This window comes from Rhamphochromis longiceps, linkage group LG12 (genome assembly GCF_057381845.1).
Source record: "Rhamphochromis longiceps isolate RC_006_pf linkage group LG12, R_longiceps_female_GT1.1, whole genome shotgun sequence".
NCBI classification, from domain to species: domain Eukaryota; kingdom Metazoa; phylum Chordata; class Actinopteri; order Cichliformes; family Cichlidae; genus Rhamphochromis; species Rhamphochromis longiceps.
Genome location: NC_140568.1, coordinates 26,319,700 through 26,423,004, shown reverse-complemented (window position 1 = coordinate 26,423,004; position 103,305 = coordinate 26,319,700). Strand labels below are relative to the sequence as shown.

Here is a 103,305-nt window from a genome sequence, read left to right as displayed (position 1 = left end):
CTTTCAAAATGAACGCGGATGAGGGACGTGCGGAATCAAGGAAAGAGGTGAGTCATACATGGGTTTGGAACCAATGAGGGCTGTTAGAAAGAAAAAAAAAAGAATAAAGAAATAAATAAAATAAATTATTTTAGAATATTTGCAGGGTTTTTTGTTTCTTTTTGTTTTTCTTGTTTTTTGTTCGTTTTGGGGTTTTTTTTAAAAAATAATTCCTTGGTTCAGACGTCTTTCCTCAAATGACTAAAGAGAGCCAGTCACGAGACAAAGTCGTGAAGAAAAACGTTAAATTCACATGAAATAAAACGTAGCTAGTGTCTGTGGAGGATGCGAGCTGTAATCCGTAGTTTAATAATTTTAATCCTAAATAAATGTCATTTATATTTTAAATCCTAAAATAAATCCTAAATAAATATTTAAATTCTAAAAGCGCGTGGTTTTGGGTTGCCAGATTGACAAAAATCCGTTTAAAGTACTTGGTATTGATATGTATTATAACTGCAGTTCGGATTGTTGTATACAGAATGTCTTAAATTATGAATATTTATTATCAACTTTATTAAACTGCTAATGAATTGCCCTTTATAAACATTTCCGGGCATCCCTCCTCTGACGGAGACTGGAGTCCTTATGATGGAAAAGACAGCAGCCACAAAAACCTTGCACCATGGCCGGCCCAGATTGCTCTCCACAGTTAATCCATCCAGCGGCTGCAGTTATTCAAAAAACTTCACCAACTGCTTTTCTATACTTGAACTATAGGGGGAGTCCGCACATAGCATCTTTACTGCTGAGCGTATAGCCTAGGACATATGTTACGGCATAACTATGGATTTTTTTTCTCAGCCTTTTAAAATGTGAATGTGGTACTGCATACTGCCTGTAGGCATGCATCACACTTCCATGGCATCAAACCTGTGAGCTATGCAAGTCTTTAAAAACAAAAAAAAGAAAAGAAACCAAAATATATTAAAATAGGTGCACATTGTGCTACTCTTTGTGAAACATGTTTTCGGTAGACCAAAATCATAATGCTATGTAACTCCCCTATGTGTGGATCCCGAAATACTTTTCTTCTTTTATGTGAAAGTAATTAAACTACACTGCATGCTGTGTTTGGATTCAGTTAGTGCGCCATGAACTTTGAATAAACATGGAATAATTTAGCCAATTCCCCACACCCTAAGGACACTTTCTGACAACAGATCAATTGTATTATCCCCGGCATAAACTCATCCCCCCATCCGCTTTAAGTTTCCTGTTGGATGCAAGCTCCTGCGAGAAGGATACTCTGATATTCTGCTCTCCCTCAAAGAATCCAGGACTTTAAGAAAAATATAAAACATGCCAAAAGAATACAAGAATGAATATCAGCCTCTTCTAGCTAAAGCAACCAAAGATAGAAGGCGGCCAAAGGTAAGTGGATTGTAATGGATTAAGGGTTTTGAAAAATAAAAGTACGTTTGGCAGCATGGTGGGACGCAGCTTTCTGTCCAAGATGATATTGAAACACTTTTGTTTGTGGGTCTGTTTTTCTGTTTGCAGCTTCCAAACAAATCACTTCTGCTGGCTGTGTGTGCTGCTGGCATCGGGGGGACCTTTCAGTATGGATATAATATATCTGTCATCAATGCGCCCACAGCGGTAATAATTCTGCTGCCTCTCACTGGACTTTTTCCATAACTATTGATCTAAATGATCAAAACACGGTCTGAGGGCAAACTTAGTAACACGTGGACTACAGTCACTGTTTTTGTTATTCTGATATTAGAGAACACGCACACACAAACACACAACACATAATTTGTTCTAACAAGCACAGGCGGTCTAATGATCGCCAAGTACAGTGATGTTATTCAGTGACAAAAAAGTAGACTGATAATAAGAGTAGTGGCAGTATTTAGACATTGCTTTGCACTCGTGTTGATAAAAAACAGTGTTTGTGTTCAATTTTCTTCTTTTCTCTCCAGTATGTGCAAGATTTCATCAACCAAACCTGGAACGAGCGTTACCAAACTCAAATATCAGATGATGGTCTCACCCTCCTCTGGTCCACTATCGTGTCCATATTCACTTTAGGAGGACTTATAGGGGCACTGATTGGTGGAACATTGTCTGTGAGGGTCGGAAGGTATGGACATGTTTTTTTTTTGTTTTTTTTTAATGAAAAATTGTCTTCTCTTTTATAAATAATGGGATTCATTTTTTTCTTTCCAGAAAAGGGACACTGCTGACCAATAACATATTTGCACTCCTGGCTGCTTTGCTGATGGGTCTGAGTTATCCTACAGGGTTATTTGAATTACTCATCATCGGACGTTTCATCTCTGGATTAAATGCAGGTGAGTACATCAGGAACACTTAAATGTTTTGTTTCTAAATCTTGGAGAAACACAGATACATGAATTAGATGTCCAGTTAATAATGGCTAATAATGATGCTGCATGAAAACCTTCTGAAATGTCTTTTAAATATTTTTATAGGCATTGCCATTTGTGTTCAACCTCTATATTTGGGAGAAATAGCTCCGACTTCACTGCGTGGTGCTATGGGAATGGGAACCTCAATTTTCATTACTGGGGGGATCTTTACCGGACAAGTGATTGGCCTCAGGTGATGAATAAACACATTAAGAAGAAGAACTTTTCACACAGTTCCAATGCTACATCCCTTCAAAGAAAATATCAAGCTGAAGTCCTTGTACAATTATACAGAGAGCTCCTGGGGAAAGAGGAGTACTGGCCCATCCTGCTCTCCACCACCTGTATCCCAGCTTTTCTGCAGCTCCTGATCCTGCCCTGGTTCCCTGAGAGCCCACGCTATCTGCTCATCGACAAAGGGGATGAAGAGGGTTGTAAGAAAGGTAAAACAGCTGCACCGTTCCTTCCATTTCAGATCGCTGGGAATTGTGTTCTTCCAGGAAAGATGACTTAGTGCATGTGACAGCGTAAATAATAAAATGTATAAAGACTACCCTTTGGCAGAAATAACCAGAGGCAGAGACATTTATCTTTTCATTTCAAGCATGTGATGAATTTCTGGAAACCTTCTGACAGGACACCCCCCCAAACAGCAAACAGCCACCGCAGATTAGTCAGATATGAAGGAAGTGCAATAACTTGAAGTCCTGTGTGTCTTATGTGTCTGCAGCCCTGAAGCAGCTGCACGGTATAGCTGATTGTGACAGTGAAAAAGAGGATATTGAGAAGGAGAGGAATAGCTTATCAGGTTTACAGGCCAAGAAACCCTGGGAGCTCTTTGCTGATCGCTCTTTACGCTGGCAAGTTCTAACCATCATGGTGCTCAACGCTGCACAACAGCTGAACGGCATCAATGCTGTACGTACGACCACTTTAAAAAGTTCACACAAAGATAAAAAAAGGAGTTTCCAAAGAACTGAAAGTTATGGTTTTGTGTTTGTTTCTTTATTTGTTTTCTACACTCCCTGTAGATTTACTTCTACGCAGGTTACGTGTTCAAACAGTCTGGTATTCCCAGTGATAAGATACCATACGCCACTGTCGGCACTGGTGCCTGTGAATGCATCACCGCTTTAACATGTGTAAGTATGAGTTTCTCGTCATGTATTTTCAAGTATTGTTTTTAGTATTTGGATGAAAATCCACTGCAACTGCTTGAAGTTTAGAACCCACAGACATCACCAGATCTCCTCCCTTGAGATGTTCCCCTGGCTTTTACAGCATCCATCTTCAGTCGCTGCTAGTTTGTGGGTCTTCATTCAGTTTTTTATTTAAGAACTAAAAAATCATGCTCTGGTGGATTGAAATCAGGTGACTGGCTTGGTCATTGAAGGATATCCCATTTATTTGCCTCAGACAAACTCTTTGCAGTATGCTTTGGATCATTATCCATTTTAATAGAAATTATAGCTGTGCAAACTTCTGATGTCTTTGTGCTACTTCTATCAGCAGTCACATAATCAGTAAACATTATAATGCTGTTCAGCCATGCATGCCTATGCATTAGGCCTCCACCATGTCTGACAGATAGCATTTCATGCTTCAGATCACGAGCAGATTTTCTCCTTCGCCATGCTTTTCTCTTCCAATCAGTTGGGCTTCTGTGTTTCATCTACCCAAAGAATCTATTTCAGTACTGTACATGTCGAATCTTCTTCTTGTTCTTGAGTGTAACCAGTGGTTTGAGCCTCGTTGTCAGCCTTCTGTCACGGTATGACATGGCACACCGTGGAAGGAGTGGGGAAGGGAGGACCCAGGCGCGGAGCTCAAAGTTCAAGCAGTGCGTTTATTTACAGAGTGGAACAAAAACAACAATAAATCCCCGTGTTCTCCCAGACTCCCGTGTCGTGTCTCTGCGTGAATAGTTCGTGTCTCTGTGCTCTCCGCTCCCGTGTCAGCACCCCCCGGTGCTCGCTGCTCTTCGTGCCTTCCACGCTCCTCCTGCGGGAAACAATAGACGCAGCCGTCAGGACACAAATAACCGCGGGCATACACTTACACACATTAACTCAATTCAATGGGACGACTAACGTGGAGTCTCAAGGAAATGATCCCCCGTCGGTGGGAGCTCCAACTCTCTCCTAAGTAGCTCCCCCGACGAGGCCTGATCAGCAGCAGGTGTGTGACTTCGGGTGTGGCCAGTCCTTCCGCAGGGCCACACCCCTCAGGCCTGCAGGTGGCTGAGCTCCATCCTCCAAGCATACCCGCAGACACACACACACACACACACACACACACACACACACACACACACACACACACACACACACACACTCACATCTACAAGCATGGAGAAGAGCAGCAGCAACACCAAAATACATATAATAATAATCATATAATTCATAACTGCTCAGGGATCCTGGGTTGCTCAGACCCAGGACCCTGACACCTTCTGTATTTCCATTCATAAAGACATCTCTTTATTGTAGACCTTCACTAGTTTTTTTATATTTACACAGATATGTTCTAAAAACCCAATAAACTCAATAGATTTAAGTGTAGATGAATGTATTTTGGGATCATTTTTTACCTAACTCTGACTTCAAAAAAAATTCCAGTCCCTTTACACTGAGGGTGCCAAACATAAGGCCTGGGGGCCAGAATTGGCCCAATAGATAAACAATTAAATAACAAGAAAGTTCCTGTTTTTTCACTACCTACTATAGAAATGCCCGCAAAAATGAAAACTAGATATGTTTTAATTACATGACATGAACCACCAGAGCTTTTTTTTGTAATTTTACACATTTATTGTGTAGTTTTACTGCTCTGACCCATTTAAGATCAAAGTGAGCTGTATGCATCATCCCTGCCCTACACAGTTATTGTGTGTTAATCTGAGTGTATTCACCTTATAAGTATGACTCAAAGCATAAGCTGACTTGTAGTCCTTTTTATGAGATCTCTGCTTCCAGTTTAACTCAGGATATACAAATATCATAAAACTCTAATGTGACATTTTTTTTCTACGAATTTCTTTGTCATTGCTATTGCTTGGGGTGCTTGTGGTGGTCTGTGAAGTGAAATTTACTCTTATAAAACTTCTTCTTGTTTACAGACAAGTTTTCTTTATAGACTAAATGTATGCCTCACTTATTCATAATGCATGATGACGTCAGAGGTTAGAAGATACAGATCTTACACTTTTTAAGCCCAAAGCCTTTAAAAGTAACATTTGCTTTTCCTGGGGTGAAGGACTGCTTACCCATTACTGGACTAATATGTGACAAAGAATCCAACTGGTAAACCCAAAACAATGTGTGTAATGGTCCGAATATTAATATACTTTTACAATTATTTTTACTGAGTCAGATTATGAATACAAGGGAGTTTTAGACTATAAGATTTCATGCAAGCCCACTCAGGACTATCATTTGTTAAAAAATAAGTCACAATAGACCTCAGCTTTGCAGTGCAATAACTTCGGCTTACTCTACCGAGGAGGCAGGATCTCCTGAAGCAAGCTGAGTTTTGCCAGGTGAGACAGCACATCTGAAGTGAACTATCTTCTCCCGGGTGTCATGTGTCTCATGTGACCAAGTCCAGCTCCTGACACTGTTCAGAGTTTATGTGTGAAATGGCTTTAGTTGTGCATACTTGTATTTATAATCTATCTTAACTGGAAAATACATTGAACTTTAGTTTCAAATTTTTCTTTTTGTTTCAGCAAACACAGAAATAATGATCCTCTATGACACTTACAGCAATCTTAAAATCACAAGATGAGACCTTTCAAATATCGCTTCCAAGCGATGAACTGTCAGAGGCGGTCAGATTATAAAAAAGAAACCATCAGGAAGAAAAATAGAAAAGAATTTCAAGACGTTTGTGTAAGATGGCTGGAAATAGAACATGAAATGGATCAGAGTAATCCTCAAAAGAGATGTTTGCCTGGAGTCTTTCTGGTCTTGTGACATGCTGTGTGTCTCACAGGGTATGCTCATTGACCGTCTGGGAAGGAAAGTACTCATCATGGGAGGATACACACTGATGGCTATCTGCTGCGTTTTATTCACGCTGACCCTAACTTTTCAGGTAATTATCGTCAGGCCAAGAAATCTTTTTAAAAAGAGATATTTAAGGGTTTAAGCCCTGTGTGGTGTTCATGCTTTCGTTACCCTGGTTGCATCACATATGGAGGTGTTTCAGTCCTTGGACAAGTAAACTATGCAATTTAACCATTTTTGGCATCCATATTTCTCCCTGTGTTGGCCGCTGGTAAGCTTATTTTGGAGATGACTAAAGGTCAGCCTCGTGCTTACTGTCAGACTCTGTCAGGTGAGCACTGTCAGAGTGCTCACCTGACAGCGAGTGACCTGCGTGCTAAAGGCTAGAGTTATCACTGCAGAGTTTGAGTCTGTCCCGTCGTTCCTTCCTGTCTGCACCATCACATCTGATAAAACTCAACTGTTTCTCTGCATCATCTTCCAAAACTGACTCATCTAAAAGTGCTAAGCAGAGAATGAGTTCATGACCAATACGCAGCCACACAGGTCAAGCTATTTGTATTTGTTGTGCCCCACCCTCGATATGCAGCCTGGGATGGAGCGTGAGAAACTACATTGTGGTTCCCACAACCCAGAGGTTAAAATGTGCAGGAAAAGCAGGAGCACAAACGCATACACACTAAAAACACACCTGAACACACATGCTTAATATGAATGTGCAGGGTTGCTCTATGAAGTTTTATTGTATGCATTCTTTGCAGAAAATGAGCCAAAGGCAAAAAGTCTGAAGAAACAATCAAAATTACATATTTTTTCTTTTGGTAAATACTGAAAACGGGTCCAACAGACCTGAACGCCACACAGAGGTTAAGGCATGTCCCTACCTGTGTTATAACGTTTCTTTTGCACAACTTCCTTGTTTTCAGGAGGCGAGCCCAGTTGTTCCATACCTCAGCATGGTCTGTGTTTTTGCTTTCATCTTAAGTTTTGGCTTAGGACCAGGTAAAAATGTTCTTTCTTTCACCGAAGCATGTGCATCATCAGCTGCGTCTGCACATCAGCTGTAACAGGGATTTCTTCTGTGTCTTCCCCCATGAAGGTGGCGTGACTAACATCTTAACAACTGAGCTGTTCACGCAAAACTCGCGCCCTGCAGCGTACATGCTTGCAGGGTCAGTGAACTGGTCCAGTTTCTTCTTCATTGGCCTGGTCTTCCCCTTCATTGTGGTAGGTGTTCAAATGGTTGAGGATCTATGATCATTTTGGAATATTTTCTCACCATTTCTTGCATTTAAAATGAACATTTAAACCTCGATGTTGTACTTGGATATGTTTCACTCACTTGTTTTATTTTTTACAGCTCGGACTGAAGCAGTACTGTTTCCTGGTGTTCTTGGTTATCTGCTGCTTGGTGATAATATATATCTTCCTTGTTGTCCCTGAAACCAAGAACAAAACCTTTCTGGAAATCCAGAACGAGTTCCAGTCTTCCAAAAAGAGGCAGATCGGCTGTTCGGACGGAGCAGGGACAATACTGTTGTCAACTTCAATATGAAATGTGCCTCGTTAAACAGGGTTATTTAATCAGTGATTCTTTATGTCACACAATATTTATCACACAAATCTGAAATATTTATAGCGAACACATGAGATAACTTCCTGAGACCCAGGTTCATGTTTGGGATGCAATTTGTAATTTTGCCTTGTTATTTTTGATTAGTTGGACATAAACTAAGTTTTCTCTTTGAGCAGGGAGTTGTTACTTTATTACAAAGCTGTTACATACTTTTTTTTTATCAAGTCCTAATATTGGAATAATCAGGTCATTTTACAGCACAATACAATAAAGTCAACACAGCTTAACAACGTATAAAACACAGCTGAGCAGAATGAAGAATAAGGTGCAGAACAGCAAAATGAAATACGCAAATTGATGATGCAGGGTCTCAGGTTAACATTCTCACCAGCCACTTTGTTAGCTACACCCACTACCTCTAATCAGCCAATCATGTAACAGCAACTCATTTAAACGTGCAGACATGATCAAGATGACCTGCTGAAGTTCAATCTGAGCATCAGAATGAACATTTAAGTGACTTTGAAAGTGGCAAAAAATTGGTGCTAGACAAGCTGGTCAGAATATTTTACAAACTGCTGATCTACTGGGATTGTCTCAAACAACCATCTCTTCACAGAGAATGGTCTGAAAAAACTTCTGATGCCAGAGGTCAAAAGAGAATGGGCAGACTGCTTTGAGCCGATAGGAAGGAAACAGTAACTTAAATAACCAGTCGTTACAACAAGGCACAGAAAAGGATGACATGTTGAACGATTACACCCAGAAAACCACACCAGGTACCACTACTGTCAGCTGACAACGGGAACCTGATGCCACAAATTCATATGGCTCACCAAAATTGGACAACAGAAGAATGGAAAAATGTTCTCTGGTCTGAAGAGTCTGAGTTTCTGTGGCAATATTCAGACGGTAGGATTAGAATTTTAAGGGTTATATTAAGGCTGGTGGCGATGTGGGGATATTTTCTTGGCACACATTGTTTAAACCGCACAGCCTACCTGACAGCTGTTGCTGACCATTTCCTTCCTTTCGTGACCACAGTGTATCCATCTGCTAAAGGTGGTTCTGCCCAGTGGAATCAAAGTGTACCTAAAAGTTTCTGGTGGGTGTATGTTGCTTAATAATGAATTGTGCTGTAAACTATAGTTCCTTTTTAGATCTTCTAGGCAGTTGTGATTGTGTCTCTTTAGCCCAACTAATACTGAAGAAGTAATCTTTATATATAATATGTTGGTATAATAAAGGCTGGTTTGTGTAACTTTTAAGGCCAGGTCTCCCTTGTAAAAGAGACCTTTAATTTCAATGGGAATAACCTGGTTAAATAAAGATTAAAATAAAAAATAAAAGGTGCTCCTCTGAGAATTTTCAATAAAGACCAGTTTAAATAAAAACGTTTCATCATTTGTGAACTTTGCTTGGCATTTCAGCTGCTTAATATTTCAGTTTCCAATCTTTCAGCATGACATTTGATCAGGAGAACAAAGAGTTCACTCTACAGTTTGTCATGCATCACATGAATAAAAAAAGTATTAGAGTGAAAAAGAGTGAAAAAGTATTAGAAGTATTAATATTTGTTTATAGTATTACTCAGAGAGAAAATATATTGAATATATAAAAAAAGAAATATGTATAAGAAGAGATTCCGTCATTGATTAGTGAGTTACATGGTTGTTAGTTACAGCAAGTTACATGGTTGCTTAGTAATGGTACCTACCACATAAACCAATGACACTGCTTAAAGTGGTATAATTCTGTATCATTGAGGAGAAGGATAATTAAATTCAAATGTGGTCAGATGTACAGGGAAATGGCAATGGCTTGCTTTTTAACCACAGTTATGTCACTGAGTACTCATGTTAGTTCTGATTCCCATTCCTACAGATACCTTAAACCCAGAACCAAGAACAACAGCTCCTTTTCCTTTTTCTTTGTTCCAGCTGTCATAACATCTTCATTAAAAGTGTAAAATTAAAATATAATCAAAGCTTATAATGTAAAAAAAAACACCTGAAAAAACCACTGAGTTTCTTGAAGTTGAAGGAAATATAATGTGTGTGAAGAGCATGAAAATTCAGCCCCAAAGATCCAACCAGCTCCAGCTGCTTAGCAATCCAACTAACTCCTGATTTAGATGATACGCTTCGCTTAGCAGAAAAATGTAGGCAGCCAAGTTTTTTTTCTTTTGTTTTAAACAATAAGCTACTGATTTTAAACAGCAAGTCGTCATCTCAGCAGGAAGCAAAGACCATACACAGCCAGATTAACCTGCAAGGCATGTGTAAGCTGCAGGCCCTGGTTGAACCTCCCTTCTTTCTGTTCTCCACACACTCTCCACCCTGCCGCCTTTAAGCCAGCTTCAAATACAGTTAATAGACTGTGTTTGGAGCTTAAGGTAGTTTTTCTAGCTGCAGGTGTTAGGTATTTTAGTACCATGGTAGCATTTACTGGATATTGTTTTATAGTGACATTATGCAGGAAAACTCTGTCATTCAATAAGGCCCCTTTGTTTTAGTTATTTTTCTCTTTGACCCAAGAATTGATGTGTGAGAATCACAGGCTGGTACAAGGTTGAAATACCACAGAGATCACTCCCTCAGCTACATTAGTTTCTTAATCTTTTAGACGCCTGTTGAAGGCCAAATGGTTTGTTTCAGATTTCACTAATGAAAGAACTCTTCGTTTTGTGCCTTGAAAATATGTCGCTGAGATAATCACAATTGTAGCTGAACTAATAAACTACACAAAGGATGCTTCTTCACCCAAGGGCAGGAAGACGCTCCCTTATCTTGGTCTGTACTGGTTTAAACTGATAATCTGCTGTCTCATGAATTTTACCCTCTATATAAACTGTTGTACTTGTGAATAAAGTTGAGTCAATTTGGGAAGACAACCTGAAGCAGTCTCTGTTTTCTTGTTCTCCCAAGCTGCTCCCGAGCTCGTACTAACACGCTGAATGGCATGCTTGAATATTGCTTGAGAATATATTTGACTGTGTTACAGACTAAGGGACATTCTCTGCTGATAGGTGAAGGGACATTCTCTGCTGATAGGTGAAGGTACATTCTCTGCTGATAGACGTCCACGCCTCGAAGGAAGTCGATCCACGGATTAGGCCTTGGAAACCGTTTCCTTCAGCAGGAACACCACAGTTGGGCTGCAGTATGCATGACTGCAACTCACAGTACAATGTAAGAAAAAGCAACATACAACATAAAGAAATGGTTTGCAAGCTTCATAACATCAAGAAACACAACGAAGACTTGCAAGTAAGGCTTGATGAAGCTCTGGAAAAAAATAAAGAGATCCTCCAAGAGAGAGAACAGCAGGACATCGAGCCAAGAGACATGCAGTGCAAACTCCAAGGCATGGAAGAAAAATACAGAGCGCTGCATGTAAAGCATAATAAAAAAAAAACTGCACAAAAATCAACAGTTGCTCCAAGAGAAGAAGCAACTGGACATAAAACAGAAAGAAATGGACTCCAAGCTTGAAGACATGGAAGAAAAATGCAGAGTGCTGCAAATAAGGCTCGATAAAACACTGCAGATAAGTAAAGCGTTTGTTCAAGAGAAAGAACAGCAGGACATAAAAGAGGAAGAAATGCAATGCAAACTTGAAGACATGGAGGAAAAATACAAAATGCTCCAAATAACTCTGAATGAAACACTGCTCCAAAATCAAGAGTTGCTTCAAGAGAAGGAGCAACAGGACATACAAGAGAAAGAAGAAAAACTTATTCTCCAGAGGAAAAATCAAAAACTCCAAGAATTTTATAATGAAATAAAGTACCAAATAACTGAACTGGAAGCCGAAAAGAAAAAAATGGAAAAACAATGCTCAGCGATGCATAGTAGTATCAATGAAAGGTTTTGCAAAAGCAACAACAACAGAAAACACATGAAGACCTGCAGTGTACACTTCAAGAAAGCCAGCGCCACACCTTTCAGTCACAATTAATTCGTTTTCCAGATGTTAACTTGTCATATTTTAGTAATACTTGAACAGCTGTTATAGTTACATGTTTTCATATCATATATAACATCAGTTTTTTTAATGTGTTTTTGATATGATTATTAGAACACCCAGTTAAATATTGTTTGATTATATACGCAGTAACCATTCCCGACCACAGGGTGGCGTTTATTCACTGATACGGTTACTATCGGCCGAAGAAGAAGAAGCCCCTCCCACTCAAGATGGCGAGCTAGAGGTTCTTGTCCACGCTGTTTTTGTTGACAAGTTATATAAAGCCGTTTTACGCGTTAACAGTGGAATTACACCTTCTGTCGTGATGTCGAGACTCATCGTTAAAAACCTCCCTAATGGGGTAAGTAAACAGCCCGCTCGCATGTGAACACAAAGCGAGAGCAGCCTTTAATTTGAGCCCAGCTAAATTTCACTGTTCTCTGTGCAGATGAAGGAGGACAGATTCAGGTCGATGTTTGCTGCCTTTGGCACTTTGACAGACTGCTCGCTGAAATTTACCAAAGACGGCAAGTTCCGTAAGTTCGGCTTTGTGGGTTTTAAATCCGAAGAGGATGCAAACAAGGCCCTGAAGCATTTCAATAAGAGCTTCGTGGACACATCCAGAGTGACGGTATGGCCTCAGCCGCACACAGTCTGTGCCTCGAGAGGGAACACGCGCATGCTTGATGGTTTACCTGTCCTTTATTCTAGGTGGAGATGTGTAAAGCGTTTGGAGACCCCAGTAAGGCAAGAGCCTGGAGTAAACACACTCAGAGCTCAGGGCAGGGCAAACCCTCTGCTCCGGCCGACACTGATGGCAAAAAGGTAGGAAACACCTGTGGACGGGAAATAACAGTATTTGTAAACTGACACTCTGTAATTACAGAGGTCGTACTTGTATATAAAACTTACCATATATCTTTATAATTCATTCTTCCCTCTGTATATCATAATTTTTTGCTGCCTTACCAGAGAATAATATAAGTATGATTTCATAGAATTTGTGTTTTTAATACAATTGTGTGTGTGTGTGTGTGTGTGTGTGTGTGTGTGTGTGTGTGTGTGTTTGAATTTTAGAAGAAGAAGCAGAAAAAGGAATCCAGCAGTATTCTGGGAGATGTAAGTAAATTATAAACTTTAAAATTTATCTGCTCTTAAATTGAGATGTTGGTCGGGAGATGGGTGCAAGCTTTGGGAAAAATGCTCAGACCTGCCCATCTGGCACCAACAGCCATGTCATGTTCAAAATCACTTAAATCACCGTTCCTCTTTATTAAGATGCTCAGTCTGACGTTCAGCAGGTTATGGTTAAGATTACCAGTACACTGACCAGTGCCTCACTGATTTGCTGATTAGATATGTGGGTAAATTAGCAGTTGAACAGGTGTACCCAATGAAGTGGCCTGTGAGAGTACAATTTTTAAAAAAATTTTTTTTGCCTAACTCATCAGTTTTTGTATGATGTAACACTTAATATTTGGACATCGGCTCATATCTCATTTCAGCTGGAAGAGGAAGCAGAATTTAAGGAGTTTCTGTCAGTGCATCAGAATCGAAGCCAAGCTCCGACCTGGGCAAACGACACTGCACAGGAAGCACCCGATCCCGACAAGAAGAAGAAGACGACTCAAAGCAAGAAGAAACCTGCTTCAGATGATTACCTCAACTTTGACTCAGACCAGTCAGAAGAAGACAAAGAGGATGAGGAAGAAGAAAATGATGAGAGTGAGGATGAAGGTTGGTAGTGGTTGTGTTTTAATTTTGGGGTTACATCAACATCAAATACTGAAATTTATATCAGATAAATATTGTTCTAAAGTACACACAGAAAATCAGATTAAACTATATTAGAAAATATTCATCCAGGTTCAGTGAATTATTGTTAATTGTTTGCTATGCTGTTGATTCCAGATGCCACTAAAGAAGCACTGAAGTCTGGCTTATCAGATATGGACTACCTGCGGTCAAAGGTGGCACAAACAGCAGACACGGAGGAGGAGGAAGAAGAGGATGATGATGGTCCTTTACAGCACACAGACAGTGACTACGAGAGTGGAGACAGGGAAAACATCTCAAAGGTCAAGTCTTCAGTGACCTCTGAGGAAAAGGACCAGAGTAAAGTGAAGAAACCTGCCAAGCAGGAGGTGACTCCTCTGTCAGAAGCTGTTTTAAATTTTTACATTCTGTCATTGTTACTAGTTTGTAGTGATTCACACCAACCCCTGTGTATTTACTACAGACGGAGGCAACAACAGAGTTCACAGTGAAGCTGAGAGGAGTCCCGTTCAATGTTAAAGAGGTGAGCGAACAAGAAACTTCTCAGTGTCGGCACTGAAATGTTCACTGTATCACTCTGAATCTGTGACGCTAACATTGTTTCCTGTAACACCACTAGAAACAAATTAGAGAATTTATGACTCCACTGAAGCCTGCAGCAGTCCGGATTGGGAAGAACGAAAGCGGAAATAGAACAGGTGTGATAGTAAAAGTATTTAAAGTTTCTCATTTTGCAGCAGTCACCCACATATGCTGTATTCAGTGGCTTGAGAAAATATAATTGCCCACTTCATGATTTCTTTTTTTTTTTTTTTTTTTTGTATATTTGTCACATTTGCATGTTTCAAATCATCAAATTCATTTTAATATTAGCTAAAGAGAATCCAAATAAATACAAAATGCCGTTTTTAAATAATGATTTAATTTTTTTTAAGGGAAAGAGCCCATACAAACCTTCCTGGTCCTAAGTGAAATTTTTATTCTCCCCTTCTTAAACCATGAATTATTCACCTTTTTTTAAAAAGCTGATAGCAGTCACACACAGACCTGATTACTGAATCTAAAGAAAGAGATTAAAAAACACAGACATCAATCAGTCTGCAAGTTACCAAGCCATTTCTAATACTGTGGGACTCCAGTGAAACCCAGTGAGAGCCATTATCCTCAAATGGAGAAAACATGCAACAGTGAGAAACTTCCTGGGAGTGGCCAGCCTTCCTAAATGACTTCCAAGAGCACATTGATTGGTCATCCAGGAGGTCACAAAAGAGCCTAGAACAACATCTACAGAACTGCAGGCCTGACTTGTCTCAGTTAAGGTCAAAGTTCATGATTCAACACTAAGAAAATGGCATACATAGTAGAGTCCAAGGAGAAAACCACTGCTGACCAAAAAGAACCCAAAGGCTCGTCTGACATCTGCCAAAATATTTCTTGATGATCCCCAAGACCTTTGGGAACATATTCTGTGACAACACAAAAGCTGAACTTTGTGGAAGGTTTGAGTCTCGTTACATCTAACATAAAACTAACACAGCATTCTATAAAGAGAACATCATACCAATGATCAAACACGGTGGTGGTAGTGTGATGGTCTAGAGCGTCTTTGCTGCTTCAGGACAACCTGCTGTAGTTGATAGAGCCATGAATTCTCCACTCTGAAAATCCTAAGGGAGAACTTCTGGCCAACAGTTCATGCCCTGAAGCTCCAGTGGACTTGGGTTATGCAGCAGGACAATGATCCAAAACACACTGGTCTACCTCTAAATGGCTCAAAAAAAAAGTGTGACTGAGTTTGAGTGATATGAGAGACTTGTGTCAGATATCACAAATGGCTAATTGCAGTTCTTGCTGCCAATGGTGGCACAAACGGTTATTGGGTTTGGGGGACATTCAGGTAGGTTTGAATAACCTTTTCCCACTTTTGTGTGTTTGCTTGTCTTTCTGCAAAATTTTACATATTTTGATGATCTCGAGTGTGACAAATATGCAAAAACAATAATTCAGGATGAGGGCAATTACTTTTTCACAGCACTACAGGTCTGTATGAACTGTATACAGGCAGATGCATCTTAACAGTGTGCTGTTGTTTTTTAGGTTACGTATACGTGGACTTGCACTCTGAGGAAGAGGTGGAAAAGGCCTTGAAGAAAAACAAGGATTATATAGGTGAAATTATTAGGACTTATTTCTGTTCATAGTATTTGGCTGTGTTACTATGAATGAGATGTTACAGGGTGTAAAAACTCTGCACAAAATATGAGCGAAAACATTTGAAGCCACCATTCAGTTGGGGAAACAAAGACATTTATAGATGTATTTCTCATTCTCTACTAGCTGATGAAGCCTAGACTTTGTCCTTGTGTTTTCAGGAGGGCGTTACATTGAAGTGTTTCGCGTGGATGCTTTAGCGGGAAAGAACATAAGAGATGGAAAAGAGAAAGAAACTGACAGAAACTTTAGCAGGAAGCTCAAGGAGGACGAGGAGGAGGAAGATGTTTCAGAGTCGGGCCGACTCTTCATCAGAAACCTTCCTTACACCTGCACAGAGGAGGACATCAAAGATCTGTTTAGCAAACACGGTGAGTTACATTGATTACACGTCTGTAGAAAGAAATGCGCTCTTGTCCCAAGTGTTTCATGGTTATAAAATCTCTGCAGGTCCTTTATCTGATGTGCTGTTCCCAATTGACACGCTAACCAAGAGACCTAAAGGGTTTGCCTTTGTAACCTACATGATACCAGAGAACGCCGTGACAGCGCTCGCTCAGCTGGACGGACACATTTTTCAGGTGTTTTTGTCAGAACTTCTTCATCACTCTACACCTCATGGCTGGATTCAAAGTGCAGTTCATTAAATTCAGCTGTTTGAAAACTTTCTTACACCTCTAGGGCAGGATGCTTCACCTGCTTCCCTCCACTGTGAAGAAAGAAAAGAGTGACTCTGATGCTGGCGGTCCTGGCTCCTCATCTTACAAACGGCAAAAAGATGCTAAAACTAAAGCTTTAAGTTCCAGGTAATCGGGATCAAAGTGACCGTCTGTTTCTCTGTTTTTCATGCTGATATTTTTTTAAGCTTACACTTGAATTCTCGGTTTCTTTCTAGTTCACACAACTGGAACACCTTGTTTCTGGGTACAAGTGCAGTGGCAGATGCTATTGCTGAAAAATACAACACCACCAAAAGCCAAGTCCTGGACCACGTGAGTGACTTTACATCTAGTTCACCTGCATTTACGCTCCTGTCTGCCTCTTTTCCTCCTCCTTTTTTTTTTTTTTTTACTTGAACAATTTATTACAATTTTTAACAAATTATAAAAATATAATACAAGAGAAGAAATAATAATAATATATAAGGGAAAAGGGAGTTCAGCACAACTAATTATTAAATGCCTCTTTCAACCTTATATTACATTAACTTGGTAAAAGTTATTTAAACTGCAGACGGCCACCTAATAAATGGGTCCCATTTAAGAATGTGTTCATGAATTTTTATTAGTCTCACAGGCAGCCAGCTGTGTCATCATTGTTATCCATTCTCTATAAGGAGGTAGCAAGAGTCAGAAAATCCATCTTTCTTTAAAGGAACAGAAGCCAGAGTCTTGAAATTCAGTTGCTGAACCTAAGATAAACAGTTTTACAGAGATTTGAAATATTTTCTCTTAGAGAAAAGGTTAACCTCTTGAATATTATTCCATCAAACTTTGAGTCCTGCAGAAGTTCAATGTACATGGAGAATTAAAGACCCTTGTAACCCCACCCCTGCAGGAAAAGCTAGCTGGCAGTAGATTTCACAGACAAGACACAGACAAGACCACTCGGTTGAGCAAAGGGTCTCACTTTTTTTTAGTAGCTGTTAGATTGAACTACCTGTTGGGTAGGTAAGAGTACATCCAAACCATTTAGACAGACCACTTTTTACCTCCAGAATTGACTGTATGGTTATTTATAAATATCTGTTAATTGACTAAAACTTTGAAAAATGTTTGACTGGATACCAAATACGTGAAAAACAGAAGTAATTCCAGCTCTCTGACATATACCTGGTTAACTGATTTGTTTATGATTAGTTTATTATTCCATAGAGATTTCATAAGGATTTGAAAAAGTCCCAACAACCTGCTCTGTGTAATGTATAGCATACTGACCTAGTGTTGGTGATAATAGGATCTTCTTTTTGATATTATGGATTTGTCCCACACAGTCTATACCGCAGCAATAGCCCACTGCTCAGGTCAGTTTCTCGCTGAAACCAATTTGGTTTATTATGACTGTTATAGTTTGGTAACCACATTTTCAAATGCTTTAGGCTAATGGCACAGTAATAACATCATCTCAATCCAAAAAAAAAATCCTCTTTTTACAGACTTGTGTTTTTCATTTCCTCTTTATTTATTTATTGCATGTATCTATGGTCCTTGCTCTCCCCTGCAGGAGTCAAAGGGAAGTGTTGCAGTGAGGATGGCTTTGGGGGAAACACAAATTGTCCAGGAGACGCGGCAGTTTCTGCTGGATAACAGTGTCAGCCTGGATTCCTTCAGTCAGGTATGCTTGATGTACTTCTCAGTGCTCTTGATCCAAATGCGTGAATGAAAATTTGAATGAAAAGTCCACGGCTTGCGTCCCTTCGTCTACAGGCGGCAGCAGCAAGGAGCAACACAGTGATCCTGGTGAAGAACCTTCCAGCTGGAGTGCAGGCGTCAGAGCTTGAGGAGCTCTTCTCACCTTATGGTTCTTTGGGCCGTGTGCTGCTGCCACCTTCAGGACTCACTGCAATCGTTGAGTTTCTGGAGTCGACTGAAGCGAAACGAGCCTTCACAAGAATGGCTTACAGTAAGGTGTGTGCAACCTTTCACCTGCATATAGTATGTTTTGACTGCTGGATACTGAAGACTTCTTATTGGATCAAATTCATTCCTAATCCAGTTCCATCATGTCCCGCTGTATTTGGAGTGGGCGCCTGTCGGGGTGTTTGTAGCCAAACCAGAACCAGGTAAACTCTCTCAAAACACAGCCGGGCAGTCTCTTTAAGAGAGAGCAGTATTTTCCAGACTTGAAGGGTATGATATGTATAATCAGAATCCACCATTGCTCTGTTTAACTAAGTATTAGAGAAGAAGGCAGCCGAGAAAGAGGAGAAGAAGATAGAAAATGAGGAAGAAGATGATGAAGAGGAGGAGGAGGAAGCTCTTCCAGGTTCTACGCTTTTCATTAAGAATCTTAATTTCAACACGACAGAGGAGAAACTATTGGAGGTGGGTACATTAATAAATACTATTATTATTAACTGTTTAATCACTGGCTGATGGTCATGGTTTTTATTTGTTCATTTCAGACATTCTGCAAATGTGGCAAAGTCAAATCCTGCACGATATCCAAGAAAAAAGATAAAACAGGTACCGAGAAGGGTTTCAAATATTTCCTTTCAGAACAAGTGCCGGCATGTGCTTATTAACTGATAATACAAATGGAGTGCTCACTATTCAACCACAAATTATGTTTTGGTTAAGAAAAGTATTTTTGTAGACTCAGTGGTAAGTTATGCTGCTGTAAGATTGTTCAGCATAACCACTTTGTTGATGGGTCAGTGATGGTCTGGTGAGGCAGATCCATGGAGGGAGGCACAGATCACTGCCATAGGTAACATTATGAAATGCTTGGACCTGCTGTCAGACCCTACACCGGTGCAGGGGGTCCTGGGTTCCTCCTGGTGCACGATAATGACCAACCTCATGTGGCAATAGTATGCAGGCAGTTCCTAGAGAATGAAGGAATTGATATCATTGATGGCCCCCATGCTTGCCTGAATTAAATCCAATAGAAAACCTCTGGGACACTTTTCAGTCCATCTGAAGATGACAGGTTGCACCTTGGACTTTCCAGGAGCTCAGTGATGCCCTGGTCCAGATCTGGGAGGACGAGACTTCAGAACCATCTGAAGTTTAATCACAGACAAGCACGCTGTTAATATTGTGCTAAACATCTGCTTTTCTCTGCGTAATCACTGTTCTCATGCTTATTGTTCTGTCTTCTAGGCAAACTGTTGTCAATGGGTTACGGTTTTGTCCAGTATCAGACGGCAGAAGCAGCTCAGAAGGCCCTGAGGCAGCTACAGGTACCATCCACACCTCCTCAGCAACACTCTCGCAGCTTTTCTCCACAAGCAGGTTTTTGGCTAATGTCTTCTCTCTCCTTAAACCCTCCTTCAGCACTGTAAGGTGGATGATCACCAGTTAGAGCTGAAGGTTTCAGAGAGAGCCACAAGGTCAGATGTGAATCAGAAAGGTTTTCTTTTTCCCCACTTATGTCTATTTACTTACAAGAATATGCTCCTAAACATTTCAGCTGACATGTTTATGGTTAGAATTTGTGGTAGCATGAAGACATCGCTCGTCTTGTCACCACTCATTCATTTTTTTCCCATGTGCAGGACAGCTGTGGTGACACGGAAGAAGAAACAAGCTGACAAGAAGCAGACGGGATCCAAGATCCTTGTGCGCAATGTTCCTTTCCAAGCATCTGTCAGGGAAATCAGGGAGCTTTTCTGGTAACACGTACACAGCTATCGTTTTTTATTATTATTTACGCTGTTGGAAGAGCTAAATTAATACTCACATTTCCTCCTTGTATTTCATCTTCTCAGTACATTTGGGGAGCTAAAGACTGTCCGTCTTCCAAAGAAAGCGGCTGGTTCAGGAAGTCATCGAGGTTTTGGCTTTGTTGATTTCCTCACCAAACAAGATGCTAAGGTTTGTGAGTGATTCATGAAACGAAGAAAATATACATTTCATCAGCTACTCAGAATATTATAGCATGTAGATTTGTAGGCCTCATCATTTGGCTACATGTCGGTCTGTGGGTGTCTCCATCGCCAAATGTATTTTATTATTTAACATTGAAGGGCAACAATAGAGGAAATGATCCAAGGTCTGTGACATACAGTACTTTCAACAGCATATAAAGAACTTTTTTTAAAATACTCAAGGTGGGATATTTTAATGTGCTTTAAAAATATTAAAATAGATTTTTGTGTTACAGATTTTCTGCTAATAGGAAGTTTAGAAACAATTTCAAGCCGGAAGCTGACATATCCAAGAGAGATAATATAATTTCAATTTCAAAAATCTAATTTGATGATCACAGTTTGAACAAATTTAATCAAAAGAAGTAATCGAACGAGTGTTTTGAGAAGAGCAGCCATCTGAATATTAGCACATACCGTGCTTTCAACCATTTTCACCAACATTCAGGGATAAGCATGTATTTAACTAATTTCTGGTTTTCATTACCAATTATTGGCCTTAAAACTGATCTTGTAGCATATTGTTAAAAAGGAGATCCAGCCAACATTTTTAAGCATCAGTCTTAGCTCAAGTGACTCAAATTAGTAAAGTGTGGCAATATTTATTTTAGAGGGATTTTGGCTGTCACACTGATTAGCAGTTGTGTTCCTCTCTTTCTATGTAGAAAGCGTTTGCGGCGCTATGCCACAGCACCCATCTGTACGGGAGACGTCTTGTGCTGGAGTGGGCTGACGCAGAGGAAACTGTGGAGGCATTGAGGCGAAAAACAGCTGAACATTTTCATGGTAAATCCACCAAATCCTTGTTAACAGGACACAATTAAATAAAAAGTAGGTTTGCCATTTATTCTTTTTTTTTTTTTTTTTTTTTTTTTTTATTCCTCCTCAGTCACTGCCAAAAAGCAGCGAAAAGCGGAAGTTATGGAAGGAATTTTGGAGACAATGGAAACTGAAGGTGGTGTGGAAGACTGACATCTGCAGCCTCCACACAAATCCTGACCCCAACGCTCTGTGTAAAATGGACTGAATAAAACATGGACCCGAATATCTGCAGAAGTTTATAATGAATTTAAAAGCAGGTCCAGTTTTCTATGGATTAACTAGTATTTTGTACAGAATGAAATGTCCAAGAGATCTGATGTACCTGACGACTGGTTTTTATATATGTATAAAAGCTGCGTACATGTTACTTTTTGTCTCATGTCTCGTTTGTGACAGTGACTGAACTACTGATGAACTTACGATGCGGGATGTCGGGCGGCGTCTTTTATTTTGAAAGTCCCGGCGGTAGTCAGGTGACTTGGCCCATCGAAGTCACATGATTTGTTCATGTAAACATGGCGTGCAGGCGGAACGGAGCTGACCGTGTTAGAAGTTTTACAGAGGTTTTAGATCTTTTAAAGATGTTTTTGCTTTTGTTTTGTATGTTTACGGCCGTTCGAGCAGAAATACGAACGGCTGTGATCGACAAGCAAACCGGACAGCTGTCTGTCATAGAGGGATATCAGGAGGATTTTGTGGCTTGGGCGAATTTCACTGATGATATTGAAACGTCAGGGTGAGTGTTTAGAGGCTGTTCTTGGTCTAAAATGTAAACTATTTGCCTCTAAAGGCTCGGTTTGTCTGTGCGGTTTGTGCTTGAAATAGGTCGTTGGTGAATGGTCAAGCTGGGTCAGTGCTGCAGTTTCTTACAGAAAGTAAGAAAAGCGTGTTGCAGCGTTGACTCCTGATATTGTTTCAATTATTAGGTTAATCGTTTAATGCAAGGGTGAAGAGCTCAAGGTCCGGTGTCCTGCATGTTTTAGATATCACCTTGGGTCAGCACGCCTGAAGTAAATGATTAGTGCATTACCAGGCCTCTGGAGAACCTCAAGACATGTTGAGTAGGTCATTTAGCCATTTAAATCATCGGTGTTGGCTAAAGGACACGTCTAAAACCTGCAGGACACGGCCCTTGAGGCCTGGAGTTCCCCACCACTTGTTTAGTGTATAATTTGCAGTTCCACACACAGTGTTTTACTAGTTTTACAGCCAAACCGATCCAGATTCTCTCAGACTAGTTCAAGAATTTAAGAAAAAATGAGAAATTATACATATTAAAATATCTGAGTTCATAAAGAACGTAAACAATCATCCCCTATGAAGCTGTAACAGAATGGTGTTCGGCAGTGTCAATGGTCTAAATTGTTTTCCTTGTTTTTTCGTAAATGTTGACTTGTTGAGCAACATTTAATCCTTGTGGTTTTGTTTTGAGGAACCCAAATTAGCAGAAGTGGCACACATGACACACTGAGAAATCTTCTGGAGGTCTTTAAAAGTTTTTCTTTGGACATTGGCTGGGTTTTTGTTTGTTCTGTTTGGGAGGGGAGATAATATTTTGTATCTTTAGGCACTTTGTTACTAGCAGCCTGTTACAAGAACACATCCTTTGCACCCATTTCTTTAGTTGCAAAAACAAAAAAAATAGAAAAGATAATACAGCATCCATAGTGTGTGGCCTGTGGAAACTATGAAAAGTGAGGAAACTGGCAGGTCATAAAGAAATCTGTCTTCTCTGTAAAGAAAAGGGTGAGCCACTGAGGTCCCCAGATTACACAAGAAGTGGACTGAAGATCAGTGACAACAGGTCTGATGGAGTGATAAATTTAATTTTGAAACTTCTGGTTCAAATAGCACCATGTATGGAGGAGGTCAGGCAAGAGGTAGAACCAGTATCTACATCCTTCTGTAAAACATGGTGGACGCCCTGTTGTTTTGTTTTTTTTTGGAGCTGCGTTTTAGCCAGTGGTGCTGGAGATCTTGTTAAAATTGATCAATCGGAATCAGAATATTTTATTAATCCCAGAGTGGTCACAGTTGCTCCAAGACAGTAAGAACAGTAATCAACTAAATGAAATAATATAATAGATTAAATAACAATAACATGAATAATAATGATAATAGTAATAATACATATAAATGCAATCTCTTACAAAGTTGCAAAATATAACAAAATAGCTCTGTATGTAGAACAGTGCATTCACATTTTAATCCACCGTATAATAGTATCTGAAAAGCATGTGATTGACAGCTGCTTCATTTTTCAGCTTGACAATGATCCCAAACACACTGCCAATGCCATAAAGTCATACCTGGATAGAAAAACACTCAGTATTGAAGTATTAATAGTATTAAGCCTGGAGAACTATTCCTGAACCTACTTAAAGAAATTACACGAAAGTTAGTTTAAGAAAGTTCAGACTGTGCTGGCAAATTAAGATGGTCATACCAAAACTTGACTTTCAGTCTGATTAGATTTACACAGACTTTGCTTTTGACTTGTATTCATAACCTTGCTTGCACATAATTCAGTAGAGCACTGCACCACCTATTTTCCTAGCAAAATGTAAACAAATGGGGGGTGGCTCAAGGTTTTTGCACAGTGCTGTAAACTTCATAAATCTATTTTTTTTTCTTCTGGAGATCGTTTTACATTTTTATGCTCCCTCTTTCAGCTGGTCTTTCTTGGAGGTGACTAGCAGCAGTCGGTACAACGACAGCATCCAGGCTTACGCTGCAGGTGCAGTTGAGGCTGCAGCAACGTCTCCGGTCAGTCTAACCCTCATTTGGTCAGACGTTAAAATATTTTTGGTTTAATTATTATAATGACTAGGTATGCTGGTGTTTTTTAGCTGATCTATAAACACTGGATGAACACTCTAATGGGTTACTGCGAACCCTTGATGTATGAATCTGCCTACTGCGAGCGCCTTAAGTCTTTCATCATAACCAACATGCAGTGGATTCAGGACCAAATAGAGAATAATCCAAACTCACCCTACTGGTACCAGGTACAATGAGCAGGACTGAAAAAAATCCCTTACATGACAAGCTTTTTTAAAGGCCAGAAATCAGACTTTGTGCTATCTGTTTCTTCATCAGGTGCGTCTGACATTGCTGCAGCTCAAAGGTTTGGAGGACAGCTACAATGATCAGCTGTCTTTGCCAATAGGGTCATTCTCTCTCAACCCATTTGGCTTCCTGTAAGTAGTTATCTCCTTTTCTGAATCATTCAAACATGTTTTACCCTCTTTTGCTGAGATTTTAAACTTTCACTTGCTGTTGCCCAAACAGACTTTTCCAAATGGGCGGAGACCTTGAGGACCTGGAATCGGCTCTGAATAAATCCAGTCAAACCCGACCCATTGGCTCTGGCTCCTGCTCTGCACTGATTAAGCTTCTGCCTAACAATAAGGAACTGCTGGTGTCACATGACACCTGGAACACCTACCAGGCCATGCTGCGCATAATGAAGAAATACATTTTTGCCTTTAAAGTTTCTCCTCTAGGTAATTAATTGACGCAAGTGTGCCTCCTGATTGGTGATGAGATTCATTGGGATTGATCAGGAGAGACGAGATTAGAAATGAGCACATCAGAGGGACAGATCAGGTTGAGTGACAACAAAGTTAGAGAGGCAAAGGTTAGATGATTTGGACATTGATTTTTCCAGTTTAGCTGTTGCTGTTTCTAGATACCTGCTCACTCTACTTTTCAGATTTACAATACAAAAACAATGGTCCCAATTTTTTTATATAATGGCAAAACAATTAGATATGTCCTTAAATGCTTGACTTTTGAATTCTTTAATGCACGTTTAAAACCCCAAAAGTACCCTAGCACCATTTTTGATGTAATTATTTTAGGGACTAGTTGATAGTGTGACTTCAGCACGTGCTCTCATGTTTTTCAGACAACTATGTTCTTCCTGGAAGAACTCAGGCATTCTCATCCTACCCTGGATCCATCTTCTCTGGGGATGACTTTTACATCCTAAGCAGCGGCTTGGTAAGATCTCTTTATACTTGACATTATATAACAGAATATGATTTTTTTTTTTTTTTTAAAGGGAAAGCTGAGATTATCTTACTGCTTTTATTTTTTTTCTTTCTTTTTCTGTCTGTAGGTTACTTTGGAAACCACCATTGGCAACAGCAACCCTGCTCTCTGGAAATATGTTCAGCCCACTGGAACAGTCATGGAGTGGCTGAGAAACATTGTTGCAAATCGGCTCGCTGCTACTGGCAAGGACTGGGCAGAAATCTTCACGAAGTACAACAGTGGAACGTGAGTTAGTTTTAATCATCAAATAGAAACTGTTTGATCTGCTGACAAGGCTCCAGACTGTTCTGCTTTTTAGCTTGTGTTGATAATCCTCACTGAAGACCAGATTATGTAACATTTTGTTTTGTCCGTGTTGTGCGTATTAGTGAAAAGAAGGCCACTTTTAACTTTGCTTTGCAGTTACAACAACCAGTGGATGATTGTCAACTACATCCTCTTCACTCCAGGGAAGACTGACATCACAGAAGGGCTCTTTGTCGTGCTGGAGCAGATTCCGTAAGTCACAGCACCCGAACTTGGATCAAAATAGATCATTTATTCAGTGTTTCTATTGACAATATATAACCCTATCAGATCTGACCTTAAAACAAGCATTTTATTTTTTCCAATGCTGCAGAGGACTCGCCATTTACGCTGATAAAACTCAGGAACTGCTGAAGAAAGGATACTGGGCTAGTTACAACATACCGTAAGTATTTGGTGTGCAAACATTAAGGTAAATGTTAATCTGTACTTTAGATTATGCATGTGTCTTTTCTTTTGTCCATACTTCCAAATTCTTTCTGAAGGTACTATGTGGAAATATTTAATAAGAGTGGCTGCAATGAGTTGGTTGAGAAGTTTGGCCCGTGGTTCTCTCTGGACCAGAATCCTCGGGCTCAGATTTTCCAGAGAAACCAGACAGATGTTACAGATGTGGACTCGATGGTCCGCCTGATGAGGTACGGTCTGTGTGTAGCAGATTTGTATTCCCAAAACAAACAATCTCTGATAGATGTTGTAGTTAGGGAGAAAAAGGTCTCTTAATTCATGAGATACACTGTTCCTCCTCAGGTATAATAACTTTAAGGAAGATCCACTCTCAAAGTGTGACGGCTGTGATCCACCTGAGAACGGAGAGAATGCGATCTCAGCGCGGTCAGACCTGAACCCAGCTAATGGAACATATCCATTTGGCGCCTTAAAGCAGAGACCACACGGAGGAACAGACATGAAGGTTTTCATTTTCACATCTCCCTTTGCCCTAACCCTTTTACCCATCATGCACCCTGAAGATTTTTTTTTTGGTTTGCCGTAAGTAAAAATGAGTTTAAAAGAGATGTCCACTGAGTTTGAGCCATTGTGTGTGATTCTTTGCAGCTGACCTCCTACGAGATGTTTCGAGAGTACGGCATGGTGGCAGTGAGTGGTCCAACCTGGGACCAAGTGCCACCCTTCCAGTGGAGCGCTTCCCCCTACAAAGACCTGCTACACATGGGTCAGCCTGATGTATGGCGTTTCAAGCCTATAAAAGTCACCTGGACTCCTTAACTGGCATCAGTAGTTCCAGCTCTATGATGTTTGACAAAGGGAAATGGCATCACTGCTTCTCACAAAAATCTTTAAGTGGTACAGAGATTAATAATGTACCTCTATTTGAATAAGAAGACAGAAAATTAGATTTATTTTTTTTTGCATTTCTCTTTCTCATGCAAAATATGTGAAAATCATTATAATAAACCCAATAAATATGCACCTTTCTGTGGAGAAATCACCAAGTATTATTACTTACTTTTATGCTGATGAACATTTTCTGTAACACTTGTTGCAAATGTTTTAATCCTGGGATAAATCATTTTTGAGTTATTCAGTATTTTCTGAAGTTTAGATTTTTTTGTAAATAACTTTTTAAATAAACAACAGAGCGATCACTTCTTTTTAAAAGGCGTGTGTGTGTGTGTGTGCGCGCGTGCGTGCGCGTGCGTGCGTGCGCGTGCGTGCGTGTGTGATAAAACAGGAAAAAATGGTCAAAGTGAATCAGGAGCTCAAAGTAAAGCTTGATGAAGCTCTGGAAAAAATAGACCCTTCAAGAGAAAGAACAGCAGGACACAGACCTGAGAGACATGCAGTGCAAACTCCAAGGCATGGAGGAAAAATACCGAGCGCTGGATGTAAAGCATAATAAAACACTGCACAAAAATCAACAGTTTCTTCAAGAGAACAAGCAGCATGACACAAAACAGAAAGAAATGGACTCCAAGCTTAAAGACATGGAGGGAAAAGGCAGTGTGCTGCAAATAAGGCTCGATAAAACACTGCAGAGAAATAAAGAGTTTGTTCACGAGAAAGAACAGCAGGACATAAAAGAGGAAGAAATGGTATGCAAGCTTGAAGACATGGAGGAAAAATACAAAATGCTCCAAATAACTCTTAATGAAACACTGCTCCAAAATCAGCAGTTGCTTCAAGAGAAGGAGCAACAGGACATACAACAGTTCACCCAATGCTTTTACTCACTGTATCCGCAAAGTGGCTGGTTATGAATACTCAATAACACTTCAATGAGTTACCACTATGTCAGTAGCTGGTTCTCTGACCCAGCACTTCGAGTTTATTCCTCTATTTCTTTTCTTAGGTATATTGAAGGTATGTTAAGTTCTTGTTGTGGCTGTTATTAGTTTGGATCTGAGTTTCCTTGTATATTGTTATTCATTGTTTATGGTTAAGTCCATCTAGTTATATTCTTTTGATTATTTAGATTCCTTTGTGTCATCACCTCTGTTAAGTCTCCCTTGTTGGTTAGTGTGTCTAATCTGTCTTGTTTCATGTCTGTGTGGTTCATGTTGTCAAGTTGTGTCATGTCTGCGTCCTGTCATGTTTCCTGTTTATTTTGAAAGTCTTGTTTCCATATTCTATGTGCTTAGTTTAGACTTCCCTGTGGCATCAATATGTTCATCTAGTTGGCTGTTTCCTCACATGTTTTTACTTCCCTGATCACCTCCTGTGTGATCCACTAATACTAATCAATTTCATGTAAGACAGAGTATCATTATAGTAGTGTTTAAAATTAGGCTTTTGGCTAATGTATTTGCATTTGTGGAAATAAAATTTAGCTAAGGTAACTAACAAGTTTATTATAAAGTATACATCTTTTTTGCCGTCAAAAGAAACAAAATACAACATTTTCCAATTTCAGAGTAAAGTCCTTGTAGAGCTGTCCAGTAATGAATTTACTGAAGTCTTTCCAAGACGTTCTAGCATGTGAACAGATCCAGAAGAGGTGCTGCACAGTCTCAGGTTGACTTCCACAAAATCCACAGTTCAGATTTATGTCCCTTTTGAACTTTGTCATATAATGATTAGCAGGATAATATTTATGAAGTATTTTGAATGAAACTTCTTTTACTTTATTGGGTACAAGATGCTTATTAGGAATTGTCCATACTCTTTTCCAAGTAATGTCACTGACAAAGGACTTCCAATAAGAAATCACGTATGGAACAAACAGAGATTCTCTCTGGAACAAAGCACAAAGATTCTTATTACCTTTACTATGGTTTGTAGACAGACTCTTCCTATGTGTGAATCCACAGGATTGGGGAGAGAAACAGGTGATATACAAGGTTGAATTTCTTTAAATAGCATTATAATACCCATAGGTATCAAATCAAACAATATGGCATATTAGTCCAATACGTATGGGGTGTAAAGTTGTGTTCATATATAAGAGACCATGCAAATAGAACTCCAAATTCACACTTCACACAGTCTGCTCCCACAGACCATGACACAATACAACTCCAGCAGAATGAATTTGATTCAACATTTGGCTGAAGCTGCCTCAGACTTTCTGCTGAAACAAATTTGGTATTGCTACCACTGAATATTCTGGATATATTATCATCAGCCCATTATCATCAATGGAGCTCCAGTGGAGAGGGTGCAGTCCTTCAAGTATCTTGGTGTTCACATCTCCTCAGACCTGACATGGGCTGCCCACATTCAGGCCCAGACCAAAAAGGCTAGGCAGCGCCTGTATCACCTACGACAACTGAGGAAGTTCAGGGTCTCTCCAAAGATCCTCAGGATTTTCTATACAGGCGCTGTGGAGAGCATCCTCACACAGAACATGACATCGTGGTTTGGGAACAGCTGTGTGAAGGACCAAAAAGCTCTCCAGAGAGTGATCCGTACAGCAGAACGCTGCTGCAGGATTGCTCTCCCCCCGCTTCAGGACACCTACACCAGGAGATGCCGGACTAGAGCAGCGCAGATACTGAAGGACCCGTCCCATCCTGGCAACAAACTGTTCCAACTTCTACAATCTGGTAGAAGGTTCCGCATCTTCCGGGCAAGGACAGAGAGACTCAAGAGGAGCTTCTATCCCCAAGCCATCCGTGCCCTAAACACACACACCCGCCCGCTCACATCATCTCACATCATCTATAATTGACTGAGACAGGACTCTCTTCCAGACACTAAACCAAGGAACAATGTACATTTCAAATTCCTTTAAATTTAAATATGTTTATATTGTCTATCCTGTAAAATAGTCAGATGTCCAAAATAGTCAGATGTCTATTCTTATTAATGTACAGAATTCACCTGCTTGCTGCTACTACTGCACATTCACCCAATATGTATGTATGTATGTATATATATATATATATATATATATATATATATATATATATATATATATATATATATATATATATATATATATATATATATATATATATATATATGTATATATATATATATATATATATATATATATATATATATATATATATATATATATATATATATATATATATATATATATATATTCTAATGCTCAAAATAAGAATAAAGATAACAATAATGATATCTACTGTTGCTGTGTCCTTGCTTTTCCCCCGTTTAAAAAAACCCATTTAAAGTCATGTGATCTGGTCCTTGTTGTCGTCATAGCAGTGTATTGTCGTAAAGTGACAGCGGTGTCGTGTCACTATTTAACTGCTGAACTTCCTTCTTAAATGTCGAACTTTTGTTTACTTGTCTTTAAGAAACTATTCCGGTGTATTTTACCAAGCGCGGAGACGTGAACAAGCATACGAGCTCGAGGTATGACGTTATATTTCAGAAAGCTAGCTAGTTAGCGTCATAAGAGCGGTAATCTTTGCCAGTAGAGCTGGTTGTTAGACTAGTTGTACGTCTCCTGTTGCGTAGAGTATTGATTTAATGTAATTACTACATAGATGTCTTCTTTTTTTTTTTTATAAGTAAGCGTTTAACTGTCTACAGTCACGTGACAGAGAGTACGTGCTTTCAGCTTTGCTCAAACTAAATGTGGTTATGTTGAAAACGAGGTCCGCTCGAGAAAAGACATGCCGAATATCCTGTTTTGTTAAGCAGTAGCTATATAGTATTTCCACAATAAAAGTTACAGATTTTCTACAGCTTAATGCTCACTATGAACATAACTAGGTGATCCATGCAAAGATTTTTCATTAGAAAAGTTTAACTGCTTCATACACGATGTCTCCATGTATGTGCAATACAGAGCATGTGTGTTCATGCCAAAGTTTTTGTGTATATATTTATGATTATATCTATTTATGTACACTATCTGTATCACTGCACTACAGGGTGCCTGTCTGTTGGACCAAGATTGGCTTTCTGTTCCCAACAAGGAAGATTACATTTAGATGTTAGGTGAGTGGAGATAAACTTTCTGGTCTCCCAGTGCCAAAGTCTGAACAGAGATTATTCTGGAGAGTAAAGGTCAAACAGCCAAGAGGGCAACACTGGCTAAAATGTGGGACATAGGCACCCACCTCTGCTAAAAGCATTTTGGAGTGGGTTTGAACAGACTTCTTTCTCCTTTTAGGACTTCCAATCTGCCTCATATTACTCTGACCCGAGCATCCTCCTCTGTCACACCCCTGCCCCTGCATGTATATATGAATCCATGAATTGTCCCTGTGGTCACTCTGAGTAACTCTGCCCCCTACAATTTTGACTTTTTGTTAGCGGCACTGTCTCCAAACCAAAGTTATAGCATTTCTCATTAGCATCTTGTAAACCTTCTCTTTCTGCTATTGCTGCTATCCTACTGTTACAAATCACCCCTAAAACCTGACTCCATCCTGCCGTCTCTATGTGCTCTCTTCTTCACCTGTCTTTTGCAATGTTTGTTGTTTAGAATGGTTGACCCCATCTATTTACACAGGTCCACCTTCACTACCCCTGCTCCTTGCAGCTTCACTTTCACTCCACCTGTCTACTTCTCATTCACACACATACTCTCTCTTCTTCTACTGACTTTCATTCCTTTGCATACTTCTATTTCTCCAGGCTCTCTTCCATTTGTTTCCTACTGAAATTGTCTTCCTCTATGAAGAACAGATGTATTGAACTTGCCTAATAATAATGAAAAGGTACATTACTTAAGTTATGTGAAATTTGTCTCTTCTGTTTACAGCTCGCCACATCTCTGCTTTTTGTGGAGCCTGATGATGGGTTTCTGGCAGCCGCTGACTAATCTTAGAGATTATGTGTCACAGAATCCTCCAGGGACTACATTTTTCCTGTGTTTGCTAACTCTGGCTATTTCATTCATCTGCCTTAGTTTTTACAGCAACACTCACACTCTGCCTAACCCTGATATAACAAAGGTGAGGAGTGATTTTAACTATAGCAATTTTGGGTTTTTGCTCTTTTCTGTTATCTATATATTAGAGTAGTGGGTGCACAATAAACATGGCTGAAGTTTCAAATATTTACGTGCAATCAACCTGTGTCAAAACCTAGGTTGCAGACTGCTCTAAGCTCTCTGTATCAATTTTTTTTTCTACTCTTGGTTCTTTTTGAGGCTCAAATATTCTATACAGAGGAGCAATTAATCAGATTAATCAGAAGAAATGTACCTTAAAGATAGGGGAGTTAAAATGACTGGGTTCAGATTGAGAATGAATCAAGGCCTGATGTCAGACAAATATGGATTTTTTTTTTAGAGCAGTGACTCATGCAAAGAAACTTTAGATCAGTCCAAAGATAACAATATGGAGCTGGGAATGAGTATAGTAGGTTTCCTTAGTAAACTGAGCTAATTTTCCTCCATGCCTTCTCTAAATAGATAATTGGTGCTGGTGTGCATAGGAAATATGATGCTGTGCAGGCTGTGACTGAATATACCCACACATTCTGTGCCCTGATTGTATCTGTGTGTAATTTGTGCACTTTACTATTCTCATAGGACTGGAACCGTGTGTTGTCCTCCTTATCAACATTCCACCTATGTGTGAAAGCAAATGAGCTTAATTCCTCAGTCCAATCACCTCTTATCAAGCAGGAAGAGGACAGAAAGACCTCAGTTAACTCAGCAAAGAGTCCTTCTTCTGTCACCCATTTACATCTCAAGGTTCCTCTTGCTCTTGTGACTTCCAGCTCTCCGAGTGTCTCGCTGAGAGATCTCAGTCTACATACAACCTTGAGAGCCAGTCAGCTGCTTATTGGAGGTTAGTTTTGCCATGGAGTGCTATGGGTGTGATATTATGTGAAAGTCTTTATCACCTTACATTCTGATTGTAATTTTTTACTCCCCAGGCAATGAAAATGTTAATTTGACACTAGAGTTTCTATCTGACAATGGTAGCTACACCTGCCTCACTATAAGTGCCCCAAGTGACCTCCTGCCAACAAGTGTGTAAGTTTATCATGTTCTGTAAAGAACATGTTTCTTAACTTAATTACAGTGTAACTACAACTTTTCCTCAGTGACCTAAAAAGTCAGAAAACTCATAAATGTTATGTATTTTAATAAAGTCGTCCTCCAGAGTGCCCTGAGTCAGAGAAAAATATTTCATCCTTCTATGTGGAGGCAAGTAACCAGCTGCCTACATTATCACCAACCTGCTACAGTCTGAACTTCAAGGATGATACCACTCTTACAGTCATGTTAACACAGGTACGGTATGTTGCACTTGAACAGCATAGCTGATTTAGCCACAATTCAGAGATTTGTTTTGTACCCTCATTTATTTCCTACTTCTAAAGGAGGAACAGAGTGTGGCAGTGCAACATCTGTTGGACTTCAGTGTGTGTCTCCTTGGAGTTTGTTTGATGCTCTGTATAGCTGCTTGTCAACCACATGCACTAAAACGCCGCAACCAATGGAATGGACTGTACCAACAAAGTGTAAGTCGTGATCGTTCGGTTTTTAATAATAATAATAATAATAATGGATTGGATTTATATAGCGCTTTTCAAGGCACCCAAAGCACTTTACAATTCCATTATTCATTCACTCTCACATTCACACACTGGTGGAGGCAAGCTACAGTTGTAGCCACAGCTGCCCTGGGGCAGACTGACAGAAGCGAGGCTGTCATATCACGCCATCGGCCCCTCTGGCCAACACCAGTAGGCGGTAGGGTAAAGTGTCTTGCCCAAGGACACAACGACCAGGACAGGGAGCCCTGTCCTGGTAGAACCTTTTTACTGAGAAATCCATACAGATTATTTAACCTAACTTTGCTACTTTACTTTATTTACAGGAACCCTTAATAGACAGCTGAGCGATTAAATCAGTTGATGGTTGGAAAGAGAGGGCTACGTCTAACTACAGCCTACAGAAGAAACTGGTTTGTTGTTTGTACTACTAACTGTGAAAATATTTGTATAATGCTGCTTTGGAGAAAGCTCTCCTAAATTCATACTTGGGACTAAAGTCAGGGTACAGCAACCTCTCTTGGAACAGTTTGAACCCATTTATCTGTCTCTCACAAGTTTTGCTACATTACGAATGTGCAATATGTAAAATCATTTTGAGAAACATGGCCATGGTAGAAAATGAGTTATAATTTATTATTTATGATGTGCTTTTCAAAATAAAAGACAAAAATGTTATGATAAGGTGGTGATGAAGACATTGCTCAAGACTGAAGAAAATGGATGAAATGTGGGTTAAAATTGCTATTATATTTGCCTTATATTTGTTTAATAACAAAGTATTAACAGATCATTGGGCACTGTAAATAGTGTGTGTGTGTGTGTGTGTGTGTGTGTGTGTGTGTGTGTGTGTGTGTAGAAGTTAGCAGTGCTATGAACTGTTTTTCTACAGGATTTTACGCTTCCCAGCAACAAATGACTGCAGTCATGCTGTTTCAAACATGTTTCTTTGCTGTAGAAGGAATAGCTTTACTTGGGCTGTTTTGTTGACTAATGTGATTCATTTGTCAGTGTCAAACACAGGTATTACAGTAAGCACTGTATTGTACTGTAACTGTAATGTCAATAAAGGCTAAAGCCAAGCTAAGGGGAATGTGAAGGTGAGTGACATCAGTTTTTAGTGACATTTAAAACTTCAAATACATTTTGCTTGTGCAATTATTTTTAAGCATCATTTAAATATCTTTCTATCCACCTGAAGGTTTTGGATTTACCACCACGAAGGTTTAATTTTAGGTTTATGTGAGTGCCATATTTCTCTCTGATATAAGGCCTCTTGAAACAGAAATCGAAGAGGAAATTATTTTTTTCTTTAATTTCAATCAATGTTTCCTTAAGTGTCTGAAAGAAAGGACGTATAAGGATTTTGTAAAATTAGTAATTCAATTGTGACAGACTGTGGAGCCCTGTGACAGACTGGCGACCTGTCCAGGGTGTACCCCGCCTCTCGCCCTATGACAGCTGGGATAGGCTCCAGCACCCCCAGCGACCCTGAAAAGGATAAGCGGAAGCGAATGGATGGATGGATAGTAATTCAATATTTTACATGTCTGTAGAAGAATTATTATAAAATAATCATAATGTTTCATCAGCATTTCAACTGCTGTAGCTAAAATAAAATAAAAATTAGGGTTAAGGTGAATTGTCAGTGTGTTTTTGTTTGTATTTTAACTGTGAGCATACTTTTGATTTTATGGCCCCAAAAGTATAGATTATGAGCTTAACGCAATGAACTTCTGAAGGTCTCTCTAGGCGCCAGCAGACTGGTTCACCGGTATGTTCTTTTGTTACGTAACGAGATGTCCTCCAATCATGGTTTAGAATCATAACGCGGTGCCTTCCTATTGTCCACAGCTATTGGGTGATTATCGAAAAATAGAGGCGGGATTAGCGCAGATCAGGGGAAACTAGAGAACCAACCATCTACGTTGATGGTAGTTGGATTCTTCGCGGCCTCGGGGATTGCTTTATGTCAAGGAAAACAAAACGTAACGTTATGAAGTATTTGGACTAACTATAGCGTACAAAGTCGAGGTCATCTGAAAATGTCTGGCAGAAAGGAATTGATACGGCTAACGTTAGCTTCATCTTCCTACAGTAAAGCTAGCTAGCTACCGTTTCCTCATAAACATTCCTGCGCTAATGTCGGCTAGCTGCTAATGTTAGCATGCCGTTAATAACAGTTGCAGCAAAACGTCTGAACTGTTGATGTCATGTTCTTAACCAAACATGACTTAGTCATATTTTACAGTAACCCAGCGAGGCAAGGGTCTGACTTCTTCTTAAACGAATGCACGTTAATGTCTTCCTTGCTCAAGCCGTGCCTAAAGACGCTCTTTTCGCCTAACATTTTGTTGTTCCTCAGCAGGCCTCCCACGTGTTACTTGCTGGTACCTTCACCTGCGGGGTGACTTGTAATTACGCAGGAGTGTCTCCTCTGACTTGTTCTAAGGTATAAACATTAGCTAATGTCATGTCATTTCCGTTATGTCAGTGAATTGATTGAAGATACACGCAGGCAAATCAACAGTATTTTTGATCTTTTCTTTCCTTTTTTAGAATGAAAGCCCTGAACTAGGGCTTGGTCAGTCAGCAAGAAGACGTGGAGGTTACCAGGAAGTACCTAGTTAACAATCGTGAGTGACCATGGCCTACTCTAGCTACAGCAACCTGAGCAGGGCTCAGCTCACCTTTGAATACCTGCACACAAATTCGTAAGTACCAACTTTTTGGGAATTAATTTGCCCGTAAGAACTTCACGATACACAGAGTTACAGCTAGTTAGCCTTAAAGATAGAACTTTAGCAACCACCTACACACAATACACTGCACCACCTCACCTACTTATTTTTGCAAGATGCCCAGCAATGTTGTTGAATAGAAAATAAGATATAGTCCAGAAAGACGATTAGAGCACGTTTCCCTCATTTTGCTACATGTCATTTTATATTTAAAACAACTTTACCTTCCATGAGTAATACTTTCCATTCTGTCTGTATGCATTCACAATTCAAAACCTATGCTGGTTTTTATTTTAATAGCTGATGCTGCTACCATTCTTTTACTCTTTTTGTTTTTGCTCTTTGTTGTTATGCATTTTCTTTATTGTCACAAGGGGGGAAAATTGTTTGCCAGTTTCCCACATCAACGTTATAATAAATTTGTTAGATATAATCAGCTATTTTTATTTTCTGAACTTGATAGTGCCTTTGTGTATAATATGTGGAATTGACGGTGTAGGCTCAGAACAGAGTATAGACACGTCACAAATTTTGCAATGAAGCTAAATGTGCTTGCTTCAGTTATTTGTCAAAAAAATCATGTGATATTGGCTGCTTGCAGACATTTATCACTCAGTTTGATCAGTAATGACTCAGGAAAAAAAAGACAAGTTTGGTATATGCTTCTGTGGTATGTAATGTTCAACGTATATGTGGCTTATATTCAAAGTAGGTCGCAGCACCCTTTGGTTGTTCTTTTTGTTATAATGATAATTCATTTTAAGTGGTTAGCTGTCAGGTGAACTGTGGATAGTCAGTCCTTGAAGCTGAACAGATAGTTTTACAGTTAACCAGGAAATGCATGCTTAACTGATAGTTCTTCATTTTATGCTGACACGTGTCAGCAGACTTGAGAAATAACAGTTTTTATAACAGAATAATAATCGTATGTTTGCTATCTGTGGAGTTCAGATGCTGTCACCAAGCATCTCCCATGTGTCCTTGTTCTCTAATGAGCTTCCCTTGTCAGTTTTTACTCTATTAATGGAATATTTGGTCTAACTCTTAGGACAACACATGAGTTCTTATTTGGAGCCTTGGCAGAACTTGTGGACAATTCAAGGTACCTGTTATGATTCACAGCACAATTTTTAAATAAATTATCGAGTATGGGAAAACTTGCATTAACCTGATACCTTTTATCTAGAAAATCTCATATATTTTATTTCTTTCACAGAGATGCTAATGCCACACGTATAGACATCTACACAGGTAGACCTCAGAGTAAAATATCCAATTTCATATACTGAAACTTATCCAGTGAGTCAATGTTTTTCATATCTGTCTTTTGACTTCCTGCTTGTGTGACAGAAAAAAAAACAGAGCTGAGGGGTGGCTACATGCTTTGTTTTCTGGATGATGGTACTGGGATGGACCCAAGTAAGTGTGACTAAATGATCAAAGAGCAAATTTAAAGCAAGGTTATTGTTGTTTTTGTAGGCCAATGGTTACATACAGTGTATAATTTGTGTCCTTAAACTGCTTTTTTCTTAGGTGAGACAACCCATGTGATTCAGTTTGGAAAGTCAAACAAACGGTCTCCTGAGTCCACTCAGATTGGCCAGTATGGAAACGGACTGAAATCGTGAGTTGTTTTTCCAGTTCCTGTCTGGTATTGATCACGAAGTTGGTACACCAGCATTTCCATATTTACGAAGTTTGTGTGTTTCCACAGGGGCTCTATGCGCATCGGAAAAGACTTTATTTTGTTCACAAAAAAGAACGACACGCTGACTTGCCTCTTCCTGTCGAGGACTTTCCATGAAGAGGAGGGTCTGGATGAGGTCAGTGGCAGTCATGAAACGCTTAGAGACGAGTTTTGTTAGATACGCTTTAGCCACTCACCACACATTCATTTCAAAGTGTACTTTGAATATGTGTCTAGATATTCACACCTGTGTGTTCATGCTTGTGTGTGCTTTCAGTCTGTGTGAACAGTACTCCGTGCTCTCTGCTCAGTTCAGAAACATGTTGAAATTTTACAGCAGCCTACTTGAATAATGCTGTAAATCCCTGGACAAATACAAAGAATGGAACAAAAACTGACAGCACTGCAAAATGCAAATTGTGTAATATTAAAATTTAGATAACTTCTAAATAAATTTAAAACACCAAAGGTTGTCACAGACATATCAACAATCTTATATCTTATAGCATAAATCAAGACCTAATGCAGACCTTCCCAAAGTGTACGGCCCACCCCCTGGGGGGGGGGGGCGCAGAGCCATTGCAGGGGGGGCACGGAATAAAAAGGGAAAAAAAAAACCCCAAAACGCTTGGACACTGCTAGCATGGGGCGCCCACACAAACGTAAAGCAGGAGATGAAGCATCGCATGTTTCCAAACCAGCTTCCTTCCAAGCCAAAGACTAGAAAATATGGTGCAGCATATCTTCCCTTTGGTTTCACCTGCACAAGTGCCGAGGTAGGTCTCCCTGCAGAATTGGTTTTCCCTTCGTCGGGAGCAGCGCTGGGCTGTTCAAATCACAGACAAACAACATCCCACATTCTTGATTTTTAGTTCACAAACACTTCTCATAATGACTAACTACTCCTGACATGTTAGCTCCTTATACAGTAAAGTTACAGTGGGATACAAATAATATCAGGCTGATCCTGCCACGATTTATTCCCTGGTTCAAATCACGGACAAACAGTATCCCACAGCTGTTTATGTTTTTGAACCCATTTTGCACAGAGAGGCATTTTTTGAAAAATGTATTGATAGCAATGTTGAATATTATTACACAGGAAAAAACAACTACAATACTAAAATAATTACACCGTGACGCCTCTGCCTTTGTAAATGGAGGGACAGTAACTGCGTGTGTATATGTAAGCGTTTAAAAACTGAAGATGGTCAGATTAACAGTATTTTGTCTATGTGCCATTCTGCAATTCATCTCATGTAAACAATAACGTGGCGCACAGCGTGACTTGAAAAAAGGCACATACCTTTGACGTTGCGTGATGAACTCTGTATTCCTCGTCCACACGTAAATGCAAAAAAGGATTTTTAAAAAAATCTCAGTTTTCGTTGATTCGAAACGCCGTTTACGTGTGAACGAAAACAGCTGCGTTTTCAAAAATACCCGTGTAGGTGTAGACGTAGCATAAAAGAGTTAGTAGTTTATTGCTACCTGTAATTTATTGCAGTTTACTTGTATTTGCTTAATTGTTTACTAAATGTTTGAGGTGTGAAATAAACCGCAATGGTGCAAAATATGGGTGTATGTGGTTGGAGGATGTGTTTGTGCGCGGAGGGGAGGGGGGGCATTTTTCTTGTTAAACAAGGGGGGCTTAGCAAAAGAAGTTTGGGAACCACTGGCCTAATGGAAGATTGGAACAACGGATGAAATGATTACTAATTGTGGCTCAGTGATACATTTTTGTATATAATTGATTTGGATGTAAAAAAGTGATCTACATTTATGTGAAAAAGAAAGGATACACTTTCATTTGTAAAGTTTTGTGCATCAGGACATAATAAAAAAAATCAATCGGTCGTAAAATTAGCTAAATACAACCTCAGATGGGCAAAATATGTTCATCTCATATTCAATTAAATTTTATTTATACAGCGCCAAATCACAACAAAAGTCGCCTCAAGGCATTTATATGATATGACATTGAACATATGTTATATTAAACTTTAAAAAAAAAAAAAAACTAAGCAAAAATGCAGAAGCAGTGTGTGAGAAACTAACTACACTGCAACCAAGGTCAGACTATGAAATCCTCAGAAATTGCAAAAAACCAAACAAACCAAGAGCTACATCTCAGATTCTGAGTATGTTAAAGTTCATGACCAGACAATTAGACGAAGACAAAATAAGTATGACCCGTTTGAAAGAGATACCAGGACAAAGCTTCCTTTCTCTTAAAACAAAACAAAACAAAACAAATAAACATTGCGGCTCAGATTAGATTTGCACATTTACATCTGAAACCACGAGTCTTATGAAACAATGTCATTGGGATAGACAAGAGTAAAGTGGAGATGTTGGACCATAATACACAGCACCAAATGAAAACCAAATGCAGCATATGAGCACAAAGATCTCATAACTGCGTAGCACAGTGGTGGAGGGGTGATGATTTGGGCTTGTCTTCTAGCAACAGAACCTGAGCATCTCGGGCTCATTGAGGTGACCTCTGTATACCAAAGTATTCTAGGATCATCTTTCCAAAAAATAAAGCTTGGTTGAAACTGGGTCGTTTAACATGATATTGATCCCAAGCATGGCAGCAAATCTACAATCAAATGACAAAAAAAGGAAACAAATCAAAGTGTTGGAAGGGTCCAGTCAAAGTTCAGATCTCAGCCTGATTGAAATGCTGAAAGTTGGCTCTAAAATCGGAGTAGACAGTGCTTCTGCATTTTGCCTTAGTTTTTGTTAAACAAATAAGGGCATGGTGTAATGTGTGTAGTTTGGAAACCACGTGGTTCTCCAGCAAACTGATTTAAGGTCACATTTGTCAGATTCCAAAACATGTGGAAAGCTAACTGCTCTGGGTTACTTAGGGTTTTCATCCCCTTCCCTCTACAGGTGATAGTGCCTCTTCCTTCCTGGGATATAAAGACCAAGGAGCCGCTGACGTCTGATCCAGAAAAGTACGCCATAGAGACCGAACTGATCTTCAAATACTCACCTTTTAAAAATGAAAAGCAGCTGATGGAGCAGTTCAACAAAATAGAAGGCAACAGCGGTAAGCATTTAAATGTGCATCACTATGTAAGGAACTGACAAATTGATATGTTGTAACTTACTTTTGGTGTGGTATTTTATATTATCTATAGGAACGCTAGTGATAATCTATAATTTGAAGCTGATGGACAATGGAGAACCAGAGCTGGATGTAGAAACGGATCACCAGGACATACTGATGGCTGGGACACCTGCTGAAGGAGTGTAAGTACAGTTGTTACTGTTAGTTATGATGTCATTATTATTGTGGCTCACAGATACGATTTTGGTGGTTTTTACTTCAGTATCAGAAACCAGTTTAAAATTTCATCAAATGTCCAGCTGGACTCGAGGATGAACTCAAACTTAATGGTGATCAAATTTCAAAATCAAAATGTTTGTAATGACTTCACTTCACAAATAATTGCTGATTGTGCTGGGGGGTGTTGTTTATCCACAGGGGATAGCAAGGGATCTCTATGGCATTAGCATATGAATTTATAATATTAATTTATATTGGGTATTTTTGAGTTGGGTATTTTTATTGGCAAGCTAATAGTGATTCAGCTTAATATTGATCATTTATCGTTGTTTAAAGGTAGAGCCCTGCAAGTTGACTAGTTGGAGGAGGCAGAAAACCACAAAGTAAAAATAGTTTGATGACAGCATGTCTAATGCACCACTTCTTGTTCACAGGAAGCCAGAGAGAAGATCGTTCAGGGCATACGCTGCTGTTTTGTACATTGACCCACGCATGAGGATTTTTATCCAGGGTCATAAAGTCAGGACTAAGAGACTTTCGTGCTGTCTTTATAAACCAAGGTAATATAGTAACGCACATATGGACTCTCTGTAACTTGTTTATTCCAGTGTTCACACTTTGATTGGACTTTCTGTTTTATTTAAAGGTGTTATAAATACTCATCAACTCGGTTCAAGACCCGTGCTGAGCAAGAAGTGAAGAAAGCTGATCATCTTGCAAAGATTGGTGAGATAGTGGGTTATTAATCCTGCTAATTAAAGTTTGCTTTAGCTTTAGTTCATGTGAGAATAATATGTGGTGTATATTTCAGCGGAGGAGAAGGCCAGAGAGGCAGAGAGTAAACGCATGGCTTTGGAGGCCAGATTAGGAGAGGACCTATCAAAAGACTCACGGGTAAGCTAAGGAAAACCTTTGGTTAATTGTCAAGTGCAGATGTGTAGTGTTTATGTAAAACGGGTTTTGGGCAAAGCAAGTTTAGTTGTATAGCAACAGTTAATGACAAACACATCAAAGTGTTTTAATTATTCAATTATTAAAGAAACAGGGAAATTTAAGAAAAGGTGTACTTTGACATGATTCAGTGGTTGATTCACAACCAAAAAACGATGACGTTAAATTTCTTCTTTGTCTCCCTCCTTTTACTCCATCAGGCAATTTTGAGAAAAGTTCAAGATGCAGCCATGATGCTGCGAAGGGATGCTGACATGAAAAAAAGGATTCTTGAAGCCAAACAAAAGTATGATTAACAAAAATGGCAAACTTTATAGATTGTAGGCTGCTAAAATTCTGTTCCTTTGTTTGGCTGGAAATGTATATTAAAAAATGCCTCAAAATAAGATTTGTACATTAATTTTGTTTGCCGACCAAATTATTTGGCATCTAAATTTTATGTAAATGTATTTCTTACCAATCTACGTTTCTTCCTTGTTCTTCAGAGCATTAAAGGAGCCCAAGGAGCTGAATTTTATATTTGGAGTGAACATTGAACAGAGGGACCTGGATGGGATGTTTGTGTACAACTGCTCTCGTCTCATTAAGATGTATGAAAAGACTGGTCCTCAACTGGAGGGAGGCATGTAAGTAAAATGCACTAAAAGTGAAAAATGGCAGGAAATGAGCAAGTGATTAAGTTGTAATTTTAAACTATTTGGTTTATGTGTCTTAGGGCATGTGGTGGTGTAGTTGGAGTAGTGGATGTCCCATATTTAGTTCTAGAGCCTACTCACAACAAACAAGATTTTGCGGATGCTAAAGAGTATCGACATTTACTAAAATCCATGGGGGAGCATCTGGCTCAGTACTGGAAGGACACAAACATTGGTAAGCTTCCCTGAAGTTGCTGGATTTCTGTTTATTGCTGCACCTCAAATTACAAGTAAAAATACCCCCCATACTCCTGGGAGTTTTAAGCATGTTCCATGATTAATACATTATCCTGCTAGAGTGTTAGACAATTCAGATACAGTTGTAATCACCATTATTGATCTACCAGCTGCTGGAGCTTTAAGGTGATATTACCGGTACCTGTGATATTGGATTGAGAAATGTTTGAGTCAGAGGTGAAGTATAAGTTTCATTTTAGCTGTATTAAGGGTTCCTTCCCTAAATAAAAATTCAGCTTTGGTTCAACTTATTTTAATTATAGCAAATGACTTGCAACTGTATCAACTGATCTCACATCTGCATCTGTGTTTGTCATGCAGCACAGAAAGGCATAGTGAAGTTCTGGGATGAGTTTGGATATCTGTCTGCCAGCTGGTCTGCACCTCCATCATCAGAGTTGAGATACAAGAGACGCCGTGCCATGGAGATACCACTTACTATTCAGTGTGGTAAATTGAGCACACACATTTAGAGGACATGCAGTATCTCAGCTTCCTGCAGAAAACTCACTCTCTGATTATGCTTTTTCTTCTTTTTTTAAGATAAATGTTTAAAATGGAGAACGCTGCCTTTCCAGATGGATGCAGTGGACAAACGCTACCCAGACAGTTGGGTGTGTCTCATGAACCCTGACAGCACTCAGGACAGGTACTGACACAATGAGCTTTTTCAGATAACTTCATTTTCTTATCTTATCTCATCTCATTAAGCAAAACTGTTATCAAGTTTCTAATTAAACTTATTGGTTATTTTTGATTGCTAAAAAACAGTTTTTAGTATAATTTAGAACAGAGTTATAATGAAATTATACAACTGAATTGTTATTCAGAAGCAGCAGAAATATTTACAGCAGCACAGTGATGATATGATCTTAGCAACTAAAATAAATAAAGCTGACATTAAACTACTGAGTGGATGTTATAAAGATCATCTTGTTCTCCACTTAGGAGAGGGTCATGGTCTTAACAGAAATTGATGATACTTGGGCCATTAATTCATCTTTCATTAATACAATTTAAAGTTTTCCACAGATTACACTACAGTAAAGAAAAACTCTCAAAATTATACCCAGATAAATTTGATGATAAATGTAACTGATGCTCACTGGGTGTGCCCTAGGTTGTCTGAATTTTGGCATCAATTCTTCAAAATAATTTTGGATATATTGGGTATAAAATTGACTCCGACTCCACATATCGCTATATTTGGCAAACCACCAAATAACCTTCATACTACAGCTATTCAAAATAACCTTATTGCCTTTGCTTCTCTCATCGCTAGAAAAGAATTTTGTTGTTGTGGAAATCATCTCAGCCACCATTAATTAAGGTCTGGCTACAGGATATCTTAGGACTCTTAAAACTGGAGAAGATAAAATCCTCCATCAGAGGCTCGTCGGATATATTTTTTACTCGCCAGTTACCAGCACGAGAAATCTCTCTGTAGTCCACCATATGACAAATTTTTCTGCTATTCCCGGCAGTGACTGTTCTACCCTATAAGAATACTTTATTTAAAGTATTAAAGCCAAAAAGCGACACAAATTCCTAATTTTACGGATCCCAACATATATACACACTGAATGTGTTGCATTTTTGTGGAAAATTTGCCCTAAAAAAAGAATTTGGAGAAAGAAAGAAAAAAAAAAAAAATGAAGTAGTTATGAAGCAATGATGAGCCTGTCCTGATGTTCCTAAATAGAGATTCTGGGTTCATTCAGTTCTCATGACAAAGCAGCAGCAGGAAGAATATGATGGTTTGATCTGGGAGTGGAAGGTTTGTTAAATAGCTTGTTTGTAACACTGTTCATATCATCATATCGTTCATGTCAGCTCTTCAACTGTGCCATAGTTGAAGGTACTGGTGTCTGATGGTATCCTCCAAATAGCCGATGTTATAAATGACACTTCAGTTATAAGTGTAAATATTAAAGCAAATCTTCATTGGCTTCACCTTTGCCACAGGTGCCTCTTGTGCCTACAGATGAGGTTGTTGTGCAGTCACAAATGTGACCAAAATGTCAGGGTATATTTAGTATACCACTTTTTTTTTTTTCCTCTCTGAGTTTTTCTAGTGATAAGAAAAACCCTATGCACTGAGGAGTTCAAATCCAACCGGAAGTTGGAGATTCTGCAGCAATAAACAAAAAACAACAACAAAAGAACTTTGAATAATGTATTAGCTGAAGTGCTTATGCCATGAGAAAGTACCTACTAGTGTGGTAATATATTTTGTATGTTCTATATAAATTGTTTACATATTGTTATATATTGTTTGGAAATTGTTTTCAGATGTGACGCTCCTGAACAGAAACAGAATCTCCCATCTGGTGTTTTGAAGAAAGATAAGCCAACAGCTGAAGACAAACAAAAAGAGCTAGCAGAGAAAATCAAACAGCAGCAGGAGAAGCTGGAGGCCTTGCAGGTATCCTGTCCAACTCTTGTTGTCTGTGTGTCTGTGTTTGGTTTGTTTTTTGTTTTTTAAATCTCTCTGTTTGTGTCTATCACCACAGCATATGTATATTCTGTTTGTTCCCTGCCAGAAAACCAACACCATCAAATCTGCAGCAGATGTAAGAAAGCTCCCATTGGAGGTTAGCATGAAACCAACAGAGAGTTCCTCTCAGGTAAAAACAAACAAAAAACTCCCTGTACTGTCTTGTCTTTCTACTAGTTCTACTAGTTAACTCTCGGCATATCGTATGTGTATTTCTGATTTTAATATCACTGCACGTATGAGGAATAACAGGAAAACTACCATTCTATTCTCTCTCTCTCTCTCTCTCTCTCTCTCTCTCTCTCTCTCTCTGTCTCTCTCTCTCTCATTCCAAAATGGATTCAATTATTTATTTATTTATTTTACCTCAAAATTCTACTCACAATAACTTAGTTGTGTGTTTAGAGCCGTTGTCCTGTTGGAATATGAACCTTCGCCCCAGTCCGAGGTCCAGAGCTCTCTGGAGCAGGTTATCCTCAAGGATTTCTTTTATGTCACTGCATTCCCAAGACTCTGACTCATCTCCAATTTTCTCCTCCAAAAAATATCCACACAGCATGATGCTGCCATAACCACGATTCACTGTAGGGATGGTACTGGCCATCCATACAGCAGTTCCTGGTTTCCTCCTGACATGACACTTGGCATTCAGACCAAAGAGTTCAATCCTTGGTACAGATTTATTTTTGAATTTTGTTTCTCATCGTCTGAGAGTCCTTCGGATGTCTTTTGGTAAACTCCAATCAATTTTGGAATAAGACTGTAACATGACAAAATGTAGAACAAGTGGAATGCTGGGAATACTCTCTGGATGAACTGTATGTTTCCTTTTCTATGTAAATATGAACTGAAAATTTAAAAAAGGAGTTTTGTGTGTTCAGTCTTAAACAATTTAATTGCGCTGTAAAAGGGTCAGACTAAAGACAAACACTGCTGTTGATGGTGATCCTTTTTTCCTTTTTTTTTTTTTTCCTCTTTGTTCAAATGTATTCATTATCATACTCAAATACTAGTTTTGTGTCCTTTCATGTTAACAATTCAGGCAACCAGGTCTTCTGAAAGGTCTGTTGCACGCCCACGCTCCCCACCACTCCCAGCTCACCTCAAAAATGCCCCAAGTGCCCCACCAGGACGTAGTGCTTCTCAGCGGCCCACCCGAACATCAGCCATACCACCAACTCCACCAAAGGTTGAGCCATCCAGGTCCAGAGCTGCAGCAAAACCTCCATCTGCAGCAAAACCTGTTCCCAAAGCTACTGCCAAAACACCTCCACCCAGCCGCAGCTCACGGGTATGTTACAGGTTTGATTTAACAAAAGGTTTTATTGTAAAAGTATTTCATATGGCTTCATGTACAAATCCTACCATAAAGCAGTGTAAAATACTGAAAGCTGTCTCCTCATATAGGCATCTGCCAAAGCTTCACCTGCCAAACCAGCAGCTGCTGGACAGCGCAAGAGAATAATAGAGCAGGAGGAGAGTGAGGAAGAAGAAGAGGAGGAGGAGGAAGAAGAAGAAGGCAGCGAGGAGAGTGAAGAAGAACCACAGACAAAAAAATCCAAGATGGCTGCAGCTGCCACTAACCGTGGCAAAGTCGTAGAGAAGGCCCCACCTCCCAAACGTGGAAAGTTGGATGAGGTAAAGAACAGAGGCAAAAACTGTAGTGCAGATTTGTAACTGCTGAAAATGTATTACAGCTCTGAAAAACAACTGCACATCAAAACAAGATGATTAACCTGGGGTGTGAAATGAGAGCACTAGTAATTCTGCACAAACCTTAATCCTGCGTGTTCAGCGTGCAGCTTGCTCAAAGGACTTTTGCTTTTGCTCGCATTTTCCCGCTTTTGCTTTCTGAGAAATAAATTTCAGGATGTGGATAAGGTAATGAATGGACTAGGAAGTGATTGTATGCTCAACATTATTATGATATCTGCATTAATTCAGGTAAAGTCTGTCAGTTTTAAATTAATTAGCTGCTTATTGGAGCAAAGCTTTACTCATACTGCTCACTTACTTTATGGTGTCTGAACACAAAGTAGCTGCAATTAAAGTATCTTAGACTTCTGCTTAAGACACTAAGGGAACATGGACATACCTGGGTGGTCCATCAGGTTGCTGAACCTCCGATCAGAACCCCTTTGCTATTGACCTTGCAGGTTAAAACACACTCTCAACTTGAGAAGAAAGGAGTGTCTGCCCCTACACGGCAGGCACCAACAACACCATCCTCTGCCCCTAAATCCGTTTCTACACACGGGGCTAAAGAAAAGGTAGCTTTATTGGGTCCCTCTCTCTTCTACTGTCGAATCAAGCTGGGCTGCCTGCTGCTCTCACAACTTCTAACAATCAACACTTACTTTTTCAGCTCATGTAGATTAACGGTTCTTTCAAAACAAAACCAATCATTTTATTAATATATAACAGTTTCTTTATAACCAAGCATGCCATTCATTTCAACCTCTAAGTTGTTGAAGACTGTATCTAACCCGACTGCCTTTTCAGTGATTTCTCAAACTGTTGTGGTCATATTTTGTTTGTATTTTTACAGGCACCTGATAAAGCTCTACAACAGGAACCAGAAAACGACACTAAAAATGCTCAGAAAGGTGAGATGATGGTCCACTCTCTACTGATGTGAATCAAATACAGAACTGGAAAATGAGTATTTTCTTCTCCAGATAAGGGTCTGCTGGTCGAAGTACGTGTCAATAAGGAGTGGTATACGGGCAAAGTCATCGCCGTTGAGGCGAATAAACAAAGTGTTCGCTGGAAAGTTAAATTTGACTACGTACCTCGGTCCACCCCTAAAGATCGATGGTAAGATGCAGTCTGTGTGAATGTTGCGTTCTAAACATGTTTTGATGACATGGCAGGTGATTCGAATCTTATACATGTATGGATCTCTCTGTAAAGGGTATTTAAGGGTAGCGATGAAGTCCGGCTGATGCGACCACCATCTCCAATCTCTCAGACACCTGACACCCAGCAGGAGACCGAGAAGGGTCCGGCACCCATGGAGCCAGACACTACTCAGCCAGGAACCAGCCGAGAGGTGACTGACAGCCTGGTCACCATGTTGAGGTGAGCTGGTTACAATGGTTACAATGTTGTTATCATTCTTTATTGAAGTCTTGTAACTCTCATAACTGCTGTGTGTTTATCGTGCTCTTGATGTTTCTAGAACAATGCTGCGTTACTTCTTTCCTCCTGCTTTTCGGATCCCAAAGGACGATGTTAATAGCATGACAGCCGAGGAGCTGGTTGCCTTTCCTTTGGTGAGATAATAAAAGCTTCTTCTATCTTGTGACGGAAAGCAAAAGCAGAATGCTAAATTTAAGCAGAAAGATGCAAGAAAAAGAAGCTTAAATAGCACAGCAAAAAGAAATATGAATGTGAATGTTGTCTGTTTCTGTATTCACCATGCCTCTCACCCTATGGCAGCTGGGATCATGTGCTTGTTGTATCAGTCTTGCGTGATGAAGAAAGAGTGAAAGTAGAACTGAATTTACTGGTTGATCTGTTCCCACAAAGTTTCAAATTGATGGAGGTCACTGTAAATGAACTGACCATCTTTGGGAACCCAAAATGTCTGCTCAGTCTACTTACCTATCACCGTCTTTGACACTTGAGCCAGACTTTTTCACACCTCATCAGTGTCCACAAGTCTGATGGAAAAATTAGATTGTAGTGAAAATGATCTTCCGCTGCAGTGTGCAGGGTTCCGCTGCAGCTTGGGAATGCCTCGGTGTTTCACAAGACCAGCTGGAGGAGTTGGCCAAGGAGTTAAGGCTGGTCATCTCTGCTTAGTTTGCTGGATAAGTGCCAGAAACTAGATGGATAATAGTTTGATCTTTTAGTGTGAGATGAAACTAGATGGGGAAAAAAACTTGTTAAATAACTAGATAGTTATTTAACAATGGCAATAGTGCACAAATTAACATTGAAATTATAAGTGAAGATGTTAACTGCTGTGTTTTCTTGCCAATTCTGTTGAATTCTCCCACTGATTTGTTTTTGTTTTTTTGCCTCCTGCATATAGAAAGAGTATTTCCAGCAGTATGAATCGGGCCTGCAGTCATTGTGTAATTCATACCAGAGCAGAGCTGATGCCAGGGCCAAAGCTGTGGAGGAGAAAAACAACAACACTGAGCTCAAACTAAAGGAGGCAGACGAGAAATTACAGAAACTCCGAACAAACATTGTGGCCCTTCTGCAGAAAGTACAAGAGGTAATACTTCTTAATCTGTGCTCCTCATCATGTGCACATTGTTGATAACCCCCCCCCCCCCCCTTTGCAGAAAGTGAGTGATTATCGTGCCTTTTTTCCTCCCACAGGATATTGACATAAACACAGATGATGAACTTGATGCTTACATAGAAGACCTCCTTACAAAGGGTGATTAAAGAAAACCAAAATCAAATGAAAGATGTGAACATTAACAAACTGGTCATCATTTCAAGTCTCCATGGACCCACTCTCATGTGTGAATATTTGGGGTTTGTTTTCATTAATCCCTCCATGTGTTGAATCAGTTTGTAACCGGTTTGTATTTTTAGGTTCTCACTGTCGATTGCCTCTGGGCCTGTGGTTTTATTTTGTCCCTTTTTATTACCCTCTTACATCTGTTAATCTATGTTTAAAACATGCTATCCTGGTTAAGCTGTTAAATAATTTGTATGTTTATTGCAGCGTATGCTCTTTTATATAGTCAACTGTTGTTGTGACAAACTACATTTCTTCATTTTGGTCCATTGTCAGGTGACATTTTCACACTAAAGACTTGGGCTTAACTCGTCTCTGTTCTGTATTGCAGCCTGTAGTTACACAGTTATTTTTATTTTTGCACACTAAAAACACATCAGTGTTCTCCAACCTGGACAGAAAACCGGGTTCATCTTTTATGTTTGGGAGATATTCCCCATCCATAAACAGGAGCTACATACTGGGTTATATCAGTACATTTATTATTCCTTTAAATTCCTTCTTCATTTAACCTTTGACTGTTCTGTGTTCATTTTGGGAAGAAAAAAAAAAAGGTTAACTGCTGAATTGTTTAATAATTATTCAGTGCCTCTGTCCTTCTTTTTGAACAGATTTTTAACCCATCATGGAAATGTTTTATTAAACGGTGCATGCTTTCAGTCTTTATGTTCTCGTTGGAACAAAGGATACTGTATTTTTGACAAACCTTTACTTGGAACAATAAAACTGGTTCAGCAACACATTATGTTGGTCAGTATGTGGTGTTTAATAAAGTATTTGTTCTGGGAAATTTTACATTTGGGCTTAAGTAAATTATAGTGTTACAGGAAGGGATTTCTGTCGCCATGACAGTAAATATTCTTGAATTTAGTTTTGTTGGTAGTGCTTAGAGCCCTGTGTTCTGTGGATTATCTTTGTCTTTACAAACAATCCATTTTCAATCCGATTTTTCTACTCTTGGATCTATTTTATATAAATGAGACATGAAACACAAGGTTTAAACGGCAGAAAATTCTTACAGGGATTCTTACAAGTCTGTCCAGCTTCACAGTGGAAGGTAACCTGACTGGATGCACAATCTCTTAGTATGTTGTGGAAGCTGCTTGGCTAATAGTACACACAACAGAGTCCAGGTATCCACCAGTTTCTACCGTCGGCTTTTACTGAAAGCTCAGATGATTCATAAGAACACTTCCTACTAAAATCTTTCCTTTCCTGCCACCTGCTAGGAGGTGCAGAAGCTAGCGTTCATGAACTATAACAGGTTCATTGGCTTTAAAAAAAATTAACAATGAACGTAAACACTTTGTTTATTTTGAGTCATCTCGTCAACGCAGTTACAAAAAAACATAACTAAAAGGGATGTTTTATATAAGATAACCTTTATTAGTCCCACACATATTTATTTATATAAACATATCATACCCGATATTTTATCCTTTGTATACACTATAGATCCTTGATAGACGTGTTTGTCACCTGTGTGTTTGCGTGCTGTTTTTGTCGCTGCTGTAGCAGCAGGAGGTGCTACTTGAACCTTTAAACGAGGAGAGACTTTTATTTTGAAGGCGAAACTTAAGTTGCCGCCGTGAACGTGAACGCAGCTGGGAAAACGTTTGGTAAGATGACTGCTAGCAGCTATATCTTTGATATTTAGGAAGCTTTTAAGTTTCATTTGAAACTAATTCAGCGTTGTCTGTGTAAGCTTGCCCGTGAATAAAGCGCTCACAACTTTGTTGAACGTCATTGCTAACTGCTGTGTTGTTGTCGGGTTGGAGTGTGAAGAGTACGCGTTATGATAAAGGGTTTCAAGAAGAGGATAGCAAGTATATGCCTCTGTTTAATATTTAAATATATTTAAATAATATAAAGGAAACCCTGGAATACAAGCGGTAAGATAATATCTGCACAAAGGCAACGACGCAACCAGATGAACTTTGACCCATTTCTTTGGTTGTCAGTCTTCTCCATGGTCTGCAAGCCAGCTAGATAAATTTACATAAAGAAATAAGTATCAGCAATGGAGAAACAAAGAAGCTAATCCTATCTGGAATCAGTAAATCAGTAAAAATGCGCCTGTTTTCTGAGTAATAAGTAAAAACCAAATATACAGAAATTGCTTTCAGCTGAATGCTGTTCTGCCTCTGGGTGGACCAGGGGTGGTGCTAAAGGGCACTGGGGTGGCATTGCCCAGAGGGTGCCGTTGTCCTCTTTAATACTTCAATACAACTTGTCCTTGCCATTAGTTTATTGCTTCAAAGTAACTATTTGAGCTTAAATATTATTACATCCCGTGAATGCTACTGGTTTACATATTAATGGAAAATAATGATTTAATTTGAAAGATGGACTTCCCCTCTTGTACTTCACATTGGTTTGGTCCACTACTGTCGCTTACTTTGCAAACTCTAAACAAAGGATGTGTGAGACCCCCTTATTTATATCTAAAAATGACACCCATTAACAGTTTTATCCAGATTCATTTTTATTAACTTGTTACCTTACTTCTTGTGCTTCAATGTGGCTTGTATTTTGTTATTACTGTATTTGCAGATAGATGTCTATGGAGAAGGAGGTCTGTGCAAATTAAAATTATTATAACTCACTTTTTTTTTTTTTTTTTTTTTTTTTTTTTTTTTACCTGATCCCAACTAGTTCTTGGACGCCACTCACCAGCCCCGTGCCACCCCATTTAAAAAAACTGAAACATTCCTGCCTTTATCTAAATGTCACCTGTCCCTGCTCTAATGGCATTGTGTTGACTCCCTAGTCAGACCTCAGACTGAAGGTATTGGGCCATGTCAGTGTCCTCAGCCCTCCTGAGCCGACGTGTAGCCGGAGGCTCCTGCAGGTTGTGGTGTGTCATTCCTTCACCTCGACCACTGATCCACGTCAGATCAGCTTCTGTAGCTGAGCCAGGCAGAAGAAGATCCAATGAAGAACAGCTGTGGGAGGCAGCAGGCTACCTGCCGTTCACCCGAGCCAGGATAGGGCCTTTCTTTCAGGAAAACCCAGTGCTGAAGAACCCATTTGTAGAAGATGCCTTGCTCAGAGGATATCTGAAGAGACACATACCCCAGGAGGTGAGCAGGGGTTACATGTTTTTCCCAAGAAAGGGTGTCATACTACCAGTTTTAGAGCAAGAACAACAGGCCCATTAAATAACAATGTCCATATTAGGTGTATATTACTATATTATAATGTGTTTTTTGTTGTTGTTGTTTTTTAATGTGCTCATAACTTGTTTTCTTTTTGAAAGAAGTGTTGGGTATATGCACAGTGTTACATATGTAGTGCATATTTTTCCTTAAGTTTTGTTGCACCAGCACAAATTCATTTTACACTCAACAAAAATATAAACGCAACACCTTTGTTACTGCTCCCATTCCCCATGGGATGGACGTAGAGACCTAAAATTCATTCCAGATACACAATATAACCATCCCTCCCAAACAGTGGTCACAAATCAGTCCAAATGTGTGGTAGTGGGCACATCTGCTATATTGAGATAATCCATCCCACCTCACAGGTGTGCCACATCAGGATGCTGATCTGACATCATGAGTAGTGCACAGGTGTACCTCAGACTGCCCACAACAAAAGGCCACCCTGGAATGTGCAGTTTTTTGCGCTATTGGGGGTCTGGGGACCCAGAACCGGTCAGTATCTGGTGTGACCACCATTTGCCTCATGCAGTGCAACACATCGTCGCATGGAGTCTATCAGATTGTCAATTGTGGCCTGTGGAATGTTGGTCCACTCCACTTCAATGGCTGTGCGAGGTTGTTGGATATTCATGGGAACTGGTACACGCTGTCGTATACGCCGGTCAAGCACATCCCGAACATGCTCAATGGGTGACATGTCCGGTGAGTATGCTGGCCATGCAAGAACTGGGACATTCTCAGCTGCCATCTGCCCTGAACAATGTGAACCATGATTCATCCGTGAAGCGCACACCTCTCCAACGTGCCAGACGCCATCGAATGTGAGCATTTGCCCACACAAGTCTGTTACGGCGACGAGCTGGAGTCAGGTCAAGACCCCGATGAGGACGACGGGCATGCAGTTGAGCGTCCCTGAGACGGTTTCTGACAGTTTGTGCAGAAATTGTTTGGTTGTGCAAACCAATTGTTCCAGCAGCTGTCTGGGTGGCTGGTCTCAGACGATCTTGGAGGTGAACCTGCTGGATGTGGAGGTCCTGGGCTGGTGTGGTTACACGAGGTCTGCGGTTGTGAGGCCGGTTGGATGTGCTGCCATATTCTCTGAAACGCCTGTGGAGACGGCTTATGGTTGAGAAATGAACATTCAATGCACGGGCGACAGATCTGGTTGACATTCCTGCTGTCAGCATGCCAATTGCACGCTCCCTCATTGCTTGTGGCATCTGTGGCATTTTGCTGTGAGACAAAACTGCACATTCCAGGGTGGCCTTTTGTTGTGGGCAGTCTGAGGTACACCTGTGCACTACTCATGATGTCAGATCAGTATCCTGATGTGGCACACCTGTGAGGTGGGATGGATTATCTCAATATAGCAGATGTGCCCACTACCACACATTTGGACTGATTTGTGACCCCTGTTTGGGAGGGATGGTTATATTGTGTATCTGGAATGAATTTTAGGTCTCTACGTCCATCCCATGGGGTATGGGAGCAGTAACAAAGGTGTTGCGTTTATATTTTTGTTGAGTGTATAAAAAGCAATAAGAGTTTGACTTTGGTCTTTGTTACTATTAAAAAGCCAGGGAGGAGCTGTCCTATCAGGTAAACAGGCTGAGATCTGTTTCATAAGGTCTGCGATATATTGTGTGTAATAATAAGCACCTTTAAAGACCCTCAAGGTCACCATACATTAGTACAAAATTTATATATACATGTATGTATATGTGTGTGTGTGTGTGTGTGTATTTGTGTGAATAGTATGTGTATAAATTTGTCTACAGGTGATTCTCTCAGACTTGTGTGCATTTGGAGAACACGTGGCAAAGGAGGTGGATGGCTGGGGTAGAGAGTGTGAGGTCAATCCTCCACGGTTGGTGCACTTTGATCCCTGGGGTCGCCGAGTGGATCACATTGTGACCTCCCATGCTTGGAAACGCATGAAAGACCTGTCAGCGCAGGAAGGACTCGTTGCCATTGGCTATGAGAGGTCATTTGGCGAGTGGAGGTTAGAAGACCGTTGCACTTCCTTTTTTCGGTTTAGCTCATGTGTCTTATTTCACTTCAGTAACGTGTTTTTGTCATCTTCCAAAAAGTGTATGTATGTGTTTCCTAGTCGTGTGTACCAGATGAGCAAGCTGTATCTTTTCTCTCCCTCATCTGGCCTCTACACCTGTCCTCTTGCTATGACCGACGGAGCTGCAAAAGTTATCCAGGTGTGTTTAAAGAAGTGAATAACATGACTAATACAGTGTCCTGTAAGCCAAACTGATTAGAACAACAGAACTAGTAATGGGATTTACCTCCAATCATTTAAAACTGAATTAAGTGAAGAATATTGTAGCCAATGTAGTTTAAAACATTGGCATTTTAAGAATATAAATTCATCGTCCTCCCATCCGTCAAACGCTACAGACAATTTCATGCTGAGACTAAAGGCTCAGAGACAGTTTCATCTCAAAAGTTATACAAGAATTTAATCAGTCCATCAAGTCACCCCAGTAAAATTGTTTTAACTGGCTGAGGAACCACATAATCATAGCCATATCTGGAACAGTTTGCACTATATGCATTTTGCACCCTATTTCCTTTTATATTGTATATTTGTATTATCTTTTATTGTGTTATTTATCTCTTTTATAGAGAGATTATATTTTTGCTGTTTATTTTCCTGTTTGTGTTAAGGAGAATTTGCCTTCCAATCAGTTTGCACAGTGTATGTTGATAATATTAATAAAAAAAAAAGTAAAATGTGCCAGCTTTTGTTTAAAACAGCAGCATGTACTTGAGGGAACTGTATATTAGATTGATGAGCAACTGAATAAAACTCTATATTTTGCTGTTATGGCTGTATAGTAGTGAATGTACACATATTTTTGACTTGCTTACCCCAGTTCTGTTTTTCCTTGTAAGCACAGTGAATGATTGTTTGGATTTGTGTATGAGAAGTCCTTAGGTGTTTCGTGGCCAGTAGAAGACGCCTACAGTCGTTTGACCACCCGCCATCCAGAACGCTTCTGGACATCCGGACAGTGGATGACAGAGAGACAGGGAGGCTCTGATGTGGGTAAGTAGTGACACTGTTTTCTGCATTTATCAGTCCCAGATTCAATCTATAAATTAAGAGCTGCAGTACAACAGTGTTGTAATTCTGCTTTTCAAGGGATCAGATATCTGTGGAGGAGATTCTTTGTTTGCATACTTTTTTCCCGCTTTGTCATGCAGAACAAGAGTAACTGTTGTAATGCTTCATGAGTTGTTTTCATTGTCCTCAGCCAGCGGCACTGAGACGGTGGCTGTTCCACAAACAGATGGTTCCTACAAGCTCCACGGCTTCAAGTGGTTCACGTCTGCTACGGACGCAGACATGACTCTTACACTGGCCAGAGTGCAGGACAAAACCGGAGCAACCATACCAGTACTGCTGACATCGGTCACAAAGCATTGTCAATGAATTGTAGAGTGATATAATTGACTGCTGTTCTCTGTCCCACAGGGTAGCAAAGGTTTGTCTCTCTTCTATGCGGAGGTGAGTCGAGATGAGGATGGCCGATTGAGGGGTATTGAGGTTCAGCGACTGAAGGACAAGCTGGGGACACGCCAAATGCCGACTGCTGAGCTACTGCTGGACGGCCTGCCAGCGCGCAGGGTCAGTTACACATGCTGGGTCATTGGATATAACAATTTATTGACAAACTATAGGCTTTGTCTCCTATCTGTGCAGATATGAGCAATTGCTTAAACACACACACACAAAAACAAGTTATGTGCAGCAATGATAAACGGAACCATTCCTGCATTTGTGTGCTAGGTGGAAAAATTCACAGTGATTTTATTTGCCACTCCTCAGTAACAAAAAAGTACACACTGTGCTTTGTAAAAACACAAATCAACTTTTGTAGCACTTAACCCACTGAATCCTCAGAAACTTTTTGAGATGTGCAACTCATGAGAGTGCCAGCTGCTTGCAGCTCCAGCGGCAGCACTCGGGCAGGTAGCATTCAGTCAGCATGAGATGATGAGCTGTGAATGGCTGCAGCTAAATTAATATGAGAGAATCATTTAAAGCAAAACAAGCCCAGAAAAAACAGCAAACCAAAACAAGAAGTAGAGATCTGCATTCGTTGTTGGTAAGAACAGATTAATTTTTTCCTTTTACTACTTTGCCTCTAAAGTAGCATTGACTTGTCTCTGGCTCTTCTCCAGACACCAGGATGTTGTAAATTCGTTGATTCATGTAAGCCTCTTTGGATCAGGCTTGCTCCTGTGCAACCTGTGGATACCAATTGACATTGGGTTGTGGGGATTTTTGAGGTGGTGTCAATCCCTCGGATTCTTTGTTGTGCTTCTCGTGTAGGTTTCTGACTAGCGTTTGCAGTGTGGTGGGGGGCATTAAGGAACAAGCATGGTTGCGTGCCTGTCCTGCACAGAGCTTTGTGTTCAGTCACTTACATGTTGCATTTGTTTACTGTCAGCAGGAGGCATATTGTGACCAATATGTGGAACAGCTGGTCTGTTCTTGCTGTTGTTGGGCCTTCAGCTAGCTGCGGGGAAGACCAAAGTTACAACATAAAGAAAGCTGAAGTGAAACTGAGTGTTAAAAATAAGGAAAAGTGTCCACTGCAAACAATGACTGCGGTTCTCCTGCTGTTTTCTTTTGGTTGACTTTTCAATAATGTTTGCTCCCTTTCCTGTTCAGGCCCACTTTTTAAAAGCTCAGAATTGGACTCACTCATAGCGCTATATGTGTCAAGCTCATAATCTTGGCCTTTTTGGACTGTAACACAAGCACAGCTGTGTAGGGTGCATACACAGAACACTTAAGCATGGGGGACACGAGTGTGGTACCACAAATCCTGCATTACCCTGCTGGGGGAGAATTTTTACAGAAATTTGTCACAGTGTGATTACACTTTTGCTATATAACACATGGTTATATGGCAAAAGTGTAATTAATCACTGTGAGGGAAATCATCCAACATTTTTGTTTAAAGGTATGGACATTTTCAGGCAGTTTATGGTCCACTCCACCAACCTTCACTGTTAGAGAAACAAGACAAGCCATGTTCCTTGTAATTTTTTTTTCTATAATGTGTCCAAATCTTTGAAAACTTGTTTTCCTCAACAGCTCTCAGAGGAGGGGAGAGGTGTGTCCTCCATAGCTAATATGCTGACCATAACCAGGATCCACAACAGCGTCTCTGCAGCAGCCGCTATGAGAAGGCAGGACACCGCTCCTACTACCACACTTGAATCTGTGCTGATTTCTTAAAGCACAGCATGAGTAAGCTGGTTAAACATTTGTGTAACTGTGTGTCTTCACAGGGTGCTCCAGTTAGCTCGTGACTATGCCACTCGGCGCACTGCCTTTGGAAAGCTTCTTAAAGACCACCCACTGCACATGCAGACTCTTGCTAGAATGGAGGTAAGCTGGCAGGGGGTGAACAAACTCCACACAGTGTTTTCTGTCATGCTTCAGGACACATGCTTCTCACACTACAGGTAGAGTCTCGAGGGGCCTTTCTTCTGGTGATGGATGTGTGTCGTCTGTTGGGCCGAGAAGAAAGTGGAGTGGCAACCGAGCACGATGCTCACCTTCTCCGGCTGCTCACTCCGGTCGTCAAACTGTACACTGGGAAGCAGGTGAACAGTTTGTGTGAATGCTAGCGTTAGCTGTTATTTGCCTGTTTTGATTGTCTGATTGTTTCAGTGTTGTGTTTGTCTCAGGCTGTGGCTGTGGTGTCGGAGGGTTTGGAAAGCTTTGGTGGCCAGGGATACATCGAGGATACTGGCTTGCCTGGAATACTCCGTGATGCACAGGTGAGTTTGATACTAGAGGTGTGATAGCTTGAGATTTACAAAAAAGAGTGAAAGACTAACTTATCTCTTCCTCTTCCAGGTTTTGAGCATATGGGAAGGTACCACAAATGTTTTGTCTCTGGATGTGCTGCGGTGTGTGGCTCGTAGCTCAGGGATGGTTCTTCATGCCTACTTCAGCCATACCAAGGTCAAAGCAAGTTTAATGAAAAAATCTTCTTTGTGACTGAGCAGAACAAAAATGTGAAGTGCGCTTGTTTTCTTTGTGTTATAGTCTCTGCTGGCTGGCGCCTCCAGCGTTTCCTCATTGGCCCCAGCTGTGACAGCAGTGGGCGGAGCTCTTTGCGAGCTGGAAGAGTTTGTTCAGGTAGCAGCAACCAGAGCACCCAGCTACCTGGAGCTAGCAGCAAGAGACCTGGCATACAGCCTGGCTCGCATCTACACAGGTGTATAACACACACACACACACACACACACACACACACACACACACACACACACCAGAGCTGCAGCTATGAGTTAATTTACAGGTTAGCTGATCAACATAAAAATAATTATAAATAATTTTAAGCGTAAGTCAAATATTCACTAAAATGTTTTCTGCTTTTTTTTTCAGCTTTTTGAGTTTGTAATTAAGTTATTAACTAAATCAGCATTTTGAAAACATAAGCTTAAGCTGACATCTTTCAGTCTAACAAACATTCAAACAACATTCAAACATTCAAACAATAAACACATTTACCTCTATGCACCTTGTTATCATTCCCAACTCTGTTATCAGGAGCCCTTCTTATTGATCACGCATGTTGGAAAGGAGCTTCTCCATCTGACACCTATGCAGCTCTCAGGTAAAAAAAAAAAAAAATGTAAATTTGCAGTTGTCTAAAATATTTTTTAAAAATGCACTATAATTTTGTTACTATTTATCATTGTTTTTTTGTCACTTTTTTTTATTTATTTTCCAGGTGGTGCGAACAGGACTTGTGTCCCGTGGCAAGGAACCAGAGAAGAGGTCACTATGATTCCAACACTTCACTTGATGCTGCTTTAGTCTTTGACCAGTCGATACAGGGCTGAAGAATCACTGAGTCACTGCTGAGCCCTGCGGTCTGTCTTAGTGACAAACAGATTTATTGTCTGCTATATTATTGTTTGTGTTTTTGTGGATGACTGAAATCATGTTTCATTAAAAATGAAATTCGGTCTTGAATAGGCATGTAAATAAAATGGAGAATGGGTTGTGTCTTCAGTATCAGAGTAAATACTGGACAGTAAATTGAACTGTGAATTCCCACAGTTAAATGTAGTTTTTTAAATAAAGGCAAATGATCAGCAGCCCAGAGATTAACTTCACATCATAAGCAAAACAGGCCCTGACTGACCAGGTTCATACACACTGCCTTACTGTACTGCTGGAAAACCTGCACATACATATTGATGTATAAACTTTAAAACAGTAAAAACTTGGCAGTTTTAACGCAATTTTCTGATATTCATTAAACTGTAGTGACTTGAACTGTGAGTTTACTGAGTCACTGTGCTTTTTATTTTCAAAAATGAACATTGCTCCATGTGATACACAGCAAAAACATAAAATAAACACCCAAACAATATCCAACACCCCTTTTTAAAATATGTTGATATATATCGAGGTGGGAGTGGGTGCGAAATGTTTTTTTTTCTAATGGCGATAAATACTTTTTACTCTGAAAACATATTGTTGCACTTGTTTTCTGTACAATTTTTTTTTGCAAATTTAGATGTTCAATATGATTTTTGCAAACAGGAAGTTATATCAGACATTCGAACACTGCAAGGCAACCTGAAACAAGACGGGGCAGAAAACCGATCGGTTTTTTGTGTGATTTCCTGCCTCTTTGGAGCTAAAAGAGGCCATCCATGAGATACGTCATGAAATACACGAGATGTTTAGCACATCAGGACTTTGTAGGGTAGCTCATATGAGTCAAAAAATATAGACCATAAACAAATGTCTATTATAGAGGCAATAAATGAATAGGCTGGTTCTCTGGAGTATAGACCTCTAATAAACTAAGCTTTTAAATACACATATTAACGTATTTTAACAGCCTCGTATTTGCCGTTTACCTTTTGCTGTCTGCATTCCAGCACTCGTTCCTTTGCTTCTTCTGGGTTTACGAGGAGTCCGTGAACGTGGCACATGTCTGATTGGGAAAGCAGTGGGAGGAGTTTTAGAGTAAGGTGTACAAAATGTTCAACGGGATTGAATCTGAGCTTAGACTGTGTGAACGCTTGAAAACAAGTTATTTAAGACCAGTAACAAATACGACAACCGGGACATGTTTTTGAGATCTTCGACTTAATCTTTAGGCTAACCGCCCGGGAATTAAAAGAGTAAACCAGCCCACGGATGTCCTGTTAGCTTCCCAGCAGAATGGAACTGGCTCCGGGATAAAGTGAATCATGTTTTGCGGTATTTTCTTGCCACTTTTCGTGGTGCTGCCGTGTGGCTGGCAGCTCACCTCGGGCTCAGAGCTTTTACGAAACGAGTCTGGTGTCCGGGTTGGAATGGCTGGACGTTGGTCCTCACCGGTGATGGCTGAAAACAACAACAATGATGAGGTCAGTGAAATGTTTTTCTTTGCTTTTGCTTGGAAATGAGCGTGTTATCTGTGAGTGCTGTATTTTATTATCAGGTGTTCGTCAGCTGCTTGTTTTCTGGTTCAGGGCAGCAAAGTTTTTTTTTTTTTTTTGGTTAGTTTTTTTTTTCACCTGTCACATGATTAGCGAAAGCTAAGGGCGTAAGTCAAGTTTGATCGCCTTGGTTCACATCCGTCAGTAAACTATAGACCCTCAGTGCAAAGCTGAAAAGAGCACTGAATGTGTGTGGTATACAGAAGGACCTCTGCATGGGTGGGTGGTGTGCTTTTTCTTGTTTTGCAGTGGATGAAAAACATACACAAAATTTGATCTGACATCTCATTCTGATTAGGGAATGTAGGTGTCTGATTTAAATCAAGTAAATCGAGCCTTCATGCCAAGCATAATACACACTGCAGTTTACCACTCCTCATCAAGACAGGTTTAGCTCAGGTAAAGCATCCCATACTCAGGACTCCCATCGGTCCACAGTTTTTGTGAAAATACGAAATACCCAGGGCCATCAGCTGTCACAAGCGGAAATGGTTAAGTCGGGATCTGAATTGAGTGAGCCTCATCCTCTAGTTTCTTTTTAAAAACTATATTATTTCACTCAATTCTTGACCCCCTTCGTCATTTTATTTGTTACAGTTTAGCAGTTTCACTCGTCACATGCAGTTACGCTGAAAAGGTATGCCATATATGTTGCCTTAAGGAAACTTGTATGGCAAGTCTTGTTTTTTACGTTTTCCAGTAAAGGTGAATTCAGGTGTCTGTTTATTGCTAAGGTTGTAGTGGTTGGCGTTGTACTAGACTGAATTTTAACGAAATGTGCAAATAATCATCTGGACAATATCAGTTTATCACAATCTATTTCTGTAAAGGTGATGAGTAGACTTGGATTGCATCAAAGTTACACCTCCGTTAGAGGTGGGTGTGTGTGTGTGTGTGTGTGTGTGTGTGTGTGTGTGTGTGAGAGAGATAAGACAAATTTGTTAATGTGGTCTCTTGGTATGCAGGCCCACTGTAAGCAGTGATCCAAAATTAAAGAGCTTTCTGGTGATTTGTTATTTATCACCTTATATCATGATTGCATGCATCTCAGTGCTGTTAGATGATGATGATGTTGTTGTTGTATCAAAATGTAGCGCCCATGTTCCACCTGTGGCTCAGGGGATTGGGAAGCTCATCTGTAACCGGAAGGTTGCCGGTTCGATCCCCCTGCTCTCTCTGTCCTGGTCATTGTGTCCTTGGGCAAGACACTTGACCCTACCGCCTACTGGTGTTGGCCAGAGGGGCCGATGGCGTGATATGGCAGCCTTGCTTCTGTCAGTCTGCCCCAGGGCAGCTGTGGCTACAACTTGTAGCTTGCCTTCACCACAGTGGAATTGTAAAGCGCTTTGGGTGCCTAGAAAAGGCAAATAAATGCAATCATTATTATTATTATTATTATTATTATTATTATTATTATTATTATTATTATTATTACTTATATTCAGATGGATTTGTAGTGTGATTTCATTCATATTCAAATATATAAAGCCTAAATATATCTAAAAAGTATATAATGTATAAAGCCGGTTCAGATAGAGGGAGAGGAGGTGGAGGTGGTCAACAAGTACCTCGGGCTGTGGGTGGACAACAAACTGGACTGGTCATGCATCACAGAGCACCTGTATAAAAAAGCCCAAAGCCGACTGTACTTCCTCAGGAGGCTGAGGTCTTTTAACATCTGCAGGAAGCTCCTGAGGATGTTTTACCAGTCAGTGGTTGCTGGAGTACTTTTCTATGCTGTGGTGTGCTGGGGGAGCAGCACAGCAAAGGAGGACTCATCCAGGCTGGAAAAACTGATCAGGAAGGCTAGCTCTGTGGTCGGCATGAAGCTGCACACTCTGGTGACAGTGGCAGAGAAAAGGACACTAAAAAAATTGCTGGACATTATGAACAATGCTGGGCATCCTCTGCACACGGCCACAAACAACCAGAGGAGTCTGTTCAGTGACAGGTTGCTTCTTCCAAAGACAAGAACCAACAGACTTAAAAACTCCTTTGTCCCACACGCCATCAGACTGTTTAACTCTTCTCTGGAGGGGAAAGGGAGGGGAAACAGGAGGACAAAGGAGGGGGGACAACTAAGCTGTAGTGCCTCTTCACTTGTATTCTTATTCGAGGGATTAATAAAGTTTTATCTTATCTTAAACACAAAAATAAATGAATGGTACACTCACCTTCATCAGTCATTACGAAAGAGATGCACATGTTGTTGTTCCACTGTTTAAGCCACAAATGATTGCGTGAAAATGTTGAGCCATTTAGATAACTGTGTGTGTGTGTGTGCAGTGCGACTTGGTGATGAACTACAGCGTTGCAGACCGCTGTGCATTCGTGAAGAAAACACCAGACTGTTCAATGGAAGATGGCTTCATCAATTACCTTGAAGTGGCCTTCTGTCTGCTGCCTCCCAACCTCACACCACTCACCATCTCTTTCTGTGTAAGACTCTGAGTTATTTCTATATTATTTCTATAACAATTAAGCTGGGAGAGACCAGGTGGTATTATCCTTATAACATATTGGTCACCTTTTTACCTTGTGAGCTAAACCGTTTTTTAAATGTGGGTGAGAGGTGTTAGGTGCTTCTGTTTTTGGGCTTGGTTACTGTTTGTGAATCAACATAAAACTCACATGAGGAAGTAAACTTTGCTTCAACAGAACTAGGAAAACAATCAGCTTTTTGCTTTAGCTAAATGTGTTTTCATAATGGTGGATATTTTCCAGTTCCCCTGTTTGCAAGATACCCAAAGTCTTAAATGGGATTAACTGAAGTGTTTGGTTAAAAACAGTGTAAGTGAGAATCTGCAAATGAAACCTAAAAGAGAAATCTGTGGTCAGGGACAATATGACCAATGTAGTCAGTGTCATGTTTGTAAATGTAAAGGCACTCACACCTTTTTTTTTTTTTTTTTCTTTTCTTTTCTTTAAACAATAGTTTTTACCTCACAAACCAACAACTGCTGTCTTTTTTCTGCTTCTCCACAGATTATATGGCTCTTCTTTTTGTTTATTATTCTGGGACTTACTGCCTCTAAGTTGTAAGTGTCGCTGGTGTTATTCAACACACACACACACACACACACACACATCATGGTTTCAGCGAAATGGTCGTGCAAAGAAAAGTCACATGAGTGGAGTTTTCACTACTGTTTCACTTTTGTTGCAAGATTGTGAGATTTCCTCAAAGAAAGAACTGTTGCTTCTGTTTTTTGTTTGTTTATTTATTTATTTATAAACCTACCCACTTCACTTTACACACTACTGCAAAGAAGCTGTTGTGTGTTCAGTGAAAAGTATCTATTGAGACATAGCTTTTTTGTAAATTGAGGTATTAAATTATTTTGTTTTCTCAATAAGATTATTGAATTGTATTTATTTTTCCCCCTCTCTCCAGCTTCTGTCCCAACCTGTCTGCCATCTCCTCCAGTCTGCGCCTCACCCACAATGTGGCCGTATCCTTTCTCTCCATCGCCTGAACACTACCCATGGGCTGCAGTCTGAAGTTTCTGTTTGACCTCTTAGACTGTTAAATATTAGAATATACAGTACTGGGCAAAATTATTGATCTACCTTTTTTTTGTTTCTTTTTCACTTCTTTGGAAGTGTGCAGCTATTTATTGAAATGTATGGAAATACAGACTAGAAGATGAGAAATAACTGAGTTTGTGCAATTCTACACTGCTCTAATAATGTTGACGCCATGAATACTTTTACACACAGTGGAAACCAATTTTGTTTTGTTTTTTTGTTTTTTCTATCAATATCACAAAAAACACTCACTCTACTGAAAAGTATCAGTACAAGAACTGGACTGAAAATGAGTGTAAAAGCAGCAAATGTTCAAAGAAATACTTAGAAATGCCTTCAAAAAGTCTGGAGAGCTATTGCTCAAAACCAGATTACGAGAAAGTCTGGCTCCTTGGAAGCCAAAAAATAAAGAAATAAGGGGAGGCTCAAAACTTTTGCACACTAATGTTTATATTATAGTTTCTGAGAAGAATATTTTCCTTGACTGCTGCCTGTGATCAGGGTGTGACATTTCTGGCTCTTGGTAATGGAGCTCCTGACATCTTCAGTGCCATTGCAGCATTTTCCCACCCGCACACAGCGGGGTTGGCTGTCGGAGCCTTATTTGGTAGGCACAGACTCGCGCACGCTCACACCGATATGTAAATAAATTTAAAAACGCCTTGAGATGTGACAGCCTGTTTGCCTTTCCAGGAGCCGGGATATTTGTTACTACAGTAGTTGCTGGCAGCGTGGCGCTGGTCAAGCCTTTTGCTGTAGCTTCTCGTCCATTTCTGCGCGATGTCATCTTCTACATGGTTGCAGTGTTTTGGACTTTCCTCATATTGTACAGAGGAACTGTGACGCTGGGAGAAACACTGGGTATACAGCGACACACGCACACATGGTCTTGCATTAATTATGCATCCTATTTGACCTCTCGATTTTTCTTTGTTGGTCCGGTTTTAGAAAGCTTCTCATTGAATTTTGAACAAATATTATAATTTTAAATCTTTACATTTGTTCTAATTTGCCATCAGTGAATCCTGACTAGACTCGACAGCTCATTCATTTTCACTTTTGTTATTCTGCTTCTGACTTTTGTCTGAGTGTCAGTCAGTGGGCTGTTAGAAAAATGACTTTTGTTTCTTACGAGAACCACACAAACATCTTAGCGTAATTAAACACGTGATCATTAGTCATCTGTAGTCATAATACTCCTGATCTCAAACATGGCATGGTGGTAAATTTGATTAATTTGTCCTGAATACGACTGTGTGTGAGCCTTTAGTCCTCATTAGTTTTTACCACTAATGACAAGTAAACTTAACACCTTCTTTCTGCTCTTCACAAATTGCAATATCCTGTGAAATGTGATTGATCGTGAGCCAGATCAGCGGCTATGTCGTTGGTCTGGTTTTTACAGCTTAGGTGTGAAACCCACAGGGCCAAAAAGAAGAGGTTAATTAAAACTAGTCTTGACTAGTTTTAATTAGTTGGAAAACATGTCTCTGTGTGTGTGCTTGCTTGTGTGTAATGTTCATCATCCCTACATGTCTTTACTATAATATCTTTCTTTCTTTTTTCTAGGGTACCTTGGCCTCTACGTCCTGTACGTCGTGATTGTTATCATCAGTGCGTTCATTTACAACCGGCAAAAGTATTCTGACAACACGAGTGTCCAGAATGTTACACATGTTCCAGGTTGGATATATAAACACACACTCTTACACACAGACAAATAAAAACCACACAGTTCCAAGTGATGTTGTTTTTTTGTTTTTGTTTTTCTGTGAAGCAGACTTTCATTCGTCTGACTCATCAGATGATGACGTTCCCTGTCTGACAGGCAGGAGTATTCATCAGGAGTATGGTAGGAATGCAGCAGCCTCCATTTAAAAAAACAAAAAACAAACAAAAAATAAACCCAAAAGTAAATTTACTGCAGCACATTCCTGAGTGACAGATCATAATTTACACCTGTGTGTTGCAGAGTCAGAGTATCGACCACTTCTGCCCTACTCTGAGTCTACAAGTCAGATCCTGCTGAGCTCTTTGAATCCAGTCGACAACCGTAGGTGGAGGAGGAAATCATGGAAGTGGAAAGTCCTTAAAGTATTCAAGGTACTGGTTCACAGACTTAAGTGAAATCCAGTCAAAACTTGTCTTTCAATGTAAATTAAAGTAAATTATTCTGTGGTTCTTGGTCTGAACCCATCAGACTCCTCTGGAAGTGCTGCTGCTGCTCTGTATCCCTGTGGTTGACCCTGACAAAGAAGACAGAAACTGGAGACGCCCCCTAAACTGCCTCCACCTGATCACTGCTCCTCTGGTGTGTGTGCTCGTCTTCCAGTCTGGAGCATGTAAGTGCTTAACATTTTACAACAGAAGCAGCTTGAAGTCCTAGTCTTAATCAAAATAAGCATATGATTAAATTATTTTCTTTTTAATTTATCAGATGGAAATTATATGATCCAAGGGCAGTTTCCCCTCTGGCTGCTGTTTCTCCTGCTGGGACTTTTTGTTTCTGCTATTGTCTTCTGCTCAACCAGCAATGACTGTCCTCCAAGATATCACTCAGTAAGTGCGTGTGTGTGTGTGGACTAAGTGTGTGGAGAATAAGTATGATGATGATGATGATGATTACTCCTTTTTGTAATACTGTAGCCAAGTGGGACAGTGGTGCAGTAGTTGGCACATATCAGTTTCAAGCCCCTCTAGCCCCCCCTCTGCACCTGCCTGCTAATTAACACAAATTAAGTACAGCTGAGGCTGATGGATATCCGGTAATTGCTGGTTTTGTTTTAGCAACACTGCCATCAAGCTTCTAAGGTGGCTTAAAATATTTGCGTTTCTCATATTGATTCAAGATTAAAGCTACATCACAGGTCTTTACATTTATGCTATGATGATACTTGTTTGTAAATTTCTTGTCCTTCCCCTCCCCTCCCAGTTCTTTGCTCTTTTGGGGTTTGTGGTGAGTGCAGTGTTGATCAGTGCGGCGGCCTCTGAAGTAGTCAGTCTTCTGCACATGCTCGGGGTTGTGCTGCGTCTGAGCAACACTGTGCTGGGATTGACTCTGTTGGCCTGGGGAAACAGCATTGGAGGTAATGCTTAAAAACTTCATTCAGTATTTTTCTCCAAAAACATACTATATGTAACTTTAGTTGTTTAAAAAAAAATTGTGTCTCTTATTTTCAGACTGCTTTTCTGACATCACCATCGCTCGGCAGGGTTACCCACGGATGGCTATATCTGCCTGCTTTGGAGGCATCATTTTCAGTATCCTTGTTTTTGTGACTCTCTGTAAAACAACACCTATCATGCATGTATAAAAGAGGCTTTTAGTATCCTTGACTCTTACTTCCTTCAGACATGTTGTTTGGAGTGGGTTTAGGATGTCTGGTGCAAATGCTCCAAACACATGCCGACGTGCAGGTAATTTCCTCTAAGATGCAGCGTAATCTAACCCAAGCTACACGAGCCTGTTTCAGACACTATGAAGATAATAAGCCTTTGTTCTTGTTCCTTCTCAGGTTGAACCAGAAGGTTTGCTGACATGGATTCTTGCAGGATCTCTGGGTTTGTCTTTGGTCCTGTCCTTTGTCATCGTTCCACTGTGCCGCTTCCACTTGGGTCGGGCCTATGGCATCTTTCTCCTCATTTTCTATGTCATCTTCCTTATCATTGCACTTCTTACAGAGTTTGGCAAGATTCGTGTTACGTAGACCTGATGCTGCGGCCGGTCTGAAAAATTACAACTACAACTATTTATGCACTATTTTTTTTACAAGAATCAGCTGTAACCTTTGTTCCACTTGACTACTACCCACAGAGTTCCTGTGGTTGGATAATGAAATCAGGCGAGCAAAGTCTGCTCAGGGAGGACTGAAACGACTCACACTGTGCCTTTTGTAATTTGAAACACTGAATTGTCTCCATTAATTATTGATCTAAATGTTAATGACTTGTGCATGCTGCTTTGGGGTAATTAAATGATTTTGGTTTAATTTTTTTGGGGTGTATGTGCTTTCATTTTTTTTCCCTCTAACTTCTCTAAATAGAGTAAATAGGTAATTTTTACAGCCAGCAGTGTTATAATCTAGCAACATCAATGAACATCACAGTTTGACAAGTTCTAACAGTTTATTCAAATAAACTCAAATACATTACAGAATAAGAAGTTATATAAAAGTAAAATATTATAAGTCTGCTGAGACATTAGTTGAGGGAAAATGTCATAATTTGTTCAGTTGAGCTAAAAGGAGTATTAAGTGTTTATATAGTTCGGTCTTTGGAAAACTCAGTGGGTGTGTTAATACTGATCAGAGGAGTCGTTAAACTAAGGCATCAGGTTTAGATGCGTCATGGTTTACCATAGGGCACAAAAGGCCAACAGCAGTATATGCACACATAATATGGGAGTCCAGGCTTCCTGATTTTGCCTTTAAAGGAAAACGTTGGAATGACAATGTGCATGTTTCCCTAGCAAACTTTGCATTAATTGATGCTGTGAGGTCCAGTCTGTGAGTTGAGCTGAGGCTCTGGGAAGGGAGACAAGTCAGGCATGGGGCTGTCTGGATCCCGCTCCATGCTTTGGTCTGGTTCAGGCAGGGCTTCCCTCGAATATTCTGCATACCACTCCTTAAGAAACAACACAGAAAAGACCAACACATCATGATAGTCCAAGTCCTGACATGGTATTCAGGATTACATCTTTAGTTTCTTACCTGTATCTCCTCCTCGTACATTTTCATGCTGAGGTCGCTCTTCGTCCTAGACCTGCGACCTAGGTACACTAAAGACGAGTGCTGCGCACAACAAATCAGGAGTAAAAATTAATTAGAGGGACTTAAAGAGCAGAAGAAGACGACTTCTTGCTGTTTGCGTGTGTTCTTACCCCACTTTTGTCCATAGTCTGTAAGACTCCCTGGAGAGAGCTGAGGGAAGACGATCCTGGGCACATCTGTTTGTACAGCTCGAGAGCGGCGAGAACGTCATCACGACTCACCTCTACTTCAAACACGATCCCATTCTCATCTACAGCGTGTACAAACACATTTAATTTAGATCCTGGCTAACAACTCTTAACCTGCATACAATCTCACACACACTCAAACCCACCCTCTGGATTTTCTAGCGGTTCCCGGTTCTTGCGACTGTAGTTCATGCGGAACACAAATGCATCTAAAATGAACGCCACGATAATGGTCATCACCACCTGCACAGACAAAACATTGTATGCAATATGGTTACATTCCCACACACTGATTCTTCAGTAGATTATGCAGAGGACAACATTAAAGTAAGACTACACAGGCTCCTCAGGGCAGGATAGAAACATTGAAAAAGGAAAAAAAAAAGGCTTCAATTTGTCTCAGATATGCAAAACCTCTGAGTTTTGTTTTGTTCCTCTGTTCGCATTCCTACTCACCATTGTAACTATATAAAAAGTCATGAAGTACAGACGGCTCCAGTGGCTCGTCATAGACGTCACTCCTTCCTGTGAAAGAGCAAAAAGCAGTCAGACACCCGACGATCTGTGCTCAGGCTGCCGAGTGGCGACAGATTTTGAACCACAGATAATCTCACCATAGTGATGTACCAGTTGTTGACCACGGTCAGTTCAAACAGAGTCACTGGAGATAAACAAAAAATGAGTAAATGTTTTTAAAATTCTAGAAAACATAACGCACATGAACACACAACAGATGTAGATAATATACAAAGACAGAATTTTGACAAAAAGGAAAAAGGGATTATTACCAAAGCTACTGAGGATGTTGTTGAAGTTATTGAGATAATAGTAGCCCTCTTCCAGCACTGTTTTGTTGCCTTGTGTGTTGTTGATCAGTCTGTAGGAATCGGCCACTGTGCTCGTACTGAGAGGGAGAGAAAAAAGGAAGAATAAATTAATGAAGTAATGAATCGCCAATGGAGAGACACGACTACTCACTTGCAGCAGTTGGGGTAAACCACATCTGCAAAGAACTCCATTCCCACAATAGCAAAGGAATAGTAGAAGATGATTAATGTCAACCCTAGACTGGCCATCCTGGGGAAGAGCTCAAACATGGTGTCTAAAACATTACGATACCTCTGCTTTATCTTAAATAACCTGCAAAAGGCAACACACAGAAATTTGAATGTAAAATTAATTACTATTGCCATTATGTGCATATATGCTGTCACGTTAAAGGAGATTGAAAATCATACCTTAGCAGCTGAAGCGGTCTGAGAATTACAATAAAGTAGAACGGCTCCTTATCGAAGGCAAGAGCAATGAGGCCCAAGAAGGCAAAAACCGTCACAGAGAAGTCAAACCTGGACGGAAGAGCACAATGAGGATTACCAGCAAAAGCAGAGAAACAGGGTTTCATATCAGCTCAGAGGTATTTCTGTGATTTTCTTTTAAATATAAGTAGGCCTACTGAAAAACAACATGTCACGTTTAATTATTAAAGATTCCTAAAATTTCCACACTCAAATGGAGTCTGTTGATTTAGACATTGTTTGTGTTTAACAGAGTGCACAGTTTGAGTTTTGGATGCAGCACAGATTTGTGTTTTCAATGTGTGTTACTCACAGATTCCACCCAGAGCTGAAATAGGCAACTGGCCCCAAACCTGATATTTTCAATAACACTTCTACACCATAAACTGAAAGTGGAAGGACAGACACACAGTGTAAACGACTGTAATTAATCCTCGACACCTTATGACATTTTAATACTATCTGGACTTTCTATGTGGGGTGCAGGGTTTGGGTGGGGAGGGTGCCATGCAGCCTACTTACTGGTCAGAAAAACAATGTAACTCCAGGGAACCAATTTGGACCAGGAAAATCCACCTGCAAGAGGAGAGGAAGGTAAAACACCTGGAGTATTGGAACACATGCCTTAGTACTGTGCAAGTACTGTGCAAAAGTCTTGGGGCATTTTTTTAAATATATTGCCAGGAAATTAAGCGCAGTTATTCACTGGAACATGTTTTACAAATGGCTGTAGACACTCACTGTTGTACTTCTTTTCTGACTTCCTCTGTACATACTGACAATGATTTGACCAAAAATGTCAAATTTGTGTTCTTCAATCTATCAGACACATTTTCCACTGATTCAGTCCAGTTCTTGTGTAATTTGGCAAACCTCAGCGTTTTCTTCCCATTTCCCTTCCTCAAGAATGGCTTCTTGACAGCCACCCTTCCACTGAGACCTTTTCTGATGAGGCTTCAGTGAACAGTAGATGGATCGACTGAACGGCCAGATGCATCTCTCGGGGTCCTGCATCAGGTCTTTGCTGAATTTCTTTCAATTTCTTAAGGACATGACTTTCAGATGTTGTTCATTTGTGCTGTTTTTCATAGATTCAACTATAGAAATGGAAACAAGTTATCCCTTTCTACATCAGGGTGCTAGTAATAATATGCCTAAAGATAGAATATTAATAATTATTATTTTTCTGCTTAGTTGTCTTTTATGTGTAGACACAACACTGGTTCATCCCTTGAGTTAGGGGCCTTTTTTTATCATTGAATGAGTCATAGGTCAGAGTTAAGCGGTTTATCAAACAACAAAAACATTCCACTGAAAACAGTCAGGGATGAGGACTGGCCTAAGTAAAAAAGCAGCCAATGTCGAAAGAAAAACTTTTAAAGACCTCCAGAAAGAATGGAGAACTATTGCTCAAAACCAATTTAAAATGACAAGAAAGTCTGGCTCCTTTAAGGCAAAATATCAAGATATGAGGGGTTCGTGACTTTTGCACAGTACTGCAGATTACGGTTAAAGATCTTACTATTCAGCTGGTACGTCTCCACAAGGATCCAAACACCGTTGATGGCCACCACCACATCTACAGTCACAAAAAAACTTTGATAAGAGACTTTGATCAGTATCACTGATAGCAGCTGGGAGAAGATCAATGATTACACTTACACATAGTATACTGAAAGGCCTTTGACTTCACAAGCAAATGGATACCTAATAAATTGGAGAGGAAAGTATCCACAATAAGGGATCAAGAGCCAATCTTATTTTGCCTGACAACAGAAGAAAAGAGAGAAAGAGAACTTTCCTTTGAAAATGAGGAAGGCTGTGTGTGGAAGATCATCAAACCAGTGTTCTCCACTGCGACGTGCCTAAACAACACACAGATTGACAGTAAATGTATATTTGAATCAACCAGAGGAGCACAAAAATAGAGCAGCTACACAGCAGAAATGTCAGGCTAATTACCTTCCATTTAAGGCCAGTGACCTCATAGAACTTATAAAAGTCCTGCAGGCTGCAACAGAACACACCACCATTAAATCAGTGACAAAGCAAATCAATGTAAAAGGATTTTCATTCTGAGAAGTGGAAGAGAGACAGTTACCTGAGCATGGGAGCCCCTGATGTGTTAAGAGCTTTGTAAGTGAGGAATCGGTCTCTTGCAGACATGCGTGGTCTGTAAAAACGCATCAGACCATCGAACTGCTTCAGAGACACACCCATCGGTCTCTGTGTAACACAGAGAAACATAAGAAAAGCTTAAGAAAACACCTGACAGTGTTAAAGAAAAAGGAAAGACATGTTACAAATAATAATAATAATGATAATAAAAAAAACAAAAAAAACAGGCCTACCTGACGGCTAACTAACAGCTGAAAGGCATGGTCGATAGCAGAGCGTTTGTGAAGCAAGAGAGATTTAAACTTCATTTTCTCAACATCATTAAATGTATCAAACACGACCGCCAGGAGCTGGAGAGGGGGGCACAGACGGCGATGATGAGTAACTGGGAAAACTTCAAGCCGTGTGTATTTTCAATAGGACTCAAAGACATCTCAGAAATTGTGAAAAAAAACAAGCTTCTTCTACCAGGTTCATGATAAAGTAGAGCTCGATAGAGAGGTATACAATGAAGAAAACACAGGACCAGCGGTTCTTGGAGTATGCTGGCATCATCACATCAGGGAAACTACAAAAGTGAAAGAGAGATGTCATCAGATGCAGACCGAGTCATAAGATGCAAAAAAACCCAAAAAACTGTGGAAGCAGATTAAGCAAAAGTGGTAAAAGGATTTATGAGAAGCTCTAAACGTGGTGAGCACTGCTTACATGCCCCATGTGTAAAGATAACCAAGCGGCAGTAGTACGTGTATTGCCGTGCTTACTTTGCTGTGGTCAGCAGCACAAACAGGCTGACAAGGCTGTTCTCCATAGTGTTGAAGTACTGTGGTGAGAGGATAGGGTTCAAGACAGGAAATATGACCAGACACAAAACTGGCACAAAGAGAAGAACCACCCAAATCCCTGAAATGACATAACTCAAACAAACTCTTGTAAGTGAGATGGAAGACTCAACATACCGGATCAGAGGTGTTCGTGGAGAAGAGACAGAAGCCTGGAGGACACAAAGAGCTAATCAAATACAAACATTAACAAAAACAGCTTTCTTCATGAGGCGTTTCCTCTGCTTGAATAAACAAGTTTAACAAATAGAGGACAGAAAATAATCAAAGTGTTTCTTTATGCACTCTTACCAAGAATAGCAAATATAACCATGAAGAAAAGCAGCAGCAGGAGGATGTCAATAAAAGGCGGGAGAGACTGGAAGATCTGACGCAAGTTTCTGATTGGATGAAAGAAACCTCGTCAGTGACAACTGCCTTGTGGGTGGCCACAATAGAAAACAAAAGAACTTCTCAGAAACATTTGTTAGTAAGATAGATGGAGCTGAAATCTCACTGAGTTTGTAGGTTTGTAAAGCCAGACAAAATTAAACAGAGTTGAGTCACCGTTTTCTTTCATATGACAAGACTTTTGCTTGGAGCCCGGGCGGGGACGACTAGTCTCTCTGTTCCCGCTAGTATTTTCCAGTATGCAAGTCAAATGTGTGCTCAATCAAAAATGTAATGTCTATTTTGTGGCAATGTCTTGGGCCAGACTGAATCTGTGTGTGTGTGTGAGTGTGTAGGTCATTATTTACCTGCGCACAGCACCACAATATCTACAGTCCACCAGGAATATTGGTCTGAGCGCTCTGGTCACTCGCATGTGAGAAGTTTGTCGGATCAGAACCACTATGGCCTCCACAAACTGTACCAGTAACACACACGTCTGTGCAAAGAGAGAAGACAACATGTACAGTGTAGGATAATGAAAGCTGAATCCCAAACTATAACATCAGATCTGCAGATAGCAAAGTTTAATCGCCTTTCTTCAGACTAATCCCTAATTTAGACGTCTGTTGGGAATCTTTGTATCACCTACGTAAGTGGTCAACGTCGTTGCTCACATTTATGCTTGTGTGTGTGTGGTGTGTTACATGTTAATTAGCGTGTGGTCCTGTCCCGATGTTTTATACGCGATGGTAACTGATAGAAAAAAAATTAAGTGCTGCAAATGTTTTTCCCTCTTGGGTCCTCGCTTTTTGTTGTGCTCAGTTCGTGTGTGTGTGTGTGTGTGTGTGTGTGTGTGTGTGTGTGTGTGTGTGTGTGTGTGTGTGTGTGTGTGTGTGTGTGTGTGTGTGTGTGTCTTTTCCCCAGAAGCAAACATATCTGTCCCTCTGTTTTCCCATTTTTTTGTACATTCCCTCATTTGAAGTCATCTGAGATTATTAGTAGATACAACTATGGTATGAATTTGAAAAACCCAGTTGACTTTCTTTTTGAGTTATCATATTCACGAGGTTTTTTAGAAAACATGACCTCTGACCGTAACTGAGATCCACACAATGTAACAGCAACCCGACTGCCACACACACACACGCACAATAATTATGAAATTATTAACATGTAACAGTTACCTTAACCATTGTCCTCTTGTGCCGTATGAAGGTGTGGAAGCCTAACCAGCGGAGTTTCATGCATAGCTCAAATGCCACCATAACCAAAGCCAGCAGCTCCAGCGTGGCGTGGACCTGAATGACATCAAATACACAAGTTATAAAGGAAACTAGCCACTCATTAGTCATTTTGTTAGGTACACCTATTAAACTGCACATCAACACAAGTCTTTAATGAGCCAATCACATGACATATCACATGGTGTTTAGGCATGTCAAGGGAACCTGCTGGTAGAACTGGTGTACACAACATGAAAGCATGGATCCCTCCTGTTTTGGGGTTATGATTCATGATGCTAGTGGTGTAATGAGAGATATTTTCTAGGCACACTTTGGGCCCCTTAGTACCAACGGAGCATCCTTTAAACAAACCAAATTGTTGCTAATCATTTGGATGGCTTTATGACCACATTGTGCCCATCTTCTGATGGCTGCTTCTAGCAGGACAACACACCATGTCACAAAACTAATCTCAAACTGAGACAGAGAATTCACTGTCCTCAAATGGCCTCCACAGTCACCAGATTTCAATCAGAGCCCCTTTGGGATGAACTGGAGATTCTCATCACGGATGTGCAGCCAACAAATCTGCAGCAACCGTGTGATTCTATCATGTCTATGAGCAATTTTTCCTGCACCTTGATGAATCTGCAGAATTAGTACAGTTCTGAAGAGGAAAAGGGTCCAACCCAGTGTTACCAAGATGTAAATTAGAAAGTGGCCTGCGACTGTAAGGTAAAGTTGTGTTATTAGTTCATATTAGTATGTTAGCGAGTAGAGATTCACTCACATAGACATCCAGGCGCAGTGAGGGTACAGCAGGAGCCTCGCACAGTGAGAGCATCAGCAGCAGCAGGCCTGTCAGCAGCTCCATCATGTAGAACAGGTGGTTGTGCGCAAACAGGTACGCCGCAAGTGCCTTTGGGTTTCGAGGGTGAGTGAAGAACTTATCATTGTTCTCTCCTTCCTACACAGAAAATGTAAAAGTTACACATTTGTGCATACAAGTTGGCAAAAGTGATGGATGGATGGATATGAACGTTTCTAATTTTTTAAACAGCTTTAATTCCCAGAGTGTTTTTTTTTTAAATTGGTTTTTCAATTTTTTTCTTCCACGGGAGACATAACAGAAAATGTTTTTCTGCACTTAATTTAAACTGAGCAGAACTCAACATTCAGACCAACGATGTAAAAAGAACTTCTCAAAGGCATACAAATGCACAAGTGTGCTTACGGTTATTTGTACTTTGCAGCTCTTCCAATGATTTAAACCAGGCCAACCAAATCTAGGAGCCACTGCCAATTTTAGAAAGTAAAACATTCAGACATTGATAAGAGACACACAGATAAATATTGATTGACAGCAGCTTTCTTGTCTGATTTATCAGTGTTTATGAGTTTGTTCTTTGACATTAATTTTGCACTGGTTGGATATTCAAACATATAGTGAGAAAGAGAGAGACTTTAAAACAGGAATTTATTTGTAATAAAGATTGCTTCTTTCCCTAAAAAGAAAATTAAAAGCAAACCGACCAGTACTGGCCAACTTGGCATCTCCATCGTATCAGTTCAAAGGTTTTACAAATCAATAATCTACATTCTGTTGAATGTGTCGATACCATTATAAAAGTCAGATTTTTGCATAAACGCTGTGTATAAATCAACAAATCTGCCAATAATCAACCAATAAAATCAGTCGGGTAGAATTTTTACACCAATTGTGGCTTTTTAAAATACAGTTACAAAACCTTATGAGGTTATGTTTTTGTATCAGCAACAAGACAAAAACCCCATTTTTGGCAAAAAGTTCCTTTCATGTACATCAACACTGCCTTTGTATTTTATTTTGCACAGTTTTGCATGTTTATAGATTTATAACATCCTGCAGCTTTTCAGGATGTAAATATAGCTCACGGGGAGAGGACAAGGTCTAACTATCTTTAACTAATACAGTGTAGAAGGTATAATAAAACTATAATGTGATCATGTGAATGAGTGCATACACTAATAAATGCAGCAATGCTCTGGTTGTAAATACCTGCAGGTAGATGGCTGCCTCTTGGTAGTTCATCTCCCAGCTTTGTCGCAAGGACACATTTTGGGATCTGTAGTTTTGTGGGCCAGGTGTTGAGATCACAGCGTTGTTAACTACGTCATAACTGCCTCCTCCATCTGGAAGACAAGACTTAATTGTGAGTGTTCTCATACACCCCTTATTTATGTGAGTCACACAAAGGGGTATCCGCCTACCAATGCATTCTAGTTCTAGCTGTAAGGCAAAGGATGAAGTCACTACAGGGCTCTCGATATGCGACTGATCTTCACGGAAACCAGCTGCCTGTGTGTGCGAACTCTCCATTTGTCAGTCTGGATTCATCAGCTGTGTGACGGTATTAACATCCCTTACTTCCAAGGACCAAGTGTACATGTGTGTCCCAGTCACAGTATGCTGGTCTCGTTCCAGCATCAATACACATCTGGAGATACAGATGGCCAGACATTCCACACAGACCTGATGCAAACAACAGAAACCAAGTCACAAGTGGATCCGGATGAAATCCTTACAGATCCGGAAATATCCCGGAGATCAAAAGGACTCTGGAGAGCAGACCCCTTTTAAAATGATCACAGATGCTCTTGAGGTTCTGCACTTGTAGTTCTTTGAGAATCAGTTGCTTGTTTTGGAACAAAAGTCACACAGAAGAGTGATATTACATTTTTTGCCAGACTGAAAAATTACCTCCTCCTGACTCTGTGGCACAACGTGAACCTTGATCCCAGTGCTGCCAGTCAGTAATAAAGTGTGCTTTCAATCACATCACATTTGCTATTAAGCCTCTGTCATACCACAAACAGGATGCAGGCACGAGACAGAAAAACCACAAAAGGAACTGATTTTGCAATACCAGACGACAGCGAGTGACTAACTTTGGAAGACACGAAACTCCTATGTTAGGGCTTAAAACACATAAACATAATATCGTATAAATTAAGTCAAGTGACCAAGATAAAATCCAGACAAAGTCAGTATTCAAACTCAAGCCTGGTCCCAGGTTCTTCCTCAAACAAAGCTGTCCCTCCATGCGGCTTTCTGCAGCTGCATACTTTACTCTGGCGCAAGTCTGTTGGGGTACTCTTCCCACACACTGTACATCACATATTTTCTCTTCGGGCACGACTCCTTAGAATCCAACGTGCTGCAGGTCACAGATGTTTTCTATCCACCATGACAGCAGCAGACTGAGCTGAAACGAGAAGCTTAAGTTCCAATCCAGTGGCAGCCTACCCGTTACTCTGACAGAAGTACACCCATCGTCTGCTGTGTGCCACTCCGACCACGCATTTGTTTGAGAACAATAATACGTTTGAAGCTCCCAGTCAATAACACAGTGACGTCAGGCTCACATAAACAGATCCAGCAGTCATGTCTACTTGTCCCAGAAAAATAAAGGGTCCGGAACATGGGCAATAAAAACTAAATTCCTCACTTCTATCCAAGCATGTGATTTGTCACTCAAGTGATAAGAGGCAGCTTTATTTCATAGAGTCCAGGTTCATACTCCCTCTATTTCCAGAAGGCTTTGGCAGCAAGCAGGCAAGAACAGCAGGACTTGTCCCACTTGTACACCACTCCCATATATGACAGAAAAAACACTCCTCTCCTCTTCCTGTTCATGCCAGAGCTAGAGAAAATGATACTCACTCACACACACGCACACACACACACAAACACACGCTACTCATATGCACCGGGGAGGGGCTGAGGGGCACACAGTTCTAAGCTGAGCCAGCAGTTTTTCAGATGGGTCATTTTGTAGCTTATATGTGAGGAAAACAAAGGCAGCAGGATTACTATGTCAAGCAGATGCACAGATACTCATACATGCTCCACCCACACGTGATCCCAGAGCCTGGTGGACAATCTGTTTTCTCCATTCAAACAGCAGAGCCTGGATGTGCAACATATATGCAGCTGACTGTCAACATTACAGCGCTTCTGACTGCACCAGTGCATTATGGTAAGTTAAAAAAACAACATTAACTCCATCTATAAACAGCTATAATAAAATAAACAGTTTATGCAAACGCTCCTCTCTGAATACTGTAGTGTACAGTAAAAACAACCATCAGAGTTCAATACTCAGCTGACATTTTATCTGGACTACCTTTAGAAAAGTATTGATCGAACTGTATTTGTTTAAATACCTGGTGTCAACCATCCAAAGCGATAAACAGCGGCACAAGAGAGATGAAGAAGAGAGTGCAGGCAAGGTGGAGTGGTTGGAGACAAGTGCCAGGGGTGGTTTGTGACAGAAGGACATACTGCTGAGTTATAAGAAATACTGTTTGCAGAAAGTCATCGCCTTATTTGTCTGATTAGAAGAGAACAGAACATACTGGAGTTTTCTGCCCCATCTCAGCAGGAGCAGATAAACAGGGAGCCAAGGTCGTAGCTTAGGCGCCGTGTGAGAGAAAGCATGTGATTGTTTAGGCTTTTATGATTAGGTGGGGGCCACTAGAGGCTATAAGAGTTTGATCAATGCTCCACCATTTTGAGATCTGATGCTGTCTGCGTACGGTGTCCATCTCCCACGCGTGTGATCATTAAAATCATCGTTTGAATCAACCCGGCCGGACCAGTGTTGTTATTGTGGTTTTTCCTCTTTCTCCATCCCCAATATTTGAATCCGTAACAGTTTACAAAATGATAGTGAGACCTGCTGCAATGTACAGTTTGGAAATAGTGGCTGTGACAAAAAAACAGAAGGCAGAGCTGGAGGTGGCAGAGTTTTGATTAGGAGTCACCAGAATGGACAGGATTAGAGATGAGTATATCAGAGGGACAGATCAGGCGGTGGGCTTAGGAGACAAACTTCAAGGGGCAAGGTACAGTGGAGAGATAGTGGATGTATTTAACAAAGGATCCTGAACATGGAGCTGCCAGGCAGGTGAAAAGGAGGAAGAGCACAGAGAAGATTCAAGGGTGTAGACAAAAAGAGAGGGTTGCCGGGACAAAGGAGGATGTAGGAATAGGGTGAGATAGAGGGAGATAATCTGCTGTGGTGACCTATGAAGTGAGCAGCCAAAAGAAGAAGAAGCAGACTGAACCTGTACAGAAGTAGTGATTTAACTTATTGAATCTTAGAAACTTGGGTGTGTTGTAATTTTGACCCTAATAGTGTATTTAAAATGTTGGGGGTGAACGAACCCCCAACACCACAGCCTTCTTAAAGGTGGGGATTATTACACAGGTGTTACACAGGAGTGCATTAGTTTTGGCCGGGTGTGCTTTCTCAATGGGATCTGTGTATTACTTGTATGTCTACTGCGACAGCATTACAGTAGAGACACCAAACCACTTCCCCCGATCATGTTCCTTTCCTTGGTGTACATGTACATTGTTTGCATTGCTTGACTACAGAGGTATGTGATGATATCACTGTATAGACTTACTTTCGTCTCCTCTTTCAGGCTCCTCGCTGAGCAGACCACTATTTGCTTCGTCCCAGGTTAAGATGAGAGGCACATCGTCGTCAGTCTCCATGCTAGCTAGCAGATAAACAGACTGCAACCTGCTTGGAATTCCACCTTTTTGTCAGACTTAATCACAGCTACCTAACAGCTAAATAAGTGTAAGGTTTTCTCCGCAAACAGCAGTAGAACTGCACATCTTGTTGAGGACGGACGGCAGGGTTAGATATTAGCAGACAAACCGAACAGTTTCTATCCTGTGTTATATGCAAGTTCAAATATCGATAGTAGAATAGTCAAAAACAGGCTCTAGCGCCTTTTACAGTATGCTACACAGACATGGGGTTGGGGAGCTTACAGATTTGGTGTCTTCCTTGTCACAAATATCTATCTCCGATTTAACTGTCTCGCTGTCACGCAGGCTAATAAGCTGTCCGTCTGGGTCGATCGCGGCAGCACCATTTCCGCACAGCTACACAACTAATTTGATTACACATAGAACGGATAACCACTCACAGCTAATTGACGTCTAGCTTTATCTTTTTGAGAGCAACATTATGTACAAGAACGACGCCGCAAAAACTCTAGAGATACCTACAACTTATGGGCAGAACTGGATAAACAAACTTTTACGACACTAGCAGCAGTTAACGGCAGGCTAAGTAAGTGACCATGCATATTTCCAAAGTAAAAGTCGGCAATTTTAACACATCATAGTATATTAATTTAAAGCTAATACCTGTATGAATTTGTTTGAAATGTGGTAAAGTATTCATATATATGTGTGTGTATATTTTGTCAACATAAGCAATCTGTAATATGATCCAATGCTGAAGCGGTAAATGGCTATTTGGTATCCTAGCAACAGGAAAACAAATAAAACCCATACACTTACTGAGAGACGTCTACAGGTATGTAGCTTAGCTAACTTTGTATATTACACAACTAAAGTAAAAGCTGCTTATGTGCCACAAGCAAACAAAAACCGAGAACAACCTTTTCATTTTTTTAATTTACGATGTGTAGTTTAGAGCGTTTAGTACTCACAGTACTATAGATACTTAACTGGCTCGCTAATAAGAAAATTAATTTACCAGGTATAAAATAAAACCGATACAGTACTTCACAAAGAGCCCGTGACTTTAGACTAAAACTGAGATAGAAAAGTAACTTCTCTTATGTGTAAAATACATTGTCAGACAAGTTTTGTTTAAGCGATTTCTTGATTCAGCAGGTCTGACAGTAATCTGACAAGTTAGTGAAAGTAAACTGAGCTTTCCAAAAATGTTTTAATCACATGATTACATACTTTTTTGTCCCTTAATAAATTAAGTCATCATTTAACAATTGCATTTTTTTTATTTAGTCTGGTTGTCTTTGTCTAATATTAAAATTAGTTTTCTGATTTAACACAAGTAAGTGTGACATATAGAGTAAAGTGAAATATACGAACTCGTGCTAAATTCATTCATAGAACACACTGCCTTTATCAAAAGCTAAGACACTGTAGACAAAACCAGACTTCTTTTTTTTTTTTTCCCAGTCGAAGCCACTGAGTGTTGACATGTCTGAAGATTGGTTTGCATTGCTGCCAAACAGCCAGTCAGAAGATGGTTGCTTGGTACAGAGCAAGCACCTCTCTAGTGAGGCTCATATTATTTTAAGTACACTTGAAAACTGCATCAGTAAAATTGAGACCGCAGCAGCTCTGCCCGCTCTCCTCCACCTTAACAGTAAGTCTGAGATTGTTGACAAGGACTTGAGCAAGGCACTTGAAAAACATCGGATTTTAGTGGAAAGACTGGAGAAACTAAAAAGTCTCAAACAGGAGTCCGCTGAAGAACAAATAAGAGATGCCAGGATCGGAGGAGAGAAGGAGAGAGCTCAGCTTGGGAATGATCTCAAGAACTCTGTCAGGGATATTCTCCGTTATTGCCGAGCCCATTCAGATGGCATTATTGGCTTGAGGGCGGAACTAGATATAAAAATAGAGGAAAAGGAGTACAAATTAATTAAAGGATTAAAGGTGCTTCATAGCCACATGGTAGAAAAGTTTCTGATCAGCCCGGACGAGGAGCTACAGCTCATCACAAAGCAGAAAGAGTTTTCATCCTCTGCAAAAGATCTGGAGAAAAATATTTCACTGGAGGAAGAAGAAGTAGCTAAAGCTATACAGCAAGTAGATGCTGAGGTAAGGTGTCAAGGCCTTTTCATTAGCAGCTAGAGAAGCAGAATCTTCATTTTTTTCCATCTTCTCACCTCCTATCCATTGCTTTTGACATCACAGATTTCCCAGAAAGAGAACACAATCAAACACTTGGAAAGTTTGCTGCAGGCGTGCAGCCCTCAAGAAGGTGATGTGTCAGATGATAACATGTCGCCTTTTGAAGACAAACAGGTGCAGGCACACATTCAGGTGTCAAAGCTGAAGCAGGACCGTTTACAGCAGGAAATTGATCAACTGAAAATTCAGCTCAAAAATGTTGTGCTTGAGAACAGACAGGCTGAGAGATTACTCCAAGAGGTACGTTTAGTGTAACAATAAGGTTTCATGTTTTACTTGTGGTAGTGTATTTGGTTTTCATTAAACTCATGTTCACTGTTCTTGTTTTTTGGCAGAAAAATGAAAAGATGCAAGGGAAAATTGACTCCTTAATCCAAAAGTTTGACAACGAAATAGGAGAAATCCAGGTACAAACATTCCACTGCAAAGTACCAGAAATAGTCTGTAAAATATTAACATGGGGTCTTTCTACAAACTTATTACTCATTACTATATTCAGAATATGTCCCTAAAATATTATGTTAAGGTTATCACAGTTGCACAGTATGTGACACCTCACAATAAACTGGGTAAACTGTATGCCACAGTATCCTGGCTAATCCATGCAAAGTTGTGACATTTACTGTATTTACAGTACAGTACCAGCTCAATATTAATACGTGACAGCCCTCTACACTTAATGACAAGTTTTGACACCTAAGGTTATATCAATAAAGATGTAGTTTGATGACCATTAGAATAGGTTCCTGTATAGAGAACAATCCCAGTCAGTTTGTTCAGGAAGCAGGCCCGAAACCACTCAGTTCAGAAAAGAAAAACAATGGTTACCCCTAGTAAGCATCCAATGGGGAAAGTGTTTACACGTTTAATTTTCAATTTTACACATAAAACTTATATTTATTCTATGAGCTCATTGTAATTGGCAGCTGGTTCTTATATATAACGTTTCTACTTGAGCACTCAAAACAACTTAGGTTCATAATCTTGCCCAAGGATACTGTGGCATACATGATCTGCTCTATCACAGCATATAAAATAACATCCAAGTTTCTATGCTTCAAAATCCAGAACTGTTGTATTTACTCTTGTATAACATCTGGAAATAAAGGTGTTGTCCTGGGTTTTCTTTTAGGTCATTCTTACCTTTTTATGTCCTTAGTAAATTAAGGATGCTCAGTGTCAGTGAAAGCATTTCTTATATTTTCACCACTTTTCTGTTTTTTCTTCACTCCACAACCATATCCACTGCCATCTCCCTCTTCTCCACTTTTGACACAACACACCCCCAATGCCACAATCACCTTTCTCAGGCCAAACTGGAGGTGAATGAAAATGCTTATGAAATGGAGGACAATGAGCGGAAGAAGTTTGAGAAACCCTTTTCTACCCTGGAGATGGAGTACAATCAGATCCAGGAGAGGAGGCGGCTGGCTGAAGAGAAGAGACAGGAGGAGATCAGAGAGCTGGAGTTGAAGACCAAAGCTGCCATTCTGATCCAGGCCTGGTGGAGAGGCTACAGCGTTCGCAAGGCCTTAAAGAACAAGGCCAAAAGGGACAAAGGAAAGGGCAAAGGCAAGAAGACCAAATAAACCATGCCTTATTGCATCAGTGTTTCTTTGCCAAGACACACTCCTCTTGTAGAGTGTGAATGTTGTTTTCTTTTTAAATGAAGTATTTATGTTTCCAGCAAGTATTTCCTGTTTTGTGTGTTGAGTAGTTTCTGTGGCTCTGTGTTACTTATAAAAACAAAAACATTCTGAGTTGATGTTGTCAACATCATTAGAGTCATTAGACTGAAAAAACACCAGATAGAGTAGCATTTTTATTTGTCAATGTCAGCAAAAAAGAGTTTGGCAGTTTGGATGTGAATTCAGCTCTGCATGGGTGTGTTTGATTGACTTCTGTTAACACATCTGTAGTTCTTTTGCAGCAAATGTCCACCACATGTAAACTCCACTTTTCACTGGAAACACGTGAAATCAGCCAAATCACCGATCACCTCAGTATAAGAGCTGCTGTTGAATCTAAAGGCCATAGGGGGGCAGTGCAGACCCCTGTGTGCTGAATGATGTACATTACATTGTTGTTATTTGGTAGTCATAAACAGAAAGCAGGGAGTGAACTGTTAGGTTTTGTATTGTTGATTGTCAACCTATCAGAACCCCTGGTATTGCATATTTATTGTTTAACCCATCAATCTAGCCTTTCTCTTCCTAATTATCCTTATTCTGGACTGGTTGCCAATCTGACACAGGGCTAACACAGAGAGATAGGCATCCATTCACACTCACATTCACACCTATGAGAGAACCCACGCAAACATGGGGAGAACATGCAAACTCCACACAGAAATGCCCCAGCTTCACTCACTGTGAGGTAACAGTGCTTAAAATCTAAAAAGCTGTTACACTTCCCACTAGATTCACATCAGAATTATTAGTCAAGCTCCAGTCATTATTTCTATTGGTTCTATTGGTTCCACACTGAAATCAGTATGTGTATTAAGGTACACTGTGAAGTTATTAGAGTACTCGCCAATATTTAGGTTTCACAGTGTAAGATAAGTCACAAGAATCTTAATACAAGTTCACTGCCTTTAACTCTAAAGTTCAGTGAACTCAGGACTAAATTTAAATGAACTGTTCAATGATAATTATGTGGATTTATAGGTAAACAAAGGAAATTTACTTAAAGGGGTTTTGTTTGTTTGTTTGTTTTACATTCAGCTGTGTCCAGGATTTCTTCTTTTTTTAAACATGTTTTTTGTCTGCATCCTTTTCAAGATAGTTTCCTGTTTCTCTGTCATTCATAGCTACACCTCCCTCTCATTTCACAGTATCTTCACATCTTACACCTCATTCCAAAGACGTTTAAGGTCACCATCCTGATCTGTCTCAATCCAAGTATTTTCTCTGCTGTATGTTGAACGTAGTTCTACTTTTTCTTGTTCATTATACAGGTGATCTGATTCAAGAAGCAGACTAGACATGTGGTGTACCTAATGGTCACTGATTAAAGTTTGATCCAGGATTATACCTGGTTAGTTCAGAGTAAGTTTTCTCCAGCTGTGAAACCAGGACAGCTGATTGTTCTTAGAGTCCTCCAGACTCAGCTTTGGTTTACTCTGAACATCTTGTGCGTTGTTTCTCTGATAGAGCATCTGCATGTCTTCATACTGTAACACACATTAGTGTGTATCCCCCAAAACAAATGTCGCCATCTGCTCAAATCACATTAAAAGGGTTTTTTGCTTTTGTCAGAGGCAACTCATCTGAAACAAAAGCCATCCCTGTTAGTATGATTATTGTAACTTTTTTTGATTAAAAAGAAAATAGGAAGAAGCAGTAAGATAACCTATTTTAGACAACAGTATGTATATTAAAGTAGTGTTTCTACTGTTTAGGCCATCTTTGAGAGATGAGTCAAGATTTAGAGCAGCCAGCCATAACAACCAAACAATGTTCGGGAGTTTTGGAGCCTTTTTAAAAGTGTAAACGTTTGGGAGCTTTGGAAATGGCATGTTTTGAAAACAACAGATTAGTAATTAGAAAAATATTTTTATGACAGACACTTTGTTTGGTTGTTAGAAAACATCTTTGACTTCCACACAGTCACAGCATGTGAAAGATTTAGAATTGAGTTGCATAGTAACATGTAGTTTGTTACATTCAGAACATATAAGGTACTTACAGAAACCTTTGTGTTAAATTATGCACCAAGTTGAGTTACTTAGTCAAAACAAATGAATGATTTAAGCTAATAATTATCCAAGTGTCTTGCAAAAATATCCCATGTCTTCTTCTTCTTCTTCTTCTTCTTCTTCTTCTTCTTCTTCTTCTTCTTCTTCTTCTTCTTCTTGTTATTACATGAGGCCTATGTCCTGTTGTATCCCATCCCAAAGGTGCTCTATTGGATTGAGATCTGATGACTGCGGAGGCTATTTGCATACAGTAAATTCATTTTCATGTCCAAGAAACCAATTTAAGATTCTTTTTAAACTTATAAAGATTTAAAAAGATGCTCAGCTGCTACTAATGGGAACAAAGTTTTCCCCCAAACCATTACACAACCTACACACCCTGATCTGTTGACATAAGGAAGATGGATTCCTCTTTTCTTTTCATGTTTATGCCAAATTCTGATGAGTCTCGCCAGACAAGTCTGTGTTTTTCCAGTCTTCTATGTATTGTCCGATTTTTGTGAGACTGTGTGCGTTATAGCCCCTGTTTCCAGTTCTTACTGACTAGAGTGGCACCCAGTGTAGTCTTATCTCAAGTCTCTCAAGCCTGTTCCATTCACTGTGCTAAGATGATTTTCTGCATGCCTTGGTTGTTACCAGTACTTATAGGAGTTAGTACTGTTTCCTTCCTATCAGCTCAAAGCAGTCTAGATCTCATCTGAGCTCTGGCATAAAAGAGGATTTATTTTTCTGAGAGACCTGCTGCTCACTGCATATTTTCTGTTTGGAAACAACAACTATACTGCATTCAAAGTCACTTAAGTCACATTTCTTCTCAATTCTGATGCTTGAACTTCAACAGATCATCTTGAAAATGTCTACATGCCTATGAGTAGTGAATTGCTCTCATGTGATTGCACCTAATTATGTAATGTGCCTAATGAAGTGGCTGTGAGTGAACATTAACCAATTGGTGCTTGCATAACTAAAGAGTGTAATTTAGGATCATATAAATTTTATTAGGCACAGTATGCTGTTACTTGTTGTACTCTTAAACAGCCTCAGTTCTCATAGGCATGGATTCATGAGTTTCTGTTTCCTGTTGTCATATTACATCCCATCATTTCTGTTCATTCATCATCTGCACTCTCGTACCAGTAATATGCAGTTCTACCACACTCAAAAAGTGTCTTATGGATTCAGATCAAATGACTGAAAAGAGTTGGATGTGGTCTCGAGACCATTTTTACGTGGTCTTGGTCTTGTCTTGGTCTCAACGGACTTTGGTCTTGGTCTTGTCTTGGTCTCGGATTCCTCGGTCTTGTTTTGGTCTCGTTGTCTCAGTCTTGCTGTCTTGGATCGACACACAACGTAACGTTCGATAATGTGTCATGCGCAAAAGCACCAGCTCTAAGAGCCGTGCTTAGAGAGCGCTTTGTAGTGAATCAGAAGAGTCGACTCCCATTGAGCGAGAGCCGGCTCCTCACTTAATTTCCTTTTGCTGCTCAGCTGTCACACAGTGGCTCAGCTATGCTCCAATTCCCTCCATATTGTGGCCAATCACATGCGAGGATATAGGATAATATCATTATATGAAAAACAGAGGGTGAGAGACGCGACAGTCAAGTGGAGCGTGTGTCTGTCTACTTAGTAAGTGAGGGAGACAGTAGACAGCGGTGAGGAGGGCTGTGCGAGTGCATTGCAAAAACAGATAAATATGCCTGACACCTGTAAACGAAGCAGCATCTGGCTGCAGTTTAAAGACTTTTTTGTCTCGGTCTCGTCTCGACTTTGTCTTGGTCTTGACTCTGTCTGTCTTGGTCTTGGTCTAGGCGGTCTTGACTACAAGTCTACTGAAAAGGCAAATTAAGCAAAATGGCCTCACTGTCATGTTCATGAAACCAGTTGGAGATGGCTTTTTTTTAATGGACTATTACAAGATGGTAAACTGTGGCAATAAAAGCACCTACGCTAACTTTCAAACACTAACTACCATGAAAACACTCCTCATATCATTACACCAGCAGCAGCTGCCTGGACTGTTGACTCATGGCAGGTTGGGTCCATGATGTTCTTCTCTGAGCTCACCATCTGCACGCCTCAGGCCAAAGACAGATTTTTTTAATCCAAGCTTTTTCCACTCTTTAGCAGTTCAGTTTTTCAGAGCATGTGCACACGTTCTCCTCTAACCTCTCATCAACATAACTTATCCATGTGAAGAATTGCCGCTCACTGGATGTTTGACATTTTTAAGAGCTACCTATCACAGGGCGTGAGGTGAGGTATACCTCGAGCAAATCAACAGAAAGATGTACAGGCACACACTTTAAAAATAAATGCAGAATCCTAACATGCATGTTTTTGAACTGAGGAAGGAAGCTGGAGTAGCCAGGGAATCCACATAAACACAAGGAAACTTACAAATTCCACACAGAAAGGTAGGCTCAGATGCAGAACCTGTGGTTGTACTTTCTCCTTCGAGCTAGGAACAAAACATAACCGATGAGGCTTAAATTTAATAAGCTTCTGTTAGTAATGAGGGCGCAGATCCCATCATGTCTCCTGCCATCTCCACTCTCATCTCACTAGTTAACAATCTGTTTGCACGCAGGCATACTAGTAAGTTATTAGCATTGATTGCTCAGAGTGATTCTGGCTAAGCTTCACACGCTCAAATGGGCAGGACCGCTCACGACTGTGTTGTCTTTGAACATTTGGAGCTAACAGCACATGTTCTTCCCATCGTACGCTTAGTTATTAGACTGCCTAATAGCATGCACAAGTCTGTGCCCACTCGTTAAATGTCAACACATAACAGGAATTTTGAAGGCGCATCCCAGCTTTTCCACTTAGAAACCCACTAACAACTTTCAAAACACTTAATCTGTAAGACCAGTGTTACAGCAGCTCAGGCAATGAGTCAGCTAGTAGGTTTAGAGAAGACTGATCGACAACTAGAAAAATAAATACTCTGGTTACTGTAAAATACTGCCCACAAACAAGAAAACTAGAATATTTTGTTGTATAGTGTTATACAAGTACAATCCTGTAAAAAACTTAAGGCGGAAGGATCCATTGAAATGCATTAAAAAAACAAAACAATACATATGCACATTAAGTAAATAAATTAAGAAATAATAAAACGTATTAAAAGGGAACAGAAAACAGTGGAATACATACAAAATCCACTACACTGGGGTTACACTTAAATTTAACATGTATTGATTTGTGCGTTTGTGTGTGTGTGTGTGTGTGTGTGTGTGTGTGTGTGTGTGTGTGTGTGTGTTATTTACTAAACAGTTTTCTGTCTTATAGGGGAAAAAAAAAGTTCCTCAGTCCCATATCTCCTACTACAGGACATCAGGTAAAACAGACTGCTGTGTGGCTGAGCTGGGTACTGCTTGACATGCTGGGGGATTCCTAAGGTACCACTGGGTGCACCATTATTGCACGCTGGGCAGCTTCCATCCGCCAATGTGCTGTGAGCCACACACTCAGGTTCTCTGTGGTGCCAGTTTTGAATGTTTATTAGTGTAGACCATGTGTGGTTATTGACAAAGTCAGAAACCCTCTTATTTTACGATTTGAACCAAACATTGAAGTTGCACTTTTACACCATGGATACCGTACAAGCTTTTAAAAGTACTAAGAGAAGCCTGTGTCTGTTCACAGGGGGCCTCTGACTTCCTTTTTTTATGCACCTTTTGCCTTATAATTTGTCCATCTATATGATTAAAAACATCTAAAAATGTATTTATAGCATTGACATCAGTGAAGTGACCCCTAAAATGTAAGTTTAAGACATCTGATTGACAAGTGTGACCACTGGGAAAAGTGTGATTATTTCACTCTGAGCACAAAAATCACACTTAAGATCACACCTTTCACTGTGGACTCTCTGACAGCACTGAGCAGTGCACGCAAGCACGTGGTAACACACTATGCTTCTTACCATACACTCGACTGGCTGACACAGGCACACATGATGACACTTTGCTGCAGCCTGTCAAAAACAAGATCAGGTTTATGAAACTGTCTGGCCTACGCTGGATTGAGCCTAATGAGTCTAATTAGTGCAAGGATTCATTGGAGACTGGCAAGTTTTTTGGAAACTGTTCCAACTGTTTCAATGACTCAAAACAAAATCATTCTTTTTTTTTTTCCTTTTTTTTTTCTGTCCCATTTGGATCTTTTGCCATCAGAATTATTGTCTAAAGGCGAAGAAAGATGCCCAACGGATTTACTTTACCAAATGGACCATCCCAGCCTTGCCGTAATGGTCTATTTGATTCACCTTTTATTGTTTATTTTATTTCATTTTCACTTGGTAAATACGGGACAGACTTGACTGGGGAAAAGAAAGGGGAGAAAGAAAGAGGGGAAAAAACAGCGGGGAAGAGAGACGGGGATAAAGGGCAAAAAACAAAAACCAACAAAATAAGCAGACAAAAAATCAATCACTTGGATCACCTGTTGAGAAAGAAAAAAGAGAAAACAAGCAGAAGAAAAAAAAGAGCAACATAATAAACAACATCATGATGATCTATGGGAATATAACAGTAAATACTAAGTATTAAACATTATTGTGCAGCACGTAAGATCGACAGCGCACAGTGTGCTTTGAGGTAGGAGCCAAAAAGGGTGTAGTTTTTGTGTATGAGCACCCGTGTGTACACATGAGCTTGTATTACAGTTTTTCTCCATTGGTTTGGCTCATTTCTTGAAACAGAAATTACATTCTCAAAATAACATGGACAAACCTCCAAACCTCTTGGCAAATGTTCACAACAGAATGGCATTTCTCATTCATTTTATCAAGTGGCAAATGCCTTAGTACATGTCTCAATTGTCTCAGTGCATCTTTGCAAATGATTAAGTACAAGTAGCCTACAGTTATACAGTTAGCCCACATTTAGCACAATTTCCAAATGAATAGATCTTGTAGATCTAAACTGATTAGTTGATTCTCAGTCTAATGATCATTCCCTCCAAAACATGTCAGCATGATTTCATTGTATAAGTACTCGCATGCACAACTGTCTGTTCAATTGTCAAAATTGGTCAAGAACATAATACCATGAATATCATATATGAATTTCTTTGAATATTTGATAAATTGATGACAGTCATTGACAGTCAGGTGAAACTAGACTAACGAAGGGGGAGCGTCACACACAGGTGTGTTCCATGATTGTGTGCTGCCAAACACAGATATATAGAGCTTGACCAGAGCCAGTCCGATCTTTGAACATGGATAGACAAGGCCAAGCAAACGGACAAGGGGAAGTTCTTCCTCAAGGAAGAGGAGGAAGAAGAAGAAGAAGAGGAGGAGGAGGACTGAGAATGCGTGGTGGAGGAATAGGGGGAAGAGGCCGCAAATAATGCCATCACATTGAGACAGATCTGTGATGCCATCCTTCAGGACAATCATATATTCCAGAATATAAACACAATAAGCATCTCCACAATAGACCGGGTTTTGAAGAAGCATCAGACGACAATGAAACAAATCTACAGGGTACCATTTGAGAGGAACTCTGACAGAGTGAAGGGTACCATTTGAGAGGAACTCTGACAGAGTGAAGGAGCTGCGCTACCAGTATGTAAATGTAAGTCAGTTACTGGTTGTCTCTCATTATAACCTTACCTGTAATCACAGTAAGCAGTAGTTCACTTATTTGGTTTCAATACCTCCTTTACCTGATTTCAGAATCAGTATTTGCTTCATCTGACTTTAAGAATTTCAACAGAAAACTGCAGTTTACTGTATGATACAATTCTCATTATAATCCTTATTTTGTTGTCTCCCAATCAAATCTATCTAATACTGTAGGTTTTACTGTAACATCTCAGTAAGTCATCAGTATTTCCCACTCCCCTTTCTATCAAATACCCCTGCAGTACTTCCTCATAGGCCTATCACTAGTTTAGAACCACTGGAGTAGTGGCCTGTAGTATATTGAACCTGTGGGGGAGAACATGTAATTGTCTAACTGTAGTATATGACTCTTCTGTATGACTGATTTTATATTGTTTACTCTATTTTAGAGAATAATGGCATTGGAAGGACATGGGACCCCTCACATCCTGGTGTTCGTGGATGAAGCTGGCTTCAACCTGGCCAAGGGCCGAAGACGTGGCCATAATATTATTGGCCACCGGGCCACAGTGGATGTCCCAGGTCAGCGAGGGGGCAATATAACTATGTGTGCTGCCATTTCTGAGAATGGTGTGGCCACTCACATCCCCAGTCTTGGCCCATACAACACACACAAGCTCCTCATCTTCTTGGATCGCCTTTATACCGATTTTATCCGTGAAAATGAGAGAGGTCTCATAGGGCCTCACCTACCCATTTATGTAATTGTGTGGGACAATGTCAATTTCCACCATAGCCCACTCATTATGGGCTGGTTTGCAACGCATCCAAGGATGGTCATGGGGTTCCTACCACCTTACTCTCCTTTCCTCAATCTGATAGAGGAGTCTTTCTCTGCTTGGAGTTGGAGAGTGTATGAGCATCATGCTCAGGATCAGCCGTCCCTGCTCCATGCTATGGACGCAGCGTGTGACGACATTACAGGAGATCAATGCAGGGGATGGTTGCGGCATGCACGCCGTTTCTTCCCTCGTTGCATCGCAAGAGAAAGTATCCGCTGTGATGTGGACGAGAATCTGTGGCCAGACGAACAAAAGCGTGTAAATAATCAGGAGGGTGAAGACAGTGGACAAGAGCGGGAGAATGAGTACAGCGACCACTGAATAAGTCCTTGTTTTTTGATTTTGTGTTCATACAATTTACTACTGTAATGTACATTTTCTTTTTACATATGTATGAAACTTTCTTTGCGTGTGAATAAAAAATGGTTATAATTTCCTTGGTAGTGTGAGTGCAATCTGTGATGTCAAACCTTGGAGGCTACTCTTTTCTGTTGTATATTGCACTATAAATGCATGCATAATAATCAAAACTAGAAACAGCCTTAACTGAACCAAGGATTCTATACATAGTATGCACTGTAATCCATTCCTGTTCATATATAGATAGATAGATAGATAGATAGATAGATAGATAGATAGATAGATAGATAGATAGATAGATAGATAGATAGATAGATAGATAGATAGATAGATAGATAGATAGATAGATAGATAGATAGATAGATAGATAGATAGATAGATAGATTTACTGATTGATTTGCAACTTTGCAAGGTTAAGGTTGCCTGATCTAAATACTTAAATGCTGTAATATGATCAATAGTAAAGGCACTAATGGGTGCCCAAGTACTTTCCTGTCTTCATTTTGAGCACATTAACCATCCTTTTTTTGTAGAAACCGTTGCTCGGTAACTGTACTTGTATAGCAATTTCTTTGACATTTTGTTTACTAAGCGAATGGAATTCATGCACACTCACCAGCCACTTCATGAGGTACACCTTGTTAGTACTGGGTTGGACCCACTTTTGTTTTTAGAACCACTTAAATTCTCTGTGATTGAACAGATTGAACAATTTGCTGGAGACATTCATTAAAGATTCTGGTCCATATTGACATGATATCATTACACAGATCCTCCAGATGTGAATCTCCTATTCCACCACAGCTCAAAGGTGCACTATTGGATGAAATTCTGTTGACTGTGGAACTCATGTTCCAAAAAACATGCTTAAATGTTCTTATCATTATGAGATGATGTGTTATCCTGCTCGAAGCAGCCATCAGAAGATGGGTACACTGTGGTCACAAAGGGATGAAGAATGTCAGCAACAATATTCAGGTAGACTGTGGGGTTTAAGCTGATACTAAGGAGCATCTGTGTGTGACAAAAAGATACGCCCTAATCATACACTATTACACCACCAACACCAGCAGCCTGAACAGTTGATACAAGGCTGATGGCTCTATGATATCATGCTGTTTAGACCAAAGTTTGATCCTACAAGAAATTGAGACTCATCAGATCAGGCAACACTTTTATTGTCTAATTTTAATGAGTTTGTGTGAATTGCATCCTCAGTTTCCTGTTCTTCGCTGACAGGACTTGCACCTAGTGTTTTTCTGTTGATGTAGCCCATCTGCTGCAACATTCGACCTGTTCTCCATTCAAAGATGCTCTTCTGCATACTTTGGTTGTTACGACTGGTTATTTAAGTTACTGTCGTCTTCCTATCAGCCCAGAGCAGTCTGACCATTCTATGCTGACCTCTAACATCAACAAAACATTATCAGAGAACTGCCCCTCACTGGAATTTTTTTGTTTTCCAGACCATTCCCCGTAAACCTGTTGTGTGGGGAAAATCCCAGCACATTTCTGAAATACTCAGACCAGTGCGCATAGCACCAACAATCATGCCACGTTCAAAGTCTATTAAATCGCCTTTCTTCCCCATTCTGATGCTCAGTTCGAACTTCAGCAGGTCATCTTGACTATGTTTACAGTTGTAAATGCAGCGAGTTGCTGCCATGTGTTTGGCTGTTTAGATATTTGTGTTGTATAACTAAAGATACACCTTCATTGAGGATTGATCTGGAGAAATAACAATGAATTTTGGCACTGGAAACCATAGCTTCTTTGATAGTCATGACTGAAAGGTCCAAATCAGCTTTTTCATGGTCATTTGATGAGAGATATTTCTCTTTCTTGAACATTCTGACTGAGATCATGTGTATAATATATTCAAAGACTTGTCATCACCTTAAAGCAAGACCCATTCAGGACTGAATAAATGGTCATTTTACAGTGCACGAACATACTGGGGGCATAGTGCCACATGATGAATGAGGGAGGCGGCATTAACACTTAATGGAAATGCTGTGTGTGCTGTTAATTTTGCATAATAATTGCCAGGTGTGGTGAAGATAGGGATGTGGACAGTGACAGCAGCAGAACCAGAGAAACACATCTGGTTCAATCAGTTGAGAAATATGGAGGAGAAAGCAAAGAAATACATGACACAAAGGCAGTGAAGGGGAAAAACAACAACACAGATAGCTGCAGGCTGAGATGCTGTTCTATTCATTTTTAATGAATGGCTGGCTTTCTGCACACACTAACACAAAGTACTTTATTAGTACTAATGGAAAGATCTTATTTTAATAAAAGCATGTTGTGTTAGGTGATGTGTGAAGTGTGAGGCTGTGGAGTTTGAGGTATCACACCCACGTAAACACCAGCAGACCTTTTAACAGCTCAGGAGGATGAGGAGAAGAAAACGAACAGGTCAGAGTCTGTTAGGCATAAAAGACACGAAGAAGTTAGAGAGTAGTGATATCACTGTCCATTTCTATTGCCCTTATAATTTGTACAATTTTCTTTTAATTTGCAGATAAACAGTACAATGCTGTTGTTTCACTACATCAAGTTTTAATCTATTGAAATTCAAAATGTTTTTTAGATTGATGCACCGCTCTGGTTTGGTGTTTATATTGGGGTTATTTTTAAACCAGTAGGTTTAGGGGTCATCTTTAAACAAAGCTTTCCCAACATCAACACTTTTCTCCTCAAAGTTAGGATTCAGTGATGGACTGACTCAGGGTTTTTCCAGCTCAGAATAGGCCTGTAGAAGTTGACTAAGCAGTAAGCATTAAAAAGTCATAAAATAAAGGCAACTATTGTGTGTGTGTGTGTGTGTGTGTGTGTGTGTGTGTGTGTGTGTGTGTGTGTGTGTGTGTGTGTGTGTGTGTGTGTGTGTGTGTGTGTGTGTGTGTGTGTTAAATAAATCTCTGTGTTTCACTGTTATTTTGGAGATTTCTGTTCAATTGTGCACAATGCTTATGTAAGTGAGCCCCCCAGTGTGCCACGGCTGAAGCCGAACCGGGCAAAAGACTCAATATGCAGATGACACACAGGGGCACTGGTGAGCGTGATTAACGCAAAACCTTTATTCACAAGAACAAAGAAAATAGCAACTTAGACTGTGAACTGTGAACTACGTAGGATAATCTGTGGCTCTAACAGACAGTAGAAACTTGAATGGCTATAAATAACGTGAAGTAGTAGATTAAGATTAAGGATCAAGGGATGAACTGGTGTCTGGGCGTTCTTCTTTATGATTTGCTGTTAGAGAGCAGAATTAATTGTTTCAACAATTACAGCAAGTCTTCCAGGCCCTAAACTACCAAAGCTGCCCCAGACCATCACACTACCACCACCATGCTTGACTGTTGGTGTGATGTTTATCTGTGAAATGCTACGTTAGTCTTATGCCAGATGTAACGGGGGAAAAGGGTCAAGCTTTTCCACAGAATATTTTCTTGTCTTGGGGAACATCAAGATGTTTTGGGGCAAATATGAGACAAGCTGTTGTGTTCTTTTTGGTCAGCAATGGTTTTCTCCCTGGAACTCTCCCATGGCTGCCATTTTTGCCCGCTCTCTTTTTATTTTAGAATCATGAACTGTGACCTTAACTGAGGCAAGTGAGGCCAGAAGTTATTTAGATGTTGTTCTGGCCTCTTTTGTGACCTCCTGGATGAGTCATGAGTTTTCTCCATTTGTGGATAATGGCTCTCACCGTGATTCACTGGAGTTCTAAAGTATTTCAAATGGCTTTGTAACCATTTCCAGACCAATGGACGTCAATTACTTTGTTTCTCATCTGTTTTTCTAGATCGTGGCATATGGGGCCACATAGGTTTAGATAGCTTCATCATTTCAAAATTGCACTTACTCAGGTTATATTTGTCTCACAGGTGATCATGTGTCTTTCCTCCAGTGGCAAGCAACCTCCCACTCCTAAATCACATGGAACAATTTCGGTGTAAATGCACCTGAAGCAGACTATTTGCTGCAGTGTCATGGACATACACGTTTTAATTCTGCATGCATATGTAAAGTGCTTAACAAATTTATTAGACTGCCACCCAGTGTTAGGGCTTACGCCACAGCTGCCCTGAATTAATAGTACTGGTAATTACCCAAATCAAGGCTAATGGCTAATGGTTAACCCACCAGTATGCACAAGCTCTTCAATTAAAGTAATATTTTTAATTATAAAAAATATATATTGTTTTTATCCACGAATTTTCAAATTTACTGTCTTGCAAAAAACAATTAAGAAAAAAGAAAATCGAATTTTATTTTTTTTTAAAGATGTCCACTTACACTTAATATCACCACAGTCACATGAAGAGCTGAACAGAAAAAAAAATAGTTCACGTGGATGAATGTTATGCTTGATTAATTTCTGACTTCTTAAAGTCCAGTGTGGGTTGAAAAATGTAAATGCAGTTTTTTTTTAACTGCCAAACAAATAATAACATATGTCTGTTTTAAACAAGTTTTTGAGGAATGTTTAAAATATTTGTGTTTTTCTAGTTTTTATGATCTATATTTTATGGTCTAATGCATTTGTTAAGCACTGTATGTACAAATAAAGATTTGTAACTCTTTAGTGTAAGTCACTACTGCTATGTATGACACAACGTTTAAAAGTAGATTACTGTCATAAAAAAGAAATCTGTTATGTCCGATGTTGAGCTTTAGAATGTGGAAGAAAGATGATTTAAGTGACTGAAAGTGGCGTGTTAACTGGTGCCAAACAGAAAATATTAAGTGAACAGCATTTCTCTCAGTGAAAATGCCTTGTTGATGTCACATGCCAGAGGTCAGAGGAGAGTAGCCAAGCTATTCTGAGCTGATAGGAAGGCAATAGTAACTCAAATAACTACTGGTTACAACCAGCAGGTAAAAGCTGGGGTAATAATTACACTATTCCTGCATTTCTTCACTGGCTTGCAGAGAAATTCCAAATACACTTTTAAAACCTTTTATTAACATATAAGGCTCTACATACACATGAACCAGCTTATATAGCAGATCTTCTGAGACCTTATCACTGCAGCTGGCCTCTCCGATCATCTAAACCAGGCACTCCATAAAGTCCTTTGTTCTGATTTTAAAACCAGAGGTAATCATACTTTTGAGGTTGTTTTGTGCCCAAACTGTGGAATATTCAGTGAGGGAGTTCTCTGCAAGAAAATGCCTTGTTGACAACAAAGGTCATCAGAGAATGCCCAGACTGCTTCGAGTTAAGGCACAACATATCAAACCTTGGAGCAGATGGGCTACAGCAGAGGAAGAGCACAGTAAGTGCCTCTCCTATTAGCCAAGAACAGGAAATTGTGGCTATACAATTCACATGGGTTCACCAAAAATTTGACAATAGAAGACTGGAAAAAGTTGCCTGGTCAGACAAGTTTCTTTTCTGCTGTAACATTCAGACAGTAGGGTCACTCGCTATAGCTGGAGCACAGACATCGTCTACAAACCGTTAATGTAATTAAGCCACGCAGAAAGCTATATTATTTATCAAAAGGCACCATCACCAGAAACATGGTGGAGAGGTCCAGTTGAGTGGATTGAATTAGTGGAGATAAAGCCTAGAAGATAGCTGCTGGCTAGGGCCACCTAATGTTTAATTTATACTGTTTCTGTTTGCACAGGCATTTAACTTTGGAAAGGGGTTTTCAGCCATTGCAGACAGGCTCCCATGCAATCCTCAAAAATCACTACTGCATGATGCTTGAATGGTGGCTGGTTGACAAGTAGACCAGTGTTCACCAAGAATGGGAGAACTACAAAAGACATCAAAGATGAAAAAATAAAAAAATTCAGCATGAAAAGCATCAATGGTGACTGCGATGGAAACTTTCACTGTTTTTAACACTCAGCTTCACTTCAGCTCTTTGTATGTTATGACTTGGCTCTTCACCATGGCTGGCTGAAGGACCAGCGACAGCACAAGAGTGCCCCACAGACCCGTTGTTTTTGGCACTGCCCCACATCTGAATACAGACACTGCAGAGAGACTGCCCATGTGCTACCGCCACTGGACCATAATTCCTCCAGGAGTCGATACCTGTGCAGTAGTCGTATCCTCAGTTGTGAATAACTTTAAGTACTAACAAGATTTAAACAGGTGAGTTATAAATAACTAACTAAATAACTAAAATCCATAGGCTACAAACTTGTAGCCTTGAAGTCTGTGGGCATGGACTTTCTTCCTGGAGTCACCCTAGAAAAGGCCATCCAAGGAAGTGCAGTTTTCCCCAGTTTAGCTCTTGTTTTGCAGATCTTGAGGTTAAAGCTCTTTTAAAAATGTGATGTCAGACATTAAGTTTAATTCTGCGATTGTTCTCGAGTGTCTGACTTAGATTAGTGCAAAACTTAAAAAAAAAAAAAAAAAAAGAATCATCTGTCTCATAACCAGTGAAAAATGTTACTTTTTCTGTGGCCCACACATGCACACACACACACTTAAGTGGACGGGTAACAAACATTTATACATCCATAATTGAAGGTCAACAGTGCGTTACAAATAGATATTGAGAGGGAGTTTGTGTTTATGCTAATGCCTTGTCAGACAGAGAGGCCGGCGACTCTCTGACACCATCTATTAATAATGAGACAAGACTGCAGAAATGCACTGCGTATGAACCAAACAATGCTGCTCCTGCGAGCTGCCAGCAGGCTTGAGTGAGTGCTTTGGAATCGGCCTCAGTGTGCATGCATTCTTCTTCGGAGGAAGTGATGTGTGTGAGTGGATTTATTTGTTTATTGATGTTTGTGTTTTGTGTTTGTCTCACAGCAGTGGTCTTGTCTGGCCTGTTTGCAAACATGTTTGTACACGAGCAGCAACAAGCCTGCAGGAATGAGTGGGTAATAGAAATGCAGCGAAAGGGGGAAGCCTGCCAAGCGATGCTGAGGCAAATGGTACCTGTAGACTAGAGCAAAGTTTAAGAGTGCTCCTGATGATCTCTCAGTACAATGGTATGTGGCTTTTTTTTACTTGTTTTGAAGAGTTGAACCACAACCTCCCTGTAGCTTATGTATTATTTGATCTAATTAATATGATCAAATAAGAAGCAATCAGCCAGAAATTTCTGTCACATGGTGCTAAGTCGTTTCTGATTTTACAAGTTTATTGAACCTGCCAGATTTGGGGGGAGAAAATCGCATTATTTCCACGTTGTTGTTTGAGCTTAATGATTTTAAGCTCTACAATCATTAAAAAATAAATAAAGAGAAGAGGAATCACTGTTTCCGCTCCAGAATCAAACCAAATTGAACAACTGACACAGCGTGAACCTTCGCTGTGAACAAACACAATATTTCCTTATTAAGAACTGGGAAGATGTGAGGCCACAGCTAGTCTGCACTAGTGTGCAAACAGAGTGGCAACATAAAGTGAAGTCCTGCTGAAAGTGATATCATTGTGCTTCCTATCCTGTCTGGATGAAGAGCTTGGAGTGAGGTCAGGGGAGTGTAGGGTGTAATTTCTTGAATAGGTTGGTGTGTGTCTGTCTGTCACGCTTGTTTGGGTGTCTTTGTGTTCAGGACAGTGTATGTGTACATCTCCGTGTGTGTGTGTGTGTGTGTGTGTGTGTGTGTGTGTGTGTGTGTGTGTGTGGATAGGTGGGTGGATAGGTGGGTGGATGTGGAGGATTAGCGTGCCTCTCCAGTCCTTTGGCTGTAATGAGACGGGACACTGGCTCCACGACGGCCCGTCGCCCACTGGGAGAGTACCTCTATCCCTTTTCAGTCTGTCATATGTGTTTGGCTACTGGTCTCAAGACTTTGGTTGCATATTAGGATTTAAAACAATGAATTCTGCTCACGTCAGAGAGTCCTTTTATTTAAACAAATTTACCTTCCACCAGTGAGAGTGACGGAGAATTAGAGACGTTGGCCTCAGCTGTTGGACCTGACCCTACATACCATGCTGCGTCTGTATGTTTTTTTCAGAGGAATCAGCTATTCTTCAAAAGTGGCGCTGAAGTGGTCTAAAAGTGAGAGTCCGGCACTGAAGGGGAAAGCTCCATCAGGCTCCATCAGGGTGATGGTTCTGAAGTCTATAGATAAACAGCCATCGCTGACCAGGTTAGTCTGAGCCCTCTGACCCTGAACGGGCCTGTCTGCTGTTAGTTTGACCCATAACCTCTCCCTTTGTCTTTCAGACTCAACATGCAGGACAACCTCAAGCACACTCACTTACCCGCGCGCACACACACACACACACACTCCGACTTGGCCTCTTATCCTTGACAGCCCTTATGCTCATATTAAGATCTACTTCAGTGATTTCAGGGCTGTTTCAGCCATAAACTCTCATTTAGGGGGAAATTAGCTTGGCTTTGAGTCTTGTTACTATACCGTCCTTAACAGCATTACGCCATTCTTGTGGCTTTTAAATAACAACAAGGATGGATAGGACCATTCAAATAAACCTCCGCCATCCTACTTTGTTACACTACATGTAATGGCCAGGCATTCATTGTTTTACATTATTGTATTGCCATTGTGCTGTCCTCTTAGTGCCACACAGAGCTTACTGACTCTAATTAGTGACACTAACATATGTGGAAAAAATGGTTTAATGCGTCTGTCAACCTATTTTACAGTGATGTCTTTTCAATTTGTGAATACCAGAGGAAGCTGAACAGGGTTTGCTAATGATGTTGGAGTTTCTTGAAAGCCACTTAGGAAAAATCCTACAGGCTTAGATACGCCCAAACTTTCAAAACGTGGGAAATGGGCTGATCTGAGCTTGGGATTCCAGAGTAGCAGTTGTTTTGACTAGTGCCACGCTAGTCAGGACGGACTATGCCTTGTCGCCCTTTACTGCCACAGAGACGGAGCACCGTCAGGCTCACAGAGACGAG

General features: G+C 40.1%; 9 protein-coding genes across 17 annotated transcripts; 8 read left to right on the top strand and 1 right to left on the bottom strand.

Moving 5' to 3' along the window:
- Positions 1-1,268: 1,268 nt before the first annotated feature.
- On the top strand, positions 1,269-9,376 carry slc2a11b (solute carrier family 2 member 11b). Its single transcript, XM_085425433.1, has 12 exons — positions 1,269-1,413; positions 1,543-1,641; positions 1,968-2,128; positions 2,215-2,339; positions 2,481-2,610; positions 2,712-2,860; positions 3,148-3,335; positions 3,449-3,559; positions 6,411-6,512; positions 7,351-7,426; positions 7,524-7,651; positions 7,785-9,376. The coding sequence occupies exons 1-12, from the start codon at positions 1,342-1,344 to the stop codon at positions 7,977-7,979; spliced, it is 1,536 nt and encodes a 511-aa protein (XP_085281559.1). The 5' UTR covers positions 1,269-1,341; the 3' UTR covers positions 7,980-9,376.
- A 2,819-nt stretch (positions 9,377-12,195) lies between these two features.
- Positions 12,196-21,736, top strand: rbm19 (RNA binding motif protein 19). 2 transcript variants are annotated; one of them, XM_085425431.1, is made up of 24 exons: positions 12,196-12,330; positions 12,418-12,600; positions 12,681-12,794; positions 13,050-13,088; positions 13,475-13,706; positions 13,881-14,113; positions 14,209-14,268; positions 14,365-14,443; positions 15,843-15,914; positions 16,118-16,327; positions 16,407-16,537; positions 16,638-16,762; positions 16,852-16,948; positions 18,180-18,290; positions 18,383-18,583; positions 18,672-18,738; positions 18,852-19,000; positions 19,081-19,141; positions 19,781-19,860; positions 19,955-20,010; positions 20,176-20,292; positions 20,389-20,494; positions 21,213-21,333; positions 21,437-21,736. In XM_085425431.1, exons 1-24 carry the CDS (start codon positions 12,295-12,297, stop codon positions 21,517-21,519), a joined length of 2,763 nt encoding a protein of 920 aa, XP_085281557.1. In that variant the 5' UTR covers positions 12,196-12,294; the 3' UTR covers positions 21,520-21,736. The 2 variants fall into 2 exon arrangements, with proteins under 2 accessions (XP_085281557.1, XP_085281556.1); XM_085425430.1 differs by having other exon boundaries at positions 13,047-13,088.
- Positions 21,737-21,860: 124 nt separating this feature from the next.
- Positions 21,861-27,171, top strand: plbd2 (phospholipase B domain containing 2). The gene is made up of 12 exons (XM_085425432.1): positions 21,861-22,105; positions 24,042-24,135; positions 24,219-24,377; positions 24,469-24,569; positions 24,661-24,875; positions 25,280-25,374; positions 25,493-25,653; positions 25,831-25,926; positions 26,048-26,119; positions 26,220-26,372; positions 26,485-26,647; positions 26,791-27,171. Exons 1-12 carry the CDS (start codon positions 21,885-21,887, stop codon positions 26,959-26,961), a joined length of 1,701 nt encoding a protein of 566 aa, XP_085281558.1. The 5' UTR covers positions 21,861-21,884; the 3' UTR covers positions 26,962-27,171.
- Positions 27,172-30,361: 3,190 nt separating this feature from the next.
- LOC146657383 (transmembrane protein 248) lies at positions 30,362-35,283 on the top strand. Its single transcript, XM_085425429.1, has 8 exons — positions 30,362-30,519; positions 31,044-31,110; positions 31,880-32,072; positions 32,654-32,915; positions 33,004-33,103; positions 33,223-33,364; positions 33,454-33,594; positions 33,954-35,283. Exons 3-8 carry the CDS (start codon positions 31,911-31,913, stop codon positions 33,972-33,974), a joined length of 828 nt encoding a protein of 275 aa, XP_085281555.1. The 5' UTR covers positions 30,362-30,519; positions 31,044-31,110; positions 31,880-31,910; the 3' UTR covers positions 33,975-35,283.
- Positions 35,284-35,477: 194 nt separating this feature from the next.
- Positions 35,478-50,959, top strand: morc2 (MORC family CW-type zinc finger 2). 3 transcript variants are annotated; one of them, XM_085425427.1, is made up of 29 exons: positions 35,478-35,615; positions 35,993-36,079; positions 36,187-36,341; positions 37,417-37,470; positions 37,585-37,619; positions 37,719-37,787; positions 37,902-37,992; positions 38,083-38,191; positions 40,957-41,116; positions 41,208-41,319; positions 41,791-41,916; positions 42,003-42,082; positions 42,168-42,250; positions 42,508-42,593; positions 42,793-42,933; positions 43,023-43,177; positions 43,561-43,689; positions 43,783-43,888; positions 45,532-45,664; positions 45,783-45,866; positions 46,779-47,027; positions 47,144-47,374; positions 47,893-48,006; positions 48,285-48,342; positions 48,415-48,553; positions 48,650-48,817; positions 48,918-49,011; positions 49,776-49,964; positions 50,072-50,959. In XM_085425427.1, exons 3-29 carry the CDS (start codon positions 36,274-36,276, stop codon positions 50,138-50,140), a joined length of 3,132 nt encoding a protein of 1,043 aa, XP_085281553.1. In that variant the 5' UTR covers positions 35,478-35,615; positions 35,993-36,079; positions 36,187-36,273; the 3' UTR covers positions 50,141-50,959. The 3 variants fall into 3 exon arrangements, with proteins under 3 accessions (XP_085281553.1, XP_085281552.1, XP_085281554.1); XM_085425426.1 differs by having other exon boundaries at positions 35,497-35,615; positions 35,996-36,079; XM_085425428.1 differs by lacking the exon at positions 47,893-48,006 and having other exon boundaries at positions 35,497-35,615; positions 35,996-36,079.
- Positions 50,960-51,769: 810 nt separating this feature from the next.
- On the top strand, positions 51,770-60,526 carry LOC146657381 (acyl-CoA dehydrogenase family member 11). Of its 3 annotated transcripts, none has more exons than XM_085425423.1 (15): positions 51,770-51,838; positions 52,990-53,302; positions 55,165-55,388; positions 55,497-55,596; positions 56,330-56,447; positions 56,656-56,798; positions 56,877-57,029; positions 58,509-58,603; positions 58,706-58,805; positions 58,883-59,023; positions 59,108-59,200; positions 59,280-59,387; positions 59,472-59,643; positions 59,979-60,045; positions 60,163-60,526. In XM_085425423.1, exons 2-15 carry the CDS (start codon positions 53,018-53,020, stop codon positions 60,272-60,274), a joined length of 1,911 nt encoding a protein of 636 aa, XP_085281549.1. In that variant the 5' UTR covers positions 51,770-51,838; positions 52,990-53,017; the 3' UTR covers positions 60,275-60,526. The 3 variants fall into 3 exon arrangements, with proteins under 3 accessions (XP_085281549.1, XP_085281548.1, XP_085281550.1); XM_085425422.1 differs by having other exon boundaries at positions 51,774-51,838; positions 52,875-53,302; XM_085425424.1 differs by having other exon boundaries at positions 51,786-51,838; positions 52,994-53,302.
- Positions 60,527-61,408: 882 nt separating this feature from the next.
- On the top strand, positions 61,409-69,393 carry slc8b1 (solute carrier family 8 member B1). Of its 2 annotated transcripts, none has more exons than XM_085425418.1 (15): positions 61,409-61,801; positions 64,160-64,312; positions 64,859-64,911; positions 65,268-65,325; positions 65,903-66,008; positions 66,095-66,262; positions 66,971-67,084; positions 67,182-67,253; positions 67,374-67,504; positions 67,602-67,743; positions 67,839-67,960; positions 68,334-68,487; positions 68,582-68,662; positions 68,754-68,818; positions 68,917-69,393. In XM_085425418.1, exons 1-15 carry the CDS (start codon positions 61,643-61,645, stop codon positions 69,106-69,108), a joined length of 1,770 nt encoding a protein of 589 aa, XP_085281544.1. In that variant the 5' UTR covers positions 61,409-61,642; the 3' UTR covers positions 69,109-69,393. The 2 variants fall into 2 exon arrangements, with proteins under 2 accessions (XP_085281544.1, XP_085281543.1); XM_085425417.1 differs by having other exon boundaries at positions 67,179-67,253.
- Positions 69,394-69,513: 120 nt separating this feature from the next.
- tpcn1 (two pore segment channel 1) lies at positions 69,514-82,302 on the bottom strand. Of its 2 annotated transcripts, XM_085425414.1 has the most exons (26): positions 81,663-82,301; positions 78,247-78,380; positions 76,999-77,175; positions 76,170-76,283; positions 75,351-75,481; positions 74,905-74,993; positions 74,731-74,765; positions 74,536-74,594; positions 74,240-74,339; positions 74,005-74,121; positions 73,755-73,879; positions 73,616-73,664; positions 73,457-73,518; positions 73,316-73,362; positions 73,176-73,232; positions 72,176-72,229; positions 71,967-72,039; positions 71,597-71,704; positions 71,337-71,498; positions 71,147-71,262; positions 70,973-71,019; positions 70,815-70,883; positions 70,505-70,601; positions 70,281-70,420; positions 70,111-70,191; positions 69,514-70,024 (listed from the first exon to the last, which is right to left on the bottom strand). In XM_085425414.1, exons 1-26 carry the CDS (start codon positions 81,751-81,753, stop codon positions 69,881-69,883), a joined length of 2,478 nt encoding a protein of 825 aa, XP_085281540.1. In that variant the 5' UTR covers positions 81,754-82,301; the 3' UTR covers positions 69,514-69,880. The 2 variants fall into 2 exon arrangements, with proteins under 2 accessions (XP_085281540.1, XP_085281542.1); XM_085425416.1 differs by lacking the exon at positions 71,337-71,498 and having other exon boundaries at positions 81,663-82,302.
- A 118-nt stretch (positions 82,303-82,420) lies between these two features.
- drc10 (dynein regulatory complex subunit 10) lies at positions 82,421-87,256 on the top strand. Of its 2 annotated transcripts, XM_085425421.1 has the most exons (5): positions 82,421-82,591; positions 83,224-83,871; positions 83,968-84,204; positions 84,300-84,371; positions 85,275-87,256. In XM_085425421.1, exons 1-5 carry the CDS (start codon positions 82,523-82,525, stop codon positions 85,551-85,553), a joined length of 1,305 nt encoding a protein of 434 aa, XP_085281547.1. In that variant the 5' UTR covers positions 82,421-82,522; the 3' UTR covers positions 85,554-87,256. The 2 variants fall into 2 exon arrangements, with proteins under 2 accessions (XP_085281547.1, XP_085281545.1); XM_085425419.1 differs by lacking the exon at positions 82,421-82,591 and having other exon boundaries at positions 82,747-83,871.
- The last annotated feature ends 16,049 nt before the right edge of the window (positions 87,257-103,305 follow it).

Coding starts and splice junctions, on each gene's coding strand:
- rbm19 (XM_085425430.1), top strand. CDS start 12,295: ATGTCGAGACTCATCGTTAAAAACCTCCCTAATGGG. Junction 14,269..14,364: donor TCCCGTTCAATGTTAAAGAG/GTGAGCGAACAA, acceptor TAACACCACTAG/AAACAAATTAGAGAATTTAT. Junction 19,142..19,780: donor CAAGAAAAAAGATAAAACAG/GTACCGAGAAGG, acceptor TCTGTCTTCTAG/GCAAACTGTTGTCAATGGGT.
- LOC146657383 (XM_085425429.1), top strand. CDS start 31,911: ATGATGGGTTTCTGGCAGCCGCTGACTAATCTTAGAGATTATGTGTCA. Junction 32,916..33,003: donor CAGTCAGCTGCTTATTGGAG/GTTAGTTTTGCC, acceptor TTTACTCCCCAG/GCAATGAAAATGTTAATTTG. Junction 33,595..33,953: donor ATGGACTGTACCAACAAAGT/GTAAGTCGTGAT, acceptor CTTTATTTACAG/GAACCCTTAATAGACAGCTG.
- plbd2 (XM_085425432.1), top strand. CDS start 21,885: ATGGCGTGCAGGCGGAACGGAGCTGACCGTGTTAGAAGTTTTACAGAG. Junction 24,876..25,279: donor CTTTAAAGTTTCTCCTCTAG/GTAATTAATTGA, acceptor CATGTTTTTCAG/ACAACTATGTTCTTCCTGGA. Junction 26,373..26,484: donor TCGATGGTCCGCCTGATGAG/GTACGGTCTGTG, acceptor GTTCCTCCTCAG/GTATAATAACTTTAAGGAAG.
- morc2 (XM_085425427.1), top strand. CDS start 36,274: ATGGCCTACTCTAGCTACAGCAACCTGAGCAGGGCTCAGCTCACCTTT. Junction 37,993..38,082: donor TATGGAAACGGACTGAAATC/GTGAGTTGTTTT, acceptor GTGTTTCCACAG/GGGCTCTATGCGCATCGGAA. Junction 47,028..47,143: donor CACCCAGCCGCAGCTCACGG/GTATGTTACAGG, acceptor CTCCTCATATAG/GCATCTGCCAAAGCTTCACC.
- slc8b1 (XM_085425417.1), top strand. CDS start 61,643: ATGTTTTGCGGTATTTTCTTGCCACTTTTCGTGGTGCTGCCGTGTGGC. Junction 66,009..66,094: donor GGCTGTCGGAGCCTTATTTG/GTAGGCACAGAC, acceptor TTGCCTTTCCAG/GAGCCGGGATATTTGTTACT. Junction 68,819..68,916: donor AAACACATGCCGACGTGCAG/GTAATTTCCTCT, acceptor GTTCCTTCTCAG/GTTGAACCAGAAGGTTTGCT.
- drc10 (XM_085425421.1), top strand. CDS start 82,523: ATGGCTATTTGGTATCCTAGCAACAGGAAAACAAATAAAACCCATACA. Junction 83,872..83,967: donor TACAGCAAGTAGATGCTGAG/GTAAGGTGTCAA, acceptor TTGACATCACAG/ATTTCCCAGAAAGAGAACAC. Junction 84,205..84,299: donor CTGAGAGATTACTCCAAGAG/GTACGTTTAGTG, acceptor GTTTTTTGGCAG/AAAAATGAAAAGATGCAAGG.
- LOC146657381 (XM_085425423.1), top strand. CDS start 53,018: ATGTCAGTGTCCTCAGCCCTCCTGAGCCGACGTGTAGCCGGAGGCTCC. Junction 55,597..56,329: donor GAGCTGCAAAAGTTATCCAG/GTGTGTTTAAAG, acceptor GTGTATGAGAAG/TCCTTAGGTGTTTCGTGGCC. Junction 58,806..58,882: donor AGACTCTTGCTAGAATGGAG/GTAAGCTGGCAG, acceptor CTCACACTACAG/GTAGAGTCTCGAGGGGCCTT.
- slc2a11b (XM_085425433.1), top strand. CDS start 1,342: ATGCCAAAAGAATACAAGAATGAATATCAGCCTCTTCTAGCTAAAGCA. Junction 2,129..2,214: donor TTGTCTGTGAGGGTCGGAAG/GTATGGACATGT, acceptor TTTTCTTTCCAG/AAAAGGGACACTGCTGACCA. Junction 2,611..2,711: donor GGACAAGTGATTGGCCTCAG/GTGATGAATAAA, acceptor ACAATTATACAG/AGAGCTCCTGGGGAAAGAGG.
- tpcn1 (XM_085425414.1), bottom strand. CDS start 81,753: ATGGAGACTGACGACGATGTGCCTCTCATCTTAACCTGGGACGAAGCA. Junction 76,284..76,998: donor CACTGCGCCTGGATGTCTAT/GTGAGTGAATCT, acceptor GATGTCATTCAG/GTCCACGCCACGCTGGAGCT. Junction 73,880..74,004: donor AGCTGTTAGTTAGCCGTCAG/GTAGGCCTGTTT, acceptor TGTGTTACACAG/AGACCGATGGGTGTGTCTCT.